Here is a 144,179-nt window from a genome sequence, read left to right on the forward strand (position 1 = left end):
CAAAAGCTTGTGATGAGATGATGTGAGGGATGTGGCAGTCTTACACTGGAAGCAAGATAATTGATTTGAGTTTGTTCTGACACTGCAACTGGTTACAACAAGCAGTCTGCCCTCTGCAAGAGCAGAGCAAGAGGAGAGCAGGTCTGTGCACTTCTGCTGGGTGGAAGTTCTCTGGCTTTCAGTGTTTGCACAGTGAATTCAATGTCAACATATGTTCAGACAGCAGATCTCAGAGGAGTCAGAGGTAAGTAGCCTGGCTTTTTAAGGTTTCTAGAAAGGGCTGCAGAGCTAAGGGATTTCTTCTGAGTTTTTGGCCTGTCATGAACTGGCAGATGACATGGGAGGAGGTAGTCCCTGGTCATTTGGCAGTGCCAAGAGCAAGCTTTGAACCATGCAAGCTTCTGGCGGGTTAGGAAACATTCCCACTAGACATTTCAGAGTCCTGACCTCTTGGCTGCCAGTGACAGTTTTGGGTGATCTTTTTATTTATAAATGACTGCTACTATTGAGTTGTCTCAGTTCCTTTCTTAGTCTAGCCCAAGAAACTAAAAAGTTCAATGGGAAACAGATTTTCTGAACAGTGCAAAACCATACCTCATGCATTTTCTTTTGGCTCTCTAAATGCGGAGGATTCTTGAAGTCTCTACCACCAAATAAGAGCCTGGATTTTGGCAAGCTATTGATTAGGTGACAGAAAAAAACTAATGACAGCACTCATGTGACTTGGGCTGAATGGCAAATACAAAAATTGAGTGCAGTTATTAGTTTTAATAGACTAGCCATAGGATTGTAACAGGGTGAAGATGGGGAAGAAGACTGGCCTGGCTGGATAGGGAGCTTTTGGTGAACTCAGGGAAGAAAAATAATTTCTGACATTTAGAAGAAGAAGCAGACAACTCAGGAAAAGTACAAGGATGTCATTAAGTCATGTAAAGAGAAAATTAGAAAAGTGAAAGCTCAGCTGCAACTCAATCTGGCCTTCCCTGTGAACAATAATAAAAAAGTGTCTTAATAAATTCATTAATAACAAAAGGAAGGCATTGGAGATCTTTACCCACCTTAATGATTATAGGAGTCTGTGAAATACATTTATCCTTGAAACATGATACCCTAATTTTTGTGAAGTACCTAAATTCACCCTCAGTTATATTTTCCTGGTTGGAGTTGCTGGAGGACTGAATTTCCTGGCTCTGACTTAGAGAAATCTGTCACTTTGAGTAGGAATGAAACTTGACTGATGCAATCTTATCACAGTAGCACCATATAAATGGATCTTATTTATTTTTAATTGAAATGTCAACTTAAAGATGCAGTGCATATTTTTAAATCTCACTGACATTATATTTAGATATTTTCATTAAGTTCTGGGTATGCAGTCCCATTAAAAATAGGGAGCTAAGTATAAAAACATGAAGTCTTAATGCTTGCTTACTAAATATTCAAGTGCAAGTGGGCATTGCTCTGGTAACACCTGTGAATAGAGCTATTCTGGTACATTTAAAAAGTGTCACTGCCATGAGTGACAGCCACCAATGTATTCACAGTACTTCAGAACCCTGCTGATGGAAGGAGCTTTCCTGCAACTATTTATCTTTACTTACATTCCTGTCCCATTTAAAATGTTTTTCTCTGTTTCAGGAAAGAAAGCTCCAGTGATTTTTATTGTTAAAACAAGCACTGCTTCTAACTCTGCTGGAATGCAGCTGCACAGTGTGTACTGGAAGTCTGGATGCCAGGGAAGTGTTAATCCCTGCAGTCAAGGAACACCAGACGTGGATAGTTTAGTTTATCTTCATTTGTTTTGCTGCTCCTAGCCCCGAGCAGGGCCTAGACCAGGCTCATGTGGTAATCTGTGGCTTCTTGAGGCAGTGAGAGCAAACTGGGAGAAACCTGCTCCTGTTCATTGATGCAGTCTAGCACCTGTGGCTCCAAAGTCCTGCTCACCCATGTGTGAGCACCTTAGTTAGGGATTTGACCCTCCCACCTGGCTTCCTGGTAAATCTCTTAAAAACCAAATTCTTCGGCCTGGTGTGTGAATGAACATTCCAGGTTTAAATAGCAGGGAAAGAATCAAGATAGTATTTGATGCTTTGTTGACCAGCAAGGCCTATTTTTGGGTTTGGTCACTTTGGGCTGTGCTACAAACATTGGCATGAAGGTCTAGGGGCTCAGCGAGAGAACATTTTTCTCTTCTTTATTTAAACAGGCACATTCCCAGAAGAGTAACAATCCAAAGTTTACACTTCCAGTGAAATGCTGTCTGAGAAGTGCTGGAAAAAGAAAGGTATGTGATAGAAAGTAGAGGTCTGAAAAGTAAAGTAGAGCAGAACTAAATGCAGCAGAAGAGGAACTTCTACTACAGAAACTTGAAGTTTTTTTAAAATTAACTATAGCCTAAACTGGAAAAGAAATGAGGGGATTTAACTTTTTTTAGAGTCATGCCAGATGTTGATTTTAATAATGATTAAGGTGGCAGGAAATGAAACAACTACAAAGAAAACCAAAACAAAGCAAAACCAAGCAGGGAAAGCCCTTCCCCATTTTAAATAGGGAAATAGGCTGCCACAGCCAGCAAAAAATAGTGCCATGCTATTACTTGATGCTCTGCTCTTCTCCTGTTGTTGGGATTTTTTGGGGTGATGCTTTCTTTTTCTTTTTTTGACTTAATGAAACATTTCCAGTCAGTGTGTCCCCCTACCTCTGCTACTGCTCAGTTCCAGCCCTGTTTCCTTCCTTTCCCTTTCCCTTTCCCTTTCCCTTTCCCTTTCCCTTTCCCTTTCCCTTTCCCTTTCCCTTTCCTTTTCCTTTTCCCTTTATTTGTCATATATGTAAATCAAGCCCCTGCCAGGTTGGTCAAAGGCAGATGTTGCTCCCATGAGGAAGCCCAACAGCTGCATTCCTGATGTACTGCCTGGCATCCACGTGGATGGCTTTCTAGGATATGTTCCCAAGAGCTCTGCAAGGAGCCCAGCAGGCAGGTAAAATCCCAGTATTTCAAATGGAACCTGTGGGTTCACTCAAGGTGTGCCCGCAGCCCTTTTCCAAGGACTGTGCTGGACACTGAGGCATTGGCTGCCCCGTGTTCAAGGTTAGCTGTTAGTTCAGGGATATTTTAATTGCATCTCAGGGAGTTTTTAAAACTTTGGTGCAGGACAAGATGCCTTTTTCCTTTGCAGACTCCTTGAGCGCTCTGCACTGGAGAGATGATGTTCCATTTGCTGCAGCTCCACCGACACCGTGGTGGCTGGCAGACTCCAGGCAGGAGTGATTGCCCTGGTGTTTTATTAGCTCCCAGAAAATATATAGCAGGGAAAGAGGCCATGCAGGCTCCAGCACAGTCTGCCTGAGCTCTGACCCCTCGGGTAAGAGGCTACATTGCTTTTACAGCCAGCACTTAACCTTGCTGCTAAGACTTGTCAACAAGGAGGCCAATTAGCAGCAGATAAGATGGTGGATGATATAATGCAGATGTCTGTCTGTTAGGAGCATAACTTATGTATTTTTAACACAACAAGGATATTAAAGCATGGCTCTGCATAAATGATGCCATCCCCTCCACTCTAGAGAAGCCCTCTCGACAGCGAACAGTTACAGAAAATTGTAGGTTTGTTGTTTTCGTTTGGTTTGGCTTTTTTTTCCCTTCCCACAAATTCTCTCTTAAAGCCTTGTTCTGCTAGGCTCATGATGAGCATGTGTAGGATTATAAGAAAGAACTATGAAAAAATGGCAATTTTAAGCTTTTTTTTTTTTAAACATAGATTAAAAATGTACATAGATTCAGAATGAATACAGGGCACTTCTTGTTTTCCTGAAAGAGTCAGTACACAACTGGAGCTGGAATCAGACATGGATATTGGATTATTATCAGAAAATACAGACCAGGGAAATTTGAGCTAATTGATTAAAATCATGCAGGTCTACAAGGCTGTTATAGCCTCCTGCTGCAAAGGGCAGGGGCTCCTTATCACACCTCAGCATGTCACACTAACACCCCTGTTTGGGTGAACACAGGGGTTTTCTGTCAGACTAAAGCTACAGGGGCTGAATGCAGACAGTTTATGTTTTGGTTGAGACTGGCACTCAGGATAATTCAGTGAGATAATTCAGGCCCCTCCCAGCTTATTTTAAGTAATTCTTCAGTCTGGTTTTGGTGATTTAGAACTTATTTAAACAATTAAGCCACTTCTTCATAGAATCACAGAATGGTTTGCACTGGAAGGGACCTTAAAGTCATCCAGTTCCAACTCTCCTACCATGGGCAGGGACACCTTCTGCTGGACCAGATTGCTCAGAGTCCCCTCCAGGCTGGCCTTGAACATTTCCAGGGATGGGGCATCCACAGCTGCTCTGGGCATGATTTGCATGATTGTCTTTTAATTGCTAGGATAATTATTTATGTCTAGTGCAAAAAACTCCACTGTGAGTCTCACAATATTTTCTATTACAGCTACAGTGTGGGCAGGAAGAGAGAGAGACACCACATCTTCTTGAGAGACACCATGACTTACCAATGCTGTGTCAAAGCTTTTCTTTCAGGAGTCAGCAGCAGAAGAGGAGCAGTGAATTCCAACACCCAGCAATATGTACAAGGTACTGATAAAGGCCCTGAAAATTAGTATTCCCACCTCAGGAGAGTAGAAATAACTGTAAGAAGTTTTTTCAGTTGAGTAGACATTAACACTGCCCTAACTGCAGGAAAAAGGCAGTCCAGATGTATTTAATGTTAACAATATATCTGAGGATAATTCTTATCTAATGAACACCCAGCTTATTTTCTTTCCTTGGTCAGTGTTTAAGTAGTCTAACTTCCTTTTAGGATGTTGAGTATCTTTTCTTGTTCAGTGGTGTCAATAGAAATTTCTTGGACATTTGTCTGCTCTTAGGGTTTCCTTCTTTAGTGTCCTCTGTGCATTTTAATTGTTTCAATAATCTCTGGTTAAAAAACCAGGTCTTTCTAAAATGCTGATAAAATGAGTGCACAATATTTTTACATTAAAAAGAAATTATTTTCGTGACAATGTTTTAGTGCACCGTGTTCTTTCATTCACTGCTTAGCTCATCTTTAAGGAAATTTCCTTGACTTCATTTGGTTTACTTCCAAGCAAGAGCAAGTGCACCAAACTACTGCTTAAGGATCTGATTTGTTTGAAATGCTTGACTGGGCAGAGTGTGCAGAAGAGGAATTATCCCCCTTGCAGAACCGACCTGGAAGGTTGCTACAAGCACAGAGCCCACAGAGTGAAGTTCTGGAGCTGTCCTCAGACTATTTGCTGTATTTTCTCATCAGGAGTGAGAGACAGAGCTTTCCTTTTCAATTTCAAAATTGAAGATTAATATCATTGATAAGAAGAAAAAAAGTGAAGACATTATCTTCTTGTCTTGTAGGAGAATCCTTTACCCCTCCCTCCAAATCAACTCTAAATATATTTAAGGTGAAAAAAAAAAAGAGAGGAAGGAAAACCAAAAGAAACCAGAATATAGCCAACCTTTTTAATTAGAGTATATTGTACTTCCAAACTGGATACACTAGAAATTGGCAATGCAACATAAGATGCAAAGAAATATACCAGTTACTGTCAAAATGACCCTGTACAGCCTTATAATGCAAAAAGCTTTGTACAATACAAATTTTTATTAATGTACACAAACCTTGACAGAATGATATTTGAACATAATACAACAAGTAAAAAAAAAAAAAAAAAAGAAGAAGAAGAAAGAAAAAAGTGCTGAGAACTTTAACTGAATTACTGTACTGAATGGAAAAACACGCCAGCTTTCGTTAGAGAATGCATAGTGAAAACCAGTATGAAATTACCTTTATGGTGGGGGGAATTTATCAGAACTGTTGGTCATTAATCAGTAGGGGGAACCTCTGAAAAACATTCCTGTCTTTAGTCTTGAACTGCAAACAAATTATTTTAATATGCAAGAGCTCTGATAAAAAGGGTATTTTTTTTCCTTAAAAAAATAAAAACCTCCTAACACACTTTTCCTTACAGAGAAAACTTCTATAACTTGCCAGAAAGGATGAATTTATCCTTTCCAAAGTGCTAAACAAATTTCCCAGGTACACTAAACATTGCCAGGTCAAATACTGGTGCAGTGGAACATGGTCAAAACACGTGGTGGTCGCATTCGGGCAGCGCGTTCTTGGAAGCTCCAGCCCCATTTAAAATGCCATTTGGTTTAGGTACAGTGGCCTACAATTATAACATTCCTCCTTCTACTTCCTCCTGGACAGCTGTACCTTACCTGGAGCTGGTGTGAAAAACAAGCTTTTTGATTTGGGAGTGTTTGGTTTTCTGTGGTGTGGTCAGAGATGTGCGTGTGGAGCGTGTTTTACAGAACTGGTAGAGCTGCTGGGTACAGATTGCAGATTTCATGCCATCAAGATAGTAACTATTTTATGCTCTGAGTACTTCCCAACACAGCATTTTTTATTTAGTCTGTGCTCCCAGGGAGGTGTGAGCAGGAGCTCTGACGGAGTAAAGCGTGGTGAGCAGGGCCCTGAGTTAGGTAAGTTGTTTACAGAGGTTTACATGCAGTTTGGAGCAGCTGGTTCTCTTCGCTGCATAGACAGACCCGCCAAGTGCTCATCAGAACCAAAACTGTCTGCTGGAATGTAAACAAATGGTGAGACTTCTCTGTCCTGTAACTAATAATGCCAAAGGATAACCTGCTGTGATTTCGGATATTTCCCCCTTGTAACTAGCTTCCAGTATGGTAACAGGAGTGCGCAGACTGGGATGTCCTCCACATGCAGGAATAATTTGGTCATGACAGTGGAGAATGTTTGGCCATCTCAGTACAAAACAAATGTAGGAATCTTGCAAATAGGTTAAAGTGATGCAAGTTTTGCATCCAGAAAGTCTTTCTACACAAGCTTCATTTAAGAACTAATGAAGATTGAGTTACATTTCTATTTGTCCATATGGCAAAGAGCCCTTATGGACAAGAAATGCCTTCCTGATCCAGGTCGTTGCTTTCCTGCTGGGGTGGTTGGATCCCCCCATCCCACAACAACCTGTAGAGGAAGTTCCTTCAGGACAGCACGAGGGTGGGCAGATAGCATGAAAGATGTGACTCAGGGCACCTCCTACAGTGGCTTGGCCAAGGGACAGGGAGGGGACTGTGGCAAAAGCTAGGTCAGACACTTCTAATAGCTGGTAAAAGACAGCCAGATCCAAATCCAAGAGATACCATGGAAAACAGTAATTCAGTATGAAGGCATTCCTGTACATCACATGATCATTTTGAAAGGCTTCACATTTTATACTTCCAATTGTAAAACAGAGTGCTTTTAATCCCAGTCTTTCTTCCCACACATTAAGTTGTCTAAGGAACAGAAATCAATTAATGGTCAGTTAGCTTCTCTTGCATTAAGATCACTCTTGGCATTTTGAGATTAACAAAGGTTATACAACCAATCTGCATTTGCTTCTTCCTGCAATAAAGTGCTACATATAACATGTCATTTTAATGACCACAAGTAGGAGCATTAAATAAGTACAAAGTTAGCTTCCTAGCAGGACACACTCTATCTGCCATCAACAGAAAGGAATAAAGTATTACTGATGACATGGAGGGGAGCGAGAGGACTGTCAAATTTGCAAGTACAATTGAAATACTGAGGGTATAAAAGAGAACTTTATGGTTCCAAAAGCATCTTTTTATAGCTTTATATTTCAAAGAAGTTACTGGTACCTTTTCAAATAAACAGTCTTATTAACTTCAGCCCACAATTTGTTTTTTTTCTTGTTTTTGTTTTTTTTTTTTTTTGCAAGTGAGAAACAAACTAGTGCAAGACTAAAGCACTGTGCAAAACTGCCTTTTTTTTTTTTTTTTTTAGTCTGAGTATTTATACCCAGAATTTATCCATACCCTTTTTTAAATCCCCTTGTTGGATTTTTTTTTCCACCATAGAATTCTAGTTATACAAGTTGTTCCTGCAAACTAAAAGGTAACCACTGCATAATACAGTATATATATAATATTTATATGCCCTTTTAAAACAAAAGATGTATGCTGTGGCCCAGAGGCAGGTGTTTGTCACACCTGTGTAAGAGCTGAGAGTTGGGCCTGCTGTGTGGGTGTGTAGGCTGCACACACTGCATGTGTGTGGACACACACACTCTTTTCATTGTCATGCTCTCATCCTGCAGTGCTGACAGCAGCTTTTTCCCCACCAGTTCAACCCCAAATCCTCAGACCTTGACGACTGAATACAAGGCATCAAGCAATTAAAGGAAGCTGCAAACAGCACTGAAATAATACACCAGTTCTCCCCCTGCCCCGGCCCAAGCATTGCTCCTGAACAGCTCCACGGCTCAGGGGCAGGCCGGGGGAAGGCAGGGAGCGAGTGTGTGGAAAGGGGAAAAAAAGGATGATCAAAGAAGCCAATCCAAGGGATGTGCAAAAGCAATGTCATGGCACACTACAGGCAGCCTCTCTTCCACGCACCCACACGCACACAAAGCCCAAAAATAAAATGCATCAATATGTCATCTTACAAGTGCTGATTGCCAGTAAGGACACTCTTTTTTTTTTTTTTTCAGCTTAACAAGACAAAATAGTTTCTTAGATAAAGAGTACTGGGAACATGCCTCTGAAGGTAGAAGTATGCAGTAGGTCACCTCTTGGAGATTTAATAAAGCAGCTTTCATGTCAATGCAATAAGTATACACACAGAGCCATTTGCTAAACCTCACTAATGATATAGTACAAGTGTTCGTTACCTCTCAGGGTTTGCAGCAATGTATAACCTGCTGGGTTCGTCGGGGGATTTTTGGTACAGAATGCAGCTGCCCTCAGACAGTTTCTGCCCTTTCTGTTAGTCCAAGGTAGGCAAGGAAGGAGTGTTTCGGTGAAGAGGCACCTCCCGGTGCAGTCTGAGGTCTGGGTGGATGGAATGTGAGATCGTAGTGGTTTTTGGGGAAAAACATTGTTAAAGGAATAAGGTGGGCAAACTCTGAGTTCCAGTATTTATCGAAGCACAGGGAAGTGCCGTTGATGGCCAAGGCTTTCACTGCCAAGTTTGGCTCTGCCCCGCTGCCGTGCGCAGCCGACATAGCTACTGTTTGCAGGGCCTGGGAGGCAGACATAACTGAGAGGGGGGACAGAAGGTTCCTGGAGCCGATCACCGGTAGGAGCGGACTGGCTTCCTTGGAGGTTGAATACTGGCCCTTCTTCTCCTCTTCAGAGCAGTCCCCGTTCTGGTGCTTCTTCACGTGGCGGCTGAAGACAAAAGGGTGGGTAGTCTTGAACAGGCACTCGTCACAGCTGAAGGTCTGGCGTGGAGCGTGCTTCAGTTTCTTGTGCAAGTTGAGATTGTCTTTGCGTTTGCAGCTGTAGCTGCACTGGTCACAGTGAAAAGGGCGCTCGCCGGTGTGGACACGCACGTGCTCGATCAGCTTGTTGGCCGTCTTGGACAGGTAGCCACACTGGTCACACTTGTAATGGTTGCCAAGGCGGTGCTCTCGGATGTGCATCTCCAGCTCCAGCTGGTTGGCTTTCACTGTCTGGCAGATCCGACACTTGTACTCCATCTTGTAGTGAGTCTTCAGGTGGCACTCCATGGCTGCGGGGCGGTTCGTGGAGTAGATGCAGAACGGGCACCTGGCAACACAGCAAGGAAGGGCAGGGACAAAGAAAAGAGGAGTCACTCAGCTGGCATACCAGCCTTCCTGCTTCAACCCTGGCACTCAGCCCCTTTCTGACCTACTAAGGAGGAGAAAAAGGCACTCAGTTCTCCCTGTGAAGCCTCTTTCCGATATCTGGTTCACCTTGACACATCTCTACCTAAAGCAGGTTTGCCCATTTAATGGCATTCCTAGGAAAACATTGATTCACTCTGAAGGAGCATCCCTTTAACCTTCTGGCTTACCTTGATGGGGTCTTCCCCCAAAGCAGGCCGGGGAGTGCAGGGTGGGTGACTGATGCACAGGTACTTTGTGTAACGATTCCTAGTGTTTGCACGGAGTCACTTTGGCCATTTTTTTCCATTAAGAAGTGGTTTAAAGTGAGTGTTTACAGATGAGTATGAAAACAGCTGTTTAAGTAAAGATGGAATAAACTTGTAATACCACACGTACAGCAAAAGCTTAGGAATTCCCTTTTATGTGACCACGAACAATAAGCTTGCTGGGAATAAGCTTGCTGGGTATCTTGCTAGGAGCAGCTGAAAGCCAGGCTGTTAGGATGATTTGTAGGGACTCCCATTTCTGGGAGATGAGCTAGGCATGCTGAAAGGGGTGTGTGCTTGGCAGTGTTTGCCTACAGCCGCCTCTGCCGTGACAGGAATTGCTGCTGTGTAGGAACAGGATGTGGCTTCTTCTTACTCACAGCGGCAAGCGTCCGGCCTGGGGTGGACATGGCAAAGGGCCTCACCCCAGTTCCTGAGCCAGGAGAGGCCAAGAAGGGTAGAGAAGGGAATCATGGAAGTTTGGAAAGAAGCCTGAGCTGCATGCTGAACAAGCCTGGCCACCCACCAAACCCCAAACAAACCCAAAACAGTTGCTTGGTGCAGCTGGGAGGAGGTTGGTGGGGATAGCTCCCTGCCAGGGGTCTCTGCTGTACTGAACCAAGCACGCACCTTCCACATGGAACTGGTGAGTTCAGAGAGCCAGGCTGGATAAAAACTTACAACTAAGGCAGCTGGCTGCTGTCTTCCAAAATCCCTCACTGCCACACATCTGCATTCACTGTTTAGCAGGTCTGCTATTTGTGTTCTGGCATTTTGGATAATTTCTAAGCTCAGATTCTCTCTCTCTCCCTACGTGTGTTTTCCTTGCTACGTCTGGTTGCACATACAGGTATAATAATGATCTACAAGTTAATCAAGAGATTTTTGAGGAAAGTGAGTAATAACAGGAGGACAAAGAGATACAAAAACACCTGGACACATTTCCTGATGTACATCAAGTACTCTGATCCAGAGAGGGAGCCTGTCACTGAGGCTTCTAATGTGATTATCTCTTTCACCAGAGGACTTGGCTGTCAATGCACACATACCTCTCCTGGGCTGGGTGCTCTCTGGATCAGAATCTCAGATTTTGACCTGGAGCTGGAAGAATCATGTTTTTTTTCTCTTCCCCCACAGCAAACAGGAGACAGAAAAATACAATTTACTTAGATCTCTTCAGGCTCTTCTGGATGCCTTAAAAAAAAATAAATCAGAGCTTTTTCTTAGATGCAGCTTTCAAGGTACCTAATTATTACTTGAACTGGGCAGGAATATAGACTGAGAAACCCATTCTGTTGGGAAGACTTGAGTCATATTATGGTCATGGTTTTTCCTTGGTAAACAGAACAGATTTGACGCAGCTTAAACCAAACGTGCATTAGACAACTGGTCTGTATTCCAAGGCAGACATCCCGTCGTTCTGACACAGTGCTTGTTTCTCAATCTGCTCTTCTTTCCACATTCAGTCATCTCAAGTGACCACAGATCCCAGTCTGTGGAACTACTGAGCTGGAGACCAGAGGCTGCCTGGCAAACAGGACCAGTTTTCCAAAGCAGCAGCGCACAGCAAGGGAGCTGCGCGCGGTAACGTTGGACGCGGTGCGCTCCTCGCGTCCCAGCCACAGCACACCGACATCAGCCTGCTCAGCAAGAGCACCAGAGGCTGGGAGCCCTGTGCTGAACCCTAGCTGGGCTCCCAGTGGTTCCAGCCTTTTTTCCTGCAGCAGCTGGACCAGACAGAGGCCAGGGAAGTGCCTTGCCTCTTTCATAACATCACACTGCCTGCCCAGAGACAAGTGCATGGCCCCAGCAGTCCCTCCTTCCCTCGGGGGTCAGACTTTGACATAAGGGCACACTCATTCTCTAGAAGCACTGCTCTGCACCAAAAGACTTTAAAGATATCACCACAGCCAAAACCAAAGGGCTTTTATCTTAAAAGACTGTATTACTCATTACATGTTAATTTATACAATAGTGATTGTTGTGGGGCATGCAAACAAAGCAGAAAGCATACAAGTTATTCATTCTTGGAGAGAAATTACTTTGGATTTGAGTATACAAAGGCTATAACCTTTAAGGTTGTAACTTCATTCCTAGAGGCTGTACAGGATTTAGTTTCTTTGAGCCAGGTGCAAAACAGAGCCTGTGCTGGGAGCTTCTTTTTGCTCTGATGCCTTGGAAAAAGCCCTTATTTTGCCAAAAGCTCTCTGCAGTACTGCCTCATCCTCTGTAGGACCCATCACATACTGTTACCTCTTTGACTTGAACATGGGGAAAGGACCACAGTTTGTTAGAGCTCCTCTGTTGCTAGGTTACCAATCTGCTGTAATGATGCAAGCCTGAAGGACAGGCCTTGGGTCATCTAAACACAAGGAAGCCCCAAATCTGGATTATTAGTTAACCAACCCTTTCTGACTGACTTCTTTTGTCCTATCCCCACAGTATTGAGGTGCTTAACACAGTAAAAGTTTGTGTACTTGCTTTCCTTACTGGTGGGGACAGTGTGGCATTTCTTGTGCTCCAGTAATTGCTCAGGTGTCTTCATGAACTTGTGGCACACGTCACACTCGAACATCCGTGTGATCAGGTGGATTTGCAGGTGACGCTCAAACATATTTTTTGTTTTGCAGACAAAGTTACAGAAAACACATTCAAAGCCTGAAAAATAGAACAGCAGAACCTAGTCCTTACACTGTGGCCAGATTGACTGCATAGAGAGTGAAAGTTTGTATTTGTTAAACAATTTTTTTACCTTTCTCTGACTTCTCTTCAGTGTTCACTGAGGTCTGACTACCAGGCACTACAGAAATGACCAGTAGGTTGTTTGACCCCTTGGCTTTTGGGGTTATATCTGCATCTTCTTTGCTGTTGGCAGAATCGCTCAGTGCTGACAGCGAAGATGAAGATGGACTGTTAGACTCACTGGGTGTCTTCCTCTCTTCAGCTGAAAAACAAAGAACAATAACTAGTTCAGCAGATTAGATGGAGTCTCCATGATTCTGTTCTAAACTTCAGGAAGTACTTCTATTCAGAGTTAATTCAAAACAAGTCTGAAATTAATTGAGCTGATTTAAAAAAACATTGTTGAGCCTCCTTCCTTTTTATTAGTGTTTAACCACAGTACATCTCTCACTTTATGCTGCAATTGAGTGCTTCTGTGATGGTAGAGGGAAGGGATCATACAATTCTACCTCATTACTGGACTGAAAAAAATCCCAAGAAAACACTTTGATTACTCTGCATTCAAAAACTTGTCACTCAGAAAGGGAACAGAATTTCTGTAGGTTTGGGAGGCAGAAACCAAAAGTACCTACTGGTCCAAGCTAACCATTGCAGAGGTAACAGCGTGGACTCAAGATTTATATGTTTTTATTAGGATCTTCTTCAAAGATAATTGAAAAGCATGTTATTTAACTGGACCTAGAGACAGAGCTTCTTTATGGAGGAGAGGAGAGGAGAGGAGAGGAGAGGAGAGGAGAGGAGAGGAGAGGAGAGGAGAGGAGAGGAGAGGAGAGGAGAGGAGAGGAGAGGAGAGGAGAGGAGAGGAGAGGAGAGGAGAGGAGAGGAGAGGAGAGGAGAGGAGAGGAGAGGAGAGGAGAGGAGAGGAGAGGAGAGGAGAGGAGAGGAGAGGAGAGGAGAGGAGAGGAGAGGAGAGGAGAGGAGAGGAGAGGAGAGGAGAGGAGAGGAGAGGAGAGGAGAGGAGAGGAGAGGAGAGGAGAGGAGAGGAGAGGAGAGGAGAGGAGAGGAGAGGAGAGGAGAGGAGAGGAGAGGAGAGGAGAGGAGAGGAGAGGAGAGGAGAGGAGAGGAGAGGAGAGGAGAGGAGAGGAGAGGAGAGGAGAGGAGAGGAGAGGAGAGGAGAGGAGAGGAGAGGAGAGGAGAGGAGAGGAGAGGAGAGGAGAGGAGAGGAGAGGAGAGGAGAGGAGAGGAGAGGAGAGGAGAGGAGAGGAGAGGAGAGGAGAGGAGAGGAGAGGAGAGGAGAGGAGAGGAGAGGAGAGGAGAGGAGAGGAGAGGAGAGGAGAGGAGAGGAGAGGAGAGGAGAGGAGAGGAGAGGAGAGGAGAGGAGAGGAGAGGAGAGGAGAGGAGAGGAGAGGAGAGGAGAGGAGAGGAGAGGAGAGGAGAGGAGAGGAGAGGAGAGGAGGAGAAAGAAAGCATCAGTGCTTCCTTATGCGTGCAATAAATGTATGAAGTCCAAATCCCAAGTCCTATCACACACTAGAACTGAACAAGAGAGAGAGTTCCCATATGAGCCAATGAGGCAAGGATGGGCAAATTATTCCCTCCCATCCATGTCCTGGTTCAATGAGAGCTGTGTTAAAAGCTGAGACTTCACTAAAACATTAAATTCTCCATGTGATACAATCCCCTGATCAAGGCCTCTGCAAACACCAGCACCTGTGTACTTAACTTTAAACTGAGTGGCACCTTTAAGATAAAAACGTAGGAATGCACTAATGAAATCTGATGACCCGAGCTGCCAATAGGGAGGATGACTGGATATCATACAGAAAGATTCACTGACCTTGGGGACAAGAGTAATACAAATGGAATGAAATTTAATAGCACAGAGAACAAGGTTATGACCTGAAGGGCCAGTAACAAGAGTTTTTGCTACAAATGAGAAGTGCTTAGGTTGGAGATAGTCAAGGAAAACAAAAGAATTGCAGCAGAACAAGGGATGGATATGAGCAATCAGTGTTGGGGAGCCTTCAAGGAAGGTAAATGTGATCACAGAATGTTATCTGGTTTGTACTGCCACCACTGCTTATTTCATTTCAGCATGTACAGCTGTGATTGCATATGTCCAGAACAGGGGTTCCAACAAGAACACATGCAGTGAGGGATTGGTACAGCAGGAAAACCATGTTCCATATAGGAAAAGGCTCAGTGTACATTTAGAAGGCAGAATGTTGCTCTCCAGAAATGTACTAAGGGAATAAATACCGTGGAAGGAGGGATGAAAGGTGGAGGGAGGAAAAGGAGGACTGCTGTTTCAGACAGAGGGCAGTTCTGGACAAGAACAATGTGTGTGTTCTCTGATTATCACTACGACGCACTCTGGAAATTTTAAAAAGGTCCCTGATCTTTAATGCAAGAAGTCTACAGCTGCCTGTCTCTTGAAATAGTTCATTTAAAACAATGAAACTTCTTTGAAGACATATGCCATATCCTCACAAACAGTCCCTTTATGACCTGGTAACATCACAGGATAAGGAACTGGAGTCAAGTGACCCAGAAAATCCATTCTATTTTTCACTCTGTGTTTGCCATATGTGTGAACATTTGGCTGAATCACCAGCTGAGGGGCTCACTTGGGCAGGGCGAAGGAAGAACAAGGGGGTTTTGCCTATCATCAAAAGACAAGTAGCAGTTTTACTCTTTTAGCCACAATAGGAAAATACAGCAGAGCACAGCTCACTTTTGAGCTCTGAGGCTTTTCACATAGCTATGGGTGGTGTTTCTCATTTGCCTTGAACTTCTCTTTATGGAGTGAAGTAGTGCTGAGAGCTATGCTGGCATAAAATCCCCTGAGAGTTTTCCAGTAGTTCATATTTCTGTGGTTCCATTTAACTTATGTATCTGTGAACACAACCAATTGTATTCTTCTCTCCCCTCTTCTTCATCCCTCCTGTTTTCCCAATTTTATTCCTGGTAGGACAAGAAAAGCAATTTAGTGATGGAAAAGTTGTGCTGGATGCAATCAGGTTCCATATTGTAAATACAACTGTGAGTAGTTTGCGGCAGCAAAAATGCTTCTGCCTGGTCTTATAAAAGAAATTAATTAAGAAGATTCCATTTTTCTTCTCCTTAAATTATGCCAGACTTCATTAGTTCGACTAAGCATATGGAACTTGTTTGAAAACTGCCATTGCTCTTATCCCTGGCTATTAAGTGAGCAGGACCAGGGAGCGAGCACGACTTGTTCTGCTATTTAATATAAAGTACATTTATGGTCTTGCTGAATCACAGTGTCAACTAAACATCAGCATCAAATTCCAAACTGATGGACTGATGGGGGGGGCCAAAAACAGAGAGGAGCAAAGCTCAACATAATGTTTATTTCAGACTTAGAGCCAGGTATGCACACTTAGCCCTCAAAGGCACCTTATCATCACTGAAGTCAAAGTGGGATTTTGATGAAATAGTAAACCAGAAAAACAAATGAAATATTTGACTGACTCCAGCAGGAGAGGGGATTTGGGGGATAAGGGGAATAGGAAGAAGAAGGGCTAAGTAGTCCTTCATTTATTTCACTAAGCTTGAAAATTGATCTGCACTACCAGATTATTTGCCTGGCTGGAGTCCAATTCACTTCAGCTTTGAGAGATCAGGCCTTAATTAGCAAGCATTTCAGTGAAAGCAGAGTGCTAATGGGAAGTGTGAAGGTTGCACCTAAAAAGCAAGGAAGAGAGAGATCACTGCAGCTGGGAGAGAGGGATCATCACCTGTGTGCTTGTTGTTGACATGAGCCTTCATATCTGCCTCTTCCATAGTGACAAAATCGCACGCTGTGCAGCAAATGGAGAACATCCACTGCTCCTTATCCACGTGGAGGGACATATGACTGACAAACTGGACATTCATCTCTGTCTCAAACCCACACACATGGCAGCTGCAGGCAGAAGAGAATTCAAGAGTAAAAGAAACATTAAAAACCAAATCACAAACAGAAGCCTATTGCCTTTCCCCAAATTTGTAAGAAGAAACTCACAGCACAGTTTTCTGTTCTTCCTCGCTGCTCAATGTTCACTGCAAAACTCTTTTGTCTGCTGAACTACCTTTGAACTGATGGCCATGCCAATGTGATTAAGGGCAGGCACAATGCAACAATCCTGTACATGCTATAATGATGCTAAATAATCATAAAGTTAATTAAAAACTACAGATTCCAGATGCTGTGCATCACCTAACCGATTCCTTTGGGCAATAAGAGGCACTGCAGCTTTGCCAAGATGTTTAGTACAGCTGATACACTGACAAACAGAGAGCTTGCTGCACACTCCAGGAGTGATTTTCAAGCCCTGGAATGGTTCCCATGCCAAACTGGGATCTTGTGCAAAACTGCCTGGCAGTTTCAGTCTAAGCAAGTAAAAATGGGTTCAAACATTTCTTATGCTTGAGTGGAAAACAGCAGTCTTCAGCTATGCAAATGATTAGCAGGGATACAGATTTTGCAGCCAGCACATAAACAGAGTGATACTGAGAGCCAATGGAAAGGACCCTTTAATTTAACTTTCTTTGCAGAGTCCTCTTGCTTTGATTAGGCCATTAACATTTAAAATAAGTCAGAAAGATTGGAAAAGGCATATACTCCAGGGCACTATTTTGCTTCCCCAAGGGGAAGCACTAGATAATCTAATCCAGCAGGTCTCATTTATTTCTTACTTCTATGATTTTGTAATTAAATCTGCTCTTGGCACTTTGACTAAAAGTAAGAGTGATTTGGTAATCTGCTTGGCCACTAGAGTGCACATCACAGTTTGCAGAGTGCACAACAGTGCATACAACAAGAAGAATGTCTAAATATCCATTTTATCTGGGTAATTCCTTTCAATTTGTCAGGCAAATTCTCCTGAAGGTTTTCTTTCATTCACCATGTTGGTCCCAGAACGTATATACCTCTAGCAAACAGAGGAAATGTGGGGATTGATAGAACAATTCTTGATAACACTTTTAAGCCATTTGATTTCATGGATTTGGCTAAAGACAAGGGCACAATCAGAGGCGACTGGAAGCACTGGGCTTTAGATTCGCTGTGAATCCGTGTAGATGACGGGATGTTTCCAAACACAAAACTTAAAGGAACTGCTTAAAAAGTTAGAAGGGCTTCTAAGAGCCCAGCTGGCTCACAAAGCCTCTTAAAAAAACCAATCCCACAGCAAACCCCCGAGTCCTTCCCAGTGGCCAGCCAAGTCAAACAGCACGAAGCAGCCAGCTGGGGTTCGCTGCTCATCCTAAGCCAGATACGGGCAAGACAAATGCTGCAGTCATGGCTCCAAGCCCGCAGCACCAGAAGGGTGGCCCTGTCCCACATCCTCAGCAGGCACACAAGACAGTGCCTGGTGCCCAGCCCCTGTCTGGGTGCTCACCTGTAGTAGTAAGGGTGCTTCTTTCCGTCGCTGCCCTCGGCCGTGACGGCGCTGACGATGTCCTCGGTGTCGGTGCTCACCAGCTTCACCGAGTGCACAGTCAGGTGCTGGTTCAGGTTAGCACGGCACTTAGCAGCATAGGGGCACAAGTGGCATTTGTATTTTCTCTCTTCTGAAAAGAGGAGCAGAAAGATGTGAGTGTATACCTCAGTCTGAAGCCAGCTGCTTTGAAAGCTGCTAGTAACCAAGCGTGCATTCCTTTGGGTTTCTCCAAGCGGCTTTCAGGATGAGGTACTTTGGAAGCTTGACGTTGTAGAAGTTTGTAGGAGTCCACAGCAATTACTCAGGAAAAAAAAAACCAACTAATTTGAAAGTAGTTTAGGACAAGCTTTTTTAATTTGCTCTACCATTTGTAGTTGGATAATATAAAACTTTATAAACTGGAAAACTGGGGCAACTGCTGTTCTGGGAGCTGCAGCAAAGCCAGTGGAGAAACAGGTCAATTGTCTACAACTGCTTCCTTTACCCAGCATCTTTTATTTGATTTTTGGACTTATTGTTGAGGTTGCTCATGTGATGGCTTGCAGAAAGCTGATAGTTGATGATTTTTTTATTAAATCTGATGGTAGGAGGAAGGGGAACACTGTATATCATCAGTCCAGTTCTAAAAAGGAACTAATGAAAAAGCTCACTCAAAAAACAGTGGAAAAAATAAACTCATTCATCATGAGTTTCTGATGCTTCACCATTTTAAATATTCCTCTTTTTTATTTTATATTAATAATTTCTAGATCCTGGCAGCACAGTTTTTGTGCATGCACCAGGCTGCATTTTGCAAAGGGTTGATTAAAATAACCAAACATTATGTCTGCTTTTACAACCTTTTCCTTTGAGGGTCTACTCCTCTAAAATTGAAATATAATGCTATAAGTGTGAGGGGAAAGGCATTCCATAAAGCAGCTTAGGACTAAGGAAACCCCACTAGACCATGGAGCATCTGAGCCTTTTCAGGATGGATCTGCTGGATGGCTCAGCATACACTGGCATTATACCAACAGGATTTCTCAGCACTACATGGGAAATTCTTGCTTCCAAGTGTTATTTTATGCAGTGCACCTCAGCAGGCTGACAGAGTGCATCTTCCTTATAAAAACTCTGTTTGTCTCAGCTGATTTGAAGCAGATTCACTTCAAGAAAGTTGATACGGGGTAGAACAGCCCCTGTTCCTCTCACAACTGTACGATGACAGCAAAGTTGAATGAGTTATTCAATTCTTTCAGTTTCACAGATCTAAAACACCAAAGCCAAATCTTTTGTTGTTCAGTGACACTTGAAAAGTTCATCAGGTGAATGACATTTCTGTCCAAAAAAACTGCAAATCCGCCAAAAAAAAAAAAAGGCTGTGCCTTCTCTTCAGAACTCCATTACCAAGCTTGGTTATCAGTTGGTGTCTACAGTCTGATCTGCTGGAACCTGGACAAACTTGAATCGACAGGTTTTGTAAGGAGAAGTTTCACGTAGGCTGCAAAGAAATAAAATGTTCGCTCCCTCAGCCCGCTCCAACGTTGTGTCCTGCTCCTATGCTTGGCTCTGCCCCAAGTGAGCCGAGGATGGCTCACACACTCCTCTCCTTACCATCTTTCTCCTCCCTGAAACAAACCCCACAGAATTCCCAAGTGACAAGCTGTGACCAGCACAGGCAAGCCCTGTCTTACCTGTGTGCAACGAGAGGTGCCGGGACAGAGTCTGCTGGCGACCAAACACTTTTCCACACACGTCACAGGGAAACAGCTGGTCGTTAAATTTCCAAGATGGCAATCCATTTCCTACCTCCAGCCCCAGCTTTTCTGTTTCTATGCCAAAAAACACAAAGCCATCTTCAGAACTCTGAAGACTTGCAGATTTCATTCAGTAGAGCCCTGTAGGCGTCACATAAAATGCAGCGCTTTGGCGGTGTGCTGTGTGATCTGGCACATGAGCTCATTTAGAAAGGAAACTCCCATTGCTGGAAAGGAAATGAATCTTTCATACAGCATCTTTCATACACACTCTAAAGCAGAATGCTGAGCCAAAGTGTTCTGGACATAGGTACAGCCAAGGAGTTGAACCAGGTTATGTACAGAGAGAAAGTCAAGAGTGAGCAGGGCAAGCATTAACCTCTAATTATGGTTTTGTGGAACAACCACTCCTTTGGCTTTTTCAGTCACCCACCTTTGCCTGCTGCATGAAGAAGCCTGGTCTGAGATGGTCTGTCTAACACTGGATTATTATTCAAAGCTGAATAAAGATTTTCAGATAATTTCTTTTCTCCTGAGGCAGGAATTCTTGCTACATAGAATGACACAATCATTTAGACTGGAAAAGACCTCTAAGATCAAGTCCACCCATTAACCTAACACTTCCAGGTTCATTACTAAATCCATGCTCTAAAGTGCCAAATCTACACACACCCATGAGCAGTCTGACTCTGAAGACCAGAAGATTGCTCAGACAAACATTAAAACAAAAGACACAGCACCCCAGTATATGGCTGACATCCAAGGTAGGCTCTACCCAGCACCGCTGTCCTCTAGCATCAAAATCCCCAGCAGCTTAGAGGGCCATTGAAAAACTGTGACCCAGAGTGAGCTATTATCTTTTAATAAGTGGTTTTAATTGTTTCAGGAACAGACAGAGTCTGCAATACAGAAAAAAGAAACCCCACAGAGCATAGCGCACAGATATGAAAGCACTTTGTAAGGAAGTCAAGAGAAAGGGACTGGGAATGAAGAAGAGGGAAAAAGGTTACACAATGCTTCAAGAAGGTTTGATTTGGACAGAATGGAGCAAAAGGCAGGTAGAGGCTGGGGACAGCAGTGTACTACTTAAAACAATAAGAGAAAGAGCATCAGCAAGTCTTGAGTGCAAAAATACCGTGTACAAGGGTCCTGTTCCCTGAGGAGAAGGGACTGCTGCTGTAAGAAGTGCACAGACCTACAAGGGTACTTTTTAAACACAGCAGCCAGTAGTGAGGGGCTTGGTGTAATTCCTCTAGTTCCACTGGAAGGAAGGATGGCACCGGCAGAGCGCCTTTCCCCAAACCAACACCTCCTCTGGGATCGCTGCCCAGAGCAAGCTCCACCAGCGCGTGGGAACACCAACATGCCCTGATGGAGGAAAACCACTTGGCTGGCATTTTCAGGTAAATGGGGGGAGAGCAGCTGGGGACAGGACTGCAAAAACATTATAGTGAGCATAAGTCAACATGGTGGAGTTTGGCACAAACAGCAAAATCTTCATCCCATGAAGCACTGAGGAATAAACACCTCCCCCCTGCACTGGCAGCCCCTCACTGACAGTCAGCTACCACTGCAGATGTGACTACCATGGCTGAGAGAGTCTCTCCTTCAGAGAGAGATTTTCACACAACTCCACTGTGGTTTAGGCAAAGAGCTGTCAAATACTGTATTTAATTTAAGCAATAATAAAAACAATGCCTCATTTGGGGCAGAGAGTCCACATAGCAATCTCAGCAAATTTAGGGCTAGCCATACTTGCCAGCCCCTTCTCCACTGCTGTTTCATTCTCCTGTGACCCTGTAATATGTACAATATTCACACCAGAGGAATTCTGAGCCACCTCTGAGCACTACCATCCAACAACAGAATTTTCTTAAAAAAAAATTCTAGTTAGAAACAAGTTCTGCCTATTCAAAATACTCATTTTGTGAAATTAAAAAGGAAGACACCCCCCCATCCCCTAAGGGCTGTAAGTGACCCATAACCTCTAAGAACTTCAATAAAGAAGGATTCTTTTTCTTGCTACCCTTGAGTTCCAAACAATGGAAAAATCTGACTCTGTGGTAGCACTACAGATGTTTCAGCAGAGCTTTTTGAGTACATAATCAAAACAGTGCTTCAAATGAGGAAAATAGCAATAATTATAAGAGAAGGTCACAAGGGTGTAGGTTGCTTCAATATGGTCACAACAAAAAATGAATTAATTGGGACATGTACCAAACAAGCAAGCTCAATTAAGTAAATAAGTCACTTAACAATACACTTCAGTATTACTCATCAGCCCTCTTTTATCTCTTAAGAAAAAGAAATATAATATCTTCTTCCCTATGAGGGATTGTCCTGGGAAGCTCATGGGAAGCTGGAAAAATAGCAGCTTTCTGATTATGTCAAACTGGTGACAGCCAGTCCCCTGCAAAGCAGCTGCATATTTTTCATTGATGCAAAAGAGGACACTGAGGTGTTTTGAAAGTCCTTCTGTTTACTTGAAAGATGCATTTGTGGAGTCATAACTACAGTGCTTCTTCCTTCTGACTGAATCTTCTCTCTGCACCAAAGTGCCTTTTCCATTCAGCAGTTTCTTAGCTTGCTCATGGCAAACCATGAGCAAACCTGCAACAGGAGCCTCAACACTTAGTGAAAGATTTCTCAGCTCCAAGGAAAACCACCTATTTCCACCCATCCTACCCTCTGGGCAAGCTCTGACTGCATGCTGGAAACTGGAGCTCTGTGTCCATGCAGTGCTCCGGAAATCTTCCCAGAACATGCCTGGCCCCTGACTTCACCAGGGAACTGAAGAGTCACGTGAGCCAACTTCTACATTCATTCTTTGGCTCTGGCTCTAATGAATTAATAAATGCCAGGGAATGGTGTTTTCTGGGAAGTGAGTACAGGCCCAGTGACTCCAGGACCACAACACTGGGCTGTGCACAATGCCCTCTGTGCATGCCTAAGCCCTGTTCCCAGGCAGCCAGTATTGTTAGCCTTAAAGAACACCTTACACAGTGGCCAGGAAGAAGATGGACTGAGAGCAATTAATGTTAAATAATAAATCACCATTGTGATTTCTGGGAGACAAAGATGTCTCACAGAAATCCACAGTTCACCATGACATCCCCTATACTAAAATGAAAAGGAAAACAAAAAAGAGAGAGGAAAAAAAAAAGGACTTGATACAAGATTTCTGCTTTAAATGTCCACAGCAAATTCCAAAACTCTTATGTTAGAAAGTCATACAAGACAAAGTTATATTGAAATTATTAAGCAATAGATTGCATGATTGCATTTCTGCGTGAGTTTTGGAGTTTAAAACAAAATATGCTCAGTAAAATGAAAGGCCTCCAACTTCTCCAGTACAACATTAAAAAGAAACAGAAGGATTAATACTCAGGATATTACAAAGCTAGTGATAAAATTATTTTGAAATAACTTTACATAGAACACTTAAGAGCTAAGAATCTTATGTAAAGGTAAGACTTAATAAATATAGAGAAATAGATCTTTATGGACACCTTTCCTGCCCTCCTACATCACCTGGTATCACTCCCCTTCTACCCACAAGTCAGCATCTCAATGAGTAGCTGTGTAAAGCTGATCATCCAAGAAGGTTAGGAACAGCCACCATTTGTATTTTCTCTGAGATGAGGACATCAACTGCAGAAACATTGTTCTGTGCCTCCTCTTCCCCTTCCAAATCGATTTAATTTCTGGCAAACAAAGCACTGCAGCCTAAAAGAGTCACCATTTACCCCTTTCCTTAGGTGTTGGCCATACTTCTGAACACATATGTATTTTCAGTTTTTCCATTTAGTAAGAAACCTTTTCCTCTTCCTCTCCAACTGGTGATATGAATACAGAGTGTGTTAACCACCCCTTCTGAAAAGTCTTTATCCTGACTTTTGTCAAGATATGCTTGGAGAGAGGACACCATAGCTGGTGGAAGCTGTAACTGAAGAAGAGGACGAGGTGTGACCTGAATACAAAAGTGACTGTCTGGAGTCACCCAATCAGCCTTGTGACTGCTGTCAGGCTCAAGAACTCCCCAGGGACTGGCTTTGGACTCTCATATTTTGGTTATTTATTTTCTTTTACTTTGACGTACTTGTCAATTACTGCTTCACAGTGTTTTTTGCTACATTATGTTTTAATATGCTGTCCAATGCCCTGCCCGACTTTATCTCTTATACAAACAATGGAAAGAATGAAACCACTATTTAAGTGAAAAAGACAAGCCTAAGAAGACAAACAAAAAGTGTCCTGAGGTATCATTCAAAGATAAATTCATATTTATAATCTTTGTTGGTTTATTGTCTGCTCTCACATCCTGTAACTCACTCAAAACAGCTGCTTCTGTTTTATCCTCACACCTCCATAGACCTTGGAAGCAACCAAATCCACAAGGGTAGATCCTTCTGGTCAGATGGAATCCCATGGATATAAATGAAATAGACTGTTCTCTGCAATAAGTATTCCATGTAGAGATGGGATTGAGAGGCACTGATAAACCTTAACATGGAAGGTGAAATTTCCTTTTCTCTCCATTCTTCTGGAAGTGTATGTCAGGGTTATATTTTGGGTTTTTCAGACAGTTTGACACCACACAAATGGTCAAGGAGAAACCGGGCAAGTAATTTTGAAAATTAAGTGAACAGAAATCCTGTGAAAATAGAGAGTGGTGGTTAGGGTGTTGTCAATAAATACTGCCTGCAGGCCACCAAACCCAAATTAATAAACAGACTAAGAAACAGTGAACAAGGTAACCAGGGTTCTGTGAGCTCATGGCCAGAGGATGAACACTCCTGTGCAGATGTCCAACAGGAAGGCATGTCACTCTGCTCAGAAAGACCTGGGACACTAAACAATCATCAGGTAACTTTTGGCTGCTCCCAGCCTGAGGTGAATTGCTGCTTTTTCCTTTGAGAACTGTCAAGTGCCCCACATTTACCCAAGAGGTAAATCCACTGCATGCAGCTCTACAGGAATGTCAGAAAATCTTGCTCCGTTTGTAAGGTTATTTCTGTTTAGTTATGTCTAAAAGACAAAAACTTCAAGAAATTATTTATTCAGAAACAAGGTATTAAGATCACATAATCATGCAAACATTGCTTTAAAAACATTTATTTGCTCAAAGAAATTTTCTTTCCTTCTTCTGTCTGCATTTATCTATCTTATTATACAGTCTTCCTATTTCTGCAGTGTTCCCATCATCAAAGATGCATTTTATTGCTTTGGAGTCTTCCCCTTACATGTTCATCCATCACCTCTGGCAAGCACACTGTATTTAAAAATTGAGAACTCCTTTTATGAAATATGTAATTATGGCTCTGTTGCAAGCTTGTTTGCCAAAAGCCTGTGAAAGGTTCCCAAGCTCAAAAATATATTGACTATATGGAATTGCAGTGCTCCAAATATTATATATCTTACTCCCTTTCTGACTTGCTTCCACAAAGGTTTTATTTGTAGGGCCAGAATCCTTATTTCTAGTAAGTCAGTTAAAATAAACAGTGGAATCCTTCCATACTGTAGTTCCTAAGGAAGGTATCTCTCAATTTATCTAAGGTATCAGAGATACTGATTGGCCCTGCAGTCTTAATTTGTCACCCCCTGCATCATTGCATCCTGTCTGCTCTTGGTTCAGGGTGTATATTTTACTGTGAGCAGACTCATCCACTATTAACTGAGAAAAGCAGTTGCTTTCTAGGCATAACATTTTCCTATATTTCTCACAAAAATACAAAGAAGACAGAAAATTCTAGTTCCACATGTGAGGAAGCCTTGTCATTTTTGCTTCATAAGCCCCAAAAATCTACACATAATCAATCTGAATGGCAGAAAAAATGCACAGAGGAAGCAGAAAAAGTCTACTTTCCAATACAAAAACTTTACCAATTAATGCTTTTATTTTTTCCCCTCAAAAGCTTTGCAAATGTGCAATGCTACTATGGAGCTGGATAAAAAGCAGGAATGTTATGATAATTTTAAATCCTTGATATAGAAGAAAGTAGAAGCCAAGTGATTTTATCTATCAGTAGCACAGTACTTAAGCTGCTCTTTCTGAAAACAGCAACCATCAAAGTTGGAAATCCTTCAGTGAAGTGCTTGCACAGCCCACCAAAAGAAACATTAATATTGTGCACAGATGTAGTCCAAGTGCACAACAGACAGCAGCCCTTGAAAAGGTTGCTGAGAAACAATAACGATGCCAAGGTTTGGGAAAAGAATAAAAACAGGTAAAAGATGTACTTTAAAGCTGACTCCAGAGAGAAACATGGAAAAAAAAGTGAAGCCCCCTTCACTGCTAAGACTGAGCCCATTGCTCAAAAATGGACAATGAGAAGCAGAGGAGAAAGTCAGGGCAAAGAAAAGAGCAGGAGGACAACATCTGACTTGAAAACACAAAGCCACTCCCACATTCTACATTTGCATCAAATCTCACACCCATTTTCACTTCTATTTTACAAGAGAAGACTTCTGAGCAAACCCTGAGATACCTTGTGATAACCTTCATCTGCATTACAAAGCTCTCAGATTTGCTTTTATTCTCTGCATTAAACTCAAAACTTAAGAAACAACCAAGAAGAGAGAAAAAAATCCAGTAAATTCTGTGCAAGGTGGCTGAAATTGCAGATTTTTAAGGAATCTTAAAGCAGTCATTTCTTGAGAAGTACTTTTACAACATGTCCATTGTGGCATCAATTTGAGGATAATGCTGGGCAACAACCTCTATTTCCCCCAGCTTGTATTACCACTGCCTTGCTGTTGCATGAAGCACAAACAGGACTGGCTTGTGGTAACTGCATCCCTCACACAACAAGAAAGAACAGAACAATGCAAAATTCACAACAGATGCAAAGTCAGGCCCTCCCCAAGCTTTGAATTTGCTGGCTGAGAAGGAGCAGTCCTGGAAGAATCCCTTTATCTCACTGCATGGCTCCAAGTGCTCCTCCATCGTTCTATCACAGGGAACATCAGCTGGGTTTTGTGGCTGCATTGAAGTAATGCAATATGGCCCAGAGGAAAAATGAAAAATGGCACATTTTTTTTTCACTGAGGGTGCCGAGACATTCCGAGAAAGGCAAAGGAAGCACCAACAAATCTGTTCCCCAAAAAGTGTTTTTCAAAGCTTTACCAGATCATTGTTGGGCCAAGAACAACTGAGCCTTCAAGTAGCAAAAGGCTCTATCACCATTACTATTTTTTTTCTTGTTTAGAAATAACAGCTAAAGTTAAATCCTGCATCTATTGTCACAGAAAAACCTGGTAATGTGCTCTCTTATCTTTGCATAATATATTTAATTTCATATCCTCCTGAAAATATATTCATGGCTACAGTTAGATGTACATAATAAACTTGCATAAGTTTCCTCTAATTCACTCCCAAGCAGGTGGCCCTCACATCTATCCCAAGCATTTACACTGCTTGCAACACTTTTGGATGCTCCAACACTGAGTTCCTATGGACTTATGAAAGTATAATTTGCTTCTATTGCTGTTTTTAAACCAAAATTAATCCATTTCCATAATGCCAACAAGTTTCTACCTTTTTAAATTTTTTCCCTACAATTCTGCTTAAGACCCACTTCCAAGAAACACACTTAAAAATCACTCAAACATTTGTGCACATTAGGACCATTAAGGGGCATACAAATTCTCCTTTTTTGCTTTTGTTTTTGTCAATGTGACAATTTTTGCTTGCAAATCCACAGGAAATATGTGTGTTTCTTTTCTATAGAGAAGATAATAAATACACCTAGGGCACTTTGCAGAGGGTAACACTAGTAGTTGCCCATCCAGCATTCAGATACACATAAAGACAAATTGGCCTTTAGATTGTATTTTTCTTTTCAGCTTTCTGCCTCTTTTGGGGTGAAGCAAAATCTTCTGTACTTGGAAGAAGCAGATAAGCAGAAACCTCAGTGGGGGATAAAAAAAAATAAAGTGCCAGATGCAGGTGGAGCTCCTGAGCTGAGTGAATTAACACAAAATAATCAACACTGGATGAACAAGTAACTACAAACATTTGGCGAGAGCCACCTTTCCCAAGGTGCTTGTGATTGCTGCTGTGAAAGAAAATGCTTTTGCTGCTTTTATTGCAGATTCCCCAATGATAAACACTGAATCATTTTGCCATCACACTGCCATTTCCTTGAGGCCTTTAACTCACTCTTTTAAAAATACTAACATCTCTCCTTGCTCTCCCTCCTATCACCAGCTCATGCATCTACCTGTAAACCATCCCCTCCTGCATAATTCTCCCATCTGCCTTCTGCTTTTGCAGGGCACCAGTGAATACCACAACTGCCCCAAATTCAACTAAAACACACAGTAAAAAATTAGGGTAAATTTGTACTCAGACTGATATTATCCTGTAGAAGAAAAAAAACCCCAAACCTGTCTTCAGCTTTGCTTAGATTACTTTTAAACAATACTCTTAATGTCTATCTATCCATCTGTCCAAACAGCTGATGAATTTTGCATTTAATTTACTCTTAGGCAGACAAATGTTATAGAAGACAAACTTGTACAAGATAAGATAGGTGAGGACTGAAGAGTCTCAAGGTAACTCTAAAAAGAAATGTCAGGAATGATGTGTTCCAATTCCTTTTGCAGAGCTAAAAGGTAATTTTAAAATCTGTCTTTCTATTTCAAGTTGAGAGCGTATTAGGAAAAGTTTCATCTTTGGGAAACAATTTGACTCAGTGCTGATGCTCACATTTACAAAAGATTCTGATATTAGGAAAGACAAAAGAGGATATGAAACCAGAGATAGGTTTGAATGAGATGCAAATTCTAAACCACAGCATGCTGAGTATCAGTAAGCCAAATGCCTCATCTATCATCTCCATCTTTTTCAGACGGTTGTTCAATCACCACTGTAGCTCTGTTACTGAATTTGTATCTCAGAATTAGAGCAGGAAGGGACTCCCAGAGGCCAGCTTGTCTCTCTCACACTCAGAGGCACATCAGTCACCCACCAAACTTACCCTCAGTCCCAACACATGCTTTTCTTACTAATTTTTCTAAAAAACCCTCCTGTGACAGGGGCTCCAGTGGCTCCTGTGACAGTTGTGCCAGTGCAAAACCACCCCTGTGTCCTACTGCTAGAAAGTGTCACTTGGTGATTAGTTGCAATCTCCTCTGCTGTCATTTAAGCGGGTTATTCCCCTTATTCTGCTCACATGAACACAGGCAAGGTTTATTATTTTCCTCTCAAAGCTGTCATTTTACATATCTGAATACCATTATCATATCTCCCCTCTTTTCTTCTCCAGACTAAATAAATTGGTAAAATTCTTCAACCTCCACGCACAGCCCATGTGTTCTAAACCTCTGACCACTGCTGTCTTCTCCACATTGTTCTTGGATTATAGAGCCAAAAATTGAACTCTGGGCTCCAGCTGCAGAGGAGAATTACCCCATGTGCCTTACAGACATTCCCAACACCTCAGCCAGATATTTGTCCTTTCTGCAATGCCACCTCTTAACACAGTGTCTGACCAACACTAATCCAGATCCCTGCCTCGAGCTGCACTCCTTGGCATTCATCCCTCCCCTTCCTTCATGGCACTCACCATTCCTCCAGGCACAGAGCTCTGATGTCTCTGCACTGGCTGCTATTTTTCATAGTTTCTTCAGTTCCTCAAGGCAAGTCTGAACTCCAGTTCTGTCCTCTGAAGTGCCTGTAGCACCTCCTTGCAAGGTGTGCTGCAGACATTTAATAAACATCCTTTCTCCTCCCCCATCCACAGCGTTAATGAAATGAATGAATACCAGAGCAAGCACAGCCTCTTGCAGACCCCACATGGTCCCTGGGCTGTGACAGCTACACCTCAGCCTTAATTAGAGCTGTACCTACCCTGCCTTTCCCTGCTCACCATGGGCATATTGTGGGAGGACACATCAGAAGCTTCACTCAAGCCCAGAGGCCGTTAACTATTGTTAGGCTTTTTTCCATATGCATCTCCAAGTTGCCTCCAGCTGCCCTTCCTGAAGCCAACAGGCTTAATTTTGCTGTTTTCCCTTCTTCCTTTCCTAAAACCAATTCTACAACTTTGTGGCATCCTCCCCCAAGCTGTCTTCTATCACCTGCATCGGAAGACAGCTCCCAAGAACTTGCTGGGTAGCCCTGTGCTGTCCCAAATTGTCTTCCCAGAATAATACATGGTAGACAAAGTCCCACATTTCTCACTAAACACTTCCAATGATTGTAGCTGCTCAAAAAACCCTTCTCAGATTTGACCTCCATTTGTGTTACCTGGTTAAGAATATTTATGGCAGCAATGGTTTTACTTTTTCCAAAAATCACTTGCTATTGAGTAACTATTACTCAATAAACTTATTATGGTAAGTTAAATGATAAGAGTTGCCAAAATAATAAGAGATGTCAATGAGTATTTTTGCCTGTATGAGAACACTGCATGGTATTGGAAAATAAAATTTACCCTGTATAAAGGCAGCCCATAGTAAAACAAGAAACATAAGTTTTCAGATGTCAAGTGCCTTTCAAGACAGCCATTAGACATGAACTCTTCTGCTGGTTTTAATTAACACCTTTCGTCTTGAAGGTCCTGTAAACTACTGGCAAAATAATCAGTGCAGTGACTTGACAGGGAAAAGAAGTGGAATCTATGTGGCTGCATCAGTTTGTGCAAAGTCCTGCTGTTTGGCCTGAGAGGCTGGCCAATTCACCGGGAGTTTCATGGGACGCTCAGAAGGATATGGTCACATTCCCTGCCCAGTAAATACTGATGGTTGAGAAAAACTAAGATGTACAACGATGCACTTGCTGCACATTTCACTTGTCCTGCTTTAGCCAGAAAACACACCATACACATGGTTGAGCATGTTTTTTTCAAATTTGCTGATTTGAAAATGTTCGTTCTGCATAATAAATAATATTTTCAGCTCTGAAAGGGACTCTGCTACTATTGAAAACCGTGTGGCTGCTCAGGAGACAGCCTCTATTGCTGCACCACAGATCTGCACCACACATGCAGGAGATGCAAACCTGCTTGGGAGCAGATCCAGAACACACTGCAATCAGTTGAAGCCTCCTTGGCTATGATCCATGGAAGGAACCAGAAATGTGGAAGCTTCTGCTGAATGGCTGTGGTGCAAAGTGGTTGTCAAGGCAGCTGAGAGCACAGGGAGAAGGCTGCAGGCAGACAGGGGGATCTAAGGCAGGATGTGATAGATGGAAAACGTGCCAGAGCCGCTATCAGGCACTTTAGCACTGAATGATGGCGAACAAATTCTGCAAAATCTGTCTTGCTTTGGAGAACTATGCCAAGTACAGCCCACTTCTATAGCAGTCCAACTATCTCACCTTCCTAGAATGACTTTCCACAAGTTGCCAGCTATCTGTCTCCTGCTATCAGACTGCAGAGAGCCACCTCAGTGGCTGACAGTCCCTGGCCTTCCAGAGAGCTCACACCAGGCACTTGTACCCACAAGACACTCTTTTTGTGGGAAGAATTAGCATGTTGGAGATAAGGAACTCAAATCAGTTACTAACATCAATCTGCCACACTGTCACTAAAAAAAAACTTTCCTACCATCTATGAAGCTGTCACAGCTGATTTGTCAGAGGGACATCTCTCCTGGATTCTTTTTCGTGCACCTGCATGGACTTTTGCACAGCCATACACGTGCACAGCTGTGTGTACACAAACACACACAAAGAAGAGTATTTGGTTGACTCTTACTCCCAGACAAGTACCAGAAGAAAAATGAAATTAAAAGGGTGCTTTTGAGGACTCAGAGAGGCAGACTTTGCACGGCTTAGGGAGTACCTACAATTGTGCCCTGCAGGCAGCAATGACCATGTGGCATCTGCTTCCAGCACCACTTTTCCCAAGTACTTTTCAAAGAAATTCTAAGACAGAAATGAACAGCAGGACCAAGTGCCTGGTGGAACACGCCTTGGTAGTGATTTAAGTGCCACTCTCACTTTTCTACCCTGACAGGAAGCCAACAGGGGTCAGTGACTCCCATCATCAGGAAACTGAAGGAGGTATCCAATGTCTTGGATGGGCAGAGCTCATAACTCAGACCAAAACTGAAAGCAGGTAAAATGATCATAAGCACTAATAATGGGATAAAGCAAGGTGGGGGAAAAGCACTGTGGAAGTCAATTCACATGCACGTGCACTCCCCCCCTGCAATTACACTGGCCATAAAAATTGCTGTTCCGTCACAGGGACAGAAACAGCTGCCAGGGTCTTGAAATATTCTTTTAGGCTTTCAAAAAAGTCTTTAAGTCCAGCAAACATGATTAAGGGAATGGAGCAGCTGTCAAACAAGGAGAGCCTGAGAGAACTAGGACTGCTCAGTGTGGAAAAAATGTGACTTGGTGGGATCCTTCCAACCCAGATAAACACCTGATGGGGTGAAATAAGATGAAGTCAGGCTCTTCTTAGTGATGCCAGTGGAGAGGAGGAAAGGCACAAATTGAAACACGGGAAAATCAGTTTAAACATAAGAAAACAATTTTTCTTATGGTGAGCAAGGTCAAACATTGGCACAGCTGGCTCAGAGATTGTCCAGAGTCTCCATTCCTGGAGATATTCAGAACCTGATTGGACATAGCCTTGAGAGCAAGATGACTCCACTCTGGGGACTGGAACTAGACTTCATACCTCAATCATTCTGTGATTATCTCAAAAATAATAATCCATGGGTCCTGCTGTCCTGAATAAATTCAAAATCGATTGCTTGTAATCATGCTCTTAAGCCCTGGCTTTCATTTACAAATTCTAACATTTGAACATTATAAGAAAGCCTTCCTACAGTAAATAGGATTACCCACGATGTGGAGTTAGAGGCTTTTTGGCAGATGTAAGCAAACAACAGTAAGAAGGTGTGAATCATTCTAATTAACTCCATGGGTACGTAGCAGGGAAGCTACACAAGGGCAATTTAAATGCCAACATTTCACTGCTGGTCACTTCAGTGGAAATTCACAGGGTTTGTGTGTTTCATAGTCCCCTAAGGCCATTTTCCAGGGAGACAGAAGCAGCACTGATCCCACACACAGCAATCAAACCCTCAAGGTGTCCCTTCCTTTCTCAGTGTGCTTACAGTGGTCTCATAGTGATTACCCAAAATTCAGAGCTGGCTGCTGTAGAAGGTTGCAGAAGTTTGGTTTCCTGCAGAGCACAGGAAATAGAACAGAGCACAAATACTCCCAGAAAACAGTGATATGAGCACCTCTGCTGCCTGGACCATAAGAACTCTTGCTATCTACTTTCTAGATGCTCAGAGTCACAGAAAATTACAAAACCTATATTGGCCTTAAAGCATCTTTAAAAAGGAATTAGGCAAGAAGATACATGCAAACTCATACTAAAGAATGTGGTATCTACACAACACCACATATGATATTATTTATCATATTCAAGCTAAAATTATAAACCCTCAGGAGTTCTTTTCCAGCTACAGTAACAGAAGAAAATAAACAAGATGAAGTGTGCTCATGGGCACGCCAGTGTCACCCAAAAGCTGAAATTTCCCATGGTTGAAGGATACAGCCTCCCTTCACCTGGCTCGCATCCCACCATTCCCACAAACTACCAGTGAGAAAAAGGAGATTAGTTCCCTACTCCCCCTGCTGTGGCCACACAGGTGTTTGTTAGTACTGCTGTGAGCAGAGTGTGCAGAGATGAGGCCCTGGGAGCAGGCAGGTTTCCACCTTTTAGTGTTATTGAAGTTACAGTGGAATTACTGCTCTAGAGAAAAGGCCAGTGTGAGTAGGAACAGGAGCAGGAGAAACCTGCGCATTTGTAGAATAGTCCTGCAGTTCCAAACATACTGGAGTCTTTGTTCCACATATTACCTTAGATCCATAAACATAAAAATGGGCTGATCCCACTGATTACATTATCAATAAAAGAACAACTGACACTGCCAAAAAATACCAAAATTTTTGCATAATGTTCCCAAATTTCTACTGAGCTAAGCACCATGCTACTGATTCTGGACAATCCTGAAGAGGAAGCACATCCTGTCTGTCATCCTACAGGTCAGTGCAGAGTGTGGACACACATGGCAGAGAAGGCTCTGGCGCATTTCAAAAAGGGACTAGAGCTTTACTGGCTTTATCTCACTGAAACAAACCAACAACCAGTAAATTAAGCTGTGGCAAAATTTAAAAAGAGAGGACTATTCCTGAACTACAACTCCCTAAGACCTACATCCTCCAGTTCCAAAGTTTATCTTAGCCATGTGAAATTCATTTACCACCATCAAAATTACAGTGTTGCAAGTAGTACTAAATTCTCACCAAAAAATGGATTAAAAAAAAATAAATTAACCCACTACAGATGGGATTATTTCAATATTTGGCACTGTCAATGGAAATGAAGGAGAATACCAGGTCCTTGATAAACAGGAGAGGAAATAATGAATTATTACATTACACACAGATAGATATACATGGAGAAAAACCCCAAAAAGCCATGGCTGAGGCTTTCACCAATATTAATGAACCATCCAGAAAAGGAATAATGAATAGCACTCATCTGGCTTCCATGAAGGCAGGTTTGATTTACAGAATGAGTCAATGAGATGGTGGATAACTATTAAAGTACATTAAAGACTGACTTAGGGTCAGAAAAAGCAGCAAAAGATCAAGTTTTTAATTTATCCAGTGATCTGAACTGAACTATATAGTCTGACATAAAACTATTCTGTCAAAAGAAGAATCTTATAAAACAGAAGATGAAAATGTCCTTTTTAAAAGTGACTGTTTAACATAAAAATTTTAATTTCTTATCCCTACCTTTTGCTAGATTAAAAGAGGCCACATTCTTATAGGGAGCAGCTAAAATTATTGAATTGGTTTGGATTTGACTTTGTAATAGATATTACTTTGATACATGGTAACTTTTGAGCAAAGTGTGTTTGGTTGATGCAGATATCAAAACTATTTTATTTCCATTTTTGAGTAAAAATGACATTATTTGGACAGTAAAACTAATACAGAAAAGTGCAATATAATAATATGATTATTAACATAGAAAATACCTTAAAAAGTGAGAGAATCAATTCCCCAAATCTAACCAGTAAATTTGAACTATATACCCTAGAAAACACTGTCTTCCCTTCTCAGAGTATTAGGAATTCACCACAGATTATCAGGAAGATACCATGACTTCTGTGGGTCTGATGAGTCCCTTTCTGACAGTTGGTGGAGATTTCATTGTTAGTTCCTTGGATACCTGAATTAAAATCAACTCTCCTGCCTGTGATACTGCTGCTGATTAGGAATCCTCCATCCTTTTGTCAGGCCGAATCCATCACAATATCATTATTTATTTAGGATTTTTTCCCCTCCACTAAATGCCCTGATCAGTGCATTGCATTCACACATCTTTTAATATTCTTTCCTAATTATTTAACACTCCTTGGGGGATCTTATCTACTCAATGCCCTACAAAGAGTGCTCTGCCACTTAAAGGCCCAAATTTGCAATTTTCTTATAAACTGGCTATAAAGTGAAGTGGTTTGTGCTGAGGGGGCCACTGAGCTTAAGTTTCAAGGACTGAACTTTGGACTCACAGTACTTAAAAATCCTCTTTAATAGCTTCAACACACACACTTATATGAAAGCCCCAAACAAACCAGAACTGAATTAATGGAAGCAATATCAATATGCAGAAATTTCAGAGTACTAAAGAAATCATCTTGAGAGCTAGAATAACAAGTGAAACAATTCAAATTGCAAGGTCATATGCCTAAGAGTGTAGGAACAAGAATTTCTGTTGCATGCTGAAATCATCAGCTGAAATTATAAAGGAAAAGAAAAACATGTTACTATTTGACCAGCAAGAGAGACACCAGCATGTTCTAGTTACAAAGCTGTGATTAATCAGGAGAGGCATTTCCAATATGCACTCAGAAGATTGCAGGCTGCTGAAAATTCAGGGATAAAACCTCCTATGAAAGAGCACATATAGCTCTGACTACTCATATTTGCAGAAATTAATGCCCCTAAACAGAGGCAGAAAAAGGCTAGGAAATGGAAACCCTGTCGTTTCAAAAACCCAAAAGACTGGCTGGCTCACTTTCCCAAAATGAAGGCAGGATTAGAGGAATGTAAGGAATGGCACATCAGATGGTGAACATCTCAAGGAAGAAGAATTATCAAAGCTGAAGGACAGCACTGGTGAGATAACAAAAGTAGAACTTGCTGTGAATAAATTCAGGCTGGAAAGAGAGTGGTCCCAGTTCTTCAAAGGGGTGAGCTTCTGAAACAGCATCCTCATAAAAATAATAAGGATGATGGGGTTTGAGATGGAGCTTAGTTATGAATAAGACTGCATAATGTTACCTAGTACAGAAAAGAATTGAATTTGACACATGAAAGATCTTACTGTCCTATGTTCCTGTCACTTTTCCCAATTTCTCTGCAGCTGGGGTGCCAAAAAGTCTGCAGACAGAAAGTTGGCAGGAGTCTGGGGACACAGCCGCCCATTTTGGTGCTCACTTGGGAAGCGGCAACTGCGTACGTGGGGTTCCACCAGGGCCACCGGACTGGGAACTTCCTATCATTTTCTTATGCTGCTCTTTTCTACTTCTTACTGTCCTGTCTCAGGGATGGAGTAACACAAAACAAATCTCAACCAAAAGCATTTTTATGTGGGAGACCAGCATTTTCTGTAATGCTTTCTGTAGGCCTTGCACAATGGTTTGTTTCTGCTCCTTAATGCTGCTCTTTGAAGGGATAAAATGTTTTCACAGCTATCCATAGCAGTACATAGGCTAGTTCTTCTTGCAAGTCTGACACTAATAGGAAATTTACCTGTGGGTATTCTGCTGCTCTTTTACATGAATATAATATTTGTAATTGATGACAAATTTAAATCACATTCTTGGTGTTACTGTGAAATTGCACTTCAGGCCCTAGAAGTTGTTGTGAAACTGATAAAAAACAACATATTTGGAATGATAAGGGTTGTTCCAAAAATAAAAATGTAGCAGAAACTGGCATTTTAAAATTTTCAGTATACTTGCTACTATTATATATCACTCTTATAATCACAGACCTATCAAGGTTCCACAAAACAGATTATGGAGCAGCACAAACATATGAAAACCCAGTTCCTCAGAAGCCTTTCTAACACTCTAGGATGATCTAACCAACAAGATTCTTTACATCATTTAAGCAGAAGATCAAACATGTCACCAAAACCCACCCGTACTTCTAGTGGCCTCGCTGAAAGTGAAGTCTTCGAGAGAATTCAAATTCTTCTGCATTTATCTCGGTATGATGTCAGACTCTTGCTGCTAGAGGCCGTGTCCTCTGAGGTATTGAGCCCTGCCTGAGGAGTCTGTGAATTCTCATCTTTCATCTGGGCATATGAATATTCCATGTTACGCCAAGGTCAAAAGGCAGGATTGAAAGTGCTAACCTGGTTTACATTTTAATACTTAAAAGCACCACACCTGATCTGGTTCTCCTCACCCGGAGGTACAAAATCCACTGCTTCCTTGCAGAAGTGTGTCTGCACAGCCTGGAGACCCTTGTCCTTATCCTACAATTTTTTTTTCTTCTTGCTATGCATATTTACCCTTAGACAGCATCTAGCTCTTACCCTCATCTGCCACTTTGCAAGCTGTCAAATGACTATTCAAGCATTAAAAAAAATGAAGGGTCTGTTAAGTTGTAAATTAAATGACAGTCTATAGCTGAAAATTAGCAGTAACGTGCCCAAAAGTTTATTGATTGCTAAGAAAAGGTGAATAACCCCCCCTACAGCTGACTGTGTAATTACTGACCTTTAGAACCCCAGAGCTATTAATTTAAGAACAGATAACAGAGAACTAGCAAACGAGTTATTTTTCAGCAGGATAGTGAAGGCACATATCAAGTTTTTGCATGTGTTCAGTGCGACCTTGAATAGTATTATTACATGCCTGTATTTTCCATTTTAATGCAGAATGTAACCCAAGCTATATCTGGACATAAAATGCCTGTCAACTAGTTCAGAAAATCAGTGGGAAGGCACCCACAGACACTGTGGCCTTTCAGTACATTTGAAGAGCTCCACATCCTTCCAGAAAGGTTCTAAATTACTGCTAAAGGCAGGAAAATTGTATTGCCAAGCTCAGCCACCCCGGTACATGTCCTGCAAAGATTTCATCTGTACTCCAGAGATGGAGATGGAAATGGCCAGGAACAGGAGAATAACAGACAGTAATTCAGCATCAGTACAGCAGCAGATACACACAGAGACAAAAAAAAAACCCCTCACCTCTCTTGATATCTCTAAATTTAATCTGCAATAGACTATTGCAAAATTCATAGAAACAGCAGCCTAAAGACTATTAACACAAATGCTCCAGCAATATTTAACTTTTCCCCTTTTCTTCTAAATAATCAGCACGTATCATAATGGAGAAATAGCTACCTTTTGACAAAGCAAACCATATTTTAAGAGCATTGGTCAGGTGGTGGAGTTTACAGTAAGAAAATTTAAAAAATATCTGTTAACTGGAAGTAATGAAAGAAAAAGTATCTGACCTGGTGCAGACATCCTTCCATGAAGAGCGGTTTCATTGGGCAGGAGATCTTTTGAGTTGGAAGTGAATGGTGATTGTCTAAATGTGTCTTCAGAAAAGAAAGGGCTGTGGGAAAAAACAAGATGCCTTTTTAAAAGAAAACAGCAGTTAACAGAAGAAGAAGTAAATATGAATTTTGACCTCAACATCTTAATATTGTAAGAAGTACCATCTTGTTAAAGAAATGGTTTCCCTTCCAGAATTCATGCTGAAAAATAGGCAGATCATGAGGCAACGTGCTTTGGTAAAATTGCATTTCAGAGTGAAAAGTGAAGACCTCACAAAAGGCCCTTAGCATCATTTACACATCTCACATTTGCTATATCACAATAAAACATGGATCATTAAAATTAACACTTCAAAAATTTGCATTCAAATCCATTGTCATATCTGGAGAGGGCAATCAAGAAAGGTAAAAATATTATTATTTAATAATCTGAAGCATACAGTAGTCATCTTTAAAACAAAACTTTTCAAATACTAGGTTAAGATGCTGCATAGTTCTATTCTGACATGGCCTTCCATGAATGAAACTGCCTCCATGAATTTCATTTTTAAAGCAGGAAACAATTCATAAATTGAACAGGTGTATCCCGAAGAGCACAAAGCACAAAAATTACCAGCTACATGATTCCAAGAAGAATATTTTGCTTTAGTTTTAATTAACAGGCAAAGTTAAAAAGTTAATTTCAATAGTGAAATGGCATCTCTGTCAAAGTCTTTGATTTCTGCTCAGTTAAAGGTCATAACAGAAATAAGAATTCCTTGTCTGCAGTGCAGATAGACATCAGCAAGAGGTACAAAAACATTCAAAATTGAAAACTACTGTGGTTCTTGGAAAAATGCTTTCTAAGGGAATGTATTCCACCTGCATGCAAACTGTCAATTTCTTCTAAGCAAAGTGAGAATCACTTTAAATCTGATCTCTCCCAGCCTGAGAACCCTTAACAGGCTGGTGTACAGTATGTGTTATAAAGGTGCAGAACAGGAGGCCAGACCATTTCTGCAGCCTTTTCTTACCCAGGAATAAAATCCAAGAATCTCTTCAGGATAAAGGACCTACTATGAGGCCTTACAAGGTGCTGCACAGTGGGTAGTTCAGACTCAAAGTACATGCCAGCTGCACCAAGCTGACCTCACCAGTCCAGATACCCAAAGCTTCTGTCCAAAAGGCATCACTTGCCTGTGCTTTCCCTCATGCAGTTTTTCTGCAGAGTGAACAAGGTGTCTCCACCAAGTCACTTGTATTCTTAGTCAGATCTCTTCTGCCTCAGGGAAACTTGTTGGTAATTAGTTGACTTGATTGTGAAACGCTTTTGGCAACCACGTTGTTTTACTTTCCTATTAAGTTTTTTGGACACTATTCATTTTGTGCTGTTCCATATTTGACAGCTAATGGGATATTTTGGTATTTCTACAAAAGTCTGAACACATCCCTAAGCAGTCAGCATTAGGCTGTGCTGAAGGGGAAGGCATGAAGTTACCCCAAACCTGAACAGTTTGGTGAATGCCAATAGCTGAACAATGCAGGATACTCCAGAAAACAAGTGACTAGGATAAACCAAAACAGCTCCAACACACATGTGCAAAACTTAACTTCTTCCAAGACTCACACTCCCACTCAGGGGTGACATAATACAAAACAGACTGACACTGTATAAAAATACGCCATGATTTATTACAACATTCCTCTCACTGGTTTAATTATGATCTGAAAGAAAAACAGCAATAAAAAATGTTTTATTACTATTGTAACTCTTCAAAATCTTGTAATCCGCTCGGGTTTCCATGTGGGCCTTCCTGCTTGTGTCTTAGATTCAGTCACTGGGACACTGCTCACTGCTGCTTCTAAGCAAAACAGATGGTGCAGGGCTCATCTATTTCAGGTTAGGCCATAAATCATGAGCAGGTGCTGTTGAAGGCCACATCATGTCATATCCCAAGGATTTCCCTCTCCTCCACTAACCTCTGGTGAATTACAGAACCATTCTTGGATGCCTCTTCTCTGCCTCCCTCTAGAATGGCAGCTCTCTTCAGAGGAGGCCCTATTATTATTTCTATTTCAGCAGATCTGTCCTCTGATTCCCAGAGCAAAGTGAGGAGGGAGGAGCTCCTGCTTCTTAGCAAGAAATTACACATTGCCCTCAATCACTGTGCAAAGTCCCTTCTGATGAAGGTTAAGCTTTAGGATATTTTTTATTTTTCCTCTGGCTGCACTTTTCCAGTTTCATGGCTACACAGTTCTCTAGATGAAAGAAACTTATCTTGGCGTCTTCTGCTGGCGTACTCGCTTCTCCACTTTCTGTCTTCTCATCACAGATGGCAGGCTCTACCATCTCACTCAGCCACTGAACTGTGAGGAATCCTTGCCAGTTCTGGCTGCTTAAGCAAAGTCATATGGAAGTATATGCTGGCAAAGTCCAGGAATACTCACAGGAGGAACAGCAACAGAGAGGGGACAGTTAGAAATGTTAATAAGGAGTAAGACAGCAAAAAGTGCTTGTGTACCCATCTTGCTGGGGTTTGCTGATTTAAGCCTCAGCAGTGACACAGCTAAATCTTTGTGCTTCCCAGCTACTCACAGGTGGACAACACTGACCTCACCTTGGCTCTCTGCAGCTGTCAGCACAATGCACACAACGATTGTGATTCGAATGCCTTTCTGTCATTACTCCAGATGTGGGTTGGTGAGCCAAACTGCAACGCCACATGTTTTCTTAATGCAGTCCAAGTGCCTCTATCCTCCACTGGCTGCTCCATCACATTCTATTTTTGAGAAGGCGTCATACCCTCACCAATAAAGACTTCCAGCTGTTTATTTGGTTTGGGGTGGGTCGGGTTTTTTTTTTTGGCAAGGTCTTTCAAGTCAATCTCTTTGAACTCACAGGATTTAGCAGACTGACTCACTTCCCCTCTTTAAGAAGCTCTCCTCATTCACATCTTCTTCTGCTGATAAATAGGCAAGATAAGAAAAGCACCCAGAGAAACTGGACCAGGCACTCAGCATTTCATGCCCTGATGGGTAGCAGCCACTGTAAGGACGTCTCAGTAAAACTCAACACAAGTTTGACAACAGCCAACTGTGCTATCCTCTTAAAAGTTGGCAGCCAAAAGAAGGGCAAGTTATCTTTGAACTGTCCTCAACCTTTCCAATTGGGATTATCTTTGATAGATCCAAAAGTAGCTCTGGATTCTCACACCAGTCCTGCTGGTAACATCATGAGACACTGAAATCTATTTTCAACTATTTGTCAGCCCGTCCCCGCAGCACACCCTGGATGGTTAATGAGTAGTTGGACAATATGTGCATTTCTCTCTGCTGGTGTCTCAGGCTTCTGCTTTTTAAGCAGCACAGAAAGGCTGTGCAAGCTGCATATCTGACAAATTCCCACACTAGCAAACATGGGAAGCATTCACTGTAACCAGAAGCCAAAAGCTCAATTAAATTATCTTTCAACTAGTAACATCAAAAAGTCCCTAATGTACATTTACTGAGCTGGTCAGTTTATTAAAAACAAGTTATTTATTGCAGCTACTATGAATGAATTGGATAGGCCTAGAAATTTAAGTACAATGTATTTCAGAGACCTCTTCTTTGCAACTGAAATGCTTTTCCATTCTGTCTGGGCAAAGTTGTTATAAGCTAGCACTGAGAACTTCTGTAAAGGGGCTGCAGAGGCAAGAAGCTCTTTATCTCTGAATGAACTCTTCATCACTTCAGTGTGCTAAGTCTCCAACCCCTCCACAACAGTTAGGGAACTTTCAGGTAAGAAATATATCCTTGTCAATTCCTGCCTACTGCTCCTGCTCCTACCCTACCAAGGGCTCCAAAGCCTTTACCAATTGCAGATACCACTTACTGCACAAGAGCTTTAAATCTTCCCATAGGGACACTTCACCTTGCTGCTAATGGACACATAAACACCTTGTGGGCTTCTTCCCAGCCACAGTGCTGTAAAGTGCACATTTCTTTAACAATAGGATCATGTTTTTAACTCCTGCTTAATTTACATTATTGTAATAATGTAACTGTAATCTTTAACACATCTTGTTAGCACTGTCTTACAGTCTAACTTCTAAAAATTCATCTCTAGAATATATTGAGATGATATAAATACTAAATTGAATTTTTTTTTAAGGAAATCTAGCTAGACATAAAACAGTCAATATCACCTCTTCTTACATTGGTCCATGTCTTAAAATCCAGTCGTCAGCCTGGTCTTCCCTCAAGCACTGCATATACCATGCAGTTTCTTGTAAGTTTCAGTTTTTGTTGAAAAAAATAGAATAAATAATTCTTAAAATGATGTGTGACTACTTGATCAGAGGAGAACAGACAGAAGCCCCTGGGCCTTTTTGACTTATGAACCCTAAACAATCAGATCTATAGTTGTAGCTTTTCAGATATGGGTTCCATTACTCATGGAAATATCCTACATTTGTACTATCAGGTCGCATTAGCAGGAGACAGGTTTGAGTTCACAAGGCAAAAGGAGGCGATGCTATTTACAGTGCAGCTGTAACCATGGGCTGTACTCACCTGGCTGTAGTTCTGATGGTGTTATCTTTATTGTGGTTGTGCTCTTTGCTCACCTTTTCTGCAGAACAACACACATGAGTTTTGTGATTAGCATATGCCATATGTTCTCTATCAAATTCTATTCAGCAGAACTATTTTAATGCTTTCAGGTAACAGCATAACCCAGGGTAATTTAGGGTAAATGGTTCCAGCATTATTAGAGAATAGCCATGACTTTATTTAAATAAACACCCAACAAGTTTCGTCAGCTCCATGTGTCAGTGTTAGAACTCCATGCAGAGTGTGCAGTGCAAGTGTTCACTGAACACAGTGCTGGTCCCACTGCCTTTGTGTGACAGATGAGGTTTGCCTTCTTTGCCAAGGGAAGTGGGCAGTGCAGCCCCAGGAGTGCTGCATCCTGCAGCCACTGGCCACTTAGGCCAGGAACTGCCATCTGCAGATTCCCCTCTACAGGGATCAAAGCAGTCGTCACAAATTATTTAATTAGCTTTCAAAAATACAGGAGTTGAACTCTGGCTTTTCCAACTCAGCTGAAATACTGTGAGCCTGACCTGGCTGCCAGAGTGCTTTAAAGCATATGCAGACTATGGGGGACATTTGGCAAGGCCTCTGTGTTTCAAGTGTGAGGGTTGGAAGGTTCCTATTAGTTTTCAGCCCCGGTGATCTCACAGTTTCATAGAACTTTAGGGTCACACAAAAAAAAAATCTGATTTTGCTCTTTAACTTCAGCTACGGAGCTGTTTGCGCTGGATTTACCTGATAGCTGGAAGAGCAGCTCAGATGCCATCTTCACTGATATGTCCTGGCTGAAGAGGTTTCTCTCTGGCAGCACGCGGCCCTCGGGTGCCTTCTGGCTGCGCTCGCCGATGTCGCGCCCCAGTAAAGTGCTGTAGCCGCTGCTCTGGCCGGGCTGGCCGGGTGACACCGAAGCCTGCGAGTCCTGGATGTCAACTTCCATCGGTTCTTCCTTTATCTTCACCATCTGGGCTTCCTTGAAACTCTCAGCTGCAAATATGTATCAAAAAAAAAAAAAACCAAGAAAAAAGAATAAACAACTGCCATAATTATTTAATTAGGCTGCAATTTTTCAGAGCGCTCAAAGCAGAAATCACAATTACCAAGTTATAATTTGTGTACCGCATCCCTGCAAATGGGAAGGGAAGCAAGCAGCTGACAGCCTCAGTATTCTTCTGGCTGTTATAAATAGAAGCAAGCTCTTGAAAATAATTTTTCAAACTAGAAAGCAGAAAACAGTTGCATATTTGCAAATATGAGAGTTACATCACTTTCTATGAGTACTGCGTATGAATACACACTAGTTAGTAAAGCTTTGTTCCTATTTATTAAATGAAATTGCAGCTCCACCCCAGCTCTCCTGAGGTGGGCACTGAAGGCCTCTTACAAACTCCAAATTACTCTGTTTCAGCAGAAGTACAAGGGGCTAGGGGCAGAGGAGGAAACCTCATCTTCTCCTCTCTCTTTTATGGAAAATTCCAGTAAATCCTGTGAAGAACCTGTTCATTACACCTGCACAAGCTTTCTAGATGAGAGCAATATTCTGGGGCTCATGCTTTTCTCAAGGCTGACAGATACTCCCTCATGCATTACAAGGTCCACTAACCTTAATGAACAGTTTTCTCAAGTCCCTATCATCCCCTCCTTGCCTTCCTCTCCAGTGTCCCAGGGCTAGCAAACAAAACCATAATCTAGAAGCCAATTTCTAAAAACTCCAGAGACAGCATAAAAAAGGCAGTATGTCTGGAGAATGAAAACATAAATAAATGCATGAACAGAGTTAAATACCAGAAAGAACATCCAGGCAAGGAATCATTCCAACAAAATTTGTTCTAGTTTTGCCATCCTCTCTAACTCACATGTGAGAGTGTCAACTTCACAGATTTTATTCCAAGTGTGAAACATTCAGGCCTTTCATTTTCAATTACCTAACATTCCAATGGATCTCAGAGGCACCAAAACATCGTTTGGTTATCCCCAAAAATATTTTCAGCTACTTCAGCTGGCTGGTGTCATGTTGTCACCTCCAGCAAAAGATGGACAGAATCCCTTTATCATGAAGGCATAAGCAGTCTACCTAAAATTAAACTAATATGTATCACCAAGTCCTTTTACATTACCTTGGTTTTTGCCTCTCTCCACATTCCTGGAGTAGAGAAAAAGTGGCTTTACATCCTACAGCTCATAAAAAAAAAAATAAATTTGAAGCCAGGAGATAAATGCCACTTGGATATGTTCCAGGAACAATTTACATGAAGTGCTTTCAATCTTTTCTTATGACATTTCTTGACCTTTAAAAGACACATCTAAACATTGATAAAAATCTTTACCCTCTACTATCCACAGATACATCTCAGACTTCAGAAATTTTTATAGTGAATTCTCAGCTGAAGACCAGTTAGAAATATCATAATGCCTTTTTTTTGCTCTGTTAAGAAGATTTTTCTCTTTTTAAAATTTTGTTTCAAGCTTCCATTACTCTCTTATTATAAAACCACAGAACCTTGCATCTGTGTTAAAAAGTGTAAAAATAGCATGCTGTGCATTGAAAGTGAACACAGAGCAGCAAAGGAACGCATCAGGTAACAGTGTCAATCAAAAGCTCAGGTAACTCCACAAACAAATGAGTTCTTCAGATGTCTGACAGACTGAGCTCTGCACCCAGCTGCCAAATTTAGGTGCAGAGTCAAGCTGACCTTTGCTGCTCTCTCTGCTTTTAAAATATTCTTTCTATTTCTGTTCCTGCTCCACACAGTTTAATTCCCTGTCCTGCAAGTGCTTTTGTATCAGACAAACTGACAGGACCCCAACTAAGGCAAGAGTCAAGCACTACCAGTGACCTTCTCTCCCTCACCATCAGTGAGCACTGCAATTGCCTTAACTACATCTACATATTTGATCATTTCCTTTGACCTTTATCTTTCCAGCTGCACCCTTTTGATCTGACAGAATGTCCCTGCCAAATGTGAATTCTGTCGTACTCTAAATCCCCAAAGCAAACACACAAAGAGAAGACTGAAGAAGGGTTTCTGATAATTTTACAAGAGCTAATGAAAGGGAAACACAGTCAGTCTGTCCCACAAGAAGCAATCATTGGCATAAAAACCTGCTGTGCTAGATCTTGTGCTGGCAAAATACTGTAATTAAGGTTATGCCCATACCTGTCTCACCATATAGGCAGTCCAACTACAGCTTCTTGAGGATTATTTTCCCTTCTGTGCTGTTCATTGAGGAGTAAGGTGATAGCCCTTATTTCTTTACATAGGTATCTCACATGGTTATAGCACAGCTAAAGTTTTTCAAGTCAAGTACAGGTACACTAAAAGGTCTCCTGCTTTAAATAACTAAATCATTTTATCTGTGACTTTTATAGGAGACCTAGTAGGTAAGCTGGTTAAATCATCTGCAATGTATCAGAATATGAAGTTTGTATATCAGAGTCAGGTTTTTTTCTTCAGGTCAGATTTCTATAATAGTACAGCAAAAACTGTGGGCTAAAGAGGCTCAAATAGCTCAGAAGTATCCAGACCATGATCTCCAAAACGCAGTCTGCTTTTCATTCAAAACTAACCTGGGTGAGGCTCAGAATAACAGCACAGCAGTGCTGAGACACTTCACAGGGCAAAAGATGAACTAAATCACCCCATATGTCTTTTTCTGCTATTAACTGTGTGATACAGAAGCACCTTAACAAAATAAGAGGAAACTATTTTATACATAGATGTACTTTATCAAGCCACAGAGATGCTGTTTCTTTACAGAGCTGTGTAACTTTTAATCATCTTCTCTACGAATGCCATCCTATTCACATTCAGTGAGACAATTTTCCATATCAGATATGAAAAACAGAGTACTGGACAGGCTTGTTCCAGGAGGAAGCAATTTCTTCCACAGATGTAAGGAATCACAACAGATGTAAAGAATCACAGTATAGTGATACTTGCTAAAAAACCCCTCCAAACCTAGAATAGCAGAAACCTAGAACAATACTTGTGCTGAGTAAAGCTAAAAGCCCTAAAAGCTCAGGGTACAACATTTATCCCTAAAAGCCTGACAGTGTCACCTCTATAAGGTGTAGCAATAAGAGCACTTCTGGAATTTAGTCTCAGACAACACCATTCTACAGCCTAGAACAGAGGCTGGCAAGCTCTAGAATGACCTTATTCTGAAAGTTGGGACTATCACAATCCAGCTCCAATTGAGCACAAGTCAGCAAAGTGCCCTTTGTGGCACCCAAGGCCAGCCCTATTTCGGGCCCCATTATCAGATCTGCAGCCATCAGGCAGAGGGAGGGGATTCTTACCCTCTGTTCTGCACTTAAGAGGCTGCATTTAGGGTTTTGTGCCCTATCTGGGGCTCCCCCAGCACAGGACAGACACTGACATCCCCAGAGCATGTTCAGTGGAAGGCAACCAAGGTTGTCAGAGGGCTGCTGCAAGACAGAAGAGGAGATGAGCTGTGAGAACTGGGTTTGTAAAGCCTCAAGAAAACAACACTAAGGGGACACTTTATTGCTGTCAACAGCTCTCTAAGGAATAAAGGGAAGGTGTAGAGAAGCTCAAGTCAGATTTCTCTCATAAATGCACAGGGATTGTATGAGTCAACAGACAAGATGTAACATGGGGAATTCTGTTTATATATACAGGAAAAAGGATTCCCATCAGGATGGGGAAATGCTGACACACATTGCTGAGAGAAGTTGGGTTCTCCATCCCTGAACACATCCTAAACTTGGTAAGACCCTCAGCAGCTTGCCTGGCTTGACCTGCTCTGAGCAAAGGTCTGGAATAGATGACCCTGGAAGTCCCCTCCAAACAAAATTATTTCACTAACCTTCAGCACTAGGCCAGCTGCAGGTTCATCCTGCAGAACTTTCAAAAGGAAGGTAAGACTTATTCTAATGTAGCACTAGAAACTTTTCTTAATGTCCACTCTGAACTTCCCAAACTGCAGCTGGCAGCTGTTACTCCTTCTTTTACCATCTTCCTCTTTTCCAAGTTCCCTTCAAGTAGGTGCAGGCTGCACTTAGACTGGCCTTTAGTTCTCTTGTGCCAGATTGAACAGGCTCAGCTCCCCCAGTGCCTCACAGCACAGAGAAACCATGACCTGATGGACCTGATCAGAAGGTTGGAAGACTTTCCCCGTGGAGACAGGCTGAGAGAGCTGGAGTTGGTGGGCCTGGAGAAGTGAAGGCTTCAGGCAGACCTTACAGCAGCCTTTCAGTACTTTAGCAGGCTTGTGAGAGAGCTGAGTTCAGACTGGTTAGCTGTTGTGACATAAGAGACTGTGGTTTTAACCCAAAAGAAGGTAGATTCAGACTATATAAAAGGGAAGAATTTTTTTACAATATGAATGTTGAAACATGGGAACACTTTGTCCAGAGAGGCGGTAAATGGCCCATGCCTGGAACCCTTCAAGGTCAGGTAGGACGGGCCCTGAGCAACCTGATCTTGATGAAGATGTCCCTGCTTATTGCTGAGGGGTTGGACTGGATGACCTTTAAAGGTCCCTTCCATCCCAGACCATTCTGTGATTCCATGCAGCACTCACATGCTCTGGAAGGGACACTGAACCCTTCCTAATGCTGCACACTCTGCTTTTCCCATTATTTGAGATAGAAGTCAAAAATAAGGGATAGATTTCATAAAAAAGACAAGTCATGCAGTAAATATTGCTTTGGCTGACACAACAGCTGTCCAATAACCTTGCATTGCCAAAATCAAATGAATACTTGTTAAATCATTCCTGTTTCTTCTCACCATTTTACTTAAAACTTCACCCTGCGACTAAAATTCGAAGCTGCTCGTATTTACTGAAATGCCCATCAGCTTTACAAATCAACTTTATGAATCAACTTAGAGAAGAAAGCCTTTCCCATATGTCTTATAAATTGGACTCATGTACCAGTCTCCACAATGAAGCAGACAGGGGTAAATAGTGGGTCAACTTGTACCAACTTCAAAAGCTTTCAGCACGGAGAATCAGGCGTTTTGTTATGCTAATTGTTCTGATTTGCTAGAAATAAACATGCCCTAAAACAGCTTAAATAAAACCTCAGAGGTAGGGAACAGTTGGCAAGCCCTGAAGGTTCTGCTACAGAGACACAACAAGGAACATCTGACGTTCCCTAGGGCGCTGTGCTTGATGCTTTATTTTGTTAGTATTTTTTTCAAACTGCTGTTTTATATAAGACAATGTCAATGAATCAATGTAACAGGATCCTGCATTTAAAAAAATCATGAAATGGCTCATATTTATTAAAGTGGAACCTCTGAACTCCCATGCTACACAATTTTGTAACTACAAGCTGTTTCACAGAAATGTGATCCAAGGAAAAAAAATGGAGCAAATTAAAGCCATAGACTAATTAGAGTTGTGATAGACATCTGCTGCCCCTTCCATTTAAATGGTAGGATGATGGTGCTTACCTGCAAGACCCTACTTGAACAACCTGGTTGAAATAAAAAACGAAAACCAGAAAAAGCCCCAACAAAACCCACTTGGCTAGTGGCAGGGTTTAATCTAGGAATGTGACCTGCCATGGTTTGCCATTTCTCTACCTCCCACAAAGAAAAAGTCTTACTTTGGATCATACATTTCCTCACTCATGTTCTCAGCTCCTACAGAAGCCCCAAGGAACAAAAGACTTCCCTGTATTTTCCCTTCTCTGCCTGTTATTGAGGCTTTCCAAGCAGGGATGAAAGCCTTGACAGCTTTTCTGCAATCAATCCAGGAGCAGGGACTCTCACGAGGTACCAGCAACAGGGATCTCCAGAGACAGCAGCCTAACTCCACACAGGCACTTCCCAGAGCAGCGCACAATGTTGTGGAAAAGAAATACGCAGCAAGATTAGTTCTGATCTTCACCTTATGCTAAAATTGTACTATCATTCTTTTCTCCTTGATTCACTCTTTTAAAATAGTTGCTCTAATCCATGTGATTTCAATTAAATTTATGATACAGTGTAAAAAAAATTAATAACAAGGCATGAAATACAAAATTACCATACAATTTTTGAAGTGGATAGAGGCTTAATAAAAAAAAAAAAAAACAAAACCCCCATCATACCCCTCCCCTCCCCTGTAATAACCAGTTGTTCCAAAAGAGGAAGTATCATATAATTAGCTGTAATAAATGGAGTTGATCAGGAATGCTTTTGGACTCAGTTGTAAGCAGCACCTCACTTTGTGTGCTGAGGTCATGAAGTAAGCCTGCACTAATTGCATGTGTTGATAACCAAAAATTAAGACACTTTGTTGGTCCTGGTGTATTACAAGAAAACACTGTGTGACCTGAGGACTGAAGAACAAAAAATCCAAAGGAAGAAAAGGGTACAAATGTCATGCACTTGTTTGGGCTAACAAGGAGATGTGCACTACGTGGGGAATTGACCCACGGAAAAAAGAGGGGAGGAAAACAACCTGAGTTACATGCAAAATGAACACATTTCAAAAAGAGGATACATCTGAAATAAAGGTAAATGTGATTCAGACAACATTTCTGGGAAAGGCAAGGACATACCAATGTCCCTGGGCAAAACATTACTTAAAAAGTGCTACTACCTGGGACAGATTTTATACTCTTCCACCTAGACACTCATTTCTGGACAGGAAGACAAAACATTGTATGCTTCTAAAAGTTAATACATGCCCCAAACATATCAGCAGCATGACTATTTCAGCAGAAAATGAGTTTTTCAGCTCTAACAATGGCATGTAAATGCAAATATTTATTTTTCATTTCAGTCTCCTCTGAAATGTACTTTTCAATTTACAAGACTGAGTGTATAAAACTGACCAGGAATCATTGAGGGTGCCACTTAATTAAATATTTTGAGCAATAAATTAGCTTTTCCATGAAAGAGAACTGGTAAAAATGTAAAAATGGGTGTATTTGAAACACGTTACTCCCATTTCTTCTAACTGATTTTGTACAATATTTAATGGGAATTTAAAATCTTGCAGGGATGGCACTCTTCCAAACAGAGATGAGAGCAATTTGCCCCACTTCACAATCTCCTCAAATCTGTTTGCTTACCACTGAAACCAGTCTCAGTCAAGACTCAGCAATGGACAGAATTCCCAGCTCACCTTTGTGCACTCATACATATCACAGTAGTAATTTTATTTTCTTCTGTAGAACGGAGCTTGAAAATCTGCTCAAACTTTGCCTGTTGACTTCCAAACACCGTTACTTTCAAATGGGTGTTTGATTTATTCTGAAATAGCAGCTTGATTGTTAGGAAGTTTTGTCCTGGCTGTTTGGGGGGAAGTGGGTTCTGCCCAGACATGCCCAAGAGACACGAGCCCTCTGAGCCTGGATAATCCTTTGGAAGAGGTGTGAGTAGGTATCAAGTCTAGGAACTGTGGCGTCGGAGACCTGAATCCCAGGGGAACATAGAAGAGAAAGAACTGGGGTAAAAGGTCAAATTCCACCAAAGGAATGTGTAAGGAAAGGGCTTGGTCCCAAACTCTAGCCGTTCTGTTAGAAGCAAGTGTCCAAAGAGCCCTCCAGCTTGAAAGAGTCTTGTCTTGTAGAACTAAAACAGCTGTGTGTGATTTTCTCTTGTTTCTTTCCACCTGCTTCTACAATGACAGCTCACAAATGTTCTCTTAATGTTCTAGTACAGGAAAAGATGTTAATTCTTCTAACTTTTCCTAGCTCTAGAGTAATTTCTGAGTAGCTGAGAAATGGGGGCTGACAAAGGCCTGGTGATTTGGAGTAAACCTACCCTACAGTATGCACCAGGCCAAACCAGGATCCTTCCACTACCCTGTACAGCTAAGAGCTGGCAACACAGCACCTCTGTTTGGGAAAAGAGATTTCCCAATGAAAAATATAAACCAGTTTATCCCTTGCATGGAAGGAAATAGCAAGGTCTATGCCCAAATCCCAGTTGGCTCCCACCCATGAGGCTGAAACAATCAACAGCACTCTTGCTCAGAGGACAACAGCAGCATGTATGTCAGGAATGCAGGAAGCACAACACTGTTATGTTGGAAATTCCTTCCTGAATTTGTATGTGATGCAGGTTTTGGTGATTAGTATTATGCAGAAGAAAGTGAAAAGAACAAAGCAAGAACACAATCCATTCAGTCCTTACCAAGCATAGAGAATCTGAAGGGACTTGACTTAAACCCAATTATAAAATATATCAAATCTAACAAGGGCACTTGACTGAGGATTTCCCACAGAGAGTAAAACATCAAGACTGACGTGTTCCATTTTTTTTTCTTTCCAGTACCATGAAAAAGGAAGAAGTTTGTTCTTGTTTTCCTTTTAATCTCAAGAGGTGGCTCAGGAAGGAACGTGGATGCCTCATCCCTAGAAGTGTTCAAGGCCACATTGGATGAGGCTCTAAACAATATCTTCTAGTGGAAGACATTCCTGCCCATGGCAGGGGGGTTGGAACCAGATGATTCTTCTCTACAGCTCCCTAAAAGGAGGCTATAGCTGGGGAAGTCTCTTCTCCCAGGCAACCAGCAACAGGACAAGAGGAAATGGCCTCAAGCTGCTCCAGGGGTGGTTCAGGCAGGACATCAGGAAGAATTGTTTCACAGAAAGGGTTGCCAGGCATTGGAACGAGCTGCCCAGGGAGATGGTGAAGCCACAATCCCTGGAGGCGTTCAAGAAATGACTGAATGTGGCACTCAGTGCTGTGGCCCAGGACAAGGTGGTGATCAGTCAATGGTTGGAATGAATGACCTGGGTGGTCTTTTCCAGACTAAATGATTTTGTCATCTTTAAGGTCCCTGGATGCCTTGAGAGGCTACCTAGAAGTGAGTCTAGACAGTGTTAAAGGAATAAAATAAGTATTTATTAAAAAGGCCTTCAAAGGATACACTTCAGACAGCACAAGAGCCTGGCTGACGCTACACTCAAGATGGATGATGGGTCACATCTTTTCACGCTTCTACAAGTTTTGGTCCATTTACATATTGGGGTTAATCGTTCAAATACAGCTTCAGGTTATGAAGTCCCATCCTCCCAGATTGCTTTTCTCAATTTGCTCTTGTTTGTACTTTTTGGGTTGCAAGAGAGCAGAACTCTGGCTGCACTGAAGCTGCAATGGCACCCTTGGTTTGCAGGCTGGGAAAGGATTGCTTTGTCGAACTAAACTGTGAGGAGAACTTGCTAACGCCTTATAAGAAGTTCAGAGTTAGGTACTAAGGCAGGACAGAATCTGGATAATATGAAAGCTAAAACTTAAGGCATCACCTTCTATAATTCTATGAAGTGGCTTAATTAATTCTAAGTCACCACAACCAGGCTGCAAAATTGCTTACAGTAGGCTGTGAAGTCAACAGGGATATGGGAGTATTCTACCAGATAAGGTAAAGATTAAAAAAAACCCAAAATAAACCACTAAAGAGGCTAATCATCTTAAGATTTTCCTCTTGTTGTCCCACATTAAACTGTTTTCCTCTCCAGTTTCTGCCTTAGATGGTAATTGAGGGAAGTGCAGGTTGAAAACTGTCTGTGACAAACAGGGTGTAACCTCACCACCCCCTGGCTGATGCGGGAACACCGACGGCAGCAACACCGACTCCATAAATCCAAGTCACTCTTCACATCCTAATCTATGCATTAGCCAAAAAGACAACTGTCAGCAAAAACTGCTCAGTCCCTAAGAGCTCGTAAGAGAAATGCTATACTGGTGTATTTCTTACTACAGCCTTTAAAGCCTGGGAGATCCTAACACAAGCTGAAGACTTGACTAAGATTTAATACATGCTGGATTTCTCTCATATAAACAGGTATTTAAGGCACAAATATTCTAACATAATAGGCAGCAATAGAACTATTTAAACACAGCCTGCCAGTGCTGAACTCCAGGCTGACAATCCAGAACCCTCATGTCTCTGAAGTACTTCACAAAACATTAAATTACAGAGCTCTTTCTTTATAAAAACAGTTATGTAAATTTATACGCACCAAGAAAAACAGTCACAGCTTAGCATTCATTAGGCAGCAAAACTTTGTTACCAAAACACCTCACTCAAACCAGTTACCAGCAGCAACTGTGAATTACACCAATAACCAAGTGGTTTGTATTTGGGAGTCTGAGATAAAAAAAATCTGGAAACTGGTGCTCTGGTCAGCTTTTGTACTTGGGAAACACTTTTTGCACCATTAACATGGAAGGCTTGATTCAAATTCTTCTGCAAATTAAAATGTGGAGGCATGAACAGAAGTGAATTAATTACATGTTTTATGGAGGAGATCCTAGTCAGCTCAAGTCTTTCAGATATAAGTTTGAGCTCAAATTCACAGCTGACAGTGTACAGTTAAGACAACTGATTTCAGGTAGGTTTGACAGGGATCTCAGAAGTTACTAAACTTGTAAGCATTCCCACCAGCACATGCTGCATGACTTTGGCACAATTAAAAAAATAAGTCTTGTCCAGTTTTGGAGAAGACTTAAAATCTATCAGAGCCAGTTCAGGTGCAGCAGCACAAAACCCAGCCTGCCACACCGTCTTTCATGTCTTGGTCCTAAAAAATGGTCTGTTAGAAGTTCAAAGCTTTTTTATCATTCACTTAACCTGATCCCAGTGGGAAGAATTCAACCCTTTTACTTTCTCTTAAACTTTGATTCTGAAAGGTAGACAAATCATGATTAGCAGAACACACATTTTATTTATTTATCCAGCTTAAACACTGCTTATGCGTGTACCCTGTCTACTTGTCTGGCAGAAGAATCTGTCACTGAGGCAATGTAAGCAAGTTCAAGTGGTCCTGCTTGCTAAATGCAGAAAGCTGGCTCAGTTTATACAATTTTTTTTAACAGTGTATCTTATAATTTTGAGTACAATGTATTGCCAGAAAAAAATAAAAGCTTTAAAAGTCATATTCTATAAAGCTACGTCAGGTACAGTAAAGTACAGAAATGTTCTTATGATGTTTATGAAGAGACATGCCTGTGAATAAATTGATATGAACATGGCTAAATTTACATGGTACATTAAAAAAATTATAGCACTTAAAAGCTTTAAGGCATCATTTCTTTTGACTTATTCTGTGGTTATTAATTTGAAAGTCAGAGCAGAGATAATTAGATAGTGTGACTATGGACCAAACTGAGATATTTCACATACATGACACTTTGTAGACAGGCCTTTTCAATTGTTCCTTGGCTTGCTACTAAAGCTGAACCTACCTTCTTGCAAGGTAACCCTGCTCACAAGCACCAAAAAAAAAAACCAAAAACAACTATATTATTAAATATCTACCTGAGAGCTTCATGAGGAGCTCAGATGCTGCCTTGACTGACATGTCCTGCCTCATCACATTTGCCTGTGCTTCTTGTGGCTTGAGTTTCTCTTCAGGGACGTTTGGAGCTGAGGCTTCAGACTCTTGGCTGAACACATAGCTGGGCTGAGACACGGCTGAACTTCCAGCTTCTTCATCTTTAGGCTCCTCTTTCACTTTAAAATTGGGAGTCAAGGGCTCTTTTTGATTTGCAGCTGTTAAGAGAAGGAAAGAAGTGAGTGTAATACATAATCCTGGAACAGCTAGTAACAGGAAGAAAGCATAACCTGAGAAATGCTAGAGAAGGTACAAGCAGCAGACACATCAAACTGTGCTCAAAGATGCTTCAAGGGACAAACAAACTTCTGCACCTTTTTCACAAAGGGGCAATTTTGAAACACAACAACTGCATGTACCAAAGCTCAGAAGAACATCCTCTCACTTGTTTCCCCCTACTCCTCCTAAAAGCTCCTCCCTTGTCATTGGTTTGTAGGTTTTCTACAGGCTTGGTGGAAGTTTAAAACCTCATTTTACCTAAGGGCAAATTTGGCAAAGCCCATGGGTATGACATACCAAGGTTTTAACACATGGAAGACAGGCAAGATATGAAGAGTAGGAAGATAGAAAACCTAAGAGGGGAGTAAAAGGGAAAAGATAGCAAATTCTTAGGTCCTAAAAGTTGCTGCATTAAGAAGAGAACAAAGAGATTTTCAGAAGACAGCTGTGCACTGTTCCAAGTTCTATATCCATAAAAAGAAAGAGAGTAAGTTTAAAATATTCCTTTTGAATACTCCTCCTAAGCAGCTGTACAGCCTCAGAGGAGGGTAAGGAGACTTTGGGGAGCTGCTGAAGATCTACACACTGAGCAATGCTTGGAGGGTCTTTCTGATACCTCTGACAGCAGCAGAACCTCTGCACGGTGTTGGGTCAAAAGGATAAAACCAGAACAGCTCTTACACAATACTTCCAAGTCCAGCCAACATAAATTCATGGGCAGAGGCATGACAAGCAGAAAGCTAAAGTTGCATTATTCTTCAAGTAAATCTTCTAATATTTTTTTTATTTAACCATGAAGAGATACTTATTTCCCTGTCTCCTTGTGACCTTTTCTTGGTCAAAATGTCACTTTAAATTCCCAGTAACACACAGCAGATGACTCGTTCAGTGCCTTTAACTTTGGCAAGTTTACATTTTTCCCACCTCTCTAAACTTCTGTCTCCACAAACACAAAAGACAAAATCTGGCAACATTTACCTGCTTAAACCCTTGGTCTACTTTCTCCTCCAATTCAGCTTCTTACCTACTCTGTCATCTCACTCTTTTTGCTTATTTCCTCAGACACTCTCCTTCTCAGCAACTCCCCCCAAACTCCTAGAGAACCCAAATTCCTGCATCCTACCATGAAGTGCTCACCATCTCCCAGACACCTGAACTCTAAAATATGAGGTACAATTGCCATCACTATCAGAATTAGACACTTATATTTGCTACTTTGAGCCTTTGTCCCTTTCCACACAGGTCAAGTATTTTGTGTTTGTCTTTGGGGGTGTGCTAATGATTTTTAGAGCTACTGCATTACCCTGTAACACAATGCATCTTTTCAATCCATATTTCAGAGTTTGATTTTCCTCCTTGTTGTGGGCAAGCCATTACCAAAGAACAGGATTAAGGCAATTGGTATAAAGAGTGCACACACAAGCAATGTGCACATACACATTAGTTCTAGTCACTTCAGGAATTACATTACCTTATATCTGGAATTTTTAATATAACCTATAGGAGCTTTCACCAGCATTAGAAATTGCTTTTGCATTTTTTATTTTACAAAGAAGAGCGAAAGCAGAAATATGAAACATTAAAACATGCTTTAAACCATAAAAGCACAAGTTAGAGCTCTCAAGCCAATCTTAACTTTACTAAGGTACTAACAAAAAAATTCCATCTATCTTCTTTATCCTGGCCTCAGTCTATTCTGGGGTTTGACCTGAGGTGATGAATGGTCACAAAAACAAAGAGACCCAAACCTTCTCTGCTGAATTACCTTCTGCTGTCCTTTGCTTTTAAAACATGCCACTCCAGCTGCTATGCTGATATGAAAAATACCTCCACCAGGATCTGAGTGCAACTGAGAGAGAGCAGTCTGCCTGAACTTTCAGAGAACACTGGGGAAAGAAAAGGTCTTTTGAATTTATTCATTTCAAAAAGGTATTAATTCAAATTTGTCCCAGAAAATAAAGGAAGCATGAGTCTGAGTGAAGAGGTAAAGATGACCCACTGAGAACAACCATTAACCTGTGGACCCAGCCTTGTCTCTGCCATGAACCAGGGCAGAAAATGAGCCAGGTAGAGCAAGCACTACAGGCTGGGTGAGCCTACACTCTTCCACCATTTAAAATAGAGATGATATTGAACTTGCATAGGTCAGTGTAAGTTTGCAACCATATACCATGGCAAAAACATCCATAAACAAACAAAATGTAACAGAATTCAGATAATACCACAGACTTAAGCAAAGTACTTATTACAAGAGTTAGGTGCTATAGTATGCAGTGGCAGATACTAATTGCATTACCTAACCACAAGCAAAAGGATCAAAAGGAATGCTTTTGGAAGTAATTAGCATTTTTTAAAACTCTCTTATCACCAAGTAAAAAGTCAGCAGCCAATGTGACCCAGTCTAAGAGCAAGTATAAAGTGGTGCCTTGATGCTCTTCATCCCAGGGTATCTTCAAGCCCTACTAAGATGAAGACAAGTTCAAATAGCTCAGAGGGCCAATTTTTCAAGGTAGATCACACCAGAGTTTAAAGAGTTTAGTGATAGTCCAGTTCTTGGCCCTTCAATTCAGGAAGAACATTGAGGTGCTGGAGTGAGTCTAGGGAAGGGCAACAGGGCTGGTGAAGGGTCTGGAACACAAGTTTTATGAGAAGTGGCTTAGGAAACTGGGGGTGTTTAGCCTGGAGAAAAGAAGGCTTGGGGGCCACTATCACTCCACAATTCCCTGAAAGGAGGCTGTAGCCATGTCTGTCTTGTCCCAGACAGACAGGATAAGAGGAAATAGATCCTAGCTGCATCAAGAGAAGTTTAAGTTGGACATCAGGAAGAATTTCTTCCAGAAAGGTTGATGAGACATTGGAATAGGCTGCCCAGGGAGGTGGTGGAGTCACTTCCCTGGAGCTGTTTAAGGGAGGACTGGATGTGGCACTCAGTGCTGTGGCCTGGTTGACAAGGGGGTTTGGTCATGCATTGGGCTCGATGATCTCAGAGGTCTTTGCCAACCTGACTGATCCCACGAAGTGATAGATCCAGAATGAATCAAGTTTCCCTCCTTTCTCCTGTACACCTTTCCCTTTCTGTCCCTACCCCACATGTTGTTGCAGTGTGTTGCAATCTCCTGTTTCAAACTCCCAGTCCTTTCCCAGGTATAGCTTTCCTGTTCCCCTCCCCCTTTCTCTTCCTAAGTGATGTCCATCAAACTTAACAGTCCAGTAAGAGCGTCGTGTGATTGGTAGAAGTTCAAAGATGCCCCTCAGCCCTGGGGTCATTGGCCTGTCCAAGTGTCATTGTCCCCTGAGACTCGCCCTCTCCCACCTGGTTGGTAGCTCACCTATCCTCTCCCCTCCCCCTCTTCCTGAGCTTAAAAGGACCTGGGCACCATGCGGTCTTGATTCTACTGTAGCTGTTACCATATTCAGACATCTATGATCCTGGAATAAAGCTCTGGATTAAACCCTGCGGTAGAATCCACTCCTTTCGTTCTTTACCTAGCCTAAGGACTATCACCGAGGTAAACCTGAGTTTCTACCAGCCTGGACTTCTCAGTGTCTAGCTGCAACCCCTAACTAGCCAGAGGGATCTCTGTGGCGGAAAACCACAGCAGCTGCCTTTGGCCGAGCAGCGAGAGCCGGACGAGCCCAGACACGTGCTATCCGGTAATATTGGAATATTATTCCAATAACATGTGATCCCTCCTGCAGTGTCAGCATGTGCTGCTAGGAGCCACTGCCTCCTCACACTTCTGAGCCATCATCCAGGGTAACAATGATAAACAAAACCACGTTGATATCAAATCTACCAGCACAGCATCAGACATAATCTAAATGAGCTCTTCATGAGATATTAATACTTTGTATGTTTACAATACTTCATCAATGAGAAAAAGAAAACATAGTCAGGGAGCCCCAACACAGAGAAGCACTGAAGGTGTGCCTTTGGCAGTATTACATGAAGGAAAAGAATCCCAGGGTGTTGTTCCTGCCCATGTCACTGATTCTGTCTATTCTACCTGCTTTGTCTTGGACAGAAGAGGGAATTATTAATAAACTAGGAAGGAAGGAGAGTCTTATTTCTTTAATTAACTGGCAGCATATTCCTTGAACTGATGATGTTTTCTAAAAACCAAACATTTAAATTGTAGATAAATCACAAAAATAGAAGAGTTATTTGCCTCATTTTTCTCCACTCAGAAAATAAAAACATAATCAGACAACTACTGGGTCAGTTTCAAGACAATTGCTATAATTAATAGGGTTTTTACTCTTTCTTGAAATATACTAAAGCAGATTCTAATGTAAATGAAGCCTAAAACAGAAGGACAAAAAAAAATAAGGGCAGGTTGTGTCATTTATCAGATCCATACATTAAAGCTAGAGGGGGAAAAAACCCACAACACAAAAAAGACCCCCTAAACAAAAGTCCCCACCACTCTTGTCTCTGTCCCATCTTGGATCCACAACTCTGGACAAAATTGCTAACACATGGGGAATAGCAGGCATGATGCATCCACCAGTTATTTTAGGGAAAACAATAAACAGATGTAAGAAAAAAATATTGCAAGTAAGGGAAATAAAATTTTACTATGACCAGTTTTTAAAAATCCCGTGACTGAGGAATCCTAAAAAAAAATTAGAACTAGACAAGAATTAAAAACAATATGTTGAATGTTATTAAAGAATATTTGAACGACAAAATTATTTCTCCCCAGAAGGAAGAGTATCTTCTATCTACATACAAAAATAGATACACACACATATCCTAATTTGTATTTAATTTACATTCATTCTGAACAGCAGTGAGAACAGAATGAAGGATGTGTTGTCTGCACACTGAATAAAAACACCCCAGCAATTTAATTTTGAAATACACAGCAAGGAAAGAAAACAAACCCACATAGCAAATGAAACCAACAGGCAGGAATCTCTCAAGCACGGTGGATAATGCTCCATTTGTTCTATTTCATATCCAGAAAAAACACAGATCAAAGAATATTCCAGACTGCTGATTTTTATCTTCCTGGCAACTGGAACCATTTGAGCCATTTGGCAAAAGTGATGATGAAAGTTGTAACACTTTCCTGAAACTGCCAAATGCCACAAGAAAAGCTTTGGGCATCTGCCACTAATCTGAAACACTCTGGTAGAAGATGCTAACTCCATCAGTCCACTTAAGAGGATTTCTAAATGCTCAAAATGTTTATAACTGAATGAGGAAAAATGGACTGACTACTTCCAAGCCAAGCTCAATGTTACAAGTCACAATCAGCAAGAAGCTGGTCACTGCTCCATCTGTCTGAGAGAAAAACATGAAGAAAAAAACAGAATCCACAACAAAAATTCTGCCACCAAAAAAGGCCATGAGAAACAGCACCCATAGAGTCTGGGTTAAAAGGAACTATGATGAAACTTCCATCCCAGACAGTAAGCTCTGAGCTGTGGTGGCTAAAATGAACCAAGGGCCTATGACAGATCAGTTCTGCTGTATTTGGAGGACATAGTCCCATAACTATTGCATCACCCTGAAGGCAGCTGTGGTCAATAAAGGGTGTCACTTGAGCCATCTGCTATTTTATTCTCAAGCAGTTGAAATGTCCAGGTAGGAATTGGCATTCTGCATGGAAACCATAGCTTATATTTGATGACATTCAAGAACTGGGAAAGAGGCACAAACACTGCAGAAGCAGCCCCCAGTGAGCTAATTGCTTTGCAAGAAAAATCTATGGTATTGGAACCTGTTGGAGAACCTCCAGACTAAAATCCAATTGGGCTGATAAATTATGTTCATCTTATTAAAGACAGAGGCTGCATACACAGTAAGTGGCCCAAAAGGAGAAATACTGTTCTTCTGGCAGGGCATTCTAGCTGGTCTAGTTCCCTTTCATGCCTTTTGTCCTGGAGTATTAACATGTCCCAGAGCACCTCGTGCTACCTAACCCTTCTAGGAATTCTCAGTCAATTACACCTGAATTTTAAAGCTCTCTACTCTGCCCTAACTAACCTATAGGGCTGTAAGGGACAGGAGGGGCCTTACCAATGAAAAAGCTACTCGTGACTCAAGGGTGCTCAGCCTGACAACATTTCTTTGTATCAAAGCAGTGCAATGGCAGTATAGACAGCCACAAATATGATGATGCCACAACCTAGCACCCCTGGGCTTCAGGAGATCACTTAAAATATGAGGTCTTCCAAACCATATTGCTTGAGTACATTAGAAACTGCAAGCCTAGGTTAAGAAAGGCCAGCTAAGTAAACTGATCTTCTTTAAAACTGCTCTGTGTTTAGAAATCTGGAGTCAAACACAATGAGACATAGCAAAGGAGAGCAACCAGTCCTGCTACTGTGCCCTCAAAATCTCCCCATGTTCTAGTGCAAGTGGAATGAAGGAATCAGGCAAATTGCTATGGCAGGAGCAGAACCACACATCCCTCCTGACCCCAAGACGTCTGCTGCTCAGCCAAAGTCCCACAGGGTAAACAAGACTGTAAAATCTGCTAAGAACATTTCCTCCTTTCCAGGTGAAAAGAAAAACAGCAGCAGAACAGGTAAGATTGTGAGGACACTGGAGAAAAGAGAAGCAGCAGTGAAAAGAGCAAGGAATTTATTGCTGATAAGAAAGAATTACTTGCAATATTGGAATGTCTTCTCCCTACAAAGGAGCAAAAACAGGGGAGAGAAATATCACCAGACCGGCCTTTATATTTGTTTAACAAAACAAAAAATGAAACAAACAATCAGAGATGATTGAACTAACAGTGTTTTCAAATCCCATTTTGGATAGATGAGAGAGAAAGGCTCATGAGCTCGGACTTCTGCCCAGAGTAATGGTGTATTCAGGGAAACAAAAGAGCCATTAGCCTAGTCCAGTCCTATACTCCTAATGCAAGAGTTTATGTGGACATTAAAACTAAATCGTAAGCACAGACCTGGTCCAGAATTATATTGCTGGCTTTTTTAAAGTTGTATTGGACTGAGTACACCCAAAGAAAAGGTGTTTGTTATTCTGCATTTTAAATTGCTGGATTAGGACAGAGACTACATGGCTTTATCTTGCTAAATTCTACATGTTCCTTCAAGATGTAAAACATGACGGTGTGATTTTAAGGATGTTGGGAAATTGTGGATGCAAGACTAGAAACTGTTGAAAAGAGATTATTAGAGTGATGATATATCAGTAGCACGGATTAGAACAAGATTTTATTTGCCCCAGTAGATGTGTTATTGCATATCAGAATTTTACTTCAAGCTAAAGGTCTATATGGAAACTAGGAAAATGTGAATCTGGAGAGACTTCAGAGAGAGAACTTGATGGCATCAGGGGTATTTACACTGACAGCAGCATTATGGAATTCACAGTATTTTTAAAATTAAGGACATGGCTCCATAATTGCCAGTCCTGTGCACTTACATTTTCTAACTTAAATTTTACATTCTGACATAAACTATGAATCCCAAACATAGACAGCCTGGTCTTTTCTTTGGAACTTGCTACTCAAATACAGAAATTATGGCAATTAAATTGGATATGCTTTTATTTTATTAAAAATAGCTGTTTGAAGAGTTCAAGCCAGCCAGTTCAGCACAGTCAATAGCAAATGATAAAACATTTCAAATTACTTGTGTTACCTTTAAGGAACACAGTAATTTTCAAGAGCCAAACAGAACAAATAATCTAATGATTAGTTAGCTTTTCTACTAATATGCTGTATGTAGCTGTCTGATGATTTACTCTTTCATTATTCCATTAATGGAATCAGCTAATAAAACAAAAATGAAAAGCCCAAATATTTTGGACAGTCACCAAAGTCCCATGGTGGCTTTATTTCCCAAAATAAAGACTTGACTCCTCACATGACAGTGACAGCAAACATGACAAACGGAGAGAAAGCAGTTTCTAATTGGTTTAACACAGCCAGCCCCAAACCCTCAGCATTTTAGCTCCTTCCTCCTGTCTTCTTTTAAGGTTTTCCATGCAAGAAACTTGGGGAACATAAAAAGAACAGCAGAGGCAGGGCACACTTGATACCACTCCACAAGATGAAGAGACCTGCTTGCTGGAGCAATGCACTTGTTTAAACCCAGAGAGGTGGGGGAGAGAGGCCAGCAATGAAGGATGTGTACCAATTACTGTTTCCACACAGAATCCCATGGAGAGCAATAGTGCAAGAATCCCATTCATTTTGTTTGGATTCATTTATTTCCAAATGTTAAAAGTTACTGCAGCACATAACATAGGCACAGTAAGAACATCACTAGGGTACACTGGCCATTGTAGTTTGGATCATTGTGAAAGAAATTTTTACTGGGGGGAAAAAAAAAAAAGCTCAAGCCTGAAAAGTGGGTGGAAGGACACCAATATTTAAAGAGATGTATTGTATAATATCTGCCACTGAAACCTTTGAAACAGGAAAATCAAATACTCTTTAAATTAAGATATGAATGCTGTTATAAAGTTTCAACATGGAATTAATGGACTGGGGGAGGAAAACAGTCTAACAAAGCACTATTACAGCAAAATACTGGAAAAATTTAAAGTGTACAAGCAGACCTACTGAAATCAGAGGAGCAAGATTTGAAGGTAAAAACATGCCCATGCTTAAATATTCTTCTTTTTATGTGTTGAAGATCTGCTAATTGTCTTAACAAAAAACTCTGAATAAAGTTTCAGAGAACCCTTTTAAATTTCTTGTGAATTTAAAATCCTCTCCTACCTTAAACTAGGACCTAGAGGATTGAATCTAGGGAAAAAAAAAATCAGGATTTGTTCTGAGGTTTAGATTTACATTTGGTGATTTGTGTTATGCCTTATTTCATAAACACGTAACTAAAGATCTTCCTGGCAAGCAATGGCACAGAATTGGGCATGAAGCGGTCTTGAAAAGGTCACCCACCAGTATTTCTCAATCTCTTTAAATATAAAGCTCCCCTGAGCTTCTCTGAAAAAAAACCTGAATGGCAGTGTCACCATAATTCATCTCTGGCCCACTCCGAATCAGGTCTAAATTTCAAACATCTGTAAATTTTCCCTCAATTTGCATCTCTGCACCTTGCTGCTTGTTTTTGTTCAAATAACATTTCTTGCCACTGCTTATGACATCCTACTGTCCACTGATTGAGATACACAGATTTAGTCCATCTTACTGCTTCATATGTGACCAGCCATATCTGACAGGCAGCTGTTTTTACACCTCCCCAGTGGCAGAGATGCCACAATCTCTCCAGCCAAACTATCCTAGAGGTATAAATACCTCAGCTTGGGGAAGATTTTCCTAATACTAACTTAAAACTTACAGTGAAACAATCCTTTTACTTTTTGTTCTAATGACAATGATTTTATGATTATTTACTCTAATCTCCATTCTCCTGGAAACTGTGCTAAGGCACATGGAAAACAAAGAAATGGTTGGTGACAGTCAATGTGGCTTCACCAGGGGCAAATCATGCCTGACAAATTTGGTGGCCTTTTATGGTGGAGCTACAGCACTGGTGGACGGGGGCAAGCAGACTTGTGCCAAGCATTTGACACTGTCACATGTGACACCCTTGTCTCTAAACTGGAGAGACACGGATATGATGGATGGACTTCAATCTATATACCTCCCATGAAATTGGAGGTATATAGATTGACACCAAGCAAGAAGAGGAGCAATAAACATTGGCAAGCAAAAATAAATGTTCATTTAGAAGATCAATATTCAATAAGAATCAATGCCAAATTCAAAAAGTCTATATATCTATCTACTGCTTCTTTCCTAGCCACAAGGCCTGTCAGAGAAGAAAATTAGATTGTTTTGACATAATTTGGTCTCAAAAAAATCTGTGTTGGCTGTTAAAATTGACATATACAATTTGAGATGTCAAAAGATTTAGATCATTGGGAAGGTAGGGCAAATAACTGAAGCTCTGCTGGGCCTAACAAGACTGTCGTAATAAAGAAATCACTCAAAAGAACTTCGTTCAGCAGAGCTGAACCATCAGAACTGCAGCTAATACTCAGCCAACTTGCTAAAAGAGAATTACTTCTCTAAATTTATGCACTCTGTATAGAGGAAAGCATGAACCAAATGTATGTAACACAACATAAATCTCAGAAGAAAAGAAATTCCCTTCCTTCTGACATTGCTCTTCCTGCGTAGCAAACTTGGTGACTGGCAGTACATTTTAATCCAAATATGCACACATACAAAATTACAGATACATCTTGCTCCCCCAGCGACTTTATAACATGTTGCTAGGTAACAGTGCATACAAGTCAGGTTTCAAGACCTTTAGTAAGTCACCATAAAATAACTGCATAGGCCTTTTGCATGAATAATGTACATTTGTATCCTTTCTCTGATGCCAATAGAGCAGACACTGAAAACACGACCGTCTGCCAAACTGTGAACAGCTTCCCATCAACTGCTACATGAAAAGCCACACACCAAATTGTTGTATGTTCTCTCAGCTTTCAGGCTTTCCCCCCCTCTCCTGCACTCTGCTCTCATTCCTGCTCCATGCAGCCATCACGAGCACCACCCTCCCCAGGCCAGCCCTGCTGATGTGCAGAGCCTCTTCGTGCACAGCAACCCGAGTTTAAGAACGACATCGGCACAACAACATGTGTGGGACAGCTGTTGGACAGTGTCAGATGGATTGCATATCCAGTCCAAATTTGAAACTCAACTAAAGAAATGTACAAGCAAATCCAAACAGACTCACCCTGCCCCCTTTTTGTCAGTCAGAATAATCATTTATATTGACAGATTATTTAATATTTTTTCAGGGGGAGGTCCTGTGGCTTCTTCCAACCAACACAGCAAGCCATTTGTGCCAGCCCAATTCACCTCCTGCTTGCCCTCAGCTGTTTTCTTTTTTCCTGGCTGGCTCCATGAAGCCTCAGTCTTGATTTCTTGTATTAACCCATTCTACTCAATTTCTCATAGAACTGTGATCCCAGAGGTATAAAGATCTGGGAAGATGAGGAAAGAAATATTTTCCTAACAAATGGTTGTGGTTTCACCAAGGCTGGGCATTAAGACAGAACTAATTCCTTCATTTATCTGACAATAAAATTTGCTCAAAAACAACTTGCTTTCCATTTAAAGGAGAAAGCTGCCTAATTATTTTCTCTTGTAAAGGTTTTCTTCTATCTCCAACACCTAAAATGTCCCATGGGGACCGAGATCTCCTTATGAAACAGAAGCTCCTTTAGTGACATTTTTCCTGACTTCTTTCTCTTCAAAAAATTCAAGGCCAATTTCAAAAACATTTGGCATAGAACACCTCCCCAGCGTATCAGCTGTTCTGAAGTAGTCAGTCAAATCAATAAAAGAGCACATAAAATATAACAGATCCACCCTAAACAGATTCTACACTTCAGTCTAACACAGGAATATCATTCTTATAGCAATATTCTGACAGTGAAAAAACACGAAACACATGTATAAAACAATAATAATAATTTAAAAATTAATCTCTAGGACTACTGTTCTTTTAAAAGTGTTAGCAACAAAATCCAAAAGCACTAACATTCACACTTCCCATGCATTTACTACATAGGCCTCAAGTACTATTTGGAAAGGAAGGTAACCAATACTTTATTGGTCCTTTTTAACAGGAGGGTAAAGAAGGAAACTTAAAAACTGAATTTTTGAACATGCTGGGGACTTGGGTGATCCTCAGTAATTTCAAACTGGAACTATAGGTATTCAGCATGCCTGGAAAATGCATCACAAGAGATCTGCCAAGGTAAATGCTAATGAACATGAAAGCCTGGATAAACAGTTCTTACTCCTAATCCCAGCAATTAAACAGCAAAAGCCCTCTCTCCTCTCACTGTTTCCCCTCTGCCCTTCCCCATACACCTCTGCTACCAAAAGAAACAAGAAATAATAAGTTAAGAAGCTACAATGTTTTGCTCCTAGCAATTCCTTGACTTAGTAAAACCAAGAGAAAGTGTCTCCCAGCCCATAAAAGAGCAGCCAGTGCTGCTGCTCAATTACCTGACAGCTTCATAAGAAAATCTGATGCCATCTTGACAGAGATGTCTTGGCTGAATAGTGCTGATGCTGTATTGGCCACGAAGTCAGAGGAGTCTTTCAGCTTTGTGTTGTTTGGGGCTCTGTCAACAGTGCTAAGGGCAAAAGGTGCAGCTGAGGCGCCGGTGTCGTCTTTGGGCTCTTCTTTCACCAGCAAAGGCGGAACGCCCCCAGGAGGCTGCCCAGCCACATCGGGCGTTTTGGATACAGATGCTGATCCTGGGAGCTCAGGCCCCGCTCCTTCCCTCTGTGGTCCCGGGCAGGAGTCACTGTTTAGCTGTGGTGACCCCTTCACCTCAGTTTCTGGCATTTCCTCCTTCACTTTAGACTCTGTCCTGAGGAAATGTTGGTGGCAGCGCATGTGGAGTTTCAGGCTGAAGTGGCGGGAGGAGGTAAAAGGGCATAGCTGGCATTGGAAGGTCTCACCCCTGTCTTGGTGCTGATGAACCTGGTTCAAAAGGTGAAAGACAAAAGCATGTATTAAGCCAGGCAGATTAATAGAATTGCAGAAATCTCAACTCTGTTTCTCACACGGTTTGAAAAAAAAAAAAAAAAAAAGAAGAAAATATTAACCAATGAGTGAACTCTTCATTCTGAGCACTGGGAAAGTGGTCAGAACCCAAGAACAGTAGGATTCTTTCACACAAGTCAAAGAACCTAAGCATTGGACTCAAGTGAAAACAAAACAAAACAAAAAAAATCAGGAACATCTGTTTCTGTAGCTTGGAAATGATGATGTCTGCTTTGGATCAAACAGCCCTTACAATCAGATCCTGATGACCTGTCAGTGCATAAAGACTTCCAAGCTATAACTAATAGCTTTCTTGATTAAAAAACAAACATCACTCTGTGCAACCTAACTAATAAAAATTGTTCAGAGCAGCTAAAAAAACCCCAACCAACACAGCAATGTCCATCATTGATTTATGTATCATTAGAGTAAAAACACAGCACCTGGCAATACCAAGGAGCTATTGAAACAGTTTGCTGCAAATTAATTCTACCAGAAAATAAACAGCTCTTTTATGATACAATAGAAACATGAGAGATGGTGTCTGCCATTTATTCTAGTTTATCAGTCAATTAAGGATCACAGTTAATCTTACTGTCCTCATATTTGGACTGCAGGCTCTTTGTCATGGAGCCTGCATGCTCCAGTATGAATGCAATGCCTGCCATCGCCAGGCTCCATCCCGATTACCTTCCAGGGGGAACTCCATCCATCCGTACACAATGGCTCACATATTATAGGAACAGACACACTCATTAAACTATATAAACTACAGACATATAATTATACAATTTCTTGCTTCATACAGTACTCATTAAAGAGAAGGAACAACTGAGCCCAGCATAATAGCAGCGAGGCTGTTGAAAAATCTTTTTGCTACGGCTTCACAAATAAATTTAAAATCCTGACAGCAGCACTCCAGGCTACTCCCTGCAAAAAGGCTGGCAAATAGATACATTTGTTCCTTACTAATGGATGAACATGTGATCAGGACACACTGGCACCAGCTGAGCTCCACACATTCGCTTTCACTTGTGACTCAAGTTGGTTGGAAACATTTCAGTGAGACAGATTTTTGTTGGAAAATGGCAATTTGTTGAATACAAAATATTTCACCTGAAACATGGAGAGGTTTGATGAACTCTTGGCAAACAAGGTGTGATTCCCTTACTACTGAGTAGGCGCTCTTCCTTCCCCCTGCTCCCTGGGCTTGGCTCAGAAGAAGCCAGTTGTGCCAGCGATCTAAGGTTTGCTGCTACAGCTTGGGAGTCCAACAGCCCTGAGGGCTGCAGAGGGAGCTTGGAAAACCTAGCTTTAGCTAAGGCTTTGAGCACTTTCCAGTCTCCTGCAGAGCTGAGATCTAGATCCTGGGGGTCCTGGTGCAGACACCACAGTGCTCCAGGGTAACAGCAGCATTTCCCAAAAAGGCGCTGTCAGAATTCAAGCTGGAGTTTCACATAGTGCTAGACTTGGCCTGATTAATTTCCTATATTGTAAGAGGAATTCAGCCACAAGCTCAGATACAGGATTTTCAGTTCTACACAAGCCCTCAACTCAGGTCTGCTGAGATGTGAAGCTGGGGGATGTCCCGATGTGCCTCTTTTTGTACTTTTTGCATTCAGGAAGACACATTTCACCAGGGCTGTGTAACTTTTCATTCAGCGGTTCTTTGGTGGCTCTGGAGGCGCTAGACAGATAGCAAGACAAAATTTGTCTTGGCCAGAATGACATTCTCAATACTGTCTAAGCATGACATTTACAGACAAAGCAATTCTGGAATCCTTTAATTGCACCTGACAATGAGAAAAAGAACAAAAAAAAAAAGAAAGAAGCTAGTGCTAACCTAACACTTTTAAACAATCTTGCAGAAGAATAGCAGCACAATAAATTCTAAATACTAGCAGGTTACAATGAAAATGCCAAGCAGATTGCTTGTGTACACTAGTGGAAGCAGGATGGTCTGTGAGCACAGCAGTGTGTGAGCACTCTTCACAGAGAACACCGAGATGTACTCAGGGCAGCAAGCACCCTCACCATGGCAACTTTATCTCTTACACCCACAGATTCTGTGTGCCAGGGTTTCTCTCCAGGATCCCCTTCAATCAGCATTTTCCTGCCTGTGTGTTTAACCACATCTTCCAGAGTTCCTTATCACCAGCCATCGATCCCATGCCTTCAGAAGGCTGTCACTGCAACAGGCAGGTGACAGAGCCTGTGTGGGAGCCCACCTCCTCTCCCCAGGAGTATGGCATGCCACCTCTGCAATATCTTAGGAGAATGGATGAAAATAAGAACCACTGATTCATTCAATTTGAATTTTTTTCTCCTGCCCAAAACCAGTACCTTCATCACCAATGGATTTCTCATAAAATAAAGAGCATTTCTAACTCACAGCCAAGGAATGACAGAGTTCAAATCCAAATATTTTGAGCATTGAAAGGAAAAATTTTAGACCAAGAAAAAATGAAAAAAAACCATTAAGGGAAAGATTTAGCCCCCCAATATCCAGAGTCCATTCCCACCAGAAGATTTTAACTTTTATTTTATTTTCAAAAATAAATAAAATTAATTTAAAAATCTAGCCCTTATTTTCTCATTCAGCAGCTGCTAAAAGAGCCAAGAATTGCCATTCTTTGCCATTTGGGGGAAAGAGTCAAGGCAGGAACTACTTGCTGCAGAATGAAAAACAAGAAACCCCGTAGAGCTACACAGAGAGCCACAGGGGAGATTTAGGCCATGCAATATTACGGTCCAAAAAGCTGCCTGCTCCCTCCATGAGGCAGAGAATGGCTCTTATACTGTGCTAATGCTACCCAAAGCATCAGATGTCTTCTTTAGACTCCAACAGGCTCTTCCTGCAAGAACCACAGGCAGGAGGAGACAAGAGTGCAGCTGGCAGGTTTTCCCCAAAGTGCCAGCCTGAGCCCAGCTGCTGCCAGATTTGGATCTCTCTGAATTACACTGCAACAAACCACAGCGCACAACCTGCTCATACACAATGCTTCTTTCAAAATCCCATAAAACTGCTGTTTGACTTATGCCAGAACCACTTAAGGGCTTCTGGCTTCAGAGTTTATTTCCTTTAACCAGGGATGTTCTTCTTGACTGGGCAAAGGACTTGTATTCTCTTGATTCTACCCCTGCAGCCTGCCCAGTCTCAAATGATATTTTGTGGTTCTGCAGTTTTTTCGGTGTGTGCTTGCTATGACACTTGCAGTAGTTTTCAACAGAATTACAGTGTCCTTACAAACTTTAGGCTTTGTTTGAGGACTTGGGTACAAGTTATTTCTTGGTCAAAATTTTGGATTTTTGTTTCTCTCAGTTTCTCTTGCTGCCTCCTCATTCTCACATTGCAAGAAAGAAAAAAAGAGGCCATTCAGTTCATCTTCTCTATCAAGCATTATTCTGATCACACCTCTCTCACCCTCCTGGCAGTCCCGTTCTTTTCAGCTCCTTTCTTCAAAGGCAGTCCTTTCTTGCCATCCCACTAATAATTTTAACTACCAGCTTTTAAAATCCCTTCTATTTCTCATGTCTTTTCTAATGCAGTGACCAGAAGTGGCAGCATACTATATGCTAATAGCAACATTGTTACATTTTCAGTCCTATTTCTGTTTTATTCTCCAGACACTCAAATATCTAATGTGCTTTTTAACCACTGCAGTGCATGCCAAGAAAAGGTTTTCATTGAACTGTCCATAACAATATCCAGATATTTTTCCTGAGCAGTTACAGTTCATTATATCCAACAGGCAGGTGCATTATTAGACTCTGGTTTCCAAGGTACAGTACCTTCTGTTTGTCAACAATAACTTCATTTGCCCCCTTGATTATCAGGCAGCCAGCCTCCTTTTGTTCCCTTTCAAGCTTTGCCTTTTTTAATCTCAATTCATGCACATAAGGTTGCACCATCTATAACTCTCTTACCCACAGTCATCACTCTGTGCAGATCATATTTGCTAAAATATGCACAATTTCCCTTTTAGTAATGGAACACCCCTCTGTTAGCCCTTTGTCATGCTTAAAATTGCTAATTCCTTCCTACCCTTTGTTTTACTGTCTCTTGGTGAATTTCTAATTTGCCATAGTACATCACATTGCTTAATTTATTTGGCAGCTTCTCTGTGAGAAGCTTTGCCAAAGGCTTTTTTTATAGACCAAATAAATTTCAACTGATTTTAAAGTCCATGATTTTCCTGCCATGCTCAAAACATCTTAGTAGAGGAACACATTATTTTCTTTTACAGAAACCACATGTCCCTATCGTATCACATCATTTGTATCCATGTGCTGCTTTTTCTGTTACTTTTGTTGTTTTGGGTTTTTTTTGTTTTGTTTTTTTTGTGGACATTGTAACTTTCTTGGTATCATTAGCCACTTCTTAAGTCATCTTTTCATACTTACAAGCAACATCCCTGATGATTTACCAACCATACAGATGTACCACGGTTACAAATACATGTGATCCCACCCAACAGGGTAAAACAGGAGTAGGGGTGAGGAAAAGGGTGGCACAGGCACATCCTGCAATTCTGTGGTACTGCTGAGGTTGATCTTTTCCCTTCCCCTTCCCTAAGGCTGGGTAATGCTTTGCACAGACTCTGCTTTCTGGTTATGAGACACAGGCCCTCACGTTTCTTTTCTGGGATTATTTTAAAAATTGAGTACATTTTCCATTTTAACATCTAGCATGTGCCCTCTGCTTTTTCATTTCATTCTCTTTTCCAACAAATTCCCTCATTTTTAAAATACTGCCTTTTCAAAAGTTTAGTGCTGTGTTGCTAGTTTTGATCTGATCCTTCCCCTCAAGACACAGATGTTATTTATATAGTATTTTCTGTTTTAAAGTATTTCCTTGCTTTGCTTGAAAACAAAGAGAAAAGGCCTCTCTGCAGTGCTGGACTGGATTAGGTGTTAAAAAAATTATTTTTGGAAAAGATTTAAGGTCCTGTCTTATACTTGTCTCATATGCAAAAAGTGAGATTAAAAGGGAGATACTTGAAGTCATTTGTGGTGCCTGTCTGAGACTCTGGGCACAGATTTTATGTGTGGAAAAGCTGTGCAAGTTTGCATTAGCTCCCCTCAGCTGCTGCGGAGGTCATGGAACCACAAGTGCCTCCCAGGGCTCTTCAAGTTTAACTTAAAAATAAACAAAATCCCCTCCCATAAGACACATTCAACCTCCCTCTCCCAAGAGGTGAAGATGCTTTGCAAAGAACCAGTCCTATACTTCACCAAAACGGATTAGGAACACTTATACAGTTATCTGGCACTAGCTGAGCAAGAAAGAAGAAAAAGCCAATCACCAAGGGGAACTGAACACCTGGCTCCATTCCTCAGGACCTTTCCTGATTCCTGCTGTGATATCATTAATAGGCTCCCTAACTGCAAGGCTGATTTTAACCCTCTTTGTATTAGACAAGAGCATTAATCTGGATCTCACTGAGATGGTTGTTCTTCCCAAGCAGGAAAATCCTGTGGTTGAGCATCACATGACCTGCCTACTACTGCACTGAACCTTCCTGTTAAGCTTCATCTTCCCTTCCCTCATTTTCTATCAAACCCTCATGTTTCACCACATGTTCACAATGCCTAACTTCTTTTCCATTGCTACAACAGATAGCTCACCCATTCCTGCCTTATGCCTATATAGCAGCACAAGGAACGTCTATAGATATTGGTTTTGGCCATATGCTCCTCTTCCTCACTCCCCCTTCCAAGTGCTCAGCTAATATCCTGTTGCTTTCTTGGAACATATCTGTATGATCTCACAGCCTATCTGTCCACCAATTGCTGAGGAAGATATGTGCATGATCCAAAGGCACCAATTGGCCAAAGTCTGACTGATGCTTGTGGTATTGCTCTGAGGAAAATGTAATCGCTACCAGGAAAACCAGAAAAGCCTGACTACATCTTGCTGAATTACATCACAACTTTCCATTGCTTTCTGAAGAAGTACATAGGATACTGTCTCAAGAAGAAAATATATTCTAACTGAACATATATTTTGAAAAACAGAGAGAAGGACTCAAGAATAATATTTGCTGCCTGCTTGGACAAGACATCTCTCTCAGTTACCCATTCATTTTGTCCAGCTTAATTTTCAGTTCAGTGCTCTCAGCATCCCTGGAAACCATGCTGTGATACCAGAATCAGCTTCCCCCACATTATTTGGAATAAGAGCCCAAACTTGTGGTTATGCATGCACTACAATTTGCCTCCAAAAAAAACCCTAATAAAATTCTGCACTGCATCTATTTTAGGATTTTTATAAGGTGCCTATCACTGGGGAATCTAAACACAATATAACAATTATAGTTAACACTCTGTGCCTTAAGAGGCAGACTACTCAGCCCCCCTTGTTTGTTGTGTGTCTGTGTGGAAACTTTCCTTCTGTTTTCCCTCTTGCTCCTTTCACTTCCTCGCCTCCAGTTGTGAGCTGGCCCTGGCAAAGTGCCCTTAGTGGAAGAAAGCTTCATCCGTGTGGTGGGTAGCACATGCAGATCTGAATATGGGTCAGGGCTGGAACCATTCCAGCTCTCTATTAAGATTTCCTCCATAGCAGGGGACAGGACACCAAAAATGTTGGCAATGTTGAGTTCTGGGTCAGTCACTTAGACATGTTACAATTATCATAAAAATTACACAGTGTATATAGATTATATAGTTATGAAGGCCCATATGGATACACACAGACCACTCATGGAAATGAAATCTCCAAATAACCAGTTTCAGAGGAGAATGTCTACAAGAAGCTAGAAAAAAACCCAATAGGGTGGCTCAAGCTCATGGCTATGTTGCCTAGGAGGATGCAAAAGCAAAATAATCAGATTTTGAGGACTGCAGCTGAATAAAACACATTTTGCCTCTTATCCTTATCAATAGAGAAAAAACCCCATGAAAACCAAAGAGCGGCATGAACAAAGATTTTAAAGTGATTTACCTGCTCCTGGAAAAAAGCTTGGTTTGTTACAGCACCCTGGAATAAAAGTTGGCCTGTAATGAATGACAAACACCAGCCCAGTACCTTAGTTCTGAGTGGCCTTTCTGGTTTTGAAAAATCTGTCTTCACCTGTAGGCACAGCTGACACATGGGGAGAAATGGGTGGAGAAGCAGAAGCAGCTCTACCTTCATGGGCTGCCTGCCAGAAAGGAGACAAGGCCAGGGAGCTCCCAAAGGATACTAAGACAATAAGAAAACCAACACACCCAGCTGGCATAACCAGAACACTGCATCCTAAGTAGCTCCCAGTTGTACTGTACCATTTCTGGTGTGCATTCAGTCCATTTTGAATGCTCTTGGCTTATATACATTCCAGTGTTTATAATATCATATACATATAGATTTAAGGCAGCACTGTTTATAATGAGAAAAGAAATCTGGTATTTATTTTATTTTTAATCTTGTTATCAATTTATACTTCCACCAAAAAGAATTCAAATTATGTTTGACACTTTTGGACACAAGGCTAACATGTCCCTTCCTCATTCACCTGCTTCAGTTTTGATGTGATAGAAAATAATTTTATTAATGGCTTAGTTAAGAAAAGTGTATGAAACTGTTTCAAACTAAGGCAAAATATTATCTCAGATTGTTGTGCTTGTGATTCTTTGCATCTATCTGTAAGACCATAAAACAAATGCAAACCACCTGGTTTTGTAAGACAATTGCTTTCACCTCAAATAAGGACAGCTCTGCCAGCAAAGATGCCCAAGTCCATCATGACCTTTATGACTGGACTGCAGTGATGGAGGAGACTTCAGATCAGGCCTCATTGAGTCAAGCAGGCCTGACTCTGACCTCAGGGGTTTCTAACTGAGCATTACCCAGTCATAATCACAGTATCTCCAAATAATTAACACTACATGCTACATGATTGTACAAGGAAGTATGTTTTAAGCAGATGCAGGCTCAGTTAATGAAAGATTAATGCTGGGAGGGGAGCAGAAAAAGGCACAAGGGCCTCAGGAAGCCATCACTTTGAGAACACACAGAGACAGTGAAAAAGTCCCTGATTTTGTCCAACGTCCTACCTGTGACCACCTGCAGAAATCACCATGCCAAAAAGGAAGGGATAGATCCTCAACCTTCAAACAACGTTTTTTGCCAGTAAGGCAGAAAAATGCAGAGAGCAATTATTTCTGCAGGGAACAATAGGGATGTCCTTTACAAAGCAGGGGACAACAACAGGTCTTTGCCAGGGAGTAGTGAACTTCTAGGTGATGCACACTTCTGTGCAGGTTGTCAGCAGCTGACAACAAACAAACAAAAACCCCCACTCTTTCTTTCCATACTGTGTTCCCATCCTATCTATTCATCCTCTGCTTAAGTTGGCCATCTGTGCCCTCTAGTCAACATGGAACAGCAAGTCCTAAAAGAGAGAGCCATAAGCACTGAGCTTACTTGATGAGGATTAGCATGATACACTGAGGATGCCTGGGAATAGTGCACTGATCTACAGTAGAAGTGTTAAGGAATGAGCCTTCAGACAATAGGGGGATGATTTAAGACCCAGCAATAACTTAAACCATAGCAAGATCTAATGTTGTGCCAAGAGGAATCTGAATAATTTACACAGAAGGGAACAGCTTCTTGAGTGTAAGCAAGGCCATACTCTTGTCCAGTAAGCTCAGATTCTGCAGTAGCACATGTGAAACCTGAACAGGCATTTCTGCCCCCCTCACACCAGTTACATGCATTCATCTAAAACAGACAAAATGGTAACTATATTAAAACACTTCACTACTATTATAAAACTCAACTGCAATAACAAGAGAAATGCTTTCACTTCAGCTTATCAATCAAAGGGCTAAGAGGACAGGTTCCATTTTAACTTCCTCAAGAATATTCTACAGCTTGCAAGACTCAGCACTTTGCGTTGCAACTATGTAGTACTTCTGCTAAGCAGACAATCAATTTCTTCATATTTTTATATTTTTCTGTATCAACACAGATGCTGCTTCCTTCAGAAGGCCATTTTCAGCTTAAGCCCAAAACTTAGGCTGAGTTAAAAACACACTTTAAACTTGAAAACAAAATATTGCAGTATGATCTGTCATTAATTTTGGTTTGGATGATTCACTTCTGAAATGCCCACAGTTAAAAGCTACAGCAAGAAAAAAGTTAAAACTGCAGGCCTGTCTGTGGAAAGTGATGGAGAGATCCCTGCTAGAGCTGGCCAAGTTGGTTTGCCTGCTTACAGTGAGACACTGGCATGCAGGGTTATTAGCTGGCATCCTGGGAGTAGCACTGATAGGATTGTGTGGTGTCACATCCCAACCAACATCCCTGCTTCTGCTGCTTCCAGCTCTGGAACTGAATCAGTCACACACAGCTTGTGCCGTACCCAACTGACATAACCCAAGGCAGTTTCCACATTGCATAAAATGGAGAGGCAAGCAATGGAATGAAAGTTATTTCTTTCTTTTTATGGCCTCTTTACTTAAATACAGGCATCATTTGTAGTACAACTAGGGAAATTTTGTTCTTGCAAATGCAAACGAAATAGCTTTGTTATACTATCAGTTTTTGACTGATGATTTGGGTATTTTGATTGCCAGTAAAGGTTTCCCTTACCTTCATGTGTGATTTGAGATTGTCCTTGCGTGCACAGCGGAAAGGACAGAGTGGGCACTGATGGCTCTTCAAACCTGTGTGAATCACCATGTGCCGTTTCCAGTAACTCTTCCTCTTGATAACCAAACCACAGATGGGACACTGGAAAGGTTTTCCCCCTTCTTCTTCTGAGGCTTAGCAGGAAGAAAAAGAGAGGATCCTTTACAGCCACTTGTCAAATACTTTCCCCTTGTAAACATACTCAAGATATCATTTCTCAATGATTTCTCAAGTTTCATCTGTAAAGAGACACGGGTTAAACAACAACAGGTACCAGAAGTTTCCATTCCCCCCTGCATATACCTTGGATCCCCTGGATCTAGTTATTATCCCTCTGAGAAAGGTCACCATAATTTAAAAAGGTTAATGCTCCAAACTTCCTTTCACTAATCAGTAGAGGATGCTCCTCTCTCTCACCTGGGTCCTAATGTTCCTTATAATTGAACTGCACTGAGATGAATGCCTCTCATAATCATCACTTTTCAGCTTCATTTCCTATCAAAGGCTGGTTGTAGCAGAGTATGGAAAATATGCATAACTGTTAAAAAAATGATCCATTTCCACATGTGATGGTTAGCCAGCAGGGAAGCAGGATATAAAGCACGGAAGAACCCACAACTTAACTGAAAAGCATGCTGGTATTGTATAGCCGATATATTTAACACCAGAACTGAAAGACTTTGGAAGTTCTGCTGCTGAAATTGTTTAGTTATGGCTCAAGCTGCAGCACCAGACATCAAAGGTCTTCAGGTCATAGGTTTCCTTCTGCTCCTCAAATTGCCAGGGCTTTAAATCTACTGCCTTCCTAAATGTCTGCACTCTGCTTTACTGCCCAATTCACCTAAATAAATGATTTGGTGGCTTTGATCAGGAAAGTATGGTTAGACTTCCATAACCAAGTATGGTTAGAACCATCACAAGGTTGAAGGAGAGAAATTTCTTGCTGCTGACTTTGCACAACTAACCCTCCATCCATCCTCTCACAACAATTTCTTCTCATTATTATAAAGGAAGGCCTACTATGACAGTGGAACTGGATGTCCTTTTCCTCACTGTAAAAGACAAGACTGTTTTCAAATATCCAGAGCTCAGCAATGTGCATCTTACTATTAAAAAATTCCCTCAGACTATTTAATCTCATTGCTATCACTGATAAGAATCTAGCAAACATCAAATTCCCTTGATGAGGAACTAAGTGATAAAAACCTCCAGAAAGATCTGTCTTGTTCCAAAATACAATTCTTGCCATTAAGTAGGAAGCAAACCCACTATAATTCAACTGATTAGGCAGTCATTATGTAAGTACAGAAAGGGACACAATGTCAAAGCATGTACTACTGCAAGTTCAGAAATTCTCCTTGTAAAATATTCTATCACACTTAAAATATCAAATTGCTCCCCTCTCTGCCTCTCTAAAGAGTAGGCCAAAACCAATGTCATAACTGCTTATGTTTGTTTTAAAATATTTTTACTTTTTTCTTCACAAAAGGCAGGAGAAAGACAAACCACAGAAAAAAATACATGGGTGGCTTTTTAACCTATCATGTCTTTTCCTTCTATCACATCTTTTCTTCAGCCTCTGGCTATCACCCAGAAGAGAAATGTGTAACAAGATATAACCTGGTTTTGACCCCCTTAAAGATAAATCTGCAATCAAGATGAATCAATGGTGATCTAGCACATTACAAAATAAGCAAACAAGTGGGATGAATGCATGTGACCTCACCAATAACAGTGACAATTAGTGTTACTCAGGAATTGTGCCAGCGTGCTCCAGAGCTGAACCATGTTAGCTCTATACTGCATGAAGCTCAGACTAAAAAGAAAATCAGGGGTTTCAGCTTTCCTTCATTTATATTGATGTCTGTTCTATATCACAATAGTACTTCAGTGAGGAGAGAATCAGACAGTGCTTCCCAAAGAAGTTTTGGGAACAAAATTACAAGCATCACAGGCATTAAGTTACACCAAATAAGTATTCAGTCAGTAAAAGAAAGGTCTCTCACCCACACTCTTTCAAAACAATCAGAACCTAACAGATATTTCAGGCTTCCTTTTCAACTTCATCCCAAATGTGTAAGCAGTTTATAAAACTGGCAATAGTAACAGATTGATAGAAAAGTTAATCTCCTCTGTACCAATTTACTATAATAAACATGCAGGTCATGATTAGGTTGACCAAACCTGACATGCCATTTCAGAGGCAACTATACTTTGATAAGCCATTGCTCCAGCTTCTTGTCCGAAATAATTCTGAGCAAATAGCTCAACGTGGTGGACAAAAGAGCAGCAGGCATGCTCTTGTTATTAACTTACTCCTCTTTAAATAGCCTCCATCCTTGCTGCTCCTTACTTACATCTAATTAATCTCACTGAGTATTGATCTCATAACCAAAGCTAGACGTTGCTGGTGGGGAAGTGAATCAGATCCGTAACAGCAAAGCAAACTCATCAGTGTAAAAGTTCAGTGTATGAGTGTGGGGAAAAAGACCTCTCAAGCTATACCTACTGGGAAAAGATACTTCTCTCTGGGAACAAGACAAAAAAAGTCTCAAGGAACAACCAGACAGACACAACGAGATAAAGCATTATATAATTATATACCTTTTCTTTTTTTTCTTTTTTTATGTTTTAGTGCCATGAGGTTCTCTAAGCAAAAGGAATCAGGAATATCTAATATTTATTTTCATGCCAAATGTACACATTCAGCTTTTAGCATATGTTACTCCAAGAAGGACTTCATCTAAACTAATGAAAACAGGCCAGGCCCATGCCAAGAATAGTTTGCCACTTTAACTGCCTTAGCAAAACACAGCAGTTAAGCTTTTATAGAACACATGTACAACACAGAGCAAGAACTGGTACTGGCTGTTACTCATTGCATCCCTCTTCCTCCTCTCCCAAGGGAGGGATGAGCACTGCTGTCCATCCAATAGCTTCTAAGCTAAGAGTGTTGACCAAGAGCTGCACAGGGACAGACTGGGCCTCAGGATACCCCTAAACAAAGAGGTTAGGGCAGAAAACCACCAGGGCAATTACACAACATGCATGTCAGGCTTCATATCTGTACACTGGCTTGCTACACCTGTGCAGCCAGGTTAGTACTCCTGATAAAACTCAGCCTGATATATGCTGGAATATGCTAAACCCCTTTGTGCATCCCATGAAGATACCTGCCATGCTTCCTTTTCCTCTGCAGCAGAACACTGATGACACCTGAAGCCATATGTTCCACCAGAAATTTAAATCCGTGATGTGAACTTTTTATAGAAAGAGATGAAAGAAATTATTTTTCCTTATTTTGAAGATGGGTCATTTAAATTCCCCTGCATGGCTTGCCAGCTCTTTAAAGCTTTTGTTACCCAGACAGTTTCTTCTTCCTCCCTATAACCCTGATTCCTTCACTGTCAACAGCTGGAACTGATGGAGGAAAGTCAGATGTGTAAAATGATTCTTGTTGAGCAAATTAGAGAAATGCAGTTTAGTTGGATTTTTTTTTTTTTTTGTTAACAACAAAGGATTGTAAAAAAATTTTAATGAAAAGTGGCAACACAATAATATACTCTGGTAAATTAGGACAGGATAGTAAGTGATTGCACAAAAGTCCATTTGTGACAAAGACAGCAGGAGGGAGAATTCTCCCTTGTCCAATATTTCAAAAGCACTAGTTTTGTACATGCTCACTGATACTGTGAGCTCCCTCACAGGGATTCTTTGATCTTCTCCATTAAATATTTTTGTGGACACATTCTAAACTTGGTAAGGGGGGAAAATACTATTGTATGGAATAAAAGGGGGAAAAAAAAAGTACCGAACTGTACACTCACACCTTTAAATAGGGAAACATTTGTGACAGCTTGGTCTCAAAGTGGTACTTCAAAAAGCTTTTCTATTGTTCACCTAAAGTATCTATTTCTTATTTTCATAAGACATGGAATCAAACCAAATCCAGACCCACCGAAGAGATGTTATATAAGCCTATAGCAAAACAAATACATTTTACTTTGTGGTTCAAATTGTATCCATACCTGTACTAGTGGGTTTGGATGCTCTTCCCTTCGGGACTGGTAGTAACAGTAATTCCAAAGACTGCGGTGGAGTTGCTTTCTCTTGTTTCATCTCTGAAAGCTGCAGAGGATCCTCAGGAACCAGTGATTTCTTCTTCTCAGCCAGGAGGGTGCCTGCAGCCCTTGCAGCCACCTCCTTGAGAAGGGCAGCTGAAGAGGTCATGGAAGCCAGGGAAAGGAAAGAGCTGGCTGGAGGCGGGTGCTCCTGCCCAGGGGTCATGCTTCTCTCGCTCACTTTCTTAGATAAAGCTGCTAACGTGGAGCTGGCTGACTGAGAGCTAAAGGGCGAGGAAAAGGATTCGAATCGTATCGTGTCCTCAGTCCTGGAAAAAGATTTGTCCTGCAGAACGGCATTGGCTGCGGCTTTCAGCTTCAGGATAGCTGAATCAGGGGACAAACCACAGGTGGTGGTTGAGTTTGGCAACCACTTACCTTGATTCCATATAAAGTGACTGCCTGCATTGTATTGGTCACTTTGTTCCTGTTTCTCAGCAAGCTTTCTGGCAAGCACACTTAGCTGCTGGGCATGGTGAGCAGGTGGAGAGAAGGAGATGTTTGAGCCGAGATTTGCGGGGGACTCAACTCTGCCATTGACTGTAACAGCAGCATCCAGCTTGAGGGAGCCAGCCTCCAGGAGCCGCCTCAGGTTACTGCTCAGTGGCTTGTTTGGACCAGGAGGTTCCTCTTCACCCAGAGAGGACACATCTGGAGAAAGGTGCTCCTTGCTCTGCAGTGTGTCTCTTAGTGCCTCATTTTCAACGGACCCCAGCTCCGCTGTGTTGCTGCTTGGCGTTGCACTTCCCAAAGAGGTATCGGGGGAGGTGGACTGCTCTTGAATTCTGTCCTCAAGAGACAACTTAAAGTTCTCCTGGACTTCTCCATATGATGCTTCCGAAGGAGTTTCTGAAGAATTCCCAAACCAGCGTTCTTCTTCACTGAGCTCACCTTCCACTTCTTCCTGTCTAGTACCATCTGTGTGGAACCATGAACAACAGCATTATTCCTAAATCTGTGTAAAGCAGCTTCTTAGCATGAAGCATGCGTGACCTCTGCATGACCCTCCTGAACAGTCCCCTAGCACACCCCCCTAAAATGCACGGGCTTGGAATCAGCCTGCATTCAGTGACCAGAAAAAAGACCTTTTCAAAACGAATAAATCTTTTTTAGAAGACATAATGATGACAAACCTGTCATCTTTCAGTCTGCATAACTAAATTGGCTAAAACTGCAACAATACATATAAGCATAATATATAGTCATATATTGCAAACAGTTCTTTATGGGCATAGTCTGTACATCCTGCCAAATATTACGAACTCTCTGGTATAAGGCAGGGATTTAACAGATCAGAAATTACTGGATATTTCTCTATTTGTACAGCCAGCACAGGTGCTCCTTCAAAGGCAGATAAGGTGTGTAGCTACTCAAATCTCAGACCAATCCTGCACTGACCCCTATCTAAAATAAAATAAAATAAATTTGTACTAATAATTCACAATTCATTCCTGAATAGCTGCAATGACTAATACATGAATGCAGGCTAAAGCTCCCATCTCTCCAACTAGTTGTGAAAGGAGAATCATACACACAGTGTTGTCATCTACACACTCTATTTGCTCTTATTTATTTGTCACTGTTTAATAAAGTTTTAAAGATCTTCCTAAACTTAGTTTAGCTGAAAAGAAAAAAAAAAAATAAGGAAAAGTGTTGGTCCACTGCAGTTAGGTTACATTTTCTCCTTTCTGGTAACTGCCAAACACCTGAGTCTCTCCTGAGATCTGGCAGCATTTAAAGCACTGTGACCCAGGATTGCTCCTATTCCTGACAGGTATTCAAAGTCATACAGATGTGACCAAGATTTTTTTTTTTTTGGCAGATCTTCCTGTCCAATCAGAACACAGTAAAGAACAACAGCAATGCTAGAATTAAATTCATATTATCTCCTCTTGCCAGATACATTTCACATTTCTTGCTTTTAGACACAATGTCCCAAGCTGCACAAGTATCTTTGTAATCACACTACAGCAAGACAAAAGTATTTAATATAACCCTCCACTGACATTCTGGAAATAAGCCTGCATGATATGCATTGTGTCTATGATCATGTATTATTCCCAGATTCCCAATTTAATTCCAGCAAATTACAAAACTTGGAGAGAAGTTAATGAATAAAATTTAGATTTCTATTATTGCTTTGATCCAAAGAATTTAAGGAGGAAAACCTCAGACAAATGTATAATGAGTACAGAGATACAAATGTACACTCGGAAAGCAAAGTCTTTGGAGTTTTTTATATTATATAGAATATGAAGCACAATCTCTCACAAAAAGTTTCTTTTATTCAAAAGCCTTTGAAAAAACATCGCCAATATTTTAGAAGCTGGCAATAAACTCAGTTACCTTAGGTTTGTAATTCAAGTAGAAGAGGGTTAGCATATTCCCTTTTCAAAACAAGCAAAAGCCAAACAAACATCCAAGCTCTTATCTAGAATTATTTTGGTATTGTCGAAGTTAACAACACAGGCTCAGCAATAACATGTGCATAAAGGCCAAGTACCATGCACATTCAAATAAAGGAGAGAGATGCTAATCAGTTGAACCAGCACTTATGTAGGTTAAAGGAGAACTGAATGTATTCCCTCTTCACCCCACGAACATTAAAAAAGTAACTTGAGCATGTCTGTACAGCTGGGCGCACTCACATGAGAGATCCATTCACTCATCCCAGATGCAACAAGTTTGGAAGCCAAAAAAGCATCTTACTGTCACTTTGTCTGAACTCATACACCAAGTGCAGGACACATCCTCTGGGACACAGCCTGGAGCTCACCCCACTACACAGCTCTGGAGCCAAAGCTAGCCTGCTCATCTGTCTGTTAAAACAATCTCTCCTCACCCCCTGCAAACCCCACTCTTTCTGTCTCTGCACTTCCCATCCATTCGTAGAGAGGGAGAATTGCATTTCCCTTCACCCAGAAAGCCACTCAAACATTAGTCTGAGGCATATTTAAATGTAAATGGATCTAAGAAGTGGACTCCTGTTTTAGAGAAATCTACAGTTTACTAAACCCCCAAACTTCTCTGTTTCTTGCCGTGTACCTCAATTTTTTTCTTTTTCCAGACATGCACATTCCCCATTGGTCTTGCCTACACAAAAGGGCAGCCACCACCATGTTATTGACAGGAAGCAGCAGGAGAGCAGGATTCTTCATTTAAGGCTTGCTCCCAAGATCAGGATTTCCCTCCTCTTTAGGTAACACACTGAGAGCTCCCTCTCCTGTTGCTAATCTACCTGTGACCACTCAAGGCCTCCCAAAGCTCCATGCAGTTTCTATAATAAAGGGCAAATTTTCTCTCCAGTCTCACTATCCCAAAAACCAGCAGGATACTTTTTTTTCCCACCAGTGCAGTTTCTTTCTGTAGCCAGAAATCAGACCTCTAACTGCTGACACTGTTCTAATTTTCCTCTTCTCAGTAATTCCCAGTTGCTGCAGCATCAAGCCCACTATATTTGAAGGCTGTAAGGTTAATGCTGAAAAAGCCAGCATCGGTGTCTTATCATGAGCTCAGTCAAGCCTCCCTTTAAACACCAGTGAATTGGTTTAGAAGCAGAACAGTGAAGCCTGGCAATTTCATTGCTAAGCAAAGTTGCCTTTCAAGGCCTTCAGGGCAGAATTTTAATTCACATTAACTTGTGAGCCTGTGAGTTTGAACAAGCTTGAGCACTCCAGGAGAAATCAACCCAACTACTTCTTTATGATTTCAAATTATACAAAAGCTTCCCCCAGAACCCAAGGGGTTCATGGGTCACCCAGACCAGGTTTGTCTGAAGCAGGACCCAACCTTCACATGTCTGTCAAGAAATTTCAGCTGTATTTCACATCTGTGGCAGAAATCTGCATGACATGTTTTTCCTTTCTCTCACAATACAGTTATGGAGCTGTTCTCATCATGATTCAAGAGTCAAAACCTGTCATTACTGCTTCTTACTGATTTCCAGAGTGATTCTGAACTGAGAACTGATTCCCAAGCCCTTTGCCACTGGCAGAGGCCAGTTGGGAATTACAGACAGCCTGCATGTTTCGGGACTATCACGTTGCACACCACCCAGGAGCCTCAAAAAATATTTTCCACTCTTGTCAGCAATGACAAAAGGCACTAAAGTACTGCTGGGTGACTGCTGCCACTGCTGTAGCCCATGTATCCATCTCTGGCAAAGCCACAAATGTGTGCAGAAAGCACTGTTTGAAGAAGTGCCAGTTTCCCTCCCTCGCCAACTCATCTGCTTGCTTTCAAATACAGAGAAGTTCATTTTCCTCTTCAAGAGATCGGTTTGACAGACAAATCTTATTGATCCCAAAGTGTGTTATTTTACTTTGTGACCATCTGCCCTTTTATTTAGAGTGCTGATTAGAATCTGACCCTGGTACCAATAGAAATGTAAATATTAACTTGCTCAAACTACTTATATCTGAAAACTGAAAAAGACAAACATGTTTGTTGATTTATACACTGAGTCACTCAGTTCAAATGCTGGAAACTTTAACTGTACCCACTGCAATGTACACATGCCATTCCAGAAAGTGGCAAGTGTGAGATGATCCACAGCTTCGCTTTGTAGGACTTGGAGGGGAGAAATATCAATGTGATGAGTTGGATCTCCAGGAAAGGGAAGAGTCTCAAAGTTGTGTTACTGAGCAACAGACATGGGCAGTGAAAGCATGATGGAAAGAATACCATTTGAAACACTAGAAATTTTCTGAGAAGAGACTACAGCTAAGGAACCCACCCCTGAGAATGATTTTTCATCCTAAGCAGGACAGAATTCTACTTTAATCATTCACTGAAATGAGTAAATTACAGAACTTCAATAGAAATCCATATGCTGCAATGATAGGAAACATACAGAAATTGTAATGACGGGATTACAGGATGAAAATTAAAGCAAATGCAAAAGCAGGTAGAAGTAAAATAATTTCAAAGAAATGCACACAGGAAAATTGCTCATGCAATAAATTAATCAAAATTGCCCTTTTTTCAGCACTTAAATTTCAAGGAAAAACTGGGAACCTACAGAACCAAGATTTAAAGACATAGGAGAGCCAAACCTCATCTTTATGATCTTGATATCAATTACCCTGATTTGCATAAAAATTTCAGATATGATCATTCAAGTTTGCATCAATTTAAATAAAGTTACAGTTACATTTGTTGTCCATTTGACACCCAGATCATCTTCCTAATTTGCTGCCCCAACAACTCTATCATCTCTAGCACCTACCATAAACCATCCTTTAGATTATTTTACACCGAACCCTGTACCTAGGCCTACTGAAAGAGCTGGGATTAAGTGATAGCTTTACACTAGGGAGCTGAGGAGCTCTGCAAAGATACCTAAAGAATTTAAAAGAACGCATTAAACTTAAATGAAGCAGGAAGCCATCCAAGAGGAGTGCTGTGGAAACACTGACTGGCTCGGTTGAGCAATCAGTTTAAGGCCAAGTAAATAGGCAGATGCATCAAAAATAAGGCAGAGACAATACCTGAGCAAGCTAGGATTTAGCCTTGGGTGACTTTTATCAGTGACAGCAAGAAAAGTGGAATGAACGAAGAGAAGAAACAGTTGACAACTAAAAGGCAAGGATAACTGTAAAGGATTTAACCAGTCATGGACAAGGTACTGAACTGGAAAGCTCATATCTGGCCTCTAGGATGGGTTCTCTTGTTCTAGTCCTTCCTGATTGTTTTCTTAGAACCCTCAAATGAGGACTAGGGAATCCGGCCACAGGCCAGAATTTGCTGTCCTGGCAGTCCAGTTCAGGATACTCTCTCCTGCTGTAACCCAGGTTCCATCATGATTTGTCATCACCATCATATCCAAACAAGACATGTTTGCCCATCACGTGGTGGCTGTTAATTCAAGATCAGTACAGGCTCCCCTTGTCCCTATCTCACCTCTGCAGACCAGATAATATGGAGGAGAAAAGAATGAAGGTGCTTTAGACCAAATACAATGGATACCTTTAGGTGAACTAGGTAAACTGTGTAAGTGCATCACTTTAGCAAGGGTAAGGAATAATTGCAAGAGACCACTTGCTAATATCACATCACTTCCTAATTCACATTTTCTCTGAGTGTCAGCTTCACATAAGCCCTTGCTTATTTCACAGTCAGGTACTACAGACATCAGAAGACACAGACCTAAAAATGACAGTCATATCTGGAAAGTCTATTCTGTATCCTACATAAATTGCTCAGTCTAGCTGCCTGCCTACAAACTACCCTTTTGGCATTCAGGCTGATTTTTAAGTATGTAAAATTAGAGAAAAAAAAAGGGCGAGTGAATGTAATACCTTTGGGCTGAACAACACTTATGGGTTCCCACACTCACCAAACCATGCAGATGTGTGTGCTGTAAAACTGCCTCCAAGAAGTGGGGCACACTGTGCACCCACACCCCATAGTTTCCACCTCAAAAAAGCATTTGCAGCCACATCTGATGAGGCTGTATATCCAGAGCAGCAGCTGTGTTGATTTTCCCATAGCGATGCTTGTTAGAAAATCATGATTTTAATAAAAACACAAAGGCCTGCCGTAACTCCTTTTAATATATCTACAGCAGCAAATAAGACTTAAAAGTTACAGTTGCTTAAATAGTCATGTGCTGGAGGGGCCTTGGTCCCCCATTTTCCCTTCATGATTTCTGTGACCTATAATAGGTAAGCAGCACAGGAAGCCACCATCCTCTTTGAATGGAATTTCTGGCTCGCTTCTTATCAACGGGATGATTACTCAACTCTTGACCTCCTCACAAAATGGTTTAGTAGTGTTGCCGGTGCTTGAACCAAATTTCTCTACTGCAGTCTGACCTAAAGAGAGCAGCACAGCTGCAAGAAGGATCTGCCAAAAAGCCACAGCTCTTCTGTTCTGTCCTTCTCCCCTGTGTTTAGGTTATGTGAAAATACTCACACAATTAGACAGGGAAAGAAGCCCTTGGTAGGACTCTGTATTTCATCTCCACATCTTCCAAGATAATGATTTTCCTAACTGGAGGGAAGGAGGAAAGGGGAAAAGGAAGGCACAGCTTTTAAAGATAGGGCATACATTCCCTACTTTTATCCCTAACTTAAAGCGACTTTGAAAAAATCAACATACAAGAAAATCCCAGAATATTCACCTAACAATTTCTCTATTACTGCTTTTTTGAAAAAGAACTCAGAGCCAAAAAATATTAGAGAATGTTAGTTATTTTGCAGTAACTTCAAGATGTTTTGCCTATACACACAAACAACTGAATGTGCCCAAATATTGCAATGTTGGGTACATTCAGGTTTGCAAACTGCTAGACAGCCATAGATTATCAGAATGCATGTATAATATCTCAGTTTCCACTCAAAGGCAGAATCCAGGTGTGATGGAGTCTCCCAAGGAAAAAGGGAATCAGGACAAATTACTGAAAAAACATGTCACAGGCAACATAAAACTGCCTTTATTTCCTGTACCTCAGAGGAGAGGGAAGTTGTGGTAGATGGGAAACAGAGGCAGCAGCCTTCTATTTTCAGCCACAAGCCCCAGAATAATTGTGCCAAGGGTGCTTCACTAGCTGCCAAAAAGATCCATCTTTTACTAGCTAGCATCCATGGAAGGGGACAGAAACACATGGTTTTTCTCCTGAGAAGAGCTGTCACTAGTTGAAGGTTCTATGGGCTGGTTGACAGACCACAAGATAGGACATTTCAAAGAGACAAGTCTGATCTCCCCAAAAAGCAAGTTCAGAAGAGAACACCTAGAATGATGGATGTTTGACATCTTGCCTCCAAGAAAGATTAGCTATTCTTCTGTTCTAGACAGGAGGTTATAGTGAGTAGCTGTGGATTAGTGTTTGAGGAGAGTTACTTCCAAACCTCCACAACATACTACACTTCTCAGGGAAGAGCTGGCCTGTGCAGTCAGGATGGCCACAGCAGTCAGTATCATGTAGACTTCTTCAGAAGCCTAATCTGGGACATCGGTAGCTGGCTTTGCCCCCGTACACTCTGATCCTAATTAAAAACCTCTCTTCTCTAAAACTGGTAGGCAGCATTTTTCTGAGAGAAGAGGAGTTCTAAAGACCCAGAAATAATATCTTAACAGTCAGGCACAGTAATCAGCAACCATGAAAGTAGGAGGGCAGAGCAGTATGTCTTATAATCAATAACAACATATTACATATAAATAGTTCACATGTATAATAATGCATGATGATATTAGATATTTGCTTACTATACATGTATGATATTTGCTTACTATAATTTAGAATTAGCTGATTCTAGCTGGATTTTGCCAGTAGTTCAGGCCCAGTGAGCTGAAGAACTCGTATGCATGTGAAACAGAACAAAATACACACAGCCTTAGAGGAGGGGAATGTTTTTGAAGATCATCTCTCAAGAGGTGCACTACAAAAGAACAGCCTGCACAAAAAGCTGCCATCAGCTGACTTGACCCAACTTGATCACCAGGGAGGTGATCCTGACTTCTCTGCTCAGCCCTGGTGAGGCATATCTGGAAGGCTGTGTCCAGTTCTGGGCTCCTCAGTACAACAGAGACGTGGCGCTCAGGCCCAACTACATTGACATCTTAGAGACTGGAGCATCCTTCTTACAAGAACTGGCTAAGAAACTTGGGCCCATTCAGCCTTGAGTAGAGACAACTGAGAAGGGACCATCAATGTATACAAGTATCCAAAGGAGGGGGCGGGGGGTCAAGAGGATGGACAAGGCTCTGCTCAGTGGTGCTGGGCAATAAGACAAGAGGCAACAGAAGAAACTGATGCCCAGGAAGTTCCACCTGAATATAAGGAAGAAATTCTTTACTGTGCAGTGACCACACACAGCAACAGATAGCCCAGAGAGGCTGTGGAGTCTCCCCTGCTGAACACGTTCAAGAACTATCTGCACACAATCCTGTGCCATCCTGTGCTCTGGGATGACCCTGCTTGGGCAGGGAGGTTGGAACAGATGACCCACTGTGGTCCCCTCCAACCTGACCCATTCTGTGTTTCTGTGATCAACACACAGAATAACTGGAGAGAAGGTGTACAAAGACAGTTGATTTTTATGATGGAGGTTTTCAGAAGAAACAAATATTTCTGAGGTCAGCTTATGCTGCAAAGGCTGCCTAGTAGCCCCAAGACAGGTTCATAAAACACATGAAGTGTCAGTAAAACAATAGAAAATCATGTTCCTTGCAAAACCTATTTTATGTTACCAATGTGCTTGCAACAGTTTTATGGAGGCTGAACAAAATACCACAGCCAGACTTATTGAAAGTTTCTTCCACAGGCCCTTACCAGCATCCTATAGTAACCTATAGTTGAGGCTGGGCACATGTTTCATAGAGCACAAGATACTGATCAGACTGACTTAGACACTACAGGAATATGGCCAACCTAAAACCTGGAGTCAGTACATTAATATATCAAAGGAATACACCTCTTCTTCCTGATGTAAACAGAGAAGATGATAAACCATTTCCTATAAAACCAAACAATTTTTAGGCAGCAACTTCTGAGCCAGATTAAAGTTCCTTATCAGGAATTTCAGGCTTCCCTGTGTCTTTTAAAACCAGCTATGATATCAGTTTTTGACTCTGATAGATTATTATAAAGTAGAGGAAAAACTGTATGAATAGGAGTTCCACTGTTATTCCCACAGCTCTACTGGAAATGGGAAACAGTATTAACAATCTGTGGTGGTTTAAATGGTTCATGTGCAAGTCTATCCAGAGAGATTCCCTGCACCTGGAATGGCAGCATATCCTTGACATCAGTGAACACTTGCCACCCACACATAAAGTTCAGCACAGCAATTAAAAATTCTACCTTTTGTTAGTTATAAAGAAGCTTTAAAACTCCTTAAAATTGCTTTTAGTTAGCCAAAATTTACTTTGATTGCTCATTTGTTTTGTAGATCTAGACATCTAGATAGATGTCTAACTCAATAGGCTGCTGCAGCGAGAAAATATCAACTACCAAATGATAATAGGGAAAGTGGCACCTCCAAAATAAGAAGAGCTAAAGATTATTCTCAAGACTTCTTTTATCTTTAACATACAGAGACAAGACCTATCATGTCAGCCTACCTCATAAAGGAGGGGAAATATTCCAAAATTTCATTACATAGGCCTTCAATGAAAATGAAACCTCAAACAATTCTAGCAAACAATTTGCAAAAGCTGGCTACAACCAGAAAAGTTCCTATAGGAGGAATTTTAGTTTCCACTCTAGGTCAAATTATTGTGGGAGAATCACATGAATGCCAAATATTCAGTGTAGTAATCCATAATATTTTAAAGCCATTCTTCAATAGTATCTAACTCCATGAATAAGATTTTATATCCTTTGGCAAGTCATTAATGAAACCTTTTTTAAGAAGTTGCTTGTGAAACACAGAACTGGTGTCTCTATTAGGAAATTCTAAGCAGAAACACAAAACTACCTTATCTTAAACATAGTCTAGCTGCAAAGCAAAGGCTCAGTTACTCATTTCCAAATGGCTACGTGCTTTCTGGTAGTTCAGTCCTCGGTCACAGGAGTCTCCATACCAAACCTGAAGTAATTATGAATTCTACCATTTCTTGGGTCACATTTTGTATCCTCTAGGTGCAAAAAACCAAAACAAAACCAACCCCACAAAAAAAAAAAAAAAAAAAACAAACACAGGAAAGCTTTGCTTTCTAATCTTCATTTAACCTGGTAACAAATAAATTTGGTGGTCTGCTGTATTTTGCATACCTGTGTTCTCTGGTCTTGAGCTACATCTGTAAACTGCCTGCTCTGAGTGCCTTCATCAGCCAACAATTCATCTTCATTAAGGCCTGCCCCTGACCTGCCACGTCCCCAGACCTGGGTGCAGTGACAGCTGTCTCAACTCTTTACTGTGACAAAATGCATCTCCATTGCCTGAAATGCACTGCAAACTTCAGCACTCACAACCCCAACAGTAAAAAAAGGTTCTCAAATATTCCTCACAGCTTACCGCAGCCGAGAACAAAGTGATCCATTTGTGCTACAGATTATTGCACTGCTGATTAACCATCAATAGCTGTGACCCATTTTAGTGTGGCCTGTCATCTAAAACTGACAGGGTCACCACAGCAACATGGTTTTTGTCACCCTTACAGGTGGAAAGGAAGCAGAGGAGAAATTGCAAGCATCAATGCAGCTGGCAAAAGAAGTCAAAAAAGTGTTCAAACATATCGCTTTGTTGCGTATAGACAATTTGCAATGAAAAGAAATAATTCCCTGATCACAACTGCAACTTGGCATATGGCCTGTGAACGGCCATAAGTTTACAAAAGTTCTCATGTTACCCTAAAGACCTAAAATTGATCTAAAATCTCCACAAAAAAAACTGTAAATCACCTGTGTCCTGAGCTGTGCATAGCAATTCCCAACTTTCCTAGGAGACAAGCCATTGACCAAAAGGCTAATTGAGGCACCAAAACCAGGCTGGCTGATTACCTGCTCCTTCACCCAGTCATTCCAAGGAGCTGCCCTCATGTGTTGTACACACCATATAGGATTGTGCCCTTAAGCAATCCAGAGTAAATTTACCATAGCCATCACGATGTATCAGAAAAAATTGTCTGCTAAGGTTGATAAATCAGTCAATTACCTGCTTCCTTGGCTTTTATTCTTGTGTAAATGTTTTCAACCTGACATTAGCAATACCTATAAGAAGATGACCTGCACATTGCCAAAACCAACTATTTGAATTACTAGCAAATCCTTAATTACTATAAACAAGATTACAACAGGCTTGTTTAAAAAAGGTTTCTAAATACCAAAGTGATAGCTCCAGAAAATAAAGCTCCCTTGCTGTCATTATTTTAAGCTGCTGGTTCCACATTAACTCTGGCTCTGTGTAGGACCCTCAGAGCTGCCTCAGCCCACCTGAACACCATAGCAAGAGCAGCTGCTGTCTCTCCATTGCTACTCCATGCCTGGGTGAGCACAAACACAGGGCAGGAGCTTCCCAGTCTCCTCAACTCCTCCTATGAGGTCTAAATCACCTTCCTCCCCAAGCCATGCACTCCCCTCATGTCTATAAAATAGGGAGAAATCTTGAACATACAGAGGAAGGTAAAGACCAACAAACACTACTGAAACACTGCAATTATTGATTTCATCTTCAAGGCAGAACTGCTTCAGTGCCCCTGGTGGGAATCTAAAGAACAGTCCAATTCTCCCAGGTGGCAGAAGAGTGCTGAAAATCTTCAGGCCATGGTCCTTGCCAGTGAGCTAATTTGGGCTAAAAGTGGAATGTTAAACTTATGGCAAAGTAGATGTGCATGATCTCAGGTAAAATTTCCCTTTCCCAACCTCCTTTCTCACTGGTAATAGCAAGAGATTCCCAGAACGGAAGAACAGAAAATAGCTAATGCACAGATGCTGAAACCAAAAGAATGATTATATGTATCATCCTTCTTCCTCTACACACAGAAATTGTTAAACACAACAGACTGTGCAATAGAACTGGTTTCCTGTATTTCTTTAAAGGCATAGTCAAGTTTGGAAATTGAGAGGTGACAAACTGTGACCAGGGTTTGTACAGGCACAGACTGATGTAAGCCTAGCACAGCTCAGATACTCGAGGAAAGCTCTGTTAGAAGTTTTCAGCAGCGCTGCAAAACACAGAGCAGCATCCAGAACACATCTAGTCATTTAAAGAAGCATGTTTTCCAACTTTTTCCCCACTGATCCCTGCTCCTCTGAGGAACAACTACTCTACAGATACACAACCTCAATGGCTTAGCTAAGCTTCCCCAAGAAATTAAGTGTATCTTTCCTACAGGACCTAACTAGAAAACAGGCTGTCATTTAGGCTGAAATTATTTTTTTGTTTGGTCATATGTGCCTAGGACAGCAGGTTAACTCCCTGGCTTGTAGTCCTATGCACCGTACACAACCAACAAAGGTGGAGGAAACAGAATTTCCTTGTCTTTCATGCACGAGGTAATCTTTAAGAGCACTTTCTGATGTCTTACTGCAACCACAGAAAATAGAAATTCAGGAGACATTCAGCTGAAAGAGTAATCAGAAGTCCTACAGAAGAACATGATACTTCTGATTTGCCTTCTCCACAACTACTGTCTCTAATTTCCTAAGGCAGGCCAAAAATGTCAGGGATGATACAAATGGCAACCTTTACTTCTCCTCTCCAATGCTTAAAGGCATGTTGTATCTTCTCTTGAACCAGTTCCAAATAACTTCTCTTTCTATTAACTTCTGAAACCACCAATAGCACTCAGGGTGTGACACTGATAAAGTACTGCTATTGCCAAAATGAAAAATAGCTATTTCTTTCTCTACTTTCCTACCTTTTCCTGACCAGTCTTCTTCAGATGGCATAGAAAGCTTATCATAAATACTGACTGGCAAAGGGTGAAAAAGAGAAGAATTACCAGCAATAAAAGCAGTGATTACATCACAAGTGTTTTTGAAGAAAGAGAAAAAGAAGAAAAATAGATCTCATCAGTGCTCTATTGCTATACAAGGATTAAAACTGAAAAAAGCCATGTGTGAAGCTCTGCCCATAGGTGTGAAGATTCTCTAAAGAAAACTTCCTGTTGAGCCACAAGTTAAAAAAACCCCAACCGAACAAGCACTCAAAAAGAGAGATCTGATGTCTGTATACTATCCTGCTGATCCTCCAAACATCCTCACAATGATCATATAGCCCAACAGATCTGTCATTGCAATCTAGAACTCCTGTACCCAAAACTGTTTAAGGAACACAGTTACAGCTTACAGCACCAGAAAAATAGCAAGAGAAAAAAAATCTTCCTTGTGAAGGGAGGTTTTCATCTCCCAGGCACAAGGTTAACCCACGTAGCTTCTGGGGAAGGCAGAAGAACATACTTTATCTGTCTCTCTATTGCTGCAGGTATCTGTCTGGCTGTTCCTCATAGAAAGGACATACTGGAGTTTGAAAAACTGTCAAAGAACTGGTTGTGTTTGTCTATCTTGATAAGATGATGTGCTGTTGTACATCCTGACCTATGCCTACTTGGACTTTTTTGGCCAGCTCATTATTTCCTTCTCTGAGCATGAATAAGACATCTCAATTTCCCAGCAATCCCTGCGGCATCCTGGCAAATTTAGTTCATTCCACTAAATTCAGAAGAATAGTTACCACTACATATTCAATAATGCCAACACTTCTGACTGATTTCCAGGCAGGGCCAGGTTCTCCCCTGTGACATATGTGGGTATGTGGCAAAGGAGGAACGCAGCTCAGATTGTCCCTTGCGTTTTCTAACCCAGCCTCAGCCTGGAGATCAGCTTAGCAGCAGCAGCTGGAAATGGTTCTTAACAAGCAGTAAGTAGATCAGAATGCATTCCAGTTGTGGTTTCATCTCTAACCCTTCCCATCTCTGATGCACAGCCTATTCCAAGCTGGAATGATATGAAGATGTATAAAATAATAGGATTATTCCTCTCCTAGAAACATCCCCATGCAATAAGAATCCCCATCTGGGGACCAAAGCAACTTCCATGTCATTTGCATCATCCTAGCACTACAAGGGAGATCAGAAGAAGGCTGCAAAGATGGCCCATTTCTGATAATAGACATTAAGTACAATTTTAAAAATAATGTTAAGGGAATTCACTGAAGTCATCTTAAATTAATCTAAATATGGAAGTCAGAAAGGTAGCAACAACAAACACTGTGAATTTTCTTTCCCTTTTACTAACATACAGAAAGAGTAAAAGCCACATTAAGCTCTCAAAATATTGACTCTTGGAAAAGGACTTTTAAAATACATGCAATTGTTGCTTTAGAACACATTTATTAAAGATGTTCCAGGGATCAACAAAGTAAAAGAAACAACAAAGCCAACTAGAAATCCCTGTCATCTTAATATGCAGGTGGCAATAAACAGAACATGGGAAGCCTCAGATCAAGGTGCTACAGTGCCTGTAATTATCCCTACTGTGCTCACCACCCCTATCAAGGGGCCACAAAGCAAAGGGAGGAGCTCACAAACTGTGTGGATGGTAATATTCAACCACAGCAGGTGACAACAATCAGAGCACCTGCTTTAACAAAAATCCCATTTTGTTTTAAGTATTTTCTGTTTATTTTTGCTATAAGCAACTTCTCCTGCTCAATTTCTGGTAAATAATGGGCTCCTCATTTACCATTTTACTCCGCCCCATTACTCACCAAGGTGTTTTGTTGTCATTAACCTTCCAACTGGTTCAGAAACAAAAAATTTATATTTTAGATCCTGAAATGATTCCCTCTTGTGCTTGTCACAGGAATCTAGATGTGCCCATCTTTTCCTCTCTCCCAAAGTCAGATTAAAACATGGCAAATTATATTCCCTGAGTTTCTAACTCCTCCCACAAGGATGATATTATGGTAAGGTATCTAACACAAGTTTCAAGAAGTGTTTGTTTTGTCGTGCTGTGTTTGCTACCAAAGGCAGCTGCTTTCTCTGTCCCTGAGAGGATTGCTTGGGGTTAACAAGCAAAGCCAAATAGGAGATGATTAGGAAGCTACTCATAGTGGTAGGAGAGCACACAGCAGCAGACCATGGGGAACAGGCACTGCCCACTCCCAGACACATGGTTTTATGCACTACACCTCAGCTTTCAACCTTAATTCAGAGGTCACATAATCAATGTGCAAGCACTCAATTAGAAGTGGACATTCCTCAAACCTTATCTTATTTTAAAGAAAGTTAGGATTCTGTGCCAAGCTCCCAGGACAAGAAACTACTACTATGGCTTCTTAGGGCACGGGCACTGCAGAAATGACAGCAACGTGTTTTGACATTCTGTGTAAAATCCACTTAAAATTTCAATAAAGGGGAATAACTAGAAGTGAAGAGGAAGTTTCATGTTCATGTCCAATCCATTCCCAGCTTTTTCTGCTGAACAAACAGGTGTGACAGTGGTAGTGGAATTTGATTTTACTTTTCCAAAGCGCATTTCTTGGCTGAGAACTCTGTGGGCTTTACCAAGAACTTTTATGAAGGCCAGTAAAAGCCTTCAAAGACAACAACTTTGATTCTCCTGAGAGTGTGTCCATACTAAATAACGCAGTGCTACGTGGAGATATCTGAGCCAATTGGAATATACCCACAAGTAGTAGAGCTGAATTAACCTGGGCACACTGCTGTGATAACAGCCTCCTGTACACAAGGCAGCTTATTTAGAGCTTGCTTTGTTATCTCAGTATGGCACAGCACTGTGCAGGAAGACAATATAAACAATTATGATGAAGCATATTTAGATCTTATGGGCAATGTTCAAGTACCTCAAGGTGGGCAGAAGAGCTCCCTTCAGAGTTATTCACTGTGCAAAGAACTCCCTTTGGCAATGCAGAATTGACAAAAGGATTATGTCAGCCTTTCCTTTCCAGAACAAGGAGCAGGGTGAGAGCCTGGGGGCAGCAGAAATTGGAGCAGCTCTAGGCTGTTATGCTTACTCTGGTGCCTGAGAAGGGATCCTCATCAGCTCGAAGTGCCAGAAACAGAGAGGTAGGCAAGAGGAAGTTCTGCTCCAAACACATAAAGAAATGGGTACTCAGTCATTAGTTGCCAGGTCTAGATTTGGCACAGTGGTTTATAAAGGGAGAGACTCTGGCTGTGCTTCAAGAAAGCACACAAACACAGCTACACCACCAGCTGCTGTCTAAATACACTTGTCTGCCACCCTCTCTGTTCCTTACTTTGCACTCCAGATAATGATCATCTAGTTGAGGAAGATCTGTTCGTATTTTAATTTTTGAGATGAGTAATTATTTGTCCTACTACACAAATCAAAGTGAAGTCGAGAAGCTTGCAAAGAATTTGTGTTCATTAAAGTCACACATGGGGATTATTCATTAAGCTAAAGACACTTAGTAAAACCAGAAGCTCTTTTAACGCATCTTCTAAAAGTTACTTGCCCTGATACACAATGTAACAAGCACCAAGATTCAGGACCTGTCCAAAATAGGAAGTTGTAACTTCAAAGCAAGCTTGTGCCAAATCTTTTCCCTTTCAGAAACTTTCAGATAAAACTTGAGACCATACAGGAAAAGAATTATTTGCACCTGCATAGAAAACCCAGCAACAGAGGAAAACCACATCCAAGCTGCAAACCCCAGATGAGGGCCAGCAGAGCTACAAACCCTTCTTGAGGAAGGGAGTTCTTAGAGTAGGGCCATGCAGAATTCAAAGAGAAAAGGACAGTAGCTCAGCTTTGAGTTGCTTCAAAAATGTCATTTCTACCTGAGTGAGAGCACCCCAAATAAAAGAAAAAAAAAACAAAACAAACCAGTGCATTTGCTGAACTGCTGATTATACCACTCATTAAAAGACTGCTACCACTTGGTAACCCTTTAATTTTTAATGGGATTTATTCTAAACAGCAACTAAATCATCAGTCTCGCATGCAACCTTCTCTCTCCTGGTCTGCTGCGCTATCAGCACTAGTCACCCTTTCCCCTCTGTTCCCAATCCTGTTGTCTAAGCACTGAAAAGAATGAGGAAAAGGACTGCTATGCAGCCCAGTTTTTCTCTCTTCACCGAATGCTTCTCAGAAGAAAACCCCAAACATGACTTTTGTGTTCTTCCAAACTACCCTAATTTGGACTCAGTGTGAATTCTTAACCTGCAAAATGGAGCAGCCTTATCTTAGTGTTAGGCTTAACTTGGAACTCCAATACTCAGTATAATTACACCCTAAACCAGGAAATCCCTTGAAAGGCAGGAAAAATTTCAAGGAATCCTAAACTGTCAGGTTTAGATAGGACATTCAAACTGGACATTCAAAATATTTGGTGTCGAGACCAAGAAGGATACCAAGCAAGGAAAAAAGAAACTGTCTTTGGGAGCACAACAGTACCATAAAGGTGACTAAGTCTGCAAAAAAGAAAACCTGAAAGACAAGCTTTCAAATGAGCTTACGGGTACAAGCTGCTGAATCCTTCACTGCAGTAGCCACAATGCAGTGTAGAAGTACAGCCTTTATGCTGTTTGCTCCCTAGAGTGTGTATCCCTTCAAATGAAGTATGGGTCTGAGTTTTTTTATTTAACTGCATTTAAAAAGAAAAATCCCTGGAGAAAGGGATATTATCCTCCTTTTTGAAGGTTTGGGTTTTTTTTCCTTTACCCTAATATAATTTATTCTTCTTCATGCCCATACCAATACATAGCATGTATTGTTCAGAGAAGATATTTAAGGTAGAACAAAAAAAAGTTTTACTTTGGGGGGCAAAAAGATAGAGGAAGAAAACTCCCACATCTCCATGAAAACTGGATTCTATTACATACTGCTGGCTGCTTTACAGTCCAGGTATTTTGTATATTATTTTTTATTTTTGAAAGGCATATGGTACTTTAGCCTCCAAACGTCCTGGAGGGATTTGTATGCATAAACCCAAATGATACAAATCATGTACCATAAATAGCAAACTAGGCAACAAAAAACTAGGGAAAAAACCCAAATTGTTATTTAGAAGATATACTCTTAAAGAACTTCAGAGTCACACTTGAAAAGCTGCAATAGTAAAAGGATTCTGGTTGCAAGATTCTGCAAGACACACCAGTTCTCCCTAACCATCTGAACTCATGTCTATATTATGATTTCTTTGCAATGTGAAAGGGAAAAAAAAAGTCCTCAATACAGTGCTTCATGACAAATCACATGCCTTGTGAAGCTTCATGTTAGAAACCCTTTTAACTTCCAAAAAGTCCTCTTTTGTAGGTCATGCTCTCATTATCTTGCTCTGGGATCTGGTCTGATTAAATTATAGGAAATTACTAATACTTCACTTTGAACAGCCAGCTCCTCCTGGCTCCTCTTCTTCCTTCTTTTTTTTCTAAACTTAATTCCTCCTACTCCTGCCTTCTTATATATGAAAAAGACAACAATCACTCTGCTAGAAAGATTAAGTCATACTCATTCTTCATCCATTTTAAAAGTAAAAATGTGTTCTGTCTGCATGCTCTTACATTTCCCATTCCGCTGCTCTCCCTGCTGGTTTGCTGTTTGGCCAGCTATAAGGTTTGTGGTTTTGTTCTAAATCTTTGGCACCACCACCCCCTCTAAAAATCTCACTCATAAGATCCTAAAGACTTAATTAACTTAATGAGCACAACACTGACTCTTTGGTAGCCCAATCTATACTCCAGTGTGATTTATCCATATTTTGTACTGTCACACAACACTAAGGTGTAGCCTACCATTGATGTGCTTTAGAGGTTTATCACTGAATGATCTTGTAAAAGTGACTTAGATCACGTAACAAACAAACAAACAAAAAAAACCAATCAGCATACAAATTTAAAGAGACAGACTTTACATGTCAGAAAGGGTCCCGATAAAGGGAGAAGGTATTTTTGAAAAATCTGTGAGGACTTCATTAGCACATGATGGACAAAATGAGAGAAGTGTTTTCAGATGGAATAACAGGGTTGTTACTCATTCCACCAAAAGGCCGATGTTTATTTGAGAGGTGCATTACAGCACCACCAGGACAACCACAATGAGAGCATTGAAATTATTAACCTCATCATACCAAGAATAATAATTTTTCCTGTGTGGATTCTCTTGTGCACTATGTGCCATATCAAGATCCCTGCAGTGGTAAGAGGTCAAAAATAGTAAGTATGTTAGAAGAATAAATAAAACATGTTAGAAGAATAAATAAAAGGTTCCCCTTATACATGCCATGTGTGCTAGTAAAGTAAAAAACTCATATGAAAGAGAAAGATTCCTGCTCTTGGCACAAGTGTTTTGTCTTGGAGGCAACTCTTAAATACCAAATAACAGCTAAAACACTCCTGACATTGGGAAGTCTTTTGAAAAACCCAACCAATTCTTCCTCTCTTGCTATCAGAAACTATCAGATGAAGCGAGCTGCAGAAATAAAAAATGAAGGAAGCTCTAAATCACTGTTAATTTACTTGTTTGACAGCATTTTTTTCCTCTGATTGTATAATCAAGTAATAAAGACACAATATAATAAAAAGCTTCACAGAGTTCAAGTGTTTTTTTACTGTATAGAAACAGCTGAACACTTCAACACAGTATCTGGAACACCCAACACTGCACCCGACCATGGAAGGAAGAAGAGTTACACCTGCTCATAGCCAGATATCCAGCTTTTGATATGGAAACTAATACTGTATCAATTCTGCATCTCCTCCTTTAACAAAACAAATCCAGCAGAAACTGCCACTGCAGTTTGTCCTGCATTGAAAACATTCCTCAGAAACTAGCAGCAGTTCAAACTTCTCAATGTAGCATTTAATTCTGCCTGAGACTGTAATAAATGCAAGCTTTGAATAAATGGAATCGTGGCATTCATTCGCAAATTGCATTGCTGACAAGCCTCCGAGACAGAACCAAACCCCAAGGAGTATCGATTGCTGCACTTAAGGCAACATAGTGCTCTAGATCTTAAACATTTACTCGAGCGCCTGAAGACTTCCCAAAACTTTTACTTTTCAGCCTGCGCTCTTCCGAGTCACATGAGCAGTTCAGAGGTAGCAGACTTTCAGGAATCCTTGGTAAAGAAAACAACAGCCTGAGGTAGAATGGAAAGTGAGGCAACAAGTAGAAGAAAGACAGGGTTGTGTTTATACATGTATTTTTAAAGATTCTTATGCTGAGTCAGTGAGAAACAAATATCTAACTGCTAAAGTAGCTGAAAGGGAAAAAATTCCTAATGCACATACACACAGAAATGAGCAAAATTCCTTAAAACATTCCAGTGGAAGTGAATTGACTTGCCCAAGTTAGCCACATCCAAATGTAATCATAAGACACGCATGTACTGGGCAAAAATTTAAGTTATAGACTTAATTCTGCCATTGTAAACCAAGTCCACACAGCTGCAGTATTTTGGTTGGATATGAACAAGCCGTGGTCTGTCAAGGAACACCTAAAATCCTTTCCTCATTCATTTGTATCTTAAATTAAGAAGGATGCACTTTCTCTTGTGTTTCACAGAGTGTGATGGAAGACATTCTGCTGGCACCTGTGACTAAACAGTTCCCCAAACTTGACTTCTTTGGACACAAAAAATCCACAACATGTGAAAATACTGGAGCCTCAAAGGGCCCATCCATCTGACTGAACCCTGAGGTTCATCCTGCTTTGAGCAGGGGGCTAGGCCAGACGACCTCCAAAGGACCCTTCCAAACTAAATTATGTTGCAAACAACTCCAGTGACTGAAAGCTCAACCTTAACTCTGCCATTTTAAGCAGATGCCACCCAAACACATTATTATTGTATCTAATAATATCAACTCCTCTCTTCCCTCAAACACTGAGATGTCACTATCTAGCAGCTCCCTTGGAACTGAATTAACTCTTGCAGCAGCCTGGTACATCTCCAGCAAAGTCTTGTACAGAGCACTTCTTCACCATCATATGTTTTTTCGCAGGGCAGTTTTCTCAAGTGAAACTACCTGCAAATGTAGGTGAGGACTGTCCAGTGGAGTCAGTGGCAGAAGTATAAAATCAGGGTGCTAGTCAGCAGTGATAGCAATCCTCAGGTGCTCTGCAGAGTATGTCACAATGCATGAGGAATTAATGAAGGCCTAGAAACCCTGAGAACAGGGCTTCCTAGCCAAACTGCACTAGAGCCCACAAGGACTTGCCAAGCTAAGTTACATTTGCTCAGTTACACTGTAACACTCGCAAATTATGCTGTGTATGGACACGTGATCATTTATTCCCAAACCATTGCAACAGAGCCGAAATATCCCAGGGAGATTTGATAAGATGCTACATCACTTAGGTGTCCTGGAGAGCATTCACGCACCAGCAGCAACCTGTAACATGACTTGGGAGTGAATCACAGCATGGTGCCCTCAGTGGGGCAGAGTCAAGGTTGAGCACAGCAGCTGACAGCTCCTTCTGGGATGCGCATGGGGCACTTTACATTCTTCTGCCACCATTAATACTTCAACATGAAATACACCCTCTGTCCCGCTAAGAAATGTATTGCTGAAACCAGTGAGAATCAGAGAATAAAAACGTATTTTACACTGAACACTCATTAAAACAACGTGTTGCTTAAAAAAAAAAAAACCAAAACAACAACAAAAATATCCAAAAAAAACCCCTCACCCAAACCAAATCACTATTTACACCATCAGCACACTGAATTCCAAAGTATTTTCTTAATCTAGAACACTATTATTCTGAGTTATTCAAAGAATTATTACTATTGTCAGATAATAGCTCTTGATCCAGTGCAATCTAGTTGCAAAAGAAATTAAAACAAATAAATCCCACAGAAAGGTAGCATTCGTGTGGGATGAAGGTGGGTGCACCTTTCACACACCAGGAAAAAAAATCCCTCCTCCCATGAACTGAACTAAAAAATTAATCCGAAAGAAGTACAAATTAGGCCGTGTATTTAAAAAAAAAAAATAAAAATAATAACACACGCCGAACTCTATGTGCACAATGAAGGCAATTGTTCCTCGGCCCAGAAAAAGCCGTGACTTCCCCCGGCGCGGCGGTCAGGAGGTCGGGGCCGCGGGCGGCCTCAGCCGCAACCCGGAGGCGGGGGCAGCGCAGGGCCGGGCCCGGCGGAGCCGAGCCGAGCCGAGCCCCCGCCGCCGCGCTCGGCAGCGCCCGGCCGAGCTAAGATGGAGCCCAGGTTTGATGTCAGCCCCAGGGGCGGGCGGAGGGCAGCGCCGGGGCGGGGGCGAGGGCAAGGTCAGCCGCCAGCCCGGCGCGGCCCCGCCGCCTCCGCCCGCCCCGGGAGCCCCGCGGGGCTCCCGCTGAGCCGGGCCCGCCGCGGCCGCCCCCCGAAACGCCCCTGCGCGCCCGGGCTTGGCCCCTGCCCCCGCCCGCCGCGCCGGGGCCGGGGCGCTGCAGAGGCGGGCGCCGCGCTCCCGCCGCTCCCCACGAGCCGAGCCCGGCCGAGCCGAGCCCGGCCACGCTCTGCGGGAGGAACCGGGGCTGCTGGCTCAGCTCCTCCGGCGAGCGGACCGCCAAAGGGCTGTGCGGGGGCAAACGGCAAGAGGAAGGGAGAACGGGGGAGGAAACCCCCAAAACCAAGCTCAAACATCAACCCTCCCGAAGCAAAGCCCACCACAACTCATGCCCTTGCCTCGAGTCGGCAGGAAAGGAAAAGGGGAGACAAATCTTTGCGGGGCTGTAAGCGCTTCCCCCTCGCCCCCAGCGCCCACATCTCCATCCCGGCTCGTGTGCCGGTGCGGGAAGGGCGCGGAGAGCGCTGCCCCAGCCCCTCTGCCCGCAGAGCGGAGCGGGGGCCGGGCCGCGCTCCGCCCGCAGCGGCGCCCCGCGGGCAGGGGCAGGAGCCGCCCCGGTGAACTCCCGGTGACCGAGCCCGGCTCCGGCGGCTCAGCTCTCGCCCTGCCCCGAGTTCGGAGCGGGGAGGCTGCAGGCACGCTCCGAGCAGATGTGGCGGGGACAGACAAATGACCCCTCCATCCACCCTACGCTCTCCTTAGAGCAGCCCTGGGGCCATGCAGGGGCAGTGTATTTTTAGGTCCCTTCCCCTCCTCTCCGCCTCCCTCTCAATAGCTGCCGAGCGCTGAATACAAGGAGGGGGGGGGAGAGGGAGCGGGAGAAAAGTTAACTGTTTTGCAAAGAGGGGAGAAACAGGCAGGGAGGGGGGAGGGAGCGATCAGGAGCAGGGCAGGGTGAGCCGTGTCAGGAGATGTGTGTGTGGATGTGTGTGTGCATGTGTGTGTGTGCGAGCGCAGTGGGTGCCCGCGGGCGGAGGATCGGATGCACTTTAGCCCTGTGCTCTGCTGCTCTCGTCTGGGGCAGCGCCGCCGAAGCCTGAGTCTCGCCTGGCTCGCCTGACCCTTCATTTCACTGCGGCCAGGAGGAGCCCGGAGCCCGCCGCCGCCTCCTCTCCCTGCTCTGCAGGGACCTCGCCTGCCACGGTCTGCCTCCCCGCCGCCCCCTCCCACGGCGCCGGCGGCGGCCACGGCCCCCTCCAGGGTGGCCCTGGGGTCGGTCTGGGGTGCACCGCCGGCCCCCTCCGCTGCCGCTGCCCTCCTACCCCCCGCTCCCGGGCCGCCCAGCCCCTCCGCAACCTTTAGCCGGGGACAGACCTCTCGGCTGGTTCCGCACAAGACGCCAGCAGCCGCTTCCCCTCTCGTCGCCCTCCCCTCCCGTGCTTAGCCCCCCTCCCCACCCCAATAAAACAGCCCCCCCTCCCTCCGGCCCCAAAGAGAAACCCACACCGCCCCCCCCTCCACCCCCCCCTTAGCACAAATGCACAATCACGGGCGAGGGGAGGGAGAGGGAGGAAAGGGCGAGAGACGCGAAGAAAGAAGGGGGGAAAGGAGAGAGAGGAAAAATTAAAAGGGCACAAGGCTGTTCATCACCAACATGGCTGCCTTAGCTCAGACCTAAAAGAGGAATAACCCAGGCTGTGTCTTTGTCAGTTTCACCTCTGTAACCCTAAACTAATGCACGAAACGACGGAGGCGGCTGCAGAGGGGAAGGAGACGGGGAGAGGAGGAAGGAGAAAATGGCAAAAAGAGGGGGCACTTACGTGAAGAGAGGCGCTTGGGCTGCTCCTGCTTCCTCCTGGGCATTTTCCCCCTTTTTTCACATTCTCCTCCTTGGTTTAACGGGAGATCAAATAAGACCGGGAGGGGGGGGCACGGACAGGCACAAAGCCGGGGCCCCCGGGGGAGCTGCTAACCGGGGCGGGTTTTCCCTCTTCGCCGGGGGAAAGGGGGCTTGAAGCCGGTTTTCTCGGAGCCACCGCGAAGGGCTCCCTCTCCCCCTCTCTCTTTCTTTTCCTCTCCCCCCCACCCCCCACCCCCCCACCCCCCCGCAACCCGGTCGTGCACCTGGCTTGTCCCCGGTCGCAGTATCCCTCAGCGGCCGGGGATGTGTTCCCGGCGGGCGGGCGGGCGCCGGGCGCCGTGCCGGGGCGAGGGCTGGCGCGGCGGTGCCGAGGGCTGCGCCCCGCGCTCCTCCCGGCCCCTAACTAACACTAACGCCGGGATCAAAGGGCAGCGGCGGCGGCGGCGCTCCCGGCGCGCCCGCGGGCGGGCAGGGACACCGCACACACCCCCGCACAGCCCCGGCGGGCGGGCACACGCACGGACACACGCACAGACACACGCGCGCCCCGCTGGAGCACAGGGGACGGTGCCCCCGCTCCCCGCGGGCTCCGGGCGCGGCGCTGCGCGGCGGCGGAGGATGCGCTGCCCCGGTCCTGCACCCGCTGCCAATCCGCTCCTAAAAAAAAAAAAAAAATTAAAAAAAATTTAAAAATTAAAAAAAAAAAAGGTGTGTGTGTGAATGTGTGGGTCTCCACCATTCGCACTGTAATCCCCTCGTTTGTGGTGAGAACGAAAATAATAGCATCAACCTTTTTTTTTTTTTTTTTAAATTACGGCGTTTTGTCTTCTTGTGTTAGAAAAGCAAAATTGTGGTGGTGCACAGCTAACCCCATAGAATTTTTTGGATGGGCTCAGCTATCCCTTCACAAAGCACAGGGGCCGAAGGGGTTTATGCAGCCGAACTTCGGTGTGGGAGGGAGAGGCTGCTTTTTACACAACTCCCTCCAGGCCAAAACAAGCACCCAAAATAAGCCAGAAAGAAAGGTGGGCAAGTTGGGTACCCTGACAACTTCTAGTGCAGGTTTTAAAAAGTGAAAAGAATACAAGCAGCATGAAAATCACAACTCCTTGAGAGTGTGTGTGTGTGTGGAGGGGGGAGGAAATCAAGATTAGGTCACCCCTAATGGTTGATTTAACTGCTACATGATACGTCTACAGTGCACACAGCAATCTGGACTTCTGAAATTTACTTTTTTTTTTTTCCCTGCTGTAATGCAGGTATATGAAGCTTGATCCTGAAGCAATTCCAGCGTGCATTATGAAGCCAGGATAGCAGCTTTCATTAACTGATACATACTCTCATTACTTCACAAATCACACATCTTTCTTCAAAGACAGACATGAAGGTGGAGAAAAAAAATAGAAGAGGGATTGGGTCTCACTAAAGCACAAAAGGTATTCCGTGAAAGAGAAGTGCTCTCTTTGTGACTTGCAGTCATTTGGATAAAAGTTCACACAGAGGTTGTTAATGATTTAAACTCCAAAACCCGTTACAACAATTGAAGTAAAATTATTTGAAGCATAGTTGTTTCATATAGCTCTCTCTTTGTGTAAGAAAACTTTGAACTTAGCAGAATACATAATCAAGATTGTGAGTCAGATGTTGCAAAAATAAAAATACGCATTATTCCAGCATGTATACCTATTAGAATTTTTTTGGCTTTTGACAACCTGACTCATCATTTTATCACACTATTTTTCATCCTAACTTCAATTTCTTAAAAATAAACAAAACACCAAATCTGCAACCTAAATATTTTTAAACAGTAAATTTAAACTCTAAATCACCTCAATTTAGAATGGTTCACATAATCTTATACTCATTTTACAGCCACACCAAGCCTTTCAGAAGGAAAAAGAAATCAAAATAGTATTTAAAAGATTACATATGTGACAATGTCAGGTTCACTACCATGCCTGTGCAATTCTAAGTTTCGAAACCATGTGTACAGGGCACACATCTACTGAAACAAAACAAATTCCTCCTGGCTGCAGGTGGTTTATCATTTCACAACACAGCTAAAATACTTCATTTTCATGGAGAGATTTATTTATTTTTAATCCAGAGGTAAAACCAAAGCATATAACTGTCAGTACTGGAAATTTTGGGGGTAGGGATGAGTCCAAACAGCTGCCTTATATTTACTCATGATGAAGAGTACCAGAGACAGGATTCCCTCAGAAGATTTATGTCCCATCTTTTCCCTCAGTTCTCCAGTTTTTACTGGTTTTGGCGATTTCTACCATGTTAACAGTGATAACCAAAAATATCAGAGGCATTCTTCACTGTTTCTACATGACTGGGACCAGCACCTGAACTTTGTTCACTGCAGGAGTTGCAATGCCAGACCCTCTTACTGATTTTTTCAATACATTCTAATGGCAACTGTGCTGAACTAAGCCAGCTTTGTGAGCAGTGACCCAGCGATCCTGTCCGTGCAGGAGGCCACAAAGTAGCCATTTCAGAGAGGGAGAGAGTGCTGGCTCTGTGCTGTGATCCACCACAGCTGTGGCAGCCCTTCCCCAGGTGCTCTAGGAGGACAGGACACAGGAAATACTCTGTTCTTCACTACCACCCTTTCCATGCTCTATTCCTCATGCGTTTCTGGCGTAAATTAATGTTGACATTGTCAGCATTAATTTACAATGTGCCATGTGGGGTTTTTTTTTCCCTCCATCATTTGAAACCCCCTTTAGGGGAGTTGAGGTGGCTGCAGCAAAAAGGCACCACGGGAACAGAGCTCTCTGAAAGGGCCATGGGGACTGGCACACAGCAGAGCAGCATTATATCTCTTGGAGGGTGACCTTGGCTTCCGTAGACATCCTTACAGTTTTCCTAGGAGTTCAGTGGGCCAAGCCTTAAGAGTGTTCCGCAGAGAAAGAAATCCCAATGCTTGAATGAATTATCAGGGAGAAACTTTATATACTTTGAAGTAGCTTTGACGAGTTTCTAGCCCCACACCTGGAAATACTCTCTTTGGGAACAACTTGGTTTTTCATCTCTATCCTGGCTAAGTGCATTACTCCAGGTCTTGTCCTGGCCAACAGAGAGTATCCAGCCTTCCCACTGAAACCATAGGCACAGCAGTCCCCACTTCCCACTATTTTACACATTGATTTAAGGAAGGTGACTAAGGACAAAATGCCATTTTAAAAATAATCTCCAATAATGTGTTTGATGGTGTAGCACAAAAAGAAAAAATTAAGTCAGCTGACCACACTTTTGAACATTTTTAGTCCAAACACAAGAAAATACTTGCAAGTCTTCCACAGATAACATAATATAAATAATGCATTGCTTCTGCAGGTCCTGCTATTAATAAGTAATGATTGTATGGCACCTTCCAAACACCAAACCTAGTTACACATATGAATTAAGTTCAACTCCAGAAACCACTTTTGAACAAAGTAAACATTTTCTTCACTTACACATGAGAAAAATGAAACAAATTGAGTAAATAAGGTTTTAAACAAGTAATAAATGATGTAACATTCCTAAAACCTTCACAGCATATCTAACATCCAAACTGTCTTTATGCAACATACCAAATCCTTGAAAACGTTGCTAAACAGAAACTTAAAAATTAGCTGGCATCCTTGTTTTATTCTTTGAAACTTTAAAGAATTCTGCTCCCAGGGTCAGATTTTTTAAAAAGAAGTTCACTGAGAGGAAAAAATAAGACCATTTTAACTAGTTCCTGGGCCCTCCCAAACCAAACTACAGCCACCTCTGCTTTAAGTATCACCTACCAAAAGGAAGACCAGGTCAGTTCTGTGTGTCCCTGAGCATGCAGTGGAGAGTTATTCAGGTTCCACAGGCTCTTTTAAAAGTTACTCCTTTCTTTGGATTAATTTTTTGTTGAGCATAGGCAAATACCTTCTATAGCCTCCGTATCTTCAACATGTACAACAAGGCCCACTAGTTTTAATTGAAATTACCATCTCTCTCACATGTGTTGGCCATTACCCTTAACAGCATAAACTCCTCTGTCTTTAATTTATGCCAATATTTCCTCGCTCAGCAGTAACTACGAATCAGTCCTTCAAACACCATTTGATTACAAACTTCTCTTTGCTCTTAAGCACTTAAAAGGCAAACAGCTATGGGCTGAACAGGCCCATAGGACAACAGCTCATGGAAACCATCATCCATGCTTGCAATTGCTCTGTAAACAAATAACATTAAGTAACAGGTTTGTAAGAATAATTAATAATGATAAGTTAGTGACTGGCAAGGCCACCAACCAACCCCACAAAGGCCAATGGCAATGATCAGAAGCCATTGCTGTCTGATGAGAATCATCCTAGGACAGATAACAATTACCAAGTGGGAGATGCACTCACATAACCAGCAGATCCTAAACAACACACAGGCTTCAGCTTTTTAAAAAGCTTTCCAAATTCTTCTTCCACAAAGTTTTAAACCTTTCCTTTCTTAAAATGAAAGGCCCACAACCGCTTCTAGGCAAGAACTCTTGCAGAGGGCACATTGAATCACAAATGTTCTTGAAGACCAAGAATTCCACTACAGTCTCAAAGCCTCCAAATGGAAAGGCATCAAAGAGGAAGAGTGCAATATGACCTATGCCTCTTTGCTAAAACACAACCAGTTTTCTCAGAATCTTGTGTGAATCCTGGCAAACTAACTAGCCATCATCACTTTATAACAAACTTTAGCACAAGATGCTTCTAGTTGAGCTGCAAATTTAACACATTAATGCTTCAGAAAAACCATGGTGTTCATAGTTCTCAGCTGTTAGAATAGCACGCTACCTAGGAAAGATGATCTAGCTTCTAATGTCAATTTTAAAAAATCAGCACTTTAAGGCTGGTGGCCTTAAACCCATGTTGATATAAAATTCTAGATTTCACAGGCCAGAAACACATTGTCTATGGGTCTGAAGAAGGACCACATATTAGTGTCCACATAATTTGGTTGCTACTTAAATACTATAGGATGCTTTTTCAGACTTACCAAAGAGTTTCATGATTCTTATTTTACCACAACTGCAGTTAGATTTTCAATTCAATAATTCTATAATTTATATATAATGTCATGCTATTACATATAATTATATATATCACCTCTTCACATCCCTTTACTGTAAGCCTATTTTGCAAAAAACAAAAAACCCCAAACCAACCAAACACCTGAACAAAAAACAACCAACCACTCACCTGACCCTAGGACTATTTGAGTTAGGCTTACAGATACCTGAAATGCAGAATTTCTCCCCCAAGTCTGAGTGAGCAACCTCTTACTCAGTACAGATTAAACATAGAAAAAATAAATTAATATTTTACAACATAAAATACTAAGCAATTTCTGAACTGATGAAAAGAATTTGTTTAGTCAACTGAGGACTGGAACACTTAGCTCAGAGCTACTGCAGTTACAAATGTGGAAATAAAAAAGGATAATTATCTGCTCCAATCCTGATCTTTTTGCATAATTTTATATTCTACATTTAAGTGCATTGAAATCAATAACTTTACCCCGTCCTAAGAATTGCCTAAGGTAAATCAGAGTAAGACCCAGAGAACTCCCTCTCTCATTTTGCTTCTGCTTAATAGTTTGTGAGTCACTGCTTAACTGAAGATTTAGGCACAGCTTTATTAGCAAACACCAGCCATGGTTTAAGGCATTACCTCCTGCTGGAAAAAATACCCCCCAGACTGGCAAAACAGAAACAGAATGTATTTATCCTCCTGTCTACTTCAGTGAGAAGTCTTGCAGCTTCGTTAAGTAGCAAGGCAACAGCATTTTAAGCCACAGCTGTTTGCTAAATGGAAGTGTGTCCAAGTTTTTAAACACCTTGTTACATTTACGTTGAAAGGCAGAGTCTCTGCTGCACCAGCAAGGTGGCAAATTCCTCAGGGAAATCAATTCTGGTTTCTCAATTAACTAGCTAGTTTTCTATTGTTAAAACACCAGAGTAATAGCGAGACTGCGCTGGACCATGAGAGCTGACAAGACCCCAAGGAGCTCAGCTGCCATCCAGGACTGTGCATTCACATCTCCCTCTGACACAGCAGGAGGAAGGCAGGCACAGAGGGGCATGGCAGTGGTACTGATGCCAGTTATGCCCTCTTTGGAATACCTAAAGAAGGGTGAGATAGAAGGGCATTTGGGAGATAAGAAATTATGGTGGTGCTGAGACTTTACATTCCCAAGGTAAAGAAATCCATTGGGATAAGGGAGGGAAGGACCATGCAGAGACCAAGCTTTTAGCAGAGTTCATCTGCCTGGTGTGATGAATTCACAGGGAATTCAGCTATGCTTGACCATGCTTCATTTTCTCAGTGATCAGCCATCACCTACTGGCAGGCAGAAGGGTTTGGGCTGCAAGTCAGCCTGCTGAGCATGAAGGCACGCAGCCTGTAGGAAATCTCTCCTTGCATTGGCACTTCCCCATCAGGCTGTACAACACAAAGAAAAAGGTTATTTTTCTTTTGAGATATTAGAAATACAGACTGGCTTCCTCAACCCCTCCTAACACTGATGGGTATACTGTTTCTGGTCCCTACTTTTCAGCAGTTCTACCACCCATGCTCTTTCAAGTCTGGAGTTTACAGTAAGATGCAAAATTATTTGTCCAAAAGAAATAGACTAATAATAGTGAAAAAGCCCACAGAGAAGCACTAAACTTCATGAGCAGGAAAAATAAGAAGTAGTAATACCTGGAGAGAAGCAGCTTTCATTTCCATACAAAAAAAGCTGAGGATTGCATCCTCAACAAGTTTGCAAATAACTTAAAACTGGAAGGAGGGACTGATAATACCAGATGATTGTGTCACCTTTCAGAAGTACTACCTCAACAGAAATGGGCAGAGGAATGTCCTGAAGTTCATAAGGGGAAATGCAAAGTAACGAGGAACAGTCCTGGGAACCAGCATATCCTAGGCATCTACCACCTGGAAAGCAGCTTTTCCAAGAAGGACCTTGGGATCCTGGTAACAAGAAGACAACCACAAGCCAACAATGCACCCTTGTAGCAAAGAAGGAAGACATCTGCCAGCAGGTGAAGGGAAGTGATCCTGCACCTATGCTCAGTGCTGGTGAGGCTGCTTCTGGAACACTGCATCTCATTCAGGGCTTCCTGGCACAAGAAAGATTTGGACTTAACTGGAGCAAGTCCAGTACAAAGCCACAAAGATGATTAAGGGACTGGAGCATATGCTAAATGAGGAGAGGCTGAAAAACTGACACCGTCTGGCCTGGAGAAGGGAAGGCTCAGAGGCACCTCATCCATTTGTACAAGTGCCTGATGGGTGGGAAGGAGGTTGAGGACGTCAGACACATCTCAGCAGTGTCCATTGATGGAAAAATGGTAAGGGGCACAAAATGGAAAAAACAACCAAAACTAGAGCAACACCCCAAAACCAAACCAAATAACACAATACCAGTGTTCCATCTGAACGCAAGAACACAATTTTTATTTTTTTTTACCATTGGAAGAGTCGAACACTGGCACAGGTTGACCAGAGAGGTTGCCTGAACAACTTAGCTTACCTGTTTGAGCACTGAGGCTGGAATAGATGATCTCAAAAGGACTCTCCCAATTTAAGTGAAAGTGTTGTAACATGAGCATTCACTGTTTCCTAAACATAGTATTCATGTCTGGTTTTATGGGACTAGTTTACAGAACACAAATACTCCACCAGGCTTTTTTAGCTACTAGGACTCTTTACCAAAAACACCCTTATGATATCCAGAACTCTTTAATGTCCAAATACTTGTTCGTAGAATTGCTACTGGTTTATGAGCTACTTAATGGAAAACATTAATTAATCATTCCAAACTCATGGTTGGTGTTTTAATTCCTCACTCTTCTTCCCTCAGTATCATGATTATACAAACTAAATGAACTTGAAACTGCAGAGCAGGTAGAAGACTGACTGTATTTTTAATCCCTCTAAAATGCAAGCACTGGAAGTTGGCTGCCTTTTTTCTTAGACATTTGCAAAGCATCATTACCTCCACCTTTCAGCTGGGGACACACACTGCCTGTGGTAGTTCACCAACAAAGCTAGATAAAGAATTTTAAGGCTGCTGTTCCCAGCAAACCATTATCATCAACACATCCCTGACATGTAGGCGCTGTGGCCAAAGGATTTAATTGCTTTTCTTACTAACCTGCAGCCATACTTCCTTAGTGCTATTTTCTCCTTTCACCAGTAAGCACATAAATTTCCTCATATATGTTGTCTGCTTGCACTAAAGGTGCCCAGGTCACAGAAGTGTAAAATTCATGAGGTACCCATATAATTTGACTTCTTATTACTCTTGTTCTCATTTGGGTTTTGGGAGGGACGGAGATACTGCTGTGCACTGAGAAACACCGGGGATTTCAGTGGTGTCACTCAAGACCTAGGGGGCTGGATGGCACGGAGGTCGTGGTGGCTCTCGGTAGCGAGTGGCGTGCTCCTGCCTGCAGATGGAGTCACGGTCCCAGGGAACACGCTCTCACACACTTCTTTTCCCCCAACTCGAGCAACAAACAATTGAAGGAGTTGTGGGGCAGGGGGTTAGCCCCTTGTGTGCTTCCCTCCTCAAAAAGCAGCTGTACGAATGAAGAATTGAGGGTCTGAAAATGGAAGAATACACAGATTCACTGAAATACTTTCTAGTCTCTCTCTTTGTATATGTCCCCCTCCTAACAAAAAAAAAAAAAAAATTCCACATTTTTTGTATTGAAGAAGCAAGAGGGGAGGAAAGAAGATGAAGTGTTCTTAAAGGGAGGAGTATTTTTTTCCATATTTCCTACATGGAGGATTTTGCATGAGCCAGAATCACTGGAAGCAGGTGGGAGCCTGAACAGTAAGTATTCCCTGCCTAGCCAGAGAAGGTGTGGATCTCCCACTTAGTCTTGCAAAGGTCATCAAATAGAGGATAAAAGGGAAAAATCGAAGTGACTGACTTTTAGAGAAGAGATCCAGCAAGGCCCTAGACTTGTGCAAGACTCAAGAGGTTATTGTTGGGTTTTCTTGGAAATCTCTATTGAAGTTTGGAGGTTTTATTCATTCTAATATATTGAATGGCACCTTTAACATGAGTAAGCCTTCTTGATCTCAACAATCACTAAGCTAGGTGGCCTCTCCCCCAGTGTGCCAAGAACAGCGTCAATCAGAAACAAAACATTTTGGTTGCCTTATGAACCCTACAGGAGCTGTAACATTTCAACTCAGAAGGAAGACACTATGGTGCTTTCATTTACATGCGGAAAAAAGTAAAATCAGGGGCTTTAAAATCATCTAAGTAGCAAAGCAATTGAGAAGTGGGCCAAGAAGATACCCAAGAGCAACTTTCCAAGAGAAAACGGCATTGGCGAGGATACCACCATGGAGCCAAGTTTAGGAAGAAACAGTGTGGAACATCTTTCTGGACTTGTAGTGTAAAAAAAAAGAAAAAGTCTGCACAGTGGAGTAGAGAAACTCTCCTATTCAGGGTTTGTCAGGCTTCTATGATTCATACCAGCCTCCAGTCCCCACAGCTGTGATACCATGTCAGACATAATTACTTTGGCTGTCCAACTGGGTATGCTAATCAAGGAAGCCGGGTCAAGTCTGACACCACACCTACTTCCCTCCCTCTTCCATAGCACTTCACCAACTTCTTAAAAACGTTGAGAACTCCTAATGCTCCTCACTGGGGAGTATAAAAAGGTGAAGACTGGCATTCTCCATTGGTGACATTGTTGGTAAAAGCCCATGTGTTGTGAAGGTCTCCAAAGGTCCTGCTTTATATGCACTCAGTGCCTCTGAGTTATCATGAAGTAGTTAGGTCCAACAAGTTACTGGGAGCTAGATACTCCAGGTTCCAAAATAGGAAACAAAAAAAGAAAAACAAAACTAAAACATCACCCAAGCCCCATCCAAATGAAGCTAAAAAGATGAAGATATTTTAGATTGTAAGGAAAGTCTGAAGACGTCCAGTTTGACAGCTCAAATGTTTTAGCTGGCTGAAATTGTAGCACCATCATGCAATAAGAGAGAATATCTAATTTATACACATTTTATGTTTAGGGTCCCTCTCTCATCCCCAAGTTACCTCTGAAGTGTTGCCTCATCCAGTTCTTTACATCTCCCTGTTTCTCCCGTTTTATCTTTACAACTGAGGCACATCTCTCCCCTTCATCCCACCACAGAATATTCTTCTAACCTACGTGAATATCTAAGCTTTATATTCTTCCTCCGATTGACCATCCTATCTAATTCAAAGCCTCTAGCTTAATTTGTTACTAAAATTCAATCATCCTTACCAAAATCTTTCCTACCTTCAAACTGCCATGCCTTCAGCAACTTCCTGCAGTATGACTGCAGTAATATTTTCTGACCAGTGTCTTTCAAAACAGGTTGACTGTTCTTTCCAAACGGACCTTCTCTGGCAAATTGCTCCTCTCCAGGCCCTGTTAAAGTCTCCTTATTACCTCAGTGACACTGTCTCCAGCAAGGCTTCCCATACTGCTGAGTGTCATACTCTTTTTAGCTGCTCCCTGTACAACCAAGCCTCGAGTTTTTACTGGTGCAGTAAAGCCTTCTTAGAGACAAAGTGGTAACACATGATTTTGCCATAATGTTAGGAAAGAAAAAAAAAAAATTAAAGAAACTTCTAGGGCCTTTAGAGGTCTGTATTAAGGGACTGTGCCTGCTCAGACTCCAGGCTGAGGCACCTATGCCAGCAGGCACTTGGAAGGAAGGTACTTTCATGGCTCACATCTCAAAGCCAGGCAACTTCTCAGACCTTGCTCCCCAGCACTTTAAGACAGGACCTCTACCCAAAATCCTGTTCCCAAAAGGGAGAAAGTCTGCTGAAGGAAAAGCCTGCGCCAATACACAGAGGATGGCAAAGTCACCAGTGCAGAAAGGTTAGGTTGCAGGCCAGTACTTGTTTCCTAGTGATAAGGTTAACAATACTGAAGATAAGAGTGACTTATTTATGGGTGCAGGAATAAAAAATCCTGCACAAATTAAGCGACTTTTGCATCTCTCTAAGCAAGGACAAGCTTGCCATTCCATCGGGCCAAGACACAGTAGCCTGCTGAGACCTCTGTGATCAGCCTGAGCAGAGCAGTGCCGCTCTCCCAAGGCACTCCCTCGGCTCCACAGATCCCTTTCCTGAGGTTAAGGGAGAGCTCCCGTCTTTGCCTTTCAGAGCAGGTGCCCGTCCCCCCCCCGCGGGCTGCAGAGAGCAGCTGGTGCCGGCGGCAGCCGCGCTCCAGCGGCTCCCGGAGCGCGTCCCCGGCCCAGCCAGCCTGGGTGGGCACTGGGCTGCTCTGGATCGGGACAGGGATGGAAGAAGGGGCCGAGACCACCTCGCTGCCACACACAACATGCAGCGATTTTAAGGATGTGTTTGCCCCGCTCTGTTGAGATATTGGAGCCTTCTGAGATGATTCCGGGTCTAACTGAAGCTTTCCTTGCTTCTGTCCTAATCACTGATTCTTACAGACTCTTAGCATGCTTTGGATGGAACCACACCATGACTCTTAGCACGCTTTGGATGGAACCACACCATGACTCTTAGCACGCTTTGGATGGAGCCCCGCTTAGCTCAAAGGAAATGCTTTGTTTCCTTTGTGTTTAGGAGAAGTATCATTAAAAAACTGCCCCCAAACCTACCAAGTCTCCTCGAAACACGCACAGCGGTCTGTGGCAGTACTGTTTCTACTCCTTGAAGTTAAATATGCCAAGTCACTAAAAATTAGATGATTAAAGCGAAATTTCAGGCAGGCCTTCACTTACCATATAGTAATGCCAGCTTTCGAGTAAAGCTAACAAGAGAATTAGAGGGGGGAAACACAAAAAACCATCAAGCCAGAAGATTTCATCAATGCCACTTTAGAACTAACCAAGTTGGTTGGCTGTGTATTTGCACGGCTCAATTTGTGTTTGAGCATTGGCCCAAAGATATTATGTTTAGCAGCCAGCTTTTCCCTTTTGCTTAATTAAAACTACAACATGGATAGCAATGTTTTAAAGAAAATTACACAGTGGAACAGCACATCCACCTGCACTTCTAAAGTCTCTCCACATACTCTACTAGATCACAGGTAAGCCAAAGCTGCTATCTGTTCCTTGACACCTCCCCATTTCAGAAGCTTCCCCAGTTCAATATCCCACAAGATCTGCAACTTGAGCAGTGTGGCTTTCACTTGGGCCATTTTCCTGGGGCTTTAGCTGTGGAACTGCTCGTTATTAATGCAGAAGATGTGAATGAGACTCCGAAGGAGTTATGAATTTCACCCATTAATCTCAAACTAGTCAAATGTGTAAATGCTGGTGCTGTTAACCATTCAAACCGCCAAAACAAATTTTCTGATTCTGCAATTTCTATCCCAGACCTTCTTCACAAAGTATTTGTGAATGTTTCTCCCCCTCACCACAGAGAACAACTGCTGCAAAAATGCACACATTCCATAGCAGTGTCAGAGAAAGAGCCAGACACAAAAATCAAGGATAAAGACGACCCCACATGATATGGAATTGTGGCTTAATTGTGGCTGAGCTTCCCTAACTGTTCTTGCACACCCTCTTCAACTGTTGGAACGGCAAATACAATGTGTTAGACTAAAATACTTTTCTTTCACTTCAAATGTGCCAGAGAGGAGAAAAACACACAGTTAGCTACCTCATTATGCCATTGTAACTCAATGGCCTATGATAGTCTGTACAAGCATAAACCAGTGAGTTTTCAAAGTTCTGAATTGGAGAACATAAACTGAAAATAAAGGAGTCACTCTGCCAATTCATTCTGTATTTGGAAGCTGAGTTTTCAATTGTTACTACTTGCCTGTTTTTAGTTCTATCACATTTATTATGTTCTTGATGACCATATACTGAGCACCTAGAAAATTGGTACTTTTACCACTGACCTCAGGTCTGCACTTTCTGCTTCTTAATTTGATTTTAAGTTGGTCATAGCAGTAGCATTGCTGATGCAGTCACATTTGGATGTGACAGAAAGCATCACACAAGGCACAAACACAGAATACATTGGTTTAAAAATGGATCTTTTTGTAGTCTCACCTTTAGGGCAGAATCCAGAATTGCATTAGGCTGAGGCCCCCACATAGCTCACAACTGCAGGTGCCTCAGAACTCTATCTGTGGTTCTGTGACCCAACCATTCACTAAGGTGAATGCCTAAGGCTAGCAGAAAAGGGATATTACTTTTACTAGTTGTTTATGCATTTTCCTCAACAAGTTTCCCCCTCTGACATTGCCAAATATCAGGTAATACCTGCACATTTTCCTTCAAGGAAGAAATTTGGCTTAGCTTACCTGTATCCTGGGGCTCACCATACAGCAGTGGTCTGCAGTATGAAAGTCTGTGTGTCATCAACCTCTCTTTCAGCTTCTTCCCTTCTCCTCTGCTCCTTTGATCTGGAAGAAAGGAGCAGCAACATTCACTGGTCAAACTGTGTGCCATGCGGTTCAGTCACAGGTGCAATTCAGAGAACTTTTAACAATGTAGTTAAGTACAGGTGCAGCTGAGGCTTTTTACCCTTAATGCAGTCATAGAGGTAGGTAAGGATTAGGCTGGGAGAAGGAGGCTGGGTAGGGTTGGGTTTTGGCTTTTTTTAATTATTTTTTAAAAGTCCTGTTGAACACTAACTCTGGAACACAGTCTGGGCAAGCAGAAGTCTGAGGCATCTTCCCCATCACCATACTCAACAGCCCAGTTTATTTTTGTAGAAGAGAAATAGTAATAACCCTTCCTGGATGTTTGATGGAAAGAGGCTTAAAGGTATAGGACAAGTGTTAAGGAGCTAAAAAAATAAAATTTTGCTGTTAGCCTTCAGCTACCTCCCTGGCAGTCTGTTTTAGTCTGCATCTTCATTCAGGGAAGTTCTCCTGGTCACCAGACTCTCTGCCTCACCTCTGCATAAGTTTCCTTCTGAGGGAAGCCAGGATTCATTCCAACACAGACTCAGGTGGCAACCAGGCTGCTAATTTCCAGACTTGCAGATGCAGCTGCTCAAAGGATTGTTTTTACCTCCCTTTGGTGGAACACCCCAACTGCTTTTACTTTTTTATTCCCCCCCTCTGTCAGTCCCCCTTCACTACCGGGTCCTGGGAAAAAAAGAGGATCAAACCCCGATGTTAAAATCCTACCAAGAAAGCCTACAGATTTTTCTTTTTCAAATGAAAACCAGCTTTTTCTCAGACTTCTTAATAGGCGTAAATTTAAAATTTGAGTTTCTTTTCAACAGTCCTGATAAAGCCACCAGTTCTGTCAGCTTGTTTTCTAGGCTCATGCATCTTTCACTGACTATCACAGATCTCTAGAAACCAGCTAGACTGGGGACAGAAGAGATCTATTCTGAACAAACCAAATCTCCTCAAGTAGTATCTATAAATAGAAATGGCTATCACATCAACATGAGATGAGAATGCTTGTACTTACCACTGACATGATGCCAGCATTTTCCAGAAAAATCCTTTTCTACTATATATTCTTTTTTTAATCAGCTTTTACTGCCATACTTGAGTACACACCCACAAATATTTTATTTAGTACACTTAGGTCAGCAAGCAGTGTCTGAGAGACTAAAGACCTCACCCTTCATTGACTTGAATGGTCCTTCCATGCATCCATTTTCACCACCAAATCCTACTTTTTGTGAGTAACACAGGGATTTATGAGCCCTGCTTCCCATACTGAAACACCAAAAAACCCCACCCCTGAAGTAAACAGCTCCAGGCAGCAACACAAGTGTTGCACATGTGCCATAATTAGTAATTACTTACTGTGATTATCAATTAGACATGAATTAATGAAATTCTGGTCCCAATTCAATCAATGACAAAATCCTCACTGATCTGTTCATAGTTAGGGTCTTGCTCATAGAGGCTGATGATTCCATCTGATTTCATGTATAAAAGCAAATTGGTCCAAGGTTTGAGCCACTTTACTGCCCCCAACTGCTCTTTCCTCCTCTTTGCCAGAAATCAATTTTCCCATAACAGAGTCAGCAGAATTAATCATATACCTTCACCTTAGCCACTGCATTTTGCAGTCCAGGTGTTAAGACACTGCCAGGCAAACTGAGTTGCTCCTGATCCAGATGAAATGGCTGCTGGCCCATTTCTGATGCCCTAGCACCACCCTCTTCCTCCTGCTCTCTAGATTTCACTTTCTGCATTATCATTTTCCAGTTCAGATTTGAAATCTTGTTGTTTTAAGTTTGGGGTTTTTTCTACTTTAAAAACATAAAACTTAGGGTGATACACTGAGCTTCTGGTGGGGACTGTGCCAGAGAAACACAGGTAACCTGCCAGAGCTTGAGTGCCACTTCACAATTCTCCCCTCCCAAACCAATTCCACTTAATTGAGCCACTTTGCTGTTGACAGAGTTTCAGACATGCAGCAGTGTCAGGTTTTGTTCCAAAACTCTTTAAAATTGGTGGAAGATACCAGGCTTGGGGAGTTTTAAGCCATAGACAACAAATGCAAATTCTGCTAATCTTCAGTATGATGGAGAGAGAGCCATTTAATTTAACCTAGATTTCTAGGTTACCTGCTGACAAAAAAAGAGACTTAAGCAATTGTTCCCCATCCTGTGGAAGTTAGGATGAATTTCTCTGGGGAAGCCTTGCTGTCTCCGTGGACTGCAGAGGGAACTGAAAGCCTGGTTCTGCTCAAAACAACAAATTTGTAGGTTCCTAAAGCTAGCTTAAGGGCAAACTCCAACTTTGAAAAATCAATTATTATTTCTTAAACGAAAACGAATGCCATTTGGCTAAAATGGATGGCATTAACTAACAGGAATGCTGTGTCCACACATAATCTAACACAGCCCAGTAACATGGTGTGGTTTGACATTCAGTGGCAGTACAGTGAGCAAATCTAAGCAATTGCCACCCACCTTGTCCATCATTCCTCCTTTTCTGCACCACACTAGCAAAAGCATTTGTGTAGCACACATTGAACAAGACTGGAAAACAGATGCTGCTAAAATTAACTCAGGAAAACAAAAACTTGGAGTCACCATTCAGATGGGTTCCAAAAGACCCTACAAACTGCCCCTCCAAAGCAGAAAACAAGGACTGCCTATGACTGAATGGTCATTTAGGGCCATGCTGGCTGAGACCACACACTTTGCCTGCAGTCCCCTAGGCTGTTGTACACTGTTAAGCATTTCACTCTATTCTCTTTCTCCATGCAGATGCCCATCTCTTAAGAAAAGACTCACACACCCCCAACCTTACTGACTGTTTTGACCCTGAAAATATGACCTGTCACGAGCTGTTAATGTGTATGGTATCGCAGAAACTCATTTAGGGACCTACATGGGCAGAGCAACAGTGTCAGAAGCCCACCTGCTAAGTTTCTCTCTCCATCCCAAATCTGCCCCTTCCAATGCTCAGCACACAAGGCAAGTTACACAAAGGTCTATTTGCTCACCCGCAGTTTATCAGAATTAGCTGCTACTGTGTTTGCTAATCACCCTCTGGAAGGCTTTTGTTACAGATCAGACTTCCACAAAAAGCACACTAGGCCCACCACTATCAGGAGGCCAGCACTGCAGGAATTACAAATTTTCATTTGTAAAATATACAATTTTTTGATAAATCCTACTAAAGACCCATTGAACCAACCAGTTTCCTCTGAGAAGTGCAGGGAAGTTTTCAGACATCCTCCTACAGTGACTTGAGCAATTATACTTTCAGGTAAAATATTGAATAGCCTGGCCCTGGAGGTCAGTCCTACTGGGGTTTATGGTTTCTCAGGCCAGATAAAGAGGATGCCTTTTCCCCTCCACCCTGCAAAGATACAATTGGGCAGGTTTTCTGATATGAATAAATCTGTCACAGATTCCTGTTGAGGGAACTTCTCTTCACTGCAGCCATACTTCCGGTATTGCCATCCCAGCAGGCTGCTTCCACCTCTGACAGAGATCAGGTAGCACAGCCCCACCCATGAGCTCCTAGATTATATCATCCTCCCATGGGGCAGGAGAAAGATCTGGGTCAGCAGTTTCTGAACTGCAAGGTCACATGTCAGTTGAGCGACCTTGGGGGATTAGGAATGAACAGGAAAGATGTCCTGCATCCATCACCCTGTATCCCCATTACAGCTCCTGTGAATTCAGGATTAAATACATTCCTGAAAGTTGTTTTAGCAACCCTCCCTCCAAATTAAAATGATACTTGCCACTAGCAAGCTGAAGATAACAAAAGAGAAAGTGAAGAGGAAAGAAAAATCCCAGTATTTACATTCTGTAAATACTTTGCATGTCCTTTTCTCCCTCATTTGTGTTACTGATTGTTTTGTGCTGGACTATTTGGCAAAAAAAATTCAAGTTACCTACACACCTTTCCCTGCTCTGATAACTGAAACAAGTTGGAGCCTTTATTTTCTCCTCTGCAAGGTTCTTCACACTTTGGTGTAAAGCATGTTTAGAGAAAATGTAAATAAGGTAATCAATACTTTATACCTCAGTTAAATTACCACAAGCAAAATGTGGTTCTGATTGTCTTTCTCTTTGGAAACCCAATTAGTGAGGAAGCTTGGACCCAATTAGTGAGTGAGTTAAGGCAGAGGCGAAAAAGATCTGAGTTTTGAGGGTTTTTTATATTATTGGCTCACAGTTTTCTCCTCTTTTTTACAGTAAATGTTTAAAAAATAGAAAATAGAACTTTTTTTTTTGCTGCAATCTCTGGATGATGCTTTGAAATGTTTAATTAAGATACTACACAAAACAATGTAATTGAGTCTGACTTCACCTGTTTTTCAGTGGCTAAAGTAATGAAAATAAATGAAATGGTAAAGAAAATGAAGGTTGAGATTAAAGAGGCCTACAGTTAATGACAGGCTGAAGTAGTTCAACTGTCATGTAATCGAAAATATTTGAGAATGGACAATAATTAAAGTCAGGCAAAGGATGAAGCCCAGATTATTATAATGAGATATGGTGTGTTCTTCAGGCTATTTGGAGGTTAATGTGACTTGGTTTCATGTGGTTACGGGTAAGTAAGTACTGTACTACCATACAGTAAAAATAATGTAACTGGATGCATTCTGCTTCACAGTGACCCAAGGTTAATGGTAGTTGCTCTTAGTATGTTTAAAAGGTTTAAAAGAGTTGTAACAACCTCAGCGTTACAAATCCAGTGCAATGGCACTAGAAAATGGCACCAAACAGGCTGGCATAGTACTGGTGTTCTTGGTTCCATGGAAGCAGCTTCCAGTGTAATCTATGTCGGCTTTTATCTGTATAATTACACTGACTGTGTCCATGAATTCTTTCATTCCTGAATGGCACCACCTTTTGAGCAATAGATCATTGGTATGCATCACTCTGATAAGGTATTACACTAATACATCATTAAAGCAACAGATGTATTAGTGTAATACATCACTGGGACAAAGCACTCTGATGATGATGTATTCCTGAAAGGATGGCACCATGCAGAGGAGACGAGACCCAGGAGAAGACTTTTGCTCAGTTTAATAGAATAAAAGGCATGCCTTCCTGGCACAAAAAATGTGATGCTCCCTATAAAGATATGGCACTGCTATTAATTGTATTCCCATTTGTATTGGTAATTTGAAGATCATATGGCTTGGAAAAAATTTACTGTGGATGAGGAAAAGATGTAATTTAAAAACATAACCGACCAGACTATTTCACAGTCTTTTCCCATAATGTCTGATCTCCTCAGTTCTTCAAACTCCTCATCAGAACCGTCTCTGTGTTAAAAGCCTCAAGACACCTATCCTGTTCTGGAGCAATGAGGATGTGGGAATGGTTCAGGGCAGCTGGTGATAAACTGGCCTTGCAGATTTTGCCTGAGGAATGAGGGTCTGCTATAGAGGCCAAGGAAATCCCTAAAATTGGGCTCGGAAGCTCTTGCTGAGTCACTGCTTCTGGAGGCAGGGATTATGCTCCAGCCCCTATGCCAGCCAGCACAGGGGTTGTATTTAAATACTTAGAGAACCACATGCAGCTTGAGGCACAGACTGGCCAGTTCTGTCCCAGCCTCTTGTATCAGCCTGCCTCAAACTTCCCACCTCTCTGGATTCTAGAAGTATGAGGTTATCTCACTTACCAGTTCAGGGATATGCTTCAAAGGAATCTCATCAATTTAATTACAAAAGGTGTGTGCTGATGTATGAAACAGAGGTGAGGGCTGTGAACAATCAGTCCTCTGAAGCAGTCATCCTTTGGGTTCTGTCCATGTTCAGCCCATACAATTTCTCACGCAAACTACAATTCAAATGACGGATTCATCTGAAAAAAAATTAAAATAATTGCTTAAACACAAAGGTCCATATTACAATATTTTTGGTTGTGCAGAGTTGGGCTGTATTCCTCAGCCCTTGTAAGGCAAGGGAGTGTTCAGGTTCAGTGGTGATCACAGTTGGGTCCTAAATGAAATTGAGATGTAAGACTGAGTATATTGTCCAGTTTCAAAATAACTCTGAACAACTGCAGTATTAAGTGGTAAGAGCAGGATGGTCATGTAGAAAGAAATAGGACAAGAAGAATAAGAACAGAGAATAAAAATAAAAGCTGCGGAAAGAAAGTAAACAAAAGAGCTCAGAGAAGAATTGGAGTGTCAAGGATAGAAGAAAACAGGGCAGAATTCTTCTCCCCTGCAATTTATAATGTCCATTTCAGTATTCAAAAATTATAGGCACACACACATTTTCCCATGTATAATAGAAACAAATAGGCCCCCTGGACTCCCTTTTACCATCTTATCATAAACTAATGTTTATACAAAGAAGGGATAACAATCTACGAGGTTAATATAATTTATTTTTGCAGGCCAAAATGACTACAGAGAGGATGAAGCTGATGGGAACCAGGATCATGAAGTTTTGGAAATCTTTATTCTTGCAGTGCGGTATTGTTTCGCTCAGAGGGTTTTATTTTCAAAATTATAAAGCAATAAGGCAGTGGTATTAACATAAAAAAATAGCCTAACCAGATCTCTCTTTCTTTGTCTCTTAATAGGACTGTTGGGACTCTGTTAGTACCTTCACAGTCAGACCTATGTGCTCTAGTCTGGCGAAAGTGGGTGATGTAAAATAATTAATGCGTGGCATGTCTTTATATAATTTAGTTTTACAGTCCAATTATTATCTAATTCCTCTCTTTACCAAATGCTCTCCAACAGTCTTCTATTATTCAATTAAAACATATTTCCATAATTGTTGTATAGCAAAAGATACAGGATTGTTTTTTCCTTTAGTTTTTTTTCAAGTGCATTTTTTTCTCACATACAAAGTACAGCACCAAATTCTCAATCCCTGCAAATGAAATTGTCCTAAAGGACCTATATTGATTTGTTGTAGCTGAAGATCTGTTTCACAATTTGATTGGTATCACACACAGAAAAATAGGTGGAGTCATTATTTCATATTTTTTGTTTGGGTTTGTCACCCACCTTCACAAATTATGAAACCCAGTGCCTTGCAAGTCTGAGTTGAACAGATGCAATATGGGGGGAGATGATATGTAAGGTTTGGAACCTTCTCTTTGCTTTTCTAAACAGATGAGCATCTGCCAAAAAACCTAAGCCCCAAAGTCAGCCATGCATTGCACAACTACTCAGCTCTACAAAAGAAGTGATCCTACAGGGTGACCATTGGTATTATAATCTGGCCAGTGTCCACGCAGATGTGCTCTCACTTTGCAGAAGCCATCTAGAAATAGTTAATTTCCAAGATGGTATATTTTCTATAATACTTATCAACCTGTAGCCTGCAAAACTCAGAGAGAACTAGGGGAAATGTAAAGGGAAATTCTAAGAAGCAAATTTATTCTAAGTAAGTTAAATTCACCATACACCTACACTGGAAATTAAAAAGGATTAAAACCCACTGATTTATGTGAGATACAGTTTTACATCTTATATGCATCCTGAATATCTCCCTTAGCAGTTTCTTCTATGTCCTACTTGCCTTCTATCCAATACCCTATAGTTTTATATTTCAGTTGGTAACTGAGACATCATTTAAAGTTGCTTTTTTTTTAAACAGAAAAACAACTTAAGCAGTAAGTCTCTGTACAACCTGTCACAACTCTTTCCTTGAATTCCAGGATGGCCAAGACTGCCTCCAATAAAAGACCATTCAAACATAAGAAACATTCTCCGGGGTAAGACCAATGGATCCATTCAGTCTGGTATTTTGTCTCTGACAGCAGGGAAAAAATGGGGAGGAGGGGGTGTTCTGGCAACTGTTTTCATTTTTCCATCCCTGGAGGTCCACAGGGAGTAATAGGCACACCTGGGTGCTCTTTTTTCCCTGTGCTTCCCTCCACTTCTCTATCTATATATTATTTATATTCTGACCCTCATACCCCTTCCATCTTTTTTTAAGATACTGCACTTGGAGCTGTTATTGCACCTCAAACAGTAGGGTTTTTCCTCTTTTCTTTTTGAACTTGGACCTTTCACCCAGGGAAGTTTGGGTGGGTGGGGGGGGTGGTGGTGGCTGCTAATGCCCGGCCCATCATAGAGAAGCCAGAGGGATAATAGCAAAAAGAAAAGTTGTTTCAGGAGGGCACGTGACTTTGGCAACAATTGGCAACATATTCCTCTTCTACGGCTCCAGCATCCAACTCCTGCTGTAGAGGTTTTAGAGGTTACATTCAAGCATCCCTTCACGCTCATCCATGAAGTTGTCTAATTCCTTTCTGAGCATTCTGATGCTAGCTAATCTATTACATCCGTGATTTTGTAAACCTCTATCCCATTTCCGCTCATCCTTCTCTCCAAAATGAAGAATATCAGCTTTCTTCCCTCCTCACAAGGCTGCTGCTACATCATCACAAGCTTTTTAACTGGCCCTCTCTGTATCTCCTTTGCTTTTACTGCCTTCTTCTTGGGAGGTGGAAAATAGAACAGGCAGCACTGAATAGAGGGTGCACCACAGCTTTGTATGGTGACAGAATGTCACCTCTCACTTGTGCTCAGTACTTTCCTTGTGTTTCTTTTTTGCTTGGGCTGGGATTTTGAGGTTTTCTTTGCTGCCATAGACTCATGGGCTCATGATTTCAGATAACTGAGAGCAATCACTCCAAGATCTCTTCCTGACTTCAAGTGTTCAGTTCCTCTGCTCTGAGTTCTACATCATGTAGGTAGGGATTATATTATTTTTCATAAAATCACACATCTACACTAAAGCCTGTGATGAAAAATCCATTAATATTGCCTTCAAACCCAAAAATTCCACTGTTTATTCTCCTCTCTATCTCTTTGATTAAATACTGAATGAAATTGGTCCCAGGACCAATTCCTGGGGGACCTTACTGCCAGTTATTTCCCATCCTGAAAAACACCTATTAAACCCTACTCTTACCTTTGCCCAGTTTTCAGTCCATACAAGGAGCTTTCTTCAAGTCTGACTTTATTTTCTGGAATAACCTTAGACATCTGGACTTAGATGATGTAGGTTCCTTTCCAACTGGAACTATTCTATTCTATTCTATTCTATTCTATTCTATTCTATTCTATTCTATCCTTTGGAATCTTGGCAAAGGCATTTTGAAAACCCAAATAAATTATGTCCAGTCAGTCCTCTTTGTCCATATTCTTACTGTCACCATCAAAGAACTTCAGCTTGGTGAAGCTGTATTTCCCCTTACAGATGCCAACCTGATCCCTTCTCAACAAGTCCAATTTATTCATGTGCTCACTGATCTTATTTATTATCATCACTATTATTACTACTACTACAAGAGATGGTACTTCACCATTATGCTAGGAATGAGGCTAAGGTTCACCTGTCTGTAGCTCTTGGGATCCATCCAGAGCCTTTTGGTAGATGGAAGTTGGCAATTTTGCAGATGGCTGTACACCCACTTCCAATGCAGTGGCTCTTTATTCTTGTGTTCCACATCATGGCCAGGAGTTCTGCAATTTCATATCTGGGTTCCTCCAGGACCCCTGAGTGATGTTGTCTCACTGTGATGACTTGCTGACCTCTGACTTGTTTTTTCTCTGACTTGTTTATTTGGATAAACATATCCCATGGATTTACTTCAAATTGATCTATTTTTCTGACTTGCCTGCTACACAGTATGCATCAGAATTGGGAATGAGACAGTTTCTGCTGTAAAAAACAACTGACAGGGTTCACACTGAAGTTTCTTCATCTGCTGCAGCCCTTTCTACACCTTGTTCATAGTGTGGTTCCGCTAATCCTCATCTGGCTTCCTGCTTCTGGTGTGTTTACAAATTTCTCTACTCTCAGCTATAGCAGTCTTTGCAAGTCTCTTTTCATATTCTTTTTAGCTTTCTTAATTTCTCATTTGAAATTGGCCTGCCATTTTTGTGGGTTTTCCTCTTCTCACTTTTGGGGCAAACTTTCCATTTCTTAAAAGCCTTCAGCCCCAACACCCCTGGCAGCTCGAAATATTTATAATGGTCACTTTCAGCTTGCTGAACACCAGGAGTGAAAAAGGGTCCTGGGTGACTTGTAGGGATCCATGCAGCAGAGGAGAGAAATCCATCTAGTTAAAACACAGAGCAAAAACTCCCAAGAAAGATGGGGAATGGATTGGGAGAAATATGCCTGGATTTTAAACATTAGTGAAGGTCAGGGGCAGACTCTGAAAGCAAGCCCAGAACACAAACTGCTGCATCCCACTGCAAAAGCCAACAATCCCGTAATGGAAGATTATCATAAGGCAGACATTCTCAAAGGACTGAGGTAAGGGTGTGCTGCAGCACTGACACTGGCACTTCCCAGTCCTGAAGGCTGTACTCCATTCCCTGATGGAACATGCTGTTCACAGAGCTCTGTATGAGAGACAGGGAAATTGTCCTGCTGTACCCGCTGAAAGGAGCCAGGCCAGGCAGCTGGGGAGGGACTGTTCTTGTTGAGCATCTGCCACTGGAAGAAGTGGGCTGCACCTACTCTGGAAGTCTCATTCCCAATTTGGAAGGGAAGTCAAAACTCAAGGAACAATTAGGCTTCCTAATTCCTGGGAGCATAACCAGCAGACTTAAAGAAGTAATTACACTGGTGCTCGCAATTCTGTTTGGGGCTTTTTTCCCTACCTGTCTTGAGTTGGTTGTCACCTTCATTGACTTATCTTTAATTATTAATATAATTTTAAAATTAAACTACATTATGAATATAAATTGCCACTATTTTTTCTCTTTCTTTGGCATGGTAAGTGAATATCTGTGTGGATATGACATTTTTACAGAGATGTTAAGTAATCTCTTGGAGGGTTTTCTTTTTTCTTTTTATTTTTGTGTCAGAAATGAATTAAAGTGAGAAACCTTCAGAGGTTAGTTACATAATTTTGAGGATTCATACACATGCACATACTAGACTTTGTAAGTTCTGCTATAAATTCAGTGCATTCAAAAGTATGTAATGTTTCAGTGATGCATATTTTACTAATATGTATAAATCTAAGGCAATGCACATTAAAATGGGATGTCTCCTTGGTGAAGACTTGAGAGAAATAAAGTAGCAGCAATGGCTCCTTGACCTTTCTTTCTTATTTAAAGATTAAATAGGGACTATATTGCTCTTTTGAAAGCCTTTCTGCATCTTTCCCAGTGGCATAAGAGGTCAGTACAATCACCAGGACCTGACATCCTTTCCTCTGTTATGAAAAGTCCTTAATAATATGTATAGTTAATAAAGCCTAATTGCATAATTCAACTGTAATCTCAGTCATGGTACTTGTCAGTGTGTCAAACCCATCTTTCATCATAGGTACTTCTGTGACATAAGTCCCCCAAACTCTATTTGACTTCCCTGTGAGTAAGAATGTGCACTTTTAAATATTCAGTAATTGTAGGTTCTTGTTTAAACCCAACCAAATTTGGCACACTGTAATAAAGTGAAAGGTCATTTCTCATTGCTGCTTCTCTGAAGGTGACATTTCTTTGGTTGAGCTTCCTTCCTGACACTGTGTAATTCCTCCTTCTGTTTGCTTTACCACGCTGGTACCTCATTAGCCATTGCAGAAAACGGATTTCTTTGACTGTGGTTTGCACAGAGGACAGAACATATCAATATGCACTTAAAGAGTGTTAAAATGCAGACTATGTAAAAGCCAGTGTTTAGGGAGAACTTGTAAATGTAACTTAATGAACCAACAGACCATAGCAGCTTCAAAGCACTGCAAATATAAGAACAGAATCAATACTGAGACCCAGGATTGTTGGTAGGTTGCTTTCATTCTTCTGCAAGGAACACAGTTGATTTCATTATGTCTAAATTCTTCTTCCTAGAGACATTCCAAATCTCAGCTCAACCATACAAGGACAGCCATTTCTGCAGTCCCTGACAACCTCTCCTACAGAAATAAAGTGGGGCCAGAGTCAAGCTGTACCTGCCAGGTCTGCTGAAGACTGCCTTGCTCTCCCATGGATTCATAAGAAGGAAAACAAGGTAATTAGATTTTGCTGTTTAGGGACAACTTTGGGGTACCAGCATAAAAATTCCACAGCAGGAGTGCTGCTCTCCTCCTGCCCCCAAGCTGATCTCCTGGTGCCCTCCTTTGACTGCTTGAGCTGAAAGACAGAGGTGACTGTTTGCCACCTCAAAACCTCACCCCAGCATCCAGCATTCCAATTGGTTTTCCCTGGCACAACCCTCAGATGGAGCCAGCTACATTTCAGTCTACAGTTTGGACTGTCCTTTTCTTTTTCATTGGCAGGTCTGAGTCCTCTTTTCTTTATAGCATACTTTTTTAGTTATTTTTAAAATCACTGGGTGTCACTTCAGCTTTGCTTTTTCTAGCTGAACCATGACAAAATTTCTTAGTCTCTCTTCAAAGGCCCAATTTTCCAACTTTTTGGAATTTTTGTTGCTGTCAACTAAACTCTTCCCAACATACTGAGGTAATTTTCAAATCTGGGCCCCACAGCTGAGCACATCCTCGCAAATGAGGTTTGCATGGGACTGTCAAATAGAAAAAAAAATTACCTTGGTTGTCTCTGCATACAATGTATTATCAAAACTTGTACAGTACTAAGCTTTTAATGACAATGTCTTGTTTTCAATTCATGGTTGGAATGTGGTATGGTTTAGTGTTTGTTTTCATTTCATTTTACTCCATTGTATATTTTTTTCTCAATTTCTTTCCCAGATGTGTCTAATAGTAACAAAATTATTATATCTTTAGCTCTCTCCATCAAGAATTTTGTTTTCTTCTAATTTTACTTTCAGCTGTTGTCTCCCACATGTCTAACACTTAATTTCTACATTAATTTCACCTCCTAACAAAGTGCAATGTCACAGATTGAGTCCTTAGTGAAAAACATGGAGAAGTGAAGGAAAATACAGGGTATGGAGAGGAAGAAAAATCACAATTATTTCCCTTAAATTTTCTATAAAATGAAAACTTTCTTCTACACTTCAAAACTGAGCAGGAGGGACAATTGAAAGAAAAAAAAAGTGATATTTCTTTTACCTATACTTACTTCTATTCAGAAAATCTGCCATTTTATACTTCTTATACTACTTTCTGGGGAGAAAAACCTAAAAAAATGAAGCAAACCACAGAACGATGAGGTAAAAATAAACTCTAATGCTTTCATGAGAGAAATTAAAATCACAAATTTTAAAGCCAGACATTAATAACCTGTTATTTTGTAAGAATTTCAAACCATATTAAAAGAAAATAAAAAGTGTTCATCACGTACACCTTTTCTCTTCTTCCAAAAGGGGCAAGGCAAAAAAACCCCAAAACAAAACAACAACCCCAAACAAACAAACAAACAAACAAAAAAAACCAGACAGGAGGTCTCTTTTTTTTTAAATTAGGGGGAAAAAAAAGTTACAAAATTTCAGCATTTTTTAAGAGAGATTTGTTAGAGTTCTTGGGGCAATGAAAATAGAAAAATGTAAAAGAAAAAAAATCAAGAAAAAAAATCAAACTAAACCAAAACCCCAAAAATATTTAGTTGCTAATATAAAGTCACCACTTGCCATCTTTTGTTATTTCACAGAGTAGCCTCCAGTGAAATGGAAGTACTGAAGAATGACTGGAAATTGATCTCATTCCAGCCTGACTCCTACATTGCAGGTCAAATGAAGACTACTGTGCATCATTGCCTTTAAAATAAAAATGGGGCCTGTAAATACATTGTAATTAGGAGGCTCAGCTCTCCCTGCCTTGACTTCCATGACACGTCCATGATTGCAGACACCAGCGGAATGCTCAAATGAGATGTGTCACCCGAGGGGCTCCCCTATATCCTTCCTGTGCTTGGTAATAAGGAAAGGTTAATTGTGATCCTTTGTATTTCCCAGGAGAGACCCAGGAAATGCAGAAAGGTTCAGGTGTCTGTAAACACAGAGGAGTTTGGAAACCTGTGCCAAAGGTGGTTATTTTGCTGGCCTTGCCCCTTGTGTCCTGTAGTTCTCAGCACCATCCTTCTGACAACATCCCCTGAAGTATCCACAAAATTATTTCACAGGACACTGGAGTGTCAGCAAGGCTAATTGACTTGTGCTGCTGCAATGATCCATGGCTGTACACGTCCACACAGCCAGCATTGTTTCCAGCCAAATGTACACACGCATCTGGAAGTGGAAACTGGGATTTGAATTCATAACCTTTAGTTCCCCAAATGCAGGTCTTTATGCAGAGAGTTAAAAGAGCAGCTGTAGTCACACAAAAATACTGGTATTCATGAGGATGTTTACCCTGTTGAGGCAAGGAATGGCAGTGTGTGCTCACTTTGGCCAAAGTGACAGATTTCCCAGGGAAATCTGCCTCTGGAGACATGCCACAGTTTCCTTATGGTATTTTGGGAATCTGTGCCTGGCTGCTACTGAAAAGCAGATACTGAAATCAGACTGAACTGTCTCTGTATCTTCTGCCTCTGCGCCTCAGTTCCTGGTCTTCTCCTTGTACACCTCATTCTTCCTTTCCCTCATGTTTTGTCTGACACAGAAATACAGTTTACAAGTACATTAAAGCTGCTTAAATTTAAGTATGAGGTGCACTGCTCAGAGCATAATTACTGATATTGAGTTAATAAAGGGAACATGTTCATAATTGTTGTAATGTATCAGACCTTAGTACAACTCATTGCTAAGCTCTCTATCTCATGTAATACTCCACTCTAAGGAGATCCTTTAGGATTTAAATATGTATTTAGAAGGATTTTCAATGCTTATACTTTTTAATTATATAATTAGGGATGAGGAGGTACGTTTGCAAAAACTTTCTGAAGGATTATACTAACACACTCCCTGTTGAGGCAAGATAACCTCACCTGCCACACCACCTGAATTTGGAAACTCCCAGAGTTAGAAAAGCAATGCTGGTTACCTTCAGGAGCTTCTTCAGAAACCAGGTGAGCTTTTTGTAAGGGCAGAAAAAATATGCAAGAAGTTTCCCAAGTGTTCTTTAAAGAATTATTCAAAGCATAGCACATCTACTCTATTGTCTGGAAGAAAACAGAATTATCACAAAAACACCTGACAGGACTTTTTGGCTTATGCCCAAGGATCCAGATCTCCATCCCAGGAAAAACCTGCTCATACTTTAACTCATTTCCACTCATTTCCACCCCTGTGCATAGCCCAGGAACCACACTTGGAAATGAGATGTCCCCATTTGTTCACAGCGAGGCACAGAGCCTCCTGCTTTCAGTGAGCCTCCTGTGTGGCATCTGCTGCAGTGACATGACTCCAGGTACACCAAAACCCTACAGCCAGTGCAAGAGAGGTGGTGCCAGTTCTTTTTACTGTCCTCAATGTGGCACTCAGGGACTTAGTGGGAAGGCAAAGGATTTAATGAGTCCTCCTGGAGGAATACTGCGTAGCCAAACCAGAAGACAGGTGATGTCACTGTAATATGACACAGAGATGTCAGAAATGAAACATGAATTCATATCTTACCAACAGCTACAGATGGGCAAGACTAGTACTGAACAAAAGCGAGAGTGAAGAAAATGAGAAAGGTAATACTCAGCATAAATATAGACCTGTCCCATATAATCAAATGTCTTAAGCATAAAAAATGGATTGTATACTGATTTTTATATTTTGCAAATGCAGAACAGCTACAGTTATTTTGAAACCATTCAAGGACATGAGTCAGATTCCTTCAGTGTTGTTATTCCTATTTTTAATCAAAATGCCACAGTGTGAAGTGCAGATATCTTAGTTTTGCTTTCTCATAGTGTAAGTGCAGAATAACAATCATTAAATCAATTTGTGCTTACTAGCTTTTACAGCCTTTCACATCTAAATAACCCAAAACATTCTACACATCAGAAGGGTCAGTGAGACCAGGCACTCAGCAACTGTCAGTGTGAAGCTGCCTATAGTGACATCAACCTGCTCAGGACAGGCAGCCAAGCAATACCGAAATTTATGAAGATTGAATTTAATTACCTAAAAAGGTTTGAGAAAGGCTAGAACTGCTACTCTTAAAAAGAACCTTATGTGCCCAAAAGGGCATCTCTCTAACAGCACATTTCAGAGCTAGGACTGCCAGGTATTTGTTAACTTCTTTTATTTCCTGGTGCATTTGTGTGCGTTGTGATGATATACCATTCAAATAAAACCTCTTTCCAGCTTAATGAAATCCAGATTGGTTGCAGCATCAAGATGGCCAGCTCGTAAATTATAACTCTTGTTATTTTTTTCTCCAAATATAGGGCAAAAAGCTCAACTGGTACCTAACACCAAATACTGTATCTGTTACTAGATCCATTATGTGACTGAGGTATTTTCTGAATGCAGTGCCTGTCCCCATTGCTGGGTGATTTTGACTCTTGCCTGTCTGCTGTCCACAAATAATGGTTCTAATGCATTGCACAGCTCTTCTATAAGCACTGAAGTATAGTTAAATACCAACATAAAGGATGTGACAAACGATGTTAGAAATGGGAGAAGGAGAGGGGGGAAGAAATTGAAAAGAAGAAAAAAAAATCAATTTTAATAATAGCTTGACAATTACAATTAAATAATCCAAAGCTCAAGCTGAGCATTTTTGTTACACACCGCATGAATGATGTTTGTACTTTGGAACCTTTAAAATATTTAAGCAGAGAAGAAATGAAATGAACTGCAACCAGTTAAGGTCATCCATTTAGGACAAAATTGATAAAATATTAAAATGAAAGAAATAAATTTTCAAACAGAGATACTGAGGCTTCATAGAGATGTATTATTCAAAGCAGAGGAACATGTGTGACCTCTAGGCTATTACATAATGGAGAAAGGATATGACAGTTCAAATGTGCAGGAACAGCAGAGGCAGAGAGAGAAGATGGATTAACCATTCCAGGAGGCAGTGCCAGGCTTCCAGGGTACTTTAACTGGACCTCTATATTAAAGCACTGCACCCTCAGAGCCAGTTCTTGGACCCCGTTACTGCATTGGCCTTAAAAAGCTGTGGAAAGATCACAGATTTTAACTAAAGATTGATTTTGTGTCTAGATGAGCTTGCTGGTTCCCAGATGCTGCCATAGGGGTGGTCCCAGGCTGCTGAGCTTCAATGTCTCAGCTTCTGCAAAATCCTCGCCCTGTCCTTACACATCTTTCCATAGAACAGCCTGGAGTCAGGGCAGCAGGGGCTGGCCCAGGCTTAATCCTCACACTTCTCCCTTGCTGTGGTCAGCTTTGCTGGCTCACAGCCAGCCTTCTCCTCATCCATCTTTGTCCCAACAGGCCTTGAAGATGCCCAGTTAATGCACTGGACATCTTCAAGGGGAACAGTCAAAACTAGCAATAAATTATTCCATTTTAATTTAAGGCCAGAGTCAGTATTTATTACACAGGGTTTGTTATAAAATGGGGTTTTGCAAAGATCTCAACTCTTTTATATCTGCAGTTTTGTGGATAAATCTCCCCAAAATGAAGAAGTAGCTGCCTACAATGACATGTATTTTTAAATGCCAGCAAAATCTGCCTAACAGCAAGGTCTTTGCTCCTCTGAAAAATTAATTTCCACCTAGCAGAGGGTCCTTGCCTTCAAGCTCAGTGTTCTGAGGCAACTCAATTGCTCTCCTGTTGGCAAAATATTCAATATTCGCACAGCCAGAAATGCTGTGCCTAATGTCAGGTTTGGAACTGCACGTCAGGTGCCAGGCGTCAAAAAGTTAGGGCACACAGCGCCAGAGCTTTTTCTTGGATGCATCTTAGCCTCCCCAGAGGACATACAAAAGCACCTAAAACATTAGGAAAATTAGTGCAACTGACAGTCATTTGTGATCTTGAGTCTTCCAAATGTTTTTGATCCTCTTCCCATTTTTACTCAGTTGCAATCACTCCATGTAAAAAAATAAATCTTTGCATTTGCAGAGTAAGCATTTATTTCTAGCTCTCAAAGCTCCTTCCAAAACTAAGTATAAACATTATTAGCTTGATTTTATAGCTGTCCTAAGTGGAGAGAGAGGGACCATTTACAAATGAGCTTCTATGCAGGTTGTAGGCCTAACCTACAACCTTCTCTGCTCCTGGCACTTCAGGTTCTTATTCTGACAGTGTTCCCTCAAATAATGCAAAAGTTTCAGATCACATTTTAGGTGTCCATATATTTTACCCCAGAATTTGAAAATATGACCATGTTCCTTATGCTTATAATTGTCAAAAGTGATCATAGAATACAGCCTTTGAGTCAAAGTCAATTTTTTGTTCACATAACTCAGACTGACCAGAGTGATTAAAATCAAAGGTCCAGGCCACCAGGTGCCATTCCTCCAGCAGAAGCCAACAGCAAATGCCTAAGGAAGTGAATAAGAAGTGGCAAACATGGAGTGACACATCCTCAGTACAGTCCCATAGTTTCTAGTGATCTAAGATTTAGGGATAGTTTTTATAAGCATTTTTTGAAAAGACACTATCTGCATATTTGAAAGTCCCTGACACGTTTTACTGTCATTAAGTGGTCTGATTACACTTTCAATATATACGGAAAAGTGAAAGTCACAAAATCCTGTAGCGATGACTACCACAATTAATTACAAGTTGTGTGAAAAAAACCCTCCTCTCATGGTCTTTCTAGATTTCAGCTGGTATTGCTTTCTGCTTAATCCAGCAGGAAAAACCCCATTGATATTGGTGCATGGGAGACTGGTCTCAGAATTACCTAGAATAAAACAAAGAAATATGTTTTAATTAAGCCAATCTGTCTTCCTCAAAAATCTGGTAAAAGGGCTTTATATGGCAAAAGAAAAAGAAAGTGAGCTACTCTTTTCAGATAATAGAGGAACAAAATTACAATCAGATAAGTTGGGAAACTCAAACACCAACTTTTTTGAAACTTTGCCGAAACATTCTGCTATGCCATCAGCACAGACAGGAATTTTGCAGCCAACAGAATTTTAAAAACTGAGATAAGTACATGTGTGGGGGGAGGGAATAATAGAGCTTTCTATTAATGGAAAGCAGCCGGGCTGCAGCCTGAACTGTGGTGTCTTCCCTCCCCATAATCATGGCATTAATTACTTCATAGGTCAAATTATGTTTCTGTTTGAAAGAGTTTGGCCAACTACGTGAATCAGGGCACGCATATTTAGATCTACTGTATCCTCCAGCATAGGCTTTTATTCTTGTTTGATGCATGCAGGCTACTAATTTAGATTTTCATTGAAGATGGCTATTTTTTCCTCTCCTGCACAATGGCAGTCCAGTTCCAAAATATACAGAATAAGCACACATTAAGTGAATCTGAAGGCAAGTATACTTCCTCCTTTGACCATATGGACAGGATTTTTCTTTAAAATAAAAAGGCCAAAAAGTGACTGGAATGATGCCCAAAGGGGAGAATAGAGACAGACATTTAAAGGTGAGCTCACTAGATTTATAATAGCAGGGGACACTATCATCCTTTCCAGCCAGCCACCCGGTTAGCAATGCTTATATCACAAGAAGGGCTCAGGAGATCCTTCTTTAGAAAATAAAAGCCATAGCTATTAATATATGGGGGAAGCTGTAGAAATCCACTTCAGATATTGACAATAAATTACATTGTTCAGATATCAGATTACACACTCCAGGCAGGCAAACAGAAAAGCAGGTTTTTTGTGTGCACCAGTGTTATTTAGAAGAGCTTCTCCAAAAAGTTTTAAGGAATTAGAGTCCTTCTGTCCAGAAAGAACAGCCAAGAGCTTTGGACAAAAATACTGCTCCTCATTTAAGCATATTAAGAGCCTGGATGAGAGAGTAGCTCAGGGCTCGCAGGGAAGGTGCTGCTTCTTATGTTAAGCTGATCCCACTATTTGTGGGAACAACTTGTGAAATTACTTTGAATGTATCAGAAGACATAGAGAAAACATCAAAATATTGTAGCACATAGTAGGGCTTCAGTCAATGAAAGCCTTTTCACAACAGCATTAGAATCATCTTTAGGAGGGCCAGTAGTGGCCCCTCAAGCCACCCACTAAAAACCAACACAAGCAATCTTGGTCTCAGAATTCTTTAGAGGATTAGCTTGCTCCCATGTGCAAAGAGATATAAGAATTTTGTTGTTTAAAAACTTAAAATAAGAAACACAATGGGATAGCAGGGAATAAGCCTGGAAATGCCAGGATTGATAACTCCAAACTCATAAAAAAATGCCATGAGATGTTTTAAGAATTACTGTACTTCAGAACCCTGTGATATTTCAGTCATCTGTCTGGTCTGCTGGTGTTGAGATAAATGGATTCAATGTTTTTACATTTTTTGCAGCCACAAAGATTAGACATTTGTTTATCTGTATAATGATAGCAAATATTCTCACGCTACCACAGCTATGGGAGATGAGAGCTGTAGAAGCCCCTAAAATAATGACCTTGTGGATAAGGTTGTGAGTGTTGTCATGAATGAGCTCCAAAGACATTTCTGAACTCTCTTTAAGATCCCTCTCTTCCGATTTCTGAGCATACAGTACAAGAATTCCCACTGAAGTCCACAGAAGTTAAAATCCCTTTTACTTGAGGTGTTACCAGTGCTTTGTAGGATCAGAGCATAAGCAAGGCTTACAAATGAATACAATCAGAGATTGTTGAGGGTTTTTTTACTGTACCTTTTAAACTGTATTGCTGTCTTTAACACCACCTTTAAAAAAAGTCAGACTGTAAGAGGATAAGCATAATACAGCAAGTTTGAAAAATTCCCTGACTCCCTGGCACCATAGATTCAAGTCTTGGGGTCACTGAACCCTTCACCTTTCTCAGATAGATAAGATGACTACTACAATATTTAATGCAAGATAAGCCACACAAGCATTTGACTGGATTTGACCTCTCAGACAGCTTACAAACCCAAGAGCTTGTGTAACCTGAACCTCTGCAAGGAAATGGATATTTGTACATTCTCCCGTAGCTCCAAGAACTGGAGACTGTGGAAACATCCAATATCATAAGACATGCTGAAGGTGTTATCCAGAAATATTGCTGAAGCCACTTCTTTAGCTGCATCTTCAAGTATCAATGGCCAAAGCTGCTACTCACCCAGGAATGAAGAGCAGGCTGAGCTTTAGGAGTCTGTACATCTGCAAAGCTCCTTTCCAGAAGGAGTTGCACCTTGGAGACAAACAGCAGGCACATAAGAACACCAGACAGGTCAGATTCTGCTCCTAAGTGACAACAGGCTGCTTAGAGACAGCTCTTTGCACAGGAAGCCTGGATGGGTTCTCTGTTGTCCCATGTATGTCACTCTGCCATGTAACTTGGTGGCATGGCAATCACCCTGCATGGTCAGACATACAAACATAAAGTATGTCCTTTACTACCAGAGAGGAAACCCAGATAGCCATGAACATCCACTCCACATGCTTTTGCTGTCCCAATCATTGCTCTGGTGGTGTGAGCTCTGGTCCATCAGAAAAATAGGGCAGGAGACCACAGAAGGCTGCAGGTGGGCAGCATGGACAGCCACAGGCCTGGCCACACACCACTGACTCTCCCACTCTTCCTTAACCAGTTGGCTAGGAATCCTTAAATTCCTAAATTCTGTACAGGTATTTCTACTCACATGAAGGACATGTGAGCACATTAACCCTGTGTTCCCATGTGACAAGGTTTCTCTCAGCGGCTACTGTCACAAAGGAAAGCAGTGCCTGAGGGGAGGTACTCCGAGTTTGCCTGCCTGCTTCACTCAAGTTTCTCATGTACCAGCAGATGCTGTCATTCATATTGCTGGGCCATCTAAATCTGTTCTGAAAAAGTTGTGATCTGTGGGTAAGGACACACATGGCTTGTCTACAGTTGAGACTCTGCTAGAGCCACATGCAGACTAGCAATTGTGGAAAATTCTGAAGTGCAGACAACCTCAGACAGACACAGAAATAATCCACCAAATGTCAATAAACTTACACAAAGCTTTCCCATTTCAGAAGCAGCAATTCCTTATGCAAGTATTTCCATCACATCCTTCATACTTCAGGGTGCACTCTACATGCCTCTGAAAGTCCAGGATGAAAAACTTGTCTTAATCCAAATGTCCTCTAAATAGCAATGGAGTTTAGAAATTGCCTGTAAAATGTCAGAAATCTGGGGGCTTTTTTTTCCCCTTCTGTTGTGGCATCAACAGAAATGTAGATGATACAAATTCAAACTGCACAGGTGGAAATAATGTCCCCCTCCTAGTTGACTTTTAAGCAACAGGGATATGTGTTTTGTTTAACAGAGTTTCTGAAGGCTTCTAAGGAAGCCAGGATCACTCCAAACCAGTTTGACTAAGAAGAAATAAACTAAACCACTACAAAAAAAATAGGAAAAAGTATTAAATTTAAATTAATGAAGAATTTTTATATGTTCTTAATGCTGTGATTATTTGGTTAAAAAAAGATTAGAAAATAATAATTCAAAAAATCTATTATTTCATAATGTATTTGCATTTGTCTGTACAAATATATTAATTCCTGTTCCAATTCTGCCCTAACACAGCACTGTTCGTATTTGCAGGTGGCAGGAAAATATATGTTACTGTTTGTGATTGAAGCTATCTAATCAAGGACATATTTTTGGTACTGAAAACAAGTACAGTAATAGAATTTTATCTAGCCCATAATTTTTTTTTTTAATAATGGAAAGTATGGTACACTATAGATCACATCTGGTTATGATGAACTGAAATAAACTCCTATTTGCATGTTTATTTTTCTCTTTACTAAAAAATTGTCAATGTGGTTTATTTTTCCTCATTTTGACTGATGTTGCATGGACTCTTCAATGCATTATTGCAAGTCAATTCAAGCATTTTTGTCCAAACCATTTCACATTACACTACTGAACATTTAAAAGATGTGGAATCAAATTAATCTATTGCTTCTGTAGTATTAAACTTAATGCTAGCCAGCACAGTCCCAAATCTGGAAACACTTGCCTTAAATTATGCAAATAGTCACAATTACTTCAGTAAGTCCACTGTCATACTTAAATATGTGTGGTTTCAGGCTCAGGAACCTGGTGAGTCTTCAACAATTCTGTGCCTGTGCATCCTGCAGGTATCTATTGGCTGCAAAATGCTCCTGCAGGGGAAGAGATGAAATCCACAGGCTGGGCAACTGCTTGCAAGATGCATAAATACAATCAACTTGCCAGAGGTACTTCCTTTGTGTCAGATTCCTGCAGTCAGGAAGACTTGACAACCTGTGCCTTCAAAGTCTACAGTTCAAGGTGGCTAAAATCAGTTTCCTCAATCTGACATAAACAGATATTAGGGATTATTTCCCTGACAGAGACAATGAGATGACCTAGATTCAGATGCAAAGGTTATTTATGTGTAAATGTTATATGTATTACTAAAGTTATAGGATGCTTTTAAAATCAGAATTAATATTGCATGGTAATGGTTCTAAAAATGTGTGCAATGAACAATAGGTAGCCCCTAAGATCTGAATCTGCTGACCCTGATGGCAGTGGCAGTAAACTGCTGCTGAAATAGTCCAGGCTGACAAATGGACAAATATGACATTGCTAGGAGCAAGTCACCTGCTCGCTTTCTTCTTGTTACCTATAAGTCAGCACTAACTGGTGTTACTGCCTATACTGCAGGAAATACCCTGCTTTTATTATAAACACATACACATCTATACACACATATATATATCACATATAAAATACACACACATACTTATGTGAAAAAAATATTCTAAATGGGGATTCATTGGCCTTCTAGAATTTGCAAAGACCTCTCATTGCCTTCTTCCAAAATGCACAGCTTTGAGTTAACTGGTTTCATTAATTTTACCCAAGCAAAGCTTTCTTTCCCACTTCCACTGGGATGATTTTTGAACTGAGCTTCTGGGTAAGCTCTGTTCCAGCCATGAATTAACCAGCAACTGTTAAATGCCACTCTTTCCATGAACTGCTGTTGTATGGATTGTTCATCACATGGATTTGGTAGATGAAGTCCAGCATGGTGACAGAGCTCCTATGACAGCAGAAGACAAGGCATTACTGAGTTAATTTCTACTGCACTCCCCTCTAGGGAGTGGTGAACTCCTGTTTGCGCTGATGGTGGGACAGACTCCCGCTCTTCTCTAGTGAACATATTCCAAATGGCAAGAGACAATGTTTCCAGCCCTTTATTGCAAGGGGCTTCTTACACCAAGGTTTCATTCTAAAATCTTTCATGTTAACTCAGTGACTTCTCGTTTGGTGTTGGGACTTCATATCCTGTGGTGTCCTATCTTAACCTTTTTTCCCCTTTTGACCAAGCTGGTTATGGCAATGTTAACGAGGTGATGACACCCCAGAGCTGTGCCTCTTTTCCCTACATGACTTAATTTTCATGCAATAAATGGTATATATTAAATATAAGGAAGAAATCAACTTTTAAATATTGCCTTAGGATGCTCACCTAAAACAATGTTTCCTCCTAAAAAAGATGGGATGCTAAAGATTTTAATAAAATGGCAAGACTGAGGAAGTTAGTGATGATTTGATTGTACAGTGGCCAATAGCAACTGAATATTTCAATGTAGACATGCTACATTTTAATGTAG

The 144,179-nt window shown here is 41.6% G+C and overlaps 1 protein-coding gene across 1 annotated transcript; it reads right to left on the reverse strand.

Annotated features, from left to right (window-relative positions):
* Window positions 1-5,495: 5,495 nt before the first annotated feature.
* Window positions 5,496-106,312, reverse strand: ZNF827 (zinc finger protein 827). Its single transcript, XM_084204912.1, has 14 exons — window positions 106,210-106,312; window positions 81,638-82,648; window positions 77,571-77,743; window positions 67,447-67,930; window positions 55,174-55,407; window positions 43,681-43,929; window positions 42,925-42,982; window positions 38,347-38,450; window positions 19,764-19,901; window positions 18,049-18,220; window positions 16,405-16,571; window positions 12,714-12,905; window positions 12,439-12,619; window positions 5,496-9,615 (listed from the first exon to the last, which is right to left on the reverse strand). The coding sequence occupies exons 1-14, from the start codon at window positions 106,250-106,252 to the stop codon at window positions 8,808-8,810; spliced, it is 4,014 nt and encodes a 1,337-aa protein (XP_084061038.1). The 5' UTR covers window positions 106,253-106,312; the 3' UTR covers window positions 5,496-8,807.
* Between the last annotated feature and the right edge of the window lie 37,867 nt (window positions 106,313-144,179).

This window comes from Fringilla coelebs (genome assembly GCF_963513975.1).
Source record: "Fringilla coelebs genome assembly, chromosome: 4".
NCBI lineage: Eukaryota > Metazoa > Chordata > Aves > Passeriformes > Fringillidae > Fringilla > Fringilla coelebs.

Coding starts and splice junctions, on each gene's coding strand:
- ZNF827 (XM_084204912.1), bottom strand. CDS start 106,252: ATGCCCAGGAGGAAGCAGGAGCAGCCCAAGCGCCTCTCTTCAC. Junction 77,744..81,637: donor ATCCAAACCCACTAGTACAG/GTATGGATACAA, acceptor CTTCCTGCTAAG/CCTCAGAAGAAGAAGGGGGA. Junction 43,930..55,173: donor GCTCCTCATGAAGCTCTCAG/GTAGATATTTAA, acceptor ACATATTTGCAG/CTGAGAGTTTCAAGGAAGCC.